The 144,179-nt window shown below is 38.3% G+C and overlaps 3 protein-coding genes across 6 annotated transcripts; 2 read left to right on the forward strand and 1 right to left on the reverse strand.

Moving 5' to 3' along the window:
• The first annotated feature begins 35,524 nt into the window (after positions 1-35,524).
• Positions 35,525-66,486, forward strand: rrbp1b (ribosome binding protein 1b). 2 transcript variants are annotated; one of them, XM_066657438.1, is made up of 28 exons: positions 35,525-35,611; positions 44,220-45,422; positions 45,680-45,828; positions 45,997-46,119; positions 46,879-47,031; positions 48,456-48,574; positions 49,668-49,821; positions 52,436-52,574; positions 53,050-53,162; positions 54,268-54,305; positions 55,430-55,502; positions 55,714-55,830; positions 56,052-56,086; positions 56,175-56,262; positions 56,337-56,429; positions 56,599-56,691; positions 57,361-57,459; positions 57,549-57,638; positions 57,745-57,837; positions 57,943-58,005; positions 58,107-58,178; positions 59,624-59,716; positions 59,817-59,900; positions 60,124-60,189; positions 60,809-60,892; positions 62,595-62,675; positions 62,763-62,906; positions 65,495-66,485. In XM_066657438.1, exons 2-28 carry the CDS (start codon positions 44,246-44,248, stop codon positions 65,528-65,530), a joined length of 3,669 nt encoding a protein of 1,222 aa, XP_066513535.1. In that variant the 5' UTR covers positions 35,525-35,611; positions 44,220-44,245; the 3' UTR covers positions 65,531-66,485. The 2 variants fall into 2 exon arrangements, with proteins under 2 accessions (XP_066513535.1, XP_066513536.1); XM_066657439.1 differs by lacking the exon at positions 60,124-60,189 and having other exon boundaries at positions 65,495-66,486.
• A 2,630-nt stretch (positions 66,487-69,116) lies between these two features.
• Positions 69,117-98,098, forward strand: LOC136678938 (alanine--tRNA ligase, mitochondrial-like). Of its 3 annotated transcripts, none has more exons than XR_010796506.1 (22): positions 69,117-69,367; positions 69,704-69,892; positions 71,789-71,934; positions 72,373-72,564; positions 73,408-73,552; positions 76,507-76,652; positions 77,337-77,445; positions 79,017-79,055; positions 79,429-79,543; positions 79,930-80,057; positions 82,208-82,352; positions 82,665-82,834; positions 83,447-83,560; positions 84,209-84,349; positions 84,592-84,729; positions 85,225-85,328; positions 85,601-85,709; positions 87,896-88,021; positions 89,285-89,395; positions 90,167-90,250; positions 94,341-95,816; positions 96,797-96,910. XR_010796506.1 is itself a non-coding variant. In XM_066657136.1 (22 exons), exons 1-22 carry the CDS (start codon positions 69,137-69,139, stop codon positions 97,836-97,838), a joined length of 2,979 nt encoding a protein of 992 aa, XP_066513233.1. In that variant the 5' UTR covers positions 69,117-69,136; the 3' UTR covers positions 97,839-98,098. The 3 variants fall into 3 exon arrangements, 2 of the variants coding, with proteins under 2 accessions (XP_066513233.1, XP_066513234.1); XM_066657136.1 differs by lacking the exon at positions 94,341-95,816 and adding an exon at positions 97,656-98,098; XM_066657137.1 differs by lacking the exon at positions 94,341-95,816 and adding an exon at positions 97,656-98,098 and having other exon boundaries at positions 82,689-82,834.
• Positions 98,099-99,013: 915 nt separating this feature from the next.
• LOC136677932 (calpain-2 catalytic subunit-like) lies at positions 99,014-119,679 on the reverse strand. Its single transcript, XM_066655650.1, has 21 exons — positions 119,404-119,679; positions 118,219-118,288; positions 115,882-116,000; positions 112,637-112,770; positions 111,573-111,741; positions 110,927-111,010; positions 109,981-110,066; positions 109,069-109,143; positions 108,527-108,687; positions 107,363-107,532; positions 107,006-107,017; positions 105,923-106,134; positions 105,386-105,422; positions 103,563-103,628; positions 103,418-103,475; positions 102,779-102,843; positions 101,923-101,991; positions 100,124-100,202; positions 99,591-99,707; positions 99,302-99,360; positions 99,014-99,208 (listed from the first exon to the last, which is right to left on the reverse strand). Exons 1-21 carry the CDS (start codon positions 119,638-119,640, stop codon positions 99,185-99,187), a joined length of 2,103 nt encoding a protein of 700 aa, XP_066511747.1. The 5' UTR covers positions 119,641-119,679; the 3' UTR covers positions 99,014-99,184.
• Positions 119,680-144,179: the final 24,500 nt, after the last annotated feature.

Here is a 144,179-nt window from a genome sequence, read left to right on the forward strand (position 1 = left end):
GGTTGACTTCTCTTTTGTTGTGGCTCGAAGTTTGGAGAAGTTCAAGATTGAGGTAAATAACTAGTTCACAAAGCATTTTAAAGTTACGTTTCTAGTTTTAACACTATCTTAAAGCCATGAATATGTGAGGGAAATTGCCGTGGCATTGTTATGTTAGCTAACTTTGCCACCTCCAGTTATGAGCCGTTTGTTTCATTTAATCAAATGCCCAATGTAACAGACTCAAACAGGCTGTGTAACACGCCTGAGCAATTTCTTTTAGGTTCTATTTTGAAAATGTTAAGTTGGCATCTTGTTGGCTGGCTTTTTTCTGTTCCACCTTATATACTGGAGTAGGTAACATTATATTGAGCCTCCACAGTGTTTGCTGAGCTGTTTAAGGTAGAACGAAAAATTCAGGAAGCTGTCTACAACAACGCTCCTTTAGTCTGATATTTATATGAAGGCAGCAGGATGTTATTACAAGATTAAGCCGTAAAAGATACAAAAATAGCCGTATTGTCTGAATCGGTTCAACAGATGCACAGACATGAATCAGTTTGGTAAAAACGTTTCTCATTACTTTTCACATTAGGTATTTCACAATAGTGTTCAAACCTACTGTTTGTTTTTTGTTTTGCTTTTAAAAACTTCGTAGGTGTCTAACAGCACTAGTACTATACCTAACACTGTACCTAGTAATGTCCGTTTATCAAAACATTTAGCTAAATGTAAAAATAATAATAATAATAAAAACATACACACACACACACATATATATATATATATATATATATATATATATATATATATATATATATATGTGTGTGTGTGTGTGTGTGTGTGTGTGTGTCTGTGTGTGTGTGTGTGTGTGTAAATAAATTACAAACACATTAAATAACGGTACATCGTTTGTGGTTCTGTAATTGCATTTACAAACTATACTTGTGTACACTGACAATACTAACACTAATATTGTTTTCATTTTTAAGGGAAAAAGGGATACATTAGATGAAGTGGAAAATCTCTTTCACAAGCCAAGACCCGGATGTTCGGTTAAAGCACCACAGAGTACGCCACGGATTCCATGGTACACGCTGGCCCTGTTTTCACTCCAATTGTGTGTGTTCCTTTAAAACAGCTGGTTCCTTGAGATGTCATCTTTCAAAATGTCATAGTAAAGTATCTACATGTCATCAAAGTTCTACCTTCAAATGTGAGCTTTGTGATTACAAAGATGTTTGCGATATATCCCTGCAGGGCTGAGTGAGGATTCCTTGGATGAATAGAGAAAGGCAATGAGGGCTGAGATGGATAAAAAGGGTCCAAACATGAGTTGGAGCAAACCTTTTTTTTATTATTGTATAGTATTTCTAACTCAATATTTATTTATTTATTTTTTAAATGATTGCCATTTTTTTAAAATTTGTAGGCAAAATTGAATAATTATACAACACTATACAGCCTTCACACTATGACCTGTAGTCTATTCAGCCTCCAATCCCTATGCCCCAATCATGTTGAAATGCAGTAGCAACAAATGTGCTTAAAATAAGCAACAAACCTTTTCATCTAGATTATCAAGAATGGCCTGGACATCTCCTCCAAAGGCTGCCATTCTATTCCTGTACAGTTTAAGGAGTTTTGGCACATGTGTCCAGTGCACCATGCAACTGACTCTTGAGGTTGATGGCAGTTATTCTACGAAACTCACTGCATATCTAGAGAGAGAGAGAGAGAGAGAGAGAGAGAGAGAAAGAGAGAGAGAGAGAGAATACAGATTATCAGTCACGTGTCCCAGTCATTACATCAATATTCTAAAATATTACAATTTATTAACAGAGTTTACCTATAACTGTATGGCATTTAACAAGTTAAAACAATGATTATTTTATTTAACATTTATTACATCGTTTTCCAGACAGTTACCAGTATTTTCTTTTATTTTTAGATGTGGGCCACATACGATTAATACGCAGTATTTAATAAAATGCTCTGATCAGTGTAGTGTGCTAACTGCAATAGCAATCGCCTCGCCAGCCGACAGTGCCAACGTGCAGCCGCAAATGGGCCAGATGCACCGTGCCGCATTCACGCTGAGCCTCAGCTAGCCGACAGTGCCAACGTGCAGCCGGACTTGGGCCAGATACAGGGTGCCGCATTCACGCCGAGACGGCAGCCAGCCGACAGTGCCAACGTGCAGCCAGAATTGGGCCAGAAACGGCGTGCCGCATTCACGCCGAGACGGCAGCCAGCCGACAGTGCCGAGCCTGAGCCAGAATCGGCCCAGATCTAACTTGCTAGCTGGGTTGAAGACGGCAGTCATTACGTTATTTCAACGTTGAATCAACGGCTAAATGTTTACTGGGCACCGGTTTAAATAAATATTTCTTAGCCTATAACTCAAGAAGTAAATGAGCACAAATTTTTTAACGGCACAAACCAGCACAAACGCAGCACTAACGAATAAGACCACTTTGGAGCGATTTGGACGTTGACGAGGGGCTGAGTGAAGTCACTCGTTGAAACTTTATGGCTGAATAACTCAAGAAGGAAAATTGTACTAGCGTTTCTTTTAACGGCACAAACGAGGCACGAACGAATGAGACCACTTTGGCGCGATTTGGCCACTAATGGGGCTGCCTTAACAGGTAATAAGATATAATGTCTAATTCTTCAAAAACGGTACCAGCACAAACGATGATTTTAGCGGCACAAACGCAGCACTAACAAAAGAACACGTTTTTATTCTGTTTCTCAGCATATGAGGGGCCAGCTTCACGGAGGTTGGAAATATTACACATTTTGCTTATTTTCTTGGATGTTATCTCTATAGAGGAAGCAAGTCCAAAAAGGCAACTACACTTAAGGAACAAGCTAAAATAAAGCAACTCACGCTAACTTTACTCTAAAACGTAAATCCAATATAATATGCAGACCAAGCAACGTTTACATGGCGCGAAAATGTGCTATATAAGTCAGCTATGTCTTGACTAGTCTAAATTTGACTAAATAATAAGTTATCTACAATCACATTCAGTCAGAATTATCATTAAATATATCAGAAATACAAAAGGCTATAGGGCAAGCGGTTTAAGCTTTAAATAATTTTTTCTTGATAACAAGAATTCAATTTACACATGTGGAAATTCCTTTGTTACTGGTAAAAAAAAGCTATGTTAGTAAGAAATTATATCTTACTAGTAAGATTTCTATTGTCACTAGTGAAAATGTATTTTCTGATATCAAGAATTGAGTTTTTATTAGTAAAAATGTTTCCTCCATTAAAATGGTGAAATTCTTGAATTATCACTAGTAAGAATTAAAATTTTACTAGTAAGAATTTAATTATCAGAAAAAAATCTCACTAGTAAAAATGTAATTTTTTTGTCAGAAATTACATTATCACTAGTAAAAATTTAATTTCAGAATTTGATATCCAAAATTCCTGATAGCCGAAATTTTACTAGTAAGATTAAAATTGTCACTAGTAAATGTAACAATTAAAATGTGTAAATTGAATCCTTGATATAACCTCGACCCTAAAATGGAGAAGCAGAAAAGAAAATGTATGTATGTATGAATCCTTGATATAAAGAAAAAAAAGTATTAAAAGCTTAAATGGCTTGCCATAATAGGCGAATAAGTATGGCAAGCCATTTTAGCTTTTAATACTTTTTCTCATTATCAAGATTTCAATTTGCACATGTGAAAATTCAGGTGTTACTAGTAAAAAGTTATTTTTACTAGTAAGAATTTAAATCTTACTAGTAAGATTTCAATTGTCACTAGTGAAAATTAAATTTTATAGCAGAAATTACATTTTCACTAGTAAAAATAAAATATCTGATATCAAAAATGTTTTTACTAGTGAAGATTTTATTTCTGATATCAACAGTAAAATTTACTTGTAAAAATGTTATTTTACTAGTGATAATTCAAGAGTTTCTCCATTCATTTTAATGGAGGAAACATTTTTCTAGTTTAAAAATAAATAAATAAATAAAAAAAATCAAGTATTGATATCTAAAATTAAGTTTTCACTAGTAACAATTTAAATCTTTATCAAAAATTTAATATTCACTTGTAAAATTTCAATTTTTGATATCATCAATTGATCTTTTTTACTAGTGAAAATTTCTTTTTTATATCAAAAAATAAATTTCCACCAGTAAGCATTCAACTAGGAAAATTTCAATTCTTGATATTCAAAATAAAATTTTCACTAGTAACAATTTTTACTAGTAAAAATTTAATTTTTAATATCAAGAGTTTATTTTTTTTTACTAGTGAAAGTTTTACTAGTAAGAATTACATTTTTAGAATGAATAATTAAAAAGAATTAATAATTTTTACGAGTGAAAATTTTTTTACTCATAATTTAAATCCTACAGATACCCTTAATATAGGGGGAATTTAAGATCTTTAGTTAAGATCTTTAATTATGACTAGTCAGAACAAAAGGCAAGATATCTCTAATAAACTTTTTGACTAGTCATAATTTAACTGTAGATATCTGAAATGTAAGTTTAGGTAAATTCAGACATCTTGAATTGGAGCTTCCATTGAATTCAGTGGTAAATTTGACATCATTTACACTAGTCAAAATGTAATTAAAGATATCTCAAGTTGTTAATGTGCCTAGTCAAAATATAATTAGAGATATCTTAATTTAGAATTATGTCTTGTCATAAATTAATTGCGGCGCAGCAGGTAGTGTCGCAGTCACACAGCTCCAGGGGCCTGGAGGTTGTGGGTTCGATTCCCGCTCCGGGTGACTGTCTGTGAGGAGTTGGTGTGTTCTCCCCGTGTCCGCGTGGGTTTCCTCCGGGTGCTCCGGTTTCCTCCCACAGTCCAAAAACACACGTTGCAGGTGGATTGGCGACTCGAAAGTGTCCGTAGGTGTGAGTGTGTGAGTGAATGTGTGTGTGTCTGTGTTACCCTGTGAAGGACTGGCGTCCCCTCCAGGGTGTATTCCTGCCTTGCGCCCAATGATTCCAGGTAGGCTCTGGACCCCCCGCGACCCTAAATTGGATAAGCGGTTAATTGCAGGTATCTAATGTAAATCCAGTCTCACAATTTAATGTTAAAACAGCTTATGTCTGCAGCCAGACCCTTCTCAATCATGGAGCCTCTCAATAATTCCCAGAAGTTAGCAGCAGACACCAGCCGCGCTGAAGTGAGTGTGATGCACGTTTAAAGTTTAAGAACATTAAAGAATGATATTTTATATTATCTGCACATCTATATCAAATTAACACACGTTAAAACATGCTATCATATAGGGAACTATAGCAGTAAATTAGGATATAGGATTAATTATTAAATTATAAACATAATGATCAGCCTAGAAAGTACCTTCTCAATGTCATTTTGTGATCCATTTCATTGGGAATTATAGAAAAAAAAATATTTTAGAGTGATGTTTGTTTGGGGAAGTAAACATAACACAAAAAAGTAAGGAAATTTGTGTTTGGTAGATTATTTCTTTGTTGTAACAATGAATCTTGGCAATAAATCCTATACCCTTGAAAAGCCTGCTAATTTCTTTATTAAACATGCATTTGTGGGATGAGTAGTAAAGCTGAGTATGTGGGTTGCACCCATGAAAATATTGCCAAATCCTCAAATTAACTTATATGTATCTAGTAAAGGGAGATACAGCCCAATATTGAGCATCATGCCAAACTCAGCTTACGATAAAACATTTACTGTTGGACTGTATTGATTTGGGACATGAGAGGCAACAGATCCTAACAGCAAAGTCGATAACAGAATTATTCAACAATACGAAAGCATCAGCACTCTGACCCATCACCAAGACTGTGGGATTTATAATAATGAATATATGCATGTATTATTACTTACCCTGTGTCTCTGGTCCTGTTCCTGGGGGGAATGGTAGCAAATTTTTGTCTCTCTTTGTACTAGCTGAAGGGCCCACGGTGAAGTATAGAGAGGGGGAAGAGAACTGAATCCGGGAACCTGTAAAAGAGAAAAAGTAAACAAGTTAAAAATTATGTATATATGTAAATACTCACATATGAAGTAGGAATAAGATGTGCATTTAATATCTGTCAATACTTTTATGGTTGTGCATGAATGTCCTCCTGCAGTTAACTTTGTTACCCCTTAGCCAGAGTTGGGTTACTCCAATTAGAAGAACGGTGGGGCTAAGTTAATAAAAGGGGATAGAAGCCTGCAGTAAGGGAGAGTTAGAGGGAATAGACAAAGTGGTAGATCAACAGCTAAAAGAAGATTGGATGTCTATGAGACTTCACAGTCTCTGACAGTAATTGGCTACTGTTAGTCAGTGAAGTAGATGGGACTGTGATACAGACAAACTAGTCTGTTTAGTCCCAGCCTGATATTTTTAATGACTTTGTTTTCTTTTTCTGGTACCACTCTTATCGTGGTGTGAGTTATATTCGAGTCCTGGCTGTTCCTTGCTGAGTGAACCCTCACCTTTTCATCCATGTTCACCACACTGCAATTTAGACATCACTACAAGTCTCAACATATCTGAAGTAAAACTGTATTAGTAAGTCAGTTACATCTTACTACCTTTCTTGCCATGAATGTGGCCCTATGGGCACGTATGGCATTAAATACAAACTAATTAACCTAAAATGAACACTGCAGTATTTAGGGCAGACTGACTTGATGTTTATGCTCTTTCCAGAGGTTATGACTGTATATTTTACAGATACCTGTATATAATGAGATTTGTTTTTCTACCTGTAGATGATATTCAACATTTGTTTTGTAAGGCAGCAGCTCGTCCAAAGGCTAGTCAGGTGAGAGGATTTTTACAGTTTAAAGAAAACTTTCTAATTAGTTTTAATTGGCTCTGGGTTAAAAAAAAACCTGATAATTTTTTTATAATATATCCTTATATGAAAGTAAATACAAATTTAATTGAGAAATTATTTCTGTTGTCAAATTTCAAATTCAGGCATGTAGGTTATTAAACAGAATTACAACTATAGAAAAAATGAACATTGATTATACTAGCCTATATTTGAGTTTATTTGGGACCTGCTACTGTAAGTAACATTGTGGCTTTGCTTTATCTGTACCTCGTTAAAACATTTGCTAATATGAGGCATTTACACTTAGACCCTCCTGATTAAAGCTTGGTTCTAATCAAAGGAAGCATACTTCAGGTGTCACCCTCCAAGCTTTGTAGTGTGGGAATTTCAGTGGCTATATTTGGGATAAAATCTGGATCATCCTTGTGAAATGTCATGTCCGTGTCCAAAACACTGGAGAGTTTGGCCCACTTAGTGATTTTGCCGCTAGATTTAGTGACTTTTCAGACCTCCTGGCAAGTTAAGTACAAAAAAAAAAAAAAAGAGTTGCCCCAAATCTAGCTACTTTCTGTACAAACCTTATCTACTAGTTAGAACACTGACACTCACCATGAGCAAGAGACATATCTGTCTCCATGGCCCCTCTGCTTCCAGAGATGGAGCTGTAGTATGATATGATGAATATGTATTAATTTCTAATAAGAAATTGTGACTTTCCGAGAGTATTTGATATACGCTTCAGAGACACACCAAGCAAGATTGGAATTTGAAGATAAGCTTTTCAGAAAGAACTGACCCCAAATTGGTGCCTGGCTGTCTGTGTCAGAGAGTCATAAAACTGACTCTATAGGTCCTTTCAAGGAAAGTTTATGACCAAGTCTTGGGGGATCATGGAACTCTTCTCAAAAGCAGGATGCAGAGAGACACTCCTGACGATCAGTTTAACTTTAATTAAAACATAATTCCCATTGGTTTAAAACAATTTGAAGTTACATATGTGCACAACTGTTTGAAATTAATGCCATTTGGACAGTCAAAATGGGTGGGATTAATTTACATGTGTTTAAAGTCATTTTTGTTTATATGAATTTATGTAAAACCAAGGTAGCCACATACTATGTGTTTAGTTGGTTAATAATTATATAGAATATGGTTGTCTTTTTCTTAATGATATTACTTTGTGTTAACATATAATCTTGCAAAGTATGATTCAGAATCCTGGGATATTCACTCACCAGGGATGGCCAAGTCTTTGTCTTGTCAAGTGTCATAAATTCTATGTGATGCCACTATCAAGGTACAGAAAACATCCAATCAGGAGGAAGAAAAGCTCCAATTCTCCCTCATTGAGGATGAATCAGGTATTCAGGGCGGGTTTTCTAAACTCTGGTTAAAAACCTGTGGTGCCAAATGACAGGGGCTTTTAGGCTTCCTCTTTTTCTCTGCTGATCGACTCTTCACTTCAAGGCTCCAGACACTTGGGGCGTTATCTCTTTTAGCCTTTTTCAAGAGTAAAGTGTAAAATGACCTGAGTTTTTGAAATGACTCTGCAGGCGTCAGACTCATGGCTTTCTTAAACAGCCTTGGACCTTTGAAGCGTGGTCCAGATAGAAACTACAGATTAAGAAAAGCTATAGTTTAATCCTAGCGAACGCCACACCCAGAGCATGAAGGCAACCTTAGACCTCTGACCCTCAAAACGATGACAACGCCACGAAGAGGACGGCCGCATGCACCTTTAGAATGATCTTCTGAGATGAGGCCCCAGGCGAGACCTGCATGGACGTGTCTCTCTCTCACAAGGCAGAAGATCAGCGACGACGAACAATCCCCACAGAGACCTTCAGAACGCCACCAGCTCCGATGGCATATATTATTTAATTTTGGCGCCCAACGTAGGGCCTCTGATTAATAGTCGTGATCAGAAGTTATGATACCTGTACAAGAAAATCGCACACTAATGAGTTAAGCGCAGCCTTGTGCTTCAGCGATAAGGGCGGCCTGTTTAAGATACAGGTCTCAGAACTGGTTCCTTGCAACCGTAGCCCTATGAACCCTATGTATATAGCTATTAAAGATTAAAAAAAAACACAATAAAGAATTATTTAAGCTTTTTAGTTTATATTTGTTGATCTAATGCATTATTATTTGATGTGAAACCTACAAAAACCTTGAAAACCTATAAATCAATAATAGGAATATGTTTTTACTGATGACTCATAGTTTTCTGCCCAGAGACAGCGTGAGATGACGTCATTTGAGTCAAAACGAAACTGAAAGTAAACGCCTTATTTCTGATTATAGCGAATATCATTAAAATCTCTCATGACGAACATGACACACAAATTTTGAAGGAGCACCTTGATTTTTAGGTGGTTTTTCACACTGGATTACTCCCAGAGGCTTCACAGCACCTCGATAAGAGCGCTATTTTTAGAAACGGTAGGATCTGCGCTTTCTAACGGTATACGGAGCTCACAGACACATTCAGACATTCAAGACTTACAAAGCTGATTATATAAGGTGTGTTTCTACCCCGCAAAATTGTCCCCTCTAATTCATAACTAGGATCTGTTCCTAAATTAAGCCTGGAATGTGAGCGATGATTGTCATTTCACTGTTGTTTTGGTTTAATGATTAGTGTGAACATGCTTTTCATTCGTGAAATTATTAGGCTGCCACTGTGCGCCTAATTGTGAAGTAATACTGTGGGTTTATCAGCTGTGCTGCGTCACTGTAATCTCCTGCATGAAAAGCGTATGACACACCCGTGAGAGGTTAAATTAATCACTACGCACGAATCTCCGTGTATGTGTGCGTTCTGAATCGCCCAAAAGTCTGAATTCCAGCTTTTGATCGGCAAATTTTTTACCTCCGATAAACCGCTTGTTATAATACGTTCAAAAATGCAGGAATTGTTTGTGAGAAGTGTAGATTCAACCCATAAGTAGTGAGACAATGAGTCCCGTGCTCATAATTGCACGCAGAATTTTGTGCCTTGAATATGTAAAACAACGTGAATAGTGAACTCGCTCTAAAGCGGCACAAACAAAGGTCCCTGTTTTGTTTTAAGACTGGTAATGGTGTGTTTTCCCTTCAGTGTCTGAACTGGAATGGTTTAAATTACGTCAAACCAGTGAACCTACCCCAGGGGGAGGAGTTAAGTAAATAAGGTGTCGCCACTGACCCAGACCTGGAAACACCAGGAGCCCTGTGGCTGACTTGTGCTATTGCAACTGAAGTCAATTTATGGTGCCCCCTTTCGTATGACTTGCGCTACTGCATTTAAAATTTCTCTGATGCACCCTTGTGTATGACTTGTGCTATTGCAACTGAAGTCAATTTATAGTGCCCCCTTTCGCATGACTTGCGTTAGTGCATTTAAAGTTTCTCTGGTGCACTCTTGTGTATGACTTATGTAAGTGCAAGTTAATTAAATGCAGTTGTCTTTCATAGAGTATAGTAAATTCACATAGAAATTGTAAGCTATATTTGTTGTACTGATTCTATCCTTTACTCATTCTTCCATAAGTGGAAGTAACCAATTACAGATTATAAAATTTATATTGGTTGAGGTGAAATAAATTAAAACTGCACATCTAACTAAACATTAATTAGTATTAAATCTGACACGCAACCCAGTCATCAAGCATCAGTGGTAAGACCCCTGACTGAGGTGTATTTGTAATTAGCAAGCTCATCAGGAGCCACAGTGTCAGAATATACAGCCATGATCCACAGCGCTGAGCCCTCTCACATGGCAAATATGATGTCACAATTAATGGCCCTCCATTTAATGGAGAAACCTAAAGGTGAGGACTTAATAAAGGTAGCCAGCCAAATGGCTACAATAGCAATAGAAGAACTTAAACACACTTTCTAGGACATAGAATAGAAGCAGTAAAAACACAAATGATGAGCCCAGAAATGGAGAACATCAGAAATGCTGATCGTTTAATGGCACTGCATGCAAAAACAGCAGAACTTGCTGCAGTCAAAGATGAACTCCAATCGTCTCAGCACCTGCAGTCAGAGACAGAAAGCAAACTAAACATTGCTAAAGCAGAGCTAGAGAAGGTACGCTCACAGCTATTTAGCAACCAACAGAGAACCACTCACATTTATAGGGAGCTGCAGATTCCAAAGTCCAAAGGTATTCCTGAGTCACCTTTCCCAGCACCACCAGCCTCTACACCAGCTCCACCACTGGAGGCTAACAGAATCCTCCCAAACACAGCTGAATATAGGTTCTCTCAGTTTAGCTATGTGCCCTCAATACAGTACCAGACTCCCTCCTACAGGGACCTGGACAGAATCGCGCACCACATAACTTGCTTCGAGCCAAAGCCGGATGGCTCCAATGAAATCTATTCATACCTAATAGACAAAGATTTCTTTTTGCAAAGGTTCCCCGGAGTCATGGTTGATGACAGAATCTACCTGATCAGAATGACATCCAGCAGGGAAGTCAGCAGTTTCATTGAACTGCAACCTAACTATGTCAAGAGACAATATGATGTGCTCTGTGATGCTTTGGAGAAGGAGTTCTACAATTAGCTGTCACAGGCAGGACTGATGACAGCACTGCAAGTTAAACAACAAAGGCAGGAGTCACCCCATCAGTTCTATCACCGCCTTAGACAAGCTTATTTCGGGCCCCGAAATGAACCAGGAATGGAAGAAGAGTTGGATTTCAAAACACAGTTTGTTCTAAATCTCCATCCCAACACTAGTTATTACCTAGGGGTTGCAGCATGTCCACGCACCTTGTCTAGCAAACAGCTGCGTGACTTAGCACTCAACGGCTTTTTAAAAGACCAGCAAACTTTAAATCAACAACCAGAAATGGCATAAAATTTTTGCCGTTACACTCAGCCTTCCCCCATGGAGCTAGACGAAGCCCCTAGCTGAATCGTGGTATCCAAAACCCGTTTCATCTCACAGGCTTACAGAAAATCGGGAATAATAAACCTTTACAATCCAATAGGAGTTCTCCTCACTCCAGTCCTTACTGGTCACTTAAACCCCTGTGTTAATCAGTTAATGTCAGGGCACCCTCAGAATAAATTCACCGCTAGTAGGCATGAGAATCCAGCACCCAAGGAAAATATTTTGGACCACGGATGGTCCCAAAACTCTCTCACACGCGACAAAACCCTGGACAAAAGCCCCTGTCCTAACTCGACTAATGAGAACTGGCACCAGTGAGAAAGCTCAGATGATGTGAATGAGTCTGAAGTATCTGGAATTAACACAGAAATTCCAGTAACCGCGGAACAGGTGTTTTCGCAACCGTGTAAAAAGGAGCGTCAGACAGCTGACCTCTTCTCAGACACCTCAGGTGAATGGCATGTCCCAAGGACCCCTGCAATTCAGACTTGCAAGTCTGACCAATTTAATAAGGGGGGTGAAAATCAGACTCCTCTTAATGTCACGGTTGTTCAAGGTGATCCACCTGCACCACAGTTCCTGGGCCATTTAACAGAAAGGGGGGGGTCGTAGATTAAACCTGACCACAGTCCTGGAAAAGAAGCTTGTACAAGAAGCTCTCTTGGACATTGCATCAGACATCACTCTGATGTCATCCACACTCTTTGATGAAGTGTGAGCTGCAGCAGACCACGCACAACGGAGATTACAGTTACAAAACTGTTCCCTCCAAATTGTGCCTTATTCATACACTGGTATCAAAATAAAGTCTGTGGCAAGAGTGCTCATTACAATAACCCATAAGTCTGGTTCACCCTGTATATTTGTCTCCTATCGAAAACATTCCCTTCCTTATTGGCAAGGACCTGCTCAACAGGCTTGAACCACTGATTGACTTCAAGTGTTTGAAAATCTGGGGCCAGGTTCACAAACCCCTGCCCATCTCACACTCACATCACCTTGAAGCTCAGTCCTGTCACCTAAACACCAGGTACACAGAGACTAGTAACACCTTTCACACTCCAACAATGACAAAGGATGCCATGAGCCAGAGAATCTCAGCTCATGATGAACAAATGACTGTCCACGCAATAACAGTCCCTTTTGCTAACACCCATTTGGATCCCAAATGGCCTCCAGAAAGAGATAAATTAAAAGACCTGACAAACCAGGTTTCATTCAATTCCCAAGTGCAGGATAAAAAGGGATTAAAGTGAAACATCACATAGTCCAGCAAAATACATACAACACACAACAAGATAAGGGCAGCTTGCAAAACCCCTCAGAGCCGCATTTGCAGTCCGCCAGCAGAGACTGGAAAAGAGCAAAAAGGGGATGCAAAAATGGTAATGGCCAAAATGTGTTCCATGAAAGGCTGAAAAGGGGGGACAAGTTGCAAAAGTACAACTCAGTTAAACTGGCCCAAAAGTTCATGAAAAGTGAGAAACAGGCTCATAAGCTCCTGCCACATGAGTCAGACCCACACAAGGTCCTAAATCTAGAAATAAAAATTCTTATTTCTACTTCAAGCATTGTATTCCATTCTAACTTGTGTATCGCTGTCCATCGCCATGCACAGCTAATTCATTAAGCTGTAGTGGAGTATGGATCGAATAAAGAAATGAAAAGTTCTGAATGAAAGACTCTCCACTCTGATAAGGATTTTTTGGAACAGAACCCCACATTCCACAGAATTGTGTGTGTGCGTACAGACTCTGCTCCCCTCCCCACACACACACACGCACACACATAATGTCTACATCAAAGACTGACCAAGACACTTTCCAATGACCCCCTCCGTCGTCTTCAGAATTGGAAAGATAACACACCCAGTTTATGATGCTCTTAGGCAAAAAGAAGATCAAACAAAGTGGTAAAGACCAGAATTAAAAAGGACCCTTTTATGGCCCTTGGCACCTAAATGGCTCACTGGTTATCTCTTGCAAAAATCAACAGATGGCTAACAGGATTGACCTCGCCCTGAACTCCTGTTAACTCATCCGCACAGGACGAATAGCATGGACTAACAGCGACCCCAAGTGGACAGTTGCAAAACCATGTTTCGCCCTGCGGCCGTCTAAATACATATAGACTTAATCGAATTTTAATAAATATGTTTTATGCAAATATGTATTAATGTCACCCTCTGTTATTCTCAGGTGAACGTCTACCAACTAATGAAGTGATGTGTATTACTGTTTCAATCATGAAGGAAAGTTTCTGTCTCTGATTAGGAAAACGAATTAGTATCTAACTTCTAGCATAATATTGTAGTGGGATGTAATCGTAAAATACCCAAGATATATATACGTAGATGTTTGATATTAATAATCCAGGACACTCATTGTGCTATACCACAAATATGTATAAGTAATTTTTGTGTATACGTGAATCTTTTTGCGAAGTTTTTTGTGAAGTCACGTGAGCCTCAGACCCAGGATCCAATCAAAGGAAGGATACCTCCCAATTGGGCGTGACCGCGCCACCTTTGAAAAGAGAGTGCCCGACTTCTTCTCGCGCTTCTCGCTTCCGCCCTTGGCTCTCGCTTCTGCTCCTCCCAGAGCTCTTCTCTTTTCCTGCTCTCCAGCAACCTTCTCACGTTGCGCTCACTCTTCAAGTGTGACGCTCTTCATTCTTCCTTACGCCGACGAAACGACTCAAAGACTCTAAGAAGGACCGCACTCAGCTCCAAGGGACGCCTTGTGCAAGTTAGCAGTGTGATACAGATACTACAACGTAACGTTGAGTAACTCTAAGTAATCTTTGTATAATCGTGTTTATGTTTTATCGCCCAATCTAAGTTTAATCTCACGACTGATCAAAGCAGGTGAAACTTATTTTGGTCAGAATAAGATATCACCCCTGAGATTAGTTGATAGCGGATACATTAGCGTTATAAGCTGACTTCTGAGGGCATCACTTCTGGAGACTCGAGTAACAAGCGAACGACTCTGAGACGCCCCCCTCACTCAGGGGACAATCCAGCCAGGCCAGCAGTTCTCCGTGAAGGGGATCCCCCGGCTGACGTCATATCGTCTAAGGCCAAGAGTGTCTGACTCAACCTGGAAGGAATCCCCTTTCTAGCGAGCCTACCTTCAATGACACGGGGAGGATAAGAAGCAAAAACACGGAGAACGGAGATTGAAACTGTGGGACCCGATGGCTCGGTGAAAAAGGTAAAAAGAGTAAGCAAGCAAACTTTACTCACTTTTCAGAAGCTGATGCGTAATTAAGTCTCTTGATACATTTATACATTAATTAAATCTCATTTAGTAACACATTAGTCAAGTCATATCGCCTAGCCTATCTTTAGATTCGAACTAGTTTGACCTGCGTTGATCCAGTGAGAATTCCTAAGGTCGTGCTACGTCTAGTAAATACTCTCTTTTCTGTTAATAAAATATTACCATTGTTTGAAATAACAGTGTGTGGAGTCTGTTCACTAAAAGTCTGAAAATCCTGAAGAACTCACGTAGCGATGACAGAATTCACTCTCTAACTACTTGTTAATGTTTTTCTCATTTAAGTCAATCATAACAATTATTATCATTAGTCAAAACGTCAGCAATCAGAAGAGTTTGAATAAGGTCAAACGCTACAAACAATATATAAATATATATATTATATATATATATATATATATATATATATTACAGTGTATACACAACATACACCACAAAGCCATGATGAACGATTCAAAAGGGGGGTTTTAAAAATATTTTTTTTTCACTCTGGAATACATATTTTTCTGTGTTTCTTCAGCAATCATGTGATAATGCTCACATTCAATGCCTAACAGGCCTATACCCACTAGTCATGTTAAATCAGAGTTTTTAGTAGTTAGCTTAACTATAGAGGAACACCCTGCTTATCAAGTAATTATCACTAAGGCAAAGATTTGTTTTTAAGTATTTGCATGAATTACTACCCTTGAAAATTTCCTTTGATAACAATACTTCCTAGTTAACAGATACTTTTAAAGTAAGGGGAACACTCATACCAGCATATTGGATCTATATTGGTGCCCCTTTCTTGTATGGAATTATAACTTCTAGTTCAGATTCCACTTCAGAGTCAAGAACCCACGGCGGGTAATTCATTAATAATAGTTAATTCTAGCTAATTCTGCTGTATAATATGTGAAGATGACCTACTTGTCTAAGCTAACATTAAGACAGCTAAGGACACTACATATTAGTTAATGGCTCCCATACATGGAGTTTAGCAAAATGAATTAAATAATTAATTATTAATAAAATAATCATTGATTATCATTGACTCCGCTATGTAGTGCTAATGCCACCGCAAAGTGTGCATACTATTTCCACTACAGAGCAACAAGAGACAGTCCCCCCCCCCCCACCCCCACCTCTCTGCAGTTCCTCGGCTCTCAGAGACAACACTGTGGGTGACACCACACTCTCCATGGTTCCTCGGCTCTCAGAGACAAAGCTGTGGGAAACATCGTTGTCTCTGTGGGTCCACTGGTCCCAGAGACGGAGCTGCAGCAGCTCTTTCTCCCTGCTCACCTTCTGCTTCCAGAGGCGGAGCAGCACAGTCAGTACAAACAGATCAGAATGAGCTACAAAAGTACAAACAGTGCTGCCAAAGACACATTTGCTTCTTTTTACATTTAATTTATTGTTTTCAATGAACCCCTGAGCCAAGATAACAGAATTGATTGAGATATTCAGTTTTATTCAAACACATACCTTATGAATGTATGACATGGGACCAAAGGCGCGGTTGGTCCTGGAAATGGCAAAACGTCACACATAGCATCACACTTAACAAGTGGATAACATTAACAATTATTAAAGTGTAAGACAAATGAAACCTAAATAAGCAATTCATTATATGACATTTTGACTAGACATCTGATAATGTATTGAGAAAGTTTCTTTCACTTTGGATCTTATTGTAAGAAATGAACATTTTAAAATAATAGTTTTTAAACTGGAAATACAGTATTTGCAAAATACACGGGCAGATCCTGTTTTGCTATTGTTAAAAAATTAACCAAATAATTATTTAATTAACCAAATTGAAAACCACTGATACACTATGTGAAATAGAATTATACCAAAGGAAACCTGGTTACTGATTAAAGTAAGCCTGCTGAAAAAGTCAGTTAAAATGTTCATGCAATAAACACTGCAGTATTTAGGGCTGACTTAACTGATGTTTATGTTCTTTCCTGATGTAATGACTGAATATTTTACAGATATCTGTATATAATGAGTTAATAGTTGTTCACAACTTAGTTTTGTGTTTCTACCTGTAAATGTATATTTGAATATTTTTGTAAAGGCAGCAGCTTCTTGTCATCTGCAATCACATGCAATTAAATGCAATTAAAAAAGAGTCTGAGATTTGTTAATTCTCTTGAAAATATATTCAGAGGACAAAAGAAACAAAAAAAATATTTCCAATGTTTTTATAGAACACTTGTAAAAGACTGTATATTTTAAATATACACAGAATATGAATTTGAACTTGAATTTGAAGACTGCAACAAACTCCAGAAAAGCTGGGACTAGAGGTGTAATACGTGTCATTGTTTTATATTAGTATTCAGGGACTGTGGGTGGAAACTAGAGCACCCAGTGGAAACCCACATGGAAACAGGGAGATAAAACCGAGCTCCTCACTAACAGTCACCCAGATTGGGGCTCTAACCCATAACCCCAAAACCCTGAAGCTGTGTGACAGCGACACTACCTATTGTCATGCAGCACATACTATATTCAAATGTCCTCTACTATATCTCAGTATATAAAGTCACCTAGATATTTAGGTGATTCACCATCCAAATCATACCTGCTCTGTGGTGGTCCTGTATGGATCCTGACAAATGAAGAGCAGGGTGAAATGAGGATAAGAAAGTATGCAAAGAAACTTAAGAACTACAGTCTGTAATTGTAAAACTGCAGAGTGCTCCTGTATGGTCAGTGGAGGACAGTGAGTATAGATGCAGGCAGATGTTCATAATCCAGTGTAAATTCCATAATTCAGTGTGAATTGATCAATTAATTTCATAAGAGATCCTATAAAGAATGGCCAACTACGTAACAGCGCATTGCATTGTGGATAGTTTTCGCCATTTCAGAGGACCAGCTCCATAGCAACCGAATAAAACGATGAAAAAAAGCACCGCGTTTCGTTCACCTACTGATAAAAGTGCTGGTGGCCGCTGGGAGCACCTGCTTCAAGCGCTGTGCTGTTTTCACCTATAATCTATTAAAGCACACATTAAATTTATCTCTCTTCATGTCGTTTCTTTCAAAATGCTTATTTCCCCAAAATTGTATATGTTCTCATAAATATAATCGTCTTTAAAACATTCTGTCTAGGCCTAATTGTTTGTTGCTTTCTATAATGTTTAGTAATTTTAGAATAATTTTGTTTAATGCATGTAAATTACTATTATTCAAGCAAGACAGGATCAATAGGATTCATGGGTGGTACTTGGGGGCTTTGATTTAATAATAAATGGTACTTGGTCTAAAAAGTTTGAGAACCACTGCCTTATAGGAATAAGCTGAAGAAGATCACAAAGGATCGTCATATAGAAAAAATAAAAGTTAGTAACGGATCCATATCCGTATGAACATAAAATTGACAGTTGATTTAAACGAGCTACCACAAGTTATGTTCCCCAACTTGTTCCACAGTTTTATTTTCCAATCTGGAAAATCGAAAAAGCAGCACTCCATTTGTAATTGGTTTTCCACTCGAGTCGTGAGAATCATTATGGCAGTTATTAATACAACAACCTTTTCACCATTTCACAGAGTTTCACTGTGTTTTATGCTGGATAACATTCACAACACTGCAATGTTTATGTATCCACTCTCTTCTGCTTGTCCTCTTTTCCCAAAAAGCCTTGCGTTGCTCACAGCGGTTGACGTCATCGATAACACTTGGAGTGTGAGTATAGAACATGAATAAAGTTGTGTATATTTAATGTTATAAACAGTCTCGTTTTTTCATTATACAGCATAGATAACTAGACAGTGTGTGATAGCTTAACTTAGTCTACAAAACATTAAAAGTTGTTATCTGTTCGTTTATGACATCATGCTTCAAAACGAACTGTTATCCTAACATTAGCTTGCTTATTTAGCATAAAAACCATAGTAAAATTTTGTCATATCAAACTAGATATCATATTATTAGTACGACTTAATACTTCTGACAATCTTAACTAGCACATTAATAATAATTCTAAAGATGATAAAAGAATAGGGCGGCACGGTGGCGCAGCAGGTAGTGTCGCAGTCACACAGCTCCAGGGACCTGGAGGTTGTGGGTTTGATTCCCGCTCCGGGTGACTGTCTGTGAGGAGTTGGTGTGTTCTCCCCGTGTCCGCGTGGGTTTTCTCCGGGTGCTCCGGTTTCCTCCCACAGTCCAAAAAAAACACACATTGCAGGTGGATTGGCGACTCAAAAGTGTCCGTAGGTGTGAATGTGTTTGTGTGTCTGTGTTGCCCTGTGAAGGACTGGCGCCCCCTCCAGGGTGTATTCCCGCCTTGCGCCCAATGATTCCAGGTAGGCTCTGGACCCACCGCAACCCTGAATTGGATAAGCGGTTACAGATAATGAATGAATGAATAAAAGAATATATAATATGTCTGAAGGACTGGCGCCCCCTCCAGGGTGTAATCCCGCCTTGCGCCCAATGATTCCAGGTAGGCTCTGGACCCTGAATTGACAGTGACCCTGAATTGGATAAGCGGTTACAGATAATGGATGGATGGATAATATGTCTTTATAGTGCATAATATCTGCGTAGCCTGTCTTCAGTGTATATGTTTACTTTGTATTCAGTGTATATGTTTACAGTGTATATGTTTTTCCATTTTAAGTCTACAGGTGTACAGTTCCATTCAGTTGATACAGTTCTCCATGGCTATCTCCACTTTGAGACACTTACAGAACATGATTATCAGTACTCTTGTGTGACCTGTGGTGATCATCCACCAGTTGTTATGATTTAAATGTTAATTACAGTCCAGATTACTCTAATATTTTTCTATTATTTTTTTTTCAGCAAGTGACATTACACAAACCCCAGACAGCTTCAGTGGAGAGTCACTTGCAATGGAAAGGATTTGTCGAGGATTTGCAAACAAGTAATGCAAGGAAATATTAATAAGCAATTATAAAATATGTTACAAATTTTTCAGTGACTGCAGAATTTAAAAATGAACTAACACTTGAAGACTTGGTATGGCTCTGTTTACATGTCTCAATATGTGACTTTATTTCAAATCTGAGATATATTTACATATTTCTTGTGTTCTAATATTCCCAAGGGGAATTCCATTTGCAGTTCCAACAGCTTTTCACTTTTGGGCTCCATGGATAGGCAAAAAACTTGCAGCTCAAACTTTGTCCTTAACACAGAATTTGAAAAACTCCATCCAACAAAATCAGCTGAAGTGCTGATTGATGAAATGAAAGACCAACTCAGAGAAGAACTCTACAAGCAGAAGGTGAAAACAATATTTATAATATTTTTATTTTTGAAGTGTTTTACTGGCCATTATTTTCCTTGAAAAAATACAGCTATTTACACATCTTTGGGATTTTATTTGAAATGTTCAGGTGGTTAGGACATTATGTAGTGTGTGTGGAAATTAAGTCGAGGCAAACATATGACAAGATTTTCCAAAGATTTGGGCTGTTTTAGGTAAGTTACATTTCACATAGTGTTTGTGGGTGCTGCTGATATTGGTCATTTTAAAACAAACTTTCTTTGTTAGGCAATTTTATTATAAGCATTGTTACTCATTGTATTGTATTGTTGAGATATTAATTTATGGTTTAGGAAATCCTGTATCCTCACAGACTTCCACGGCTGGTCCAATGGATACTTGTGTGACAAGTATTCAGTAATGCCTGTGGAAGGGGTGGGGGGAACACATGGTGCTCTTGTCATCTTATTCATTTTAGTTTGAAGCATATCGTAATTGGCAACAATATTCACTGGATGTTTTAATTTGCACCCGACAGCAATGTTGACAGTCGGCTATTCAGAGAGAGTTAAGCTTTGGGGAAAAAGATTGAGATCCTATCCAGAAGCAACTGGTAAGGTGATTAGTACAAATATTAATTCTTTGTTTGGGCACACAGTAATATCTGACTAATAGTTGTTGTTTGTAGCTAAGCTACATGCTTAACACAGGAAAAGCCAGAGCAGAAATAATAGTACTGCTGGTTTAATATTTCTCTGTAACAGTTGAACCTGTATTGTTTGTGTGTTGATTGTTTCTATACCAATGTGTAAGTGTCTTTGGGTTTTAGAAAATCGCTCTATAAGAATAAAGTATTATTATTATTAAATATTATTATTAATTTTGAAAGAAGGGCCCCTGTGCCTCACAAGTAAATATGTCTGGAGCTTGGGGTTACAGAGATACATGTATTGTCATGCAAGTACTGGGAAGAAAGAAGGGAGAAGTCATGTCATATTTGTTTTCATATTTCTTCCATGATGAACTTTGTATGTTTCAAGTAGATTGGGAATGCCTGCATGAAAATGATTTGTGAATCAGTTCAGCAACATGTAAGTAATTAAACTGATTACAGCTGTTACTGTATCATTATTCATTTTTATGTTATTGTTTTTTTCTGTAGGGCAAAGACATTTACATAGAAGACATGTATGTTGTTCCTACATGGAATCATGGACAAAGCAACATATTTGCCAACTTTCCAGTGAGTGTTTATAAAATAGCCAAATTTGTATGTGGTCCAAATGTAGACCTGTATGATACATTTTTTCTTTTTCATTCATATTAGGAGGATGTTGATATGAAATGGCGGCACGGTGGCTTGGTGGTTAGCACGTTCGCCTCCCAGCGCTGGGATCTTGGGTTCAAGTCCCATCTGGGTGGAGTTTCCATGTTCTCCCCGTGTCTGCGTGGGTTTCCTCCGGGGGCTCCGGTTTCCTCCCACAGTCCAAAAACATGGAGGGTAGGTGAATTGGCTTCTCTAATAACTGTCCTGGTGTGTGAATGAATGTCTGTATGTGTGAGCCCAGATATGGATTGGCGCTCTGTCCTGGGTTAAACCCTAGTGCCCGATGCAGTCCTCCAGGTGGACGGTCGTTTCTGGTTGAGAGTACGCTGTGCGCGTTTGGCTGCCGCTTCTCGCCAGTGTGTGTGAATTAAGCGTTCTGAGCAGTGTAGATTGTAAAGCGTCCTTGGGTGTCTAGAAAGGCGCTATATAAGTGTAACGATAATAATAATGAAAGACCTCTTAGTCTTTACAGCATGGACCCATGCAAACAGGCCAGACCACTTTGTTCTCCATGTAAGATAATGTTAACTTTAACCATCCTGGAAGCTGGACTGAGAAGATTGGACATGATATTATAAACGTGCATTTACTGGTCATTCTGCAAAATACAATGAAATGTGAACACACACCTGGAACAGTGGGCAGCCATCCCTGGCACCTGGGGAGCAGCTGGGTGTTAGGTGCCTTGCTCAAGGTGCCCCTCAGCCATGAATGTTGAAGGAGGAACCAGTTCCGATCCCAAGCCTGCTTCTATAACCATTAGGACACAGCTGCCCCTGAATAGTTATTTATAATCAGCTTCTCTAAATATTACTATTACTTTTACTCTGCACTCCATATAGAAGTAATCATGTGATACAGGAGACGGCAGCTTTTATCTGTGAGTCATGTATTGTGTTTTTGTTTTTTCTTTATTTAAAAGGGCTTACCACACCAAATCTGTGGAAATGACTGTGGCATTTTTATGTTTATGGTAAAATCCTAATGTTTAAATATACAGCCAACATTGTCCACTCTATCAACATATTATCAGTAGACTGTGAATAATAAAATATTTAAGACCATACATGCCTCTGGCACTCTTACCAGTGTGTCAGTTTTTTCCTATGAAACAAAATAATCATTTTGTTATTGTTTGGGCCTTGGATAAGAATATCAACAAACTTCCAACAATCAAATATTTTACTTTGTAGCTCATTTATTGGAACTTTATCTCTAACATATGTATTTAATGTAATGGAAACAATCAATTCCCACATATAATTTGTTTCTGTAACTTCACTTTCCCATAGGGTGTAATCAATAGAAAGCCTCTAAAGTGGTTTCCTCATAAACCCTCTTCCCAGGTGCCTGTCTATACCTTGACAGTGAAGAATAGCAGGACACACTTTTTTCCTATCTGAAGTCTCTAGTGCATAGAACAACACGCCTGAGCTTCAAGGATGAAGTGCTGTTCATCTGCAATGTTCTGTTTCCAGAAGTAGGCCTAATAATGTAATGCATTTGTACTTAATCCTGCTAATGCACTTTCAAAATCTAGTCATAACCGTATAATCCGCTGTGGTGCTACATTATTACTGACCTGTGTGTAATGGTTTGCTGTTCTATATTCTTTTTTGCTATAATGGTATATTTCAATACATATAGTTAAAATGACCCCTCTTCCTTTGGTAGGCCATCACATATGCCCTGGCTGTAATAAAGCATGTCTCCTTGGAGCAGGCTGAGCATGTCTTCCTCTGTGGTCCTGTTTATCACAGGTAAGAGTAGGGAACATTCAACATTAATTCAAAGGGTCTGTAACCCTTATCCCATTTAGAGTGGTGGTGGGTCCTGAGCCTACTTGGAATCACTGGGTGCAAGGCAGGAACACACCCTGGAGGGGTGTGACACACACACACACACCTACGAACGATTTTGAGTCGCCAATCCACCCACCTACATGTTTTTGGACCGTGGGAGGAAACCCACACCAAACTCCTCACAGACAGTCACCCGGAGCAGGACTTGAACCCACAACCAACACTTTTTTGGGGGTGAGGGATTTCAGGGAATTACATGTTGTTGAATCTTGGTGATTGTTATTGTTGACAAATAAAATATACATTATGGACCCAAACGTTTTGTGTCAGATATTTGCTTAAGATCTAGCTGGATGAAGTGACTTGTAGCGTAATAACAGTATTTGAATTAGTTATGTTTAATGGTGATTATCACTTATAATATTTATTATTATTATTACTGAATTTAGATAATTTATCAGAGATTGAAATACTGTCAACGCTAGGGGTGAGTTTTCAGGATTTTCAGACTCTTAGGAATAGACTCCACACACCATATTATTTCAAATAATAGAAATACTTTATTAAGTGGAATGAAAATAAGTTGATAAACGTAGCAAAATCATCAAAATCTCAACGGAATCAACGCAGGTAAAACCATCCCGATTTTAATAATTGGCTAGGCTATATGACTTGTGACTAATATGTGTTGCTAAATGAGATTTAATTAATGTGTAAATTTATCAAGAGACTTAATTAGGCATCAGCTTCTGAAAATGAGGAATTTATGCTTGCTTACTCTTGTCGCTGTTATAACCAAGCCGATGGGTCCAGCAGATTTAATCTTCGTTCTCCGGTTCTTGGCATCCTGTCCTCCCCGTGTCAAGGCTGAAGGTAGGCTTGCTAGGGAGGAGATTCCCTCCAGGATAAGTCAGCCACTTTTGGTGTCCTTAGACGGTATGACATCAGTCGCGGGATTCCCTTCACAGAGAACTGCTGGCCTGGCTGGATCGTTCAGGAGTGAGGGGGGACATCGAAAGGAAGCTCGCTGATCATAAGTCAGATTATAATGCTAACATATCAGCTATCAACTAATCTCAGAGGTGGTATTTTATTCTGGCCAAAATAAGTTTCACCTGCTTTGATCAGTCATAAAATTAAACTTTGTTTGGGCTACAAAAACGACGAACACAAAATAAAAGTTGAAAGTTACTGACAGAGGTAATCGACTTTTTCACTGTTTTAACTTCTGTATTGCACTGCTAACTGACACAAGGCATCCCGTTAGTTTGCATGAAGATAGATATTTTAAGAGTCTTCTTGAGAACCGGCTCCGTCAGTTTCAGAAACGGAAGAGCGTAACAAGAAGTGTGAAAGAAAAGTGAAGAAGCAGAGGTGAGAGTGAACTTTCCGAGCGAACTCCTTTTTCATAGGCGGTGCGGTGACGCCCACTTGGGAGGTCGCCGTTCTGATTGGTTCCTGGATTTGGGGAGTACACGTGACCGTCTCAAGTTCCAGAGAAATAAAAATCACTTATTGTTTGGCGAAAATGGAACATCCTAGAATCAATCGTATATACTTGAATATAACATATGGAGTATACTGGAGTATATTACCAACTATATATATGGAGTATATTACCAACTATCCTAGTTATTAGAGATTAATTAACATTCTTCTAAATTGAGGCAGGAATCTTTCTTCGTGATTAAAACATTAATTCACGTCACTCGATTAGTTAGTAGACAGTCACCTGAGAATAACATATGATATTAATAACACATTGCATAATACATGCTTAGATTCAGAAGAAACATATGTGTTCGAAATAACCCAGTAAACAAGGAACGTCCCTGGATGTTCAAAATAGGTCTAAAAGTAGTTTGTCCGTCAAGGACATATTTTAAACGTCAATGGACGTCCAAAATCCATCTTAATAAGTTAGTTAAGTGGTGACCAATCAATAACGTCAGTGAACGTGCAAAACGCATTTTATTCAAGTAATTTATTTCGGGACCAATTAATAACGTCAATGGACGTCCAAAATACGTCTAATAGTCATCTTTTCAATGTTGAGTGTTTGGACGTCTTTTCAACTTTAATTTTCAACCTTAAGAGAACGTTGATTAGACGGCAGTCATTACGTTATTTCAACGTTGAATCAACAGCTAATTGTTTACTGGGAATTCTCTTTTGAGAGGGAGAGAGAAAAATGATTAGGGTGGCATATGATTTCGCAAATGTCCACTTGGGGGCACTGTTGGTCCATGCTGTTTGTCTGGTTTGAACTCGGGTTGAGAGGTCACCATTAGCACAGTCCTGGGGCCATCTGCTGATTTTGCGATAAGATAAGCAATAAGGGTAATAAAACACTGGGGGTTCCTGGGTTCTCGGGTGAGTTCTATAATCCAGTCTTGAAGGCTCTGATTGATCTTTTAGGCTTAATGGAGTCATAAAATTGGGGGTACCACTTAGTGTGGTCTGGATCCTTCTCCGAGCATCTCAGGGTCACTGAAGAAGGGGGTTTTATAGTCATTAAACATTCCACGCTAGGTGTGTGCATGGCTGCTAGCACACACACATTCTGTGGAATGTGAGGTCTTCATGAAAGAAAGTCAAAGTTTGAATCCTAGCGTTTTTTCATTTCTTGATCCATACTCCACTACAGACTGCAAAGGCAATGCTTATGACAGACTTAATCTTTATTTTACACAATTATACAACATGCTGCCACTCTTAGCAGAACAAGCCTTGGAAGGAAATAGTTTTGTCCATTAAACCTAACAGTTCATTTGGGATTTGAGGGTCATGAACTTGAGAAACCTTATCCTTCACCTTACCTAAACGTATCTTAGAGTAGAATAAGGTGTAGAACAGTATGTTTACTTGTGAACTGAACAGAGGTGTGTAAAAACAGATGGTACTGCAACAGCAGAACAACTTGGGATGTAGTTGTGTCCCTCGAAACTGACCATGTGTCCCTCGAAACTGACCATGCCAAACATACATGACTCAGGTTTATTAGGGGATGGGGGTGCAGGACATGATAACTCTTCACATGCCTTAATGTACTAAATCAACAACCTAGGAAGGTAACTTTCCAGCTTTCTTTAGAACTAGGATATTTGTGGTGGTTATATTCTGTATACTACATAAAAAATATTGATTGATAAGGCTTAATTGGCTGTAGGGGTATTTATTATTTGGGCCATTCCACCAAATGGGTGCCATTTGCATTTTTCAACACTGAATCTTAAGACATATTTAGACACAGGTTCATTAATGTATTTATAATGTAATTTATTTAACATCTGGATAAATGATGTTTGTGTGTGTGTGTGGTGGGGGAGGGGGTGTAATGGTTATTTTTTTTAGAAAGAAATGTTTTAGTGGCAGGAATGTGTGGGGATATGCTCACCTGTGTTTTTGTGGTGATTTATAAGATTTCTGTGTTCAAACGGTGTGTTATATGCTTATACTTCCTCACAGCAATGGAGGTGTCAGTGTGTGTGTGAATGTGTATGTCTGTGTCTACCCTGTGTCCCGTGTGTTAATTACACACAAGAATAATAGAGCATTAGGTTACAGTAGCAATGGTATTATTTATTTAGGATCATTACATTGGGTTTGCGAACTGCAATGCTGTAACTGCTGAACTGAACTAGCTGAACTTGGACCTCCATCCTGTGTGGTTCCTCGCTTCCCTTTAAGGTACTTTAAGTAACACCTAGCCCTTTCACTGATCTCCTTATCTACAAAATTAGACATTAAGCAGGCATTTATTTACAGAAAAAAAGTTATATTTAACAATTAGATTAGCAGCTCTTAACAACTCCTAAATTGGTAGAATGTTGTTAGCACACAACTAAAAACTAAAAACTAAAACTAAAAAGATCTGGAATCATTTACCTTCATAATCAAAAATAAACTACTCAAAAAATTATTTATGGCCTTTTCGAGTTTTGCTTGTTTTTCCCCGACAGCTCATCAATGGTTCTGACCATATCGTCCTGTCTAAAGCGTGGTAGTTCGGCTAGAGCCAACGAATAATAAAACCTTTTAATCTTAATAGCGGAGACGCTATTAACCGGAAATAACTTTACACAGCACCTCACCCGGAACTTGGCCCGTCCTCCTTGCGTGAAAAAGGTCCATTGGTCAGAATCGGACGGACATTGTTTACGCAGAACCGAAAAAGTACAGAAACACTAACTCAACACCTTACGACACACAGAGGCGCAGACAGCAGCACGTTATATATATATATATATATATATATATATATATATATATATATATATATATATATATCTCAGTAAATAGCGAGATATATCATCAGACATGGTGTGGGCTTCAGGGATAAATAGAAATGTTGAACAAAAGAAAAATACGGAGGTCTCCAGGGGAAAAACGAGAAGCGATATACCACGCAGGAAAAACGTGCCGGTGCTCTGATAAGTTGTGCTACCTTGTCGAAATGTGCGCAGACCCAAATATGTTTATGTTTTCTGGCATTATACAATCTTAGGTTACTGTTATTATTTGCTTGAGTGTTCCAAGCAACAGTAATCACTCGCAACTTTTTTCAAGGGGGCTTATGGCCGCTATTTCCAAGTACATATCTCTTCAGGCTGGAGGCCCGCAAGTGGGCGGAAACCAGCAAGTGGGAGGGGCGTACACAGCAAGTGGGGATCTAGATCTTTTGTGCGAATGTAGGAAAATCAGCCTTTGTGATTTGAAAAAAGGGCATAGTTTATCTTCAACAGAACTAGGTAACCTCTACTAGTTTTAGTTTAAAATATTACGTTTCAGTGAAAACGAAATACATAGCACTCCTGATATTTTAATTATATATTTTTGGTAATCTGATTATGGGGTGAACTGCAAACTTATGAAATCCATTAGGTCTCTCATGTCTACAATCATTATTTTAATTTGATTACAGAATTATAGGACTGTATTATTTGTTTTGTACTCAGCACAGTATTGGATTATAATCAGTTTAAATATGTAAACCCTTAAGTAACACTTATGGCCCACTATTCAAATATTTAAAGCAGCTCCTTTCCATTAATGGACATGGGAGAAATTGTGCTAATAATTTGCAAATAATCATAATATTCAGCAAACCTACCATGAGTACTCAGTCATAGTGGGTGTATATGACAATAGAGTCAGTGCCTGTAGCTACAAATTAGGTGAACTTAACTTAGTTATTGTTTAATCAATTCCAAGATAGCGGTGCAACCTTTCAGGAAATTTGACTCAATTAAGAATATAAACAGACATTCAGAGAAGTTCACTGTACTTCATTTAGTTCCTTTGCATGGTTTTAAATATTTTTTTTATAGAAGTATGTCCTTGTTGTAGAGTATTATGTATTACTCTTTGTGTTCAGATGATCACATATGCTTTGATTTGGCATCAGAACCCGGTCCTGGAACATCCTACTCACAAAATTAGTTGAATCAAGTTTGTTTGAACAGGTAGAATAGGTTCAGAATTGGATAACACTGGCTTAAACTGTCAGAAAGCCTCCCTTTATTATTGCCTGGATTGTGCATGTGAATTTGTAGAAGGACTATCATTCATTCATTCATTGTCTGAAACTGCTTATCTAATTCAACTCCTCACAGACCGTCACATGGAGTGTGGCTCAAACCCACAACCTGGAGCTGTGTGACTGCAACACTACCTGGCGCACTACCGTGCCGGCCGAAGGCCTATCAATTTATTTTAATATAGTTCATTTATTCAGTTTAATTTATTTCAGAAATACACCATATGTACAAATATTTGAGGACAAATTTGTAATCAATATATTCTACATTAAGTTGCAACCGTTACTAACACAGATGTGCACACACTGCCTCTCTAATCCCTGTAGAGAAATACTGACAATAGAATTGGATTCTCTGGAGTAGAGAAACATGAACCTAATGCCAGGCGAAAAATATATAGCACCCCAGCACTGAGCTGTGCTGATGAACCCATATTTACTGTCATGTCTTTTGTTAGGTAGTGAGTAGTAGCCTATATGTAAGCAAACATGATCATTCTCAGTACATGTGGTCTCAGTTAAATGGTTATTCTCTTTATTTATTGCAAGAATTTCACATATTAAGCCAACCACAAACAAGTCTGTAAATCACATAATGCTGAAAATGTACTCCATATAATGTACTCAATGTTTACAAGGTACAATATTAACACTGAAAACAAAACAGTTATTACATGATCACCAGGCACAGAGCTGTACTACAAAATACACAATAATCTAACACAATATCCCAAAGAACTCACTGACATTCTCTTAAACTTCCAAACAATGCTCAAACAGAGCAATTTGAGCTGCGTTAGTTATGGAAATTTGTTAGAAGAAAGAAAATATCTAGGATACCTATTTTATGCAGGGCATTTTACGCAAAGCAGGACATCACAGTTAACCAGACAGCCTAGGTTTCTAAAAGTATCAAACTATAAACATTGTCTGAACTATAATGTACCAGGTGCCCTGCAGTCTAGTATCTGTGCCTTAAGAATTGAGGTGAGGGCCCTACAGTCCAGTTTACATGCCTTAAAATTTCTGGGGTGAGGGGCATGGCGTAACCACAAACATCGCATTGACCCTGAGACCCTGCTCATCAACACAATCTTTTAGAAACAGCTCCATATCAGCCATGTTGTTAAAAACAAATAAAAAGGGTTCTTTAGCCTCTGGGTCGTCTCCAGAGCCTTTACGACAACTACATATTTCGAAGCCAGCGACGTGCTTGAGTCGTGCTTAAAATGTTCTTCCGCGCACACTTGGAGCTGTATCACCCACTTGGAGTTGTACCACCCACTTGGAGCTGCCTCCGGCCTGCAGAGATACCCTTCTCGCTATATCGCGGATATTGAGGGAAAATCTAGAAAAACCGTGAAAGATGAATAGCCAATAGTATTTTTTTATTATTATTTACATGTATTAGACTAGGCCTGTAGGTGACAAAATATATAATTTCTTACGTACAGTACATGTATTTTTCATGTCCACATCCGAGTGAAATTTACTTACGCTAAATCACAGCTTAGGAATTACTCTATTAAAGAAACAGGTAGGATATCACATGTAGTTCCAGATGAGAAAACATAGAATGACTATTTAATGCAACAGTACAGGGAGGGTTTTAAAAGTCCAAATACTCGTTAAATAAATAAAAAATATCTTTCCTCTACTTCGCGGAAATTTGTTTTTCGCGAGTGGTCTTGGAACGCATCCCCCGCGAAACGAGGGATCACTGTACACGCCGAATAAAAAAAAAACGAATGAAAAGTTTACTGAGATAAAAAGTTTAAAACCTGCACATATGCTCAGCAAATTTTCTTGTTTTCTTGGAAGTTGTGGCTTGAGAAAAACTCAATCTGCTGCATGCTTAGCTCTCACAAACTAGTCCATGTTTTGCTAGCAGTGTTCAAACCTGCGTAGCTCATTTGCACCACCAACCCCCCTGCAATAGCTCCCCCCAACTTTGGGAACCACTGGTGCAGCAGATGATGAGTTTTCTCAAGCCACAGCTTCCAAAGGAAAAACAAGAATATATGATGAGGCATATCTCAAAGCAAGCTCATACCAGTCACTGAAGGGATGAGGGGATTAAATGTTTAGGCTTTTTCTCTCAGGAAGCTGTTTTGTAATAAATTTGTTGTGCTGGGAAGCATTTAGGAACAAATATGTTTAACAAAGGCTTACTTTATTTTTGTTGTTTGCTATAATGTAAAAATAATACATTATAATAGCTTGGAAGTAAAAGGTGTGTGGGTTTTTTTGTTTGTTTGTTTTTGGTGGTGGTGGGGGGTGAAAGTGGGGGCGTGAAAATATTCTCCTCTACAAAAGGGGGCCATGGCAGAAAACGTTTGGGTTTGGGAACCAGGTGTAGAGGAAGATGTTTGAGATTCAGCCCTAATGGTGTGGCGGTATAATTGAGGAGCGTCGCAGACACCAACGCAGAAACTATATGCTCGCAATGGCATAGGGCTCTTGCGTAGTCTCTGCGTCACATGGTCTGACTGCACTCTCAAGCTCTTTACAAAACAAATATACACAGTAATCTGTTCATCATTGCATGGAATTTTGAATTTCTTCATCCACTATTAGGTTATTTACTCTTTCCCACTGTCTGACATTCAGAGGAGCCTGTTAAGGTTAGGCAAGGTGTTAGAATAGTCACTTTCAGACATGACCCCCATGACTTTCACAACAAGGAACAAATAATGCCAGTACAGATTTGTTCATAAAGCCTGAAACCTGGAAAAAAGTATTTTAAAGGGCATGCCTCACTCCAGTACATTTTTGTTCAGTTTTTTTGATGGACATGCATTCATTGCGTTTCAGTCATTTACTGATCCAATTACTCACTTTCAGGCCAGGTTCTAGACTGATGTGTGCGTCTGATTGGATGTGTGCGTGGCTGACGTCACCCACACAGCTAACAGCTTTCTAAACAGAAATAATCCAAAAGCAGAGACACAACACAAGCTCCTGAGACAGTGAGAGGGAGACAGGGCTAAACTTTAATGTTACATGCGCTTTAGAGACAGGCTCAGAAATAGGGTGCTTAATTGAACTGGGGTTACATTGGACAGAATTATAGGGCCACAGTATTGAAATAATGTATATAAATAAGATTCAGAGAATAAAGTAAGAATTCTGAGACTAAAATTAGAAATATTCGCTGCACGTATAATGGGGCACACAAACACGGTTGTAACTGAGGAATGCAGTGTATGGCTGAAGTTATACTATGGTACAGATCATTCCTTCATTCATTATTTGTAACCCTTATCGACTCCCCCCCCCAACGGTGTTCGGAAACTCAAATAGGCGTCTTGCATTTGATGTAGATGGTGGACAAGAACTCTAGAAATTGCACTTAATTTAATGCAAAATGACGAAAAAGTGTGTTGTTTTTGGCTGCAATAATTCAATGTACAGTGGCACATCTGTGCACAAATGGCCAAAAGATCCCAAAATATCCAGAAAATGGACTAAATTTGTCAACTTTAAACGGGGACTTTGGAAAGGACCATCCACTCACTCGGTTATCTGTAGTGCTCATTTCACTGGCACTTTTCCAACAATATGGGCATGTAAGGAAACCAACGAAAGGTGTTCAAGAGCCTCTGTATACATGGAGGTAAACAGGGTAAGTACACATACTTCGCCTGTTTTAGTTGGTGTTAGTTAACGTTAGCTTGACTTGGTGGCTCAGATTATACTAGGCTACGTATCACTAGTTGCATTACAGAGGTTTATAGTGTCGGATGAATTAGAGTTCGACTTCGATCACATTTACAAGAATAACGGTACCTCTAAATTTGAGTTTAGCTTATTGATAGGCTATTGTCATGAATAATGTTGCTTATTTAGCTAGCTAGATACTGTCATAACAGTCAGTAATAACGGTGTTTTAACACGGTGTTGTTCAGCTGTTGTCCACCAGTGACGTCACACAGTTGCGTTCAAGAATTTCCTTAGCGAGCTCGGGTTTTTCTGTCAATTTAATAAAATTGTCAGTTTTAAAGAAAATTAAGCATGCTATTTTCATTTTAATTCATACTTATATGTCAGTAACTAAAATAATGTGAAATATTCATGGAGGTCCATTAAGTGGTGCTTAGCCTTTAACGATCACGAAAATGATCGATCCAGAGGGAGTGCCCACAAGGCTCCATTGCGTTATGACTTATGGACTCATACAATAAACTAAAGGCTGCACTGATGGACTTATTCATAATGTTGTGTGGATGCGTTTAACAAATAATTCTGTTTACTTTACTGAATGCTTCTTTCACAACTCGCTCTATGTCACACAGAGTCTGTCTGTATACATATTATAATAAATAATAACCCAAACAGTATTTCTCAAAATATTCCGACTTTATTCTCTGAATTATGCTGACTTTTGTTCTCAGAATAACTCCAACCTTATTCTCAGAATTATACTGACATTACTTTTACTAGCTTAATTTCACTCATTCATTTATTTTCACTCATTCATTCAGTCTTAGTCACATATTCTGAGTTAATCAATCAGTTAGTTATTTAGATTCAGTTTGACTCACCTTGATTCGTTTTCACTCTTCCATTCTGTCTTAGTCATTTTCAAACTCTCTCACTCCTTCACTCTTTCTTTTCCTCTCGTCAAAGTGAGAGTAGCTGAAAATCATTAACCTTCCAGAGTTCCCATATTTACAGTCACCTCTTGCCAAACAATGTGTGTAACGTTTAGGAAGCAAACAAACCTGTGTGAAGAATATGGTGTGTGGTGTAGAGTGTTCTATTTGTAGTATGTAATTGTAGTCTCCAGTGGTTTATTCTGTATAATACACTATAATTTTACTATGCAATATATTACTGTCATACACCTATATAGTTTGTTAACAATTTTAAGGCTGCAATATGCAAATGACCACTTTACAGACTTTCATATCAGGCTGTTTGTTTCCATCCAAATTTTAGTTATATGTGAGTTTTATCTGGATCCATTAAATGTAAACTATTTGGTCAGTGTATCTAGTGGCCCTTAAAAACTACTTGGACACTTAACTGTTAAAGTATTTTTAAAATTGAGGGTTTTTGACCTGATGGAAATAGTACTTACATAATGGCTACAAATTATTCCTGATATCCCTCTGAGCACACAACTTATTTAATCTCCATAGCATGAAATAGGATGCTCTGGAAGGCCACTATGCTCAATGCAAAGTTAACTAGAGAGATATAATTCCCACAGACACTGAGCTGTGAAAGAGTAGACCTGTGATTTCAGAGGTGATGCAGCATTATGTACAATGGAACTAATCATCACACATTATTACCAGACCTCACCAATGTTCCTTTAGCTGAATGCAGCCCAGTCCTTACAGCAATGTTCCAACATCTAGTGTAAATCATTCCTAGAGAAATACAAGACAATACTCCAACAAATGGATGGAAAAATCCCAATTGATGTTCCAATTTCAGATGAAATTTTGGTTGAGTTGATGTCCATAAACTTCTGGCTATAATGTTTGGATTCAGTTTAGTACTACACTGAACAATCAATGGATTTGGAACCCCTACCTTGTGTCTACATTCACTGTTTATTTTATCAGCTACACTGACCAGGAGCATTTTGTAGTTCTACAATTACAGACTGTAGTCCACCTGTTCCTCTGCATTCTTTCCTATCCACCCTGTTCTTCAATAGCATGGACCCTGTTGGTCCACCTTGTAGATGTCAGAGATAGTATCTGTTGCTGCAAAGTTTGTGTTGATCATCCTCAAGTCCTTAACCAGTGGACACAGGACTCTTTTGGCTGGATATTTTTGGTTGGTGGATATTCTCAGTACAGCAGTAGACCCACTTGTATCCACTCGTATCAACACAACACACACTAACACATCACCACAATGTCATTGTCATTGCAGTGATAAGAATGATTCACCACCCAAATCATACCTGCCCTGTGGTGGTCCTGTCCATTGAGGAGCAGGGTGAAAAGGGGATATGAAAATATGCAGAGACACAGAGTGCTCCTGCATGGTCAGTGGAGCTGATAAATATGGCCAATGCGTGTAGATAAGGTAGGTGTTTCTAATTCAGTGAGTGTTCAGTATGTGTGTATTGGGGGAGAAAATGAGAATTTAGAAATGCGGGGGAGGAGGAGGAGAAGGAGGGCGCATCGACCCTGACCCCTAAAAGTGATGACGAGTCTTTAGAGTGTTGTCTCTTTCAGTGAAGTTTGTCCCGCGAAAAGAGTGAAGAAACTTTAAACTTCGTTAATTTAATCGCACAATGAGCTTCTTTATCTTTTCTAAGTTTTGGCGCACTTGAAAGACGTTTATGTACTTTTGTTGTCTTAATCGAAACCTAATCAAGTACATAAGCAAATCTTACGAAACCGAAACGTAGAATGAGACAGACGCTGTCAGTCAAAAAAAAACCAGAAACATGTCAATAACAAACTTACAGGTTTATGTTTTCATTCTGCGTTTTTCGATGAGAGTTTAGCTCTGTTTTTTATGTTTACACTTGGCGCACATTCCAGCGTTATGCGAATTTGGACTACAAACCCCATTCATTAGCCACGACACCTCCTTTTCTTTCTCCGAGAGGACTTTCTCTAACGCGATTGGTCTGTGTGTCTTTGATCGAAGGCTGTTCGTCAAATTAGAACTCTTTCTACTCGGCTTGGGGGCGGACCCTCTGCCAGCTCACAGAAAGTGCCACGACTCCACAGTCTGCGAGTCCAAATCAGTGACTGAAAACTTGGACGGCTGGTAAGTCTCCCCTTTTTTCCGGTATGTCCGGATTTTAGCCAAATATTTAAAGTTAATTTAAGATTATGACATCAGGCAATTGTTAAACAGCGGATGTCTTTCCTCAAAACCACCGAAAAGGCGTTCAAAACTTGTTTGATTTCAGGATGTGTTAAAGGTTTTTGTGTAACGTAATCTTGGTCTGAATCCCAAATGCCGCCTTTCTCCCTATTAACTGCACGGCATAAAGACATGCCTGTTGGTTTTTGAGTTTAGAAAAACTTCAGTTTGGGTCCATGTGTAGGCTAAAATATATAAATGTAATCTTTAATGTAGTGTGTGATTTGTAAATGCTATACTTTTGGGACCTACTTGTGTAGTACGTAGTGAGTAGGGAGCGATTTGGTATTGAGCCTTACTCTGCCGAGAAGAAAAGCAGTACAAATTTTTCATTCTCCCTGAAGAAAACACGTCTCTTCGTCTCGTTTGAATGGGCTAATTCTTAAATATTCCCCGTGTAATTTGTGTATTGTTTGTTTGTTTTTTAAGTTTAAGTTTACTCTCACTGTTTTGAACAAAGTCGTTAAAAATGAAGCTAAAAATGAAGCTGGCCCAAAGTTAAGAATGTTTCAGTCCTTAGACTTTCCCCTCACAAAAAAGTAAAATATTTAGTTTTGATTAAACTTATATTACGTTACTTTAATGCCAGCCTACTGACTTGAGAGCAACGAAAACGTTCTCACGGGCTTATGTACACGTTTCACTCTCTGGAAGAGAGGAGAGTGTGGACCCTTTATTCACTAAAGGATGTTGATATTCCACAGACTTAGACGTAGATAAACTTTATTATCATTCAAATTTACACCGCACAGTGCGCATTAGCACGAAATTACATCGCATTGACTCAGGGTAGATCGCACATAAACAGTAGCAGTAATATTATATATATATATATATATATATATAATGTAGAGCAAAGTGTAGCGAAAATGAGTCTGATTATATTTATTTACCAGTTCTGTCTGTAGCCACTCATCAAAAGATGCGTGATGCGTTCATTCTGAAATTCTGCATGTAAAGTGAACTCCAGCTGGCAGTTTGCAAAGGTTTCAAACACTCAGTTTTTTGCATCTTAGTTTCATATTCCATATATGAAGTGGCAGGCACCTTTTGAAACTTTAACAGTATTTAGGCAATATGAGATATTAGACTACTTTAAGAAATGTGAGGGACAGGTGGTTTTCCATGATATGGGTAATTTTAAGGTGATATGTCTCATTAAATTGTGTGCTTTCTGAGTCAGAGAGTTCATCAGAGTTTATAGACGGGAGACAGCAGTTTTTTAAAAAAAATTATCAAATATGAAGCATCTGCTTTTTTCCTGTACATGAAATAACATTTTTAGACTCTGAAGATGCCAAAATGACCCAGAACCAGCTTGAATAAAGCATTCTGTCAATTGGCAACGTGGAGCTATTGATGTTATGCAATAGCAGAGATTCTGCCTAAGGGGTTAATGTCTGAAACTGCTTCGTTGCTCATCTGCCCTGAGTCAAGCATATTGCAGCTTGGGCATATATTTATCTGCAAGTAACTATTCATCTCTGGATAGTATGGGGATATTTCACTATGATATATTACAATATTCTCTCCAGATATGCTTTTTTTTTCTCTTTAAATTGCATTAATCTGTAAATCAGTGCACATGTTTTGTTAGAAAAAGAGCATAATTAAACCAATTTAACTGACACAATATATACAACTCTGAATAACAAAACATTTAATTATTTGAAATATGTAAATTATTATTATTTATTACTTTTTTCATAGTTAAATATGGCAGTAGTGCTGACATGGACTCATTATATGACTAGGACCAGTACACACCCATACTCCGAGAAGTACAGGTGATAGGTATTTGGACAGGTTTTTTTTTTTTCCTCCTTTCAGTTTATTGTGTTTGAGATTACATTAAAGTCTTTGGTTTACTCAAAGGGTATATACATACTTAATCATTGAACTATTTAGAATTACAGTAATATTTAACTTAACACCAATTTAAGGTGACCATATGTAACCAGAAAGCTTGTTTACCAGTCAGGTGTTGGTCTTTGTGTCATTGCATTATATTGATTCATCTAAGGATATGTAGGTATAGACATGTCAATAACTATAAAAATACACCAGCATAACCTCAGAAAACTAATAGCTAGGAAAAAATAAAAACAATTGTACTAGTGTCTATTCTGTACACCGTAATGAACTTGTGCCATAGAGATGGGAAGATCAATGAGGCCCATGTGTCCGCTGCTGTTTATCTGTGAAACATGGTTAAGGTAGTCTTGCATGGCAGCCAACAAAAAGCTGTTCCACTACTTTGATCCATCCACGAATAAACCAGAGTAACAAATTTTCCGGAAATTTTTTCTGGAAACTGCCAAGATGCTTGTAGCTCTCAATAAATAGTATCACTGCAAAGGCCAATACATCCCTATCTAATATCAAATAAGAAATTTTCTTTGTTCTTTAAATCTATAAACAAAATTTAAATCAAAATTGAGTCTTTGTCATGGTAAGCTTAACATATTTATTTGTATATTTACTAATATGTCAATGAAATTAAGAACATATAGTCTGCTTTTCTCTGTATTTGTAACACCACAAGGTAGCTTTTAAATTCAGAATATTATTTCTATAAAAATATTGATTAAATAAAATTGAACACATGATGTGCCATGCGACGAGTGGGCTAGAGGTGTGTAGGGCCACCCAGCGCTTAAGTGTGAAGCTGTGTTTTCTCTGGAGTAACATTGAATAGCTTTCGGATTTGTTGGATTGGCTTTAATGATCCAGAACTAATCACCAACATTAGTGCTTAATCTCACTAATAATCATGTTGCTGAATGCTCTTGAACCCTCATTTTCTAAAGTCTAGTGTAAAGCTACTGAGAGATTAAAATTAGCTACTACTGAAAAGGGGGAGATAAATTTTACTATAGCAATGTTGGATTAACATGTGTTAAGAAAAGATCAATCACATATATATATTCCTATTTTTAACTGATCAGAGTTATATATATTTTTTTTACATATAGTGCTATTGTCTTGCTTGGATCTTTCACAGTTTTGCACCACATAATAGTTTTGGTTACCTTTAGGGAGAGTCTGTGCAGAAGTTAAGGCCAGTCAGCATTTCTCTTCAACTATGGGCGTCTCTGCATGTGGTGTGTTTTGTATGTGTGTCACATCCTGGTGGGATCTTGAGAGCCCTTTTAAAGAAACACTTTAAAAGTGTTTCTAGAAAGTACTATTTGGATCTTTTTTGCTACTGTGGCTCCCACTAGTGGAAATTTACAGCCCTGTACTGAAATCAGTGGGGAAGGGATGGTCTTTTGCCTTCTGCCTAAAGTTACATAGTGAAATTAATGCAGTTCTGAGCCTAGAGACAGAAGCTCTATTCTCCCTATTACTGGTCAGTGAAGCTATAATTATAATTATATTGCTATAATTGGTCAGTGAAGCTATAATCTTATGTTAATATATTACATAGTGTTCTTGTACAACACTCTGGTCAGAAGATTTCCAGCTAATGCAATTATACGTTGATCACTGGGATGTGTGTGTGGAGGGGGATGTATTTTGCTATCACTACTACAGACTAATCACAGGAAATGAGGAGTGCCATGTGCAGGAGTGGAATGAAGTGGGCTAGAGTGGGATGGCATGATCTTTGGACAGTATTGCATAACTTGCTGTCCTGTGGTTGAGAGTTGGGGAACTGCCATTTTTCTATGAAAAGGGCTTTGAGAAAGGGGGAGGAATTAAGGGTGATCACATGTCTGGTTTTCAGCACCATCTTTTTACTTTTACCTGCGAAGGCTGCTTTTAGTAGTGGATCTAGGTATAAGGGTTAAATGCAACCTTCATGATTGTTATACAAAACACATTTATAAAATTCAGAATGTTTCATCACAATTTGCTAGTTCACCAGTCTGTTTGCATGCTGGAAACAGGACTAATGTAAGTGGCATGCTAGGCATAGAAAAGACAAAGGGGCTAAATTATATTAGAAATTCATTGCAAATTTAGTAATATCATTTGACCTTGACTCGGCACGGCTTGCTTTTTGTACAAGGACAGCTCCCCCTGTGAAATGGAACTGGTGACGTCACAAAACCCCATCTCTAACGGGAATCGCAGGCTTTGAGAAGCACACCAACGGCTGCTGTAAAGTCAGGCACTGTTTACTCATTGTGTATTCGTGTGTTGTGTTTCAACTGAACATGGCTCTGCACCCAGTTCTCACAGATCCATTTTCCTTGTTGCTTTTGCTGGAAATTTTCTGCAGCCATCAGTCCAAGGAGCATTTAAGACTCTTCAAAACACCTCAAGGTAATGGTACAAGCTGCCGCTGTGAGTCAAGTGGCGAGTTTGTGCTGGATTTGAATGAGCTCTGCATTTCGGGGTGATTTACACCACCATTGGCTCTCTGGCCAATCAGTGCTCTGTAGGGTTTACACGTCATGATTTAGTACCTACTTGGCACAGTTGGAACTCGGCGCGAGCAGGGACTAAAAATGTATTTGGTTCTAGGGACCAGGTACCAGATTTGGCTAGTGGAAAACCAAAAGAGCCGAGCCATGTCGAGTAGCATCGTTTAGGTTCCATGCAGTGGTAAGCACCATAATCAGGGGTCTAGGCTAACTTTTTGCACTGGTGCACTTAAACATTTTCTTAGTTGAACCCAAATTTTCACCTGCATCACATTTAACACAGCAGTTTTACAAGTTATTTTACAAGGAGCCCACCTACCTGAACGTTGAGCCAAAATGTGACATTTTTTGACAGTTGCACCTAGGTTTGCAAAATTATGGGAAGTTGGGAAATTAACCATGGGAATTATGGGAATAAAATGGGAATATTCAAAGCTGAAGGTGAGAAACTTGTATATAGTTGGTAAAAAAATATATACTGAAGCATAATCTTGGCTAAAATAATTAGATATGATACAAAACCAGTTGAAGCAAAGCTGCTTCTCAATCCCAGGCACGTTACAGACTGAAGGGTTACTGAGACTACACTCCCTGCACTGTTCATTCCTCCATCAGCATGTCCAGATAACGTCTAGAAACTTGACACTCACCTAATGAAAGCGCACATTTGGACCAAAGCACTACCTCAAGTCAGGTAAGTTTTGATGAGGTTCATATTTTTATTGACAATAATAACATTGAAACATTTAAGCAACTATTAAATCAAGGTGTAATTTTGCAGTTGCTTGCTATCTGATAAATCAGAAAAGCTCAGTAGGCTAGCAAGAGGTTATCTTACCAAGGCTTATCAATTTCGGCCTACATCATAAAATGTGTCGGTTTATTTATACATAAATTGTACCCTCTGTTCCTTTTCAAGAAAATGATCTGTGACGCTGTCGTACCAACAAGGCGTTTTTTTCCAGGGACTTGACTAGTGTTCTCTCAATGGCCAGCAGAGCTAGGCTGCTTAAATGGCTTGGCTCTTGTGAAATGTGTCCGCCTGTGAGTGCTTTGTGACGGTGGAGGGGCTCAGCAGCACCCGCTGGTCAGAAACTGCGATAGAAATCAGAAAGAGTGATAGAAGTCAGTCTCCAAACACATGCAGCTACAAAAAACCCCACCAGAAATAGAAGCTCGATTTGTTGCTAGTCATTTTTAACATAGAAAATGCCGCTAAGAGATTTAAGAAAATCTCCGGTTCAACTCAGAACAGAATGAACATGTAATGTTCCCACGGATCTTTACACCAAAGTATCGTTGATTCGCTCATTTAGCTGTCAATCAAAAAGGGATTCAGCCTCAGAATCATGCAGAAGCTGAGCGTCCGGGCCAGCCCACTGCCCCAAAGACCCCCAGAGACGCTGAGCGTCCGATGGGTGGGACAAAGCCCAGCATTTATCAAATGACTCGTCTCGGGGAATGATTGAGAAGCCGCATTTTTACCAGTGATAAGAAGCTGATTCTGAACAAAAGTTGAGCGCGTTGTAGAGCATATTTTTTCAATGACATGTACACACAATAGTATATATTTGATCACTTATTTTTTTGACATTTTAGGGGAAGCTGAGCTTCCCTTGCAGTCTTAGAGCAATCGCCTCTGCTAGCTACCTATATTATTGTTGCCTCAACGAGTTTCTGTAAGCAAGAGTTACTACTTATTTATTTAACGTTTTGAAGAAAATTAGCTTTAGTGTTTTTACACTTAGTCATTTTGTTTAACAGAAGAATGCCACGTGCATCAACTGTGACATCGCAGGTGTCAGTTATTATTTCTATTATGCCTTCATGCCTGCTGTTGACAAAGAAAATGGTATGTTGATATACAGGTGCTGGTCAAAAAATTAGAATATCATGGAAAAAGTTTATTTCAGTAATTCCGTTCAAAAAGTGAAAATTGTATGTTATACTCATTGATTACACACAGACTGATATATTTCAAGTGTTTATTTCTTTTAATTTGATGATTATTACTGACAACTAATGAAAACCCCAAATTCAGTATCTCAGAAAATTGGATTATTACTTAAGACCAATACAAAAAGGATTTCTAGAAATGCTGGCCAATTTAAAAGTATGAGCATGTACAGCACTCAATACTTAGTTGGGGATCCTTTTGCCTGAATTACTGTAGCAATGCGGTGCTGCATGGAGTCGATCAGTCTGTGGCACTGCTCAGGAGCCCAGGTTGCTCTGATAGTGGCCTTCAGCTCTTCTGCATTGTTTGGTCTGGCATATTGTATCTTCCTCTTCACAATACCCCATAGATTTTCTATGGGGTTAAGGTCAGATGAGTTAGCTGGCCAATTAAGAACAGGGAGACCACGGTCCTTAAACCAGGTACTGGTAGCTTTGGTACTCTGTGTAGGTGCCAAGTCCTGTTGGAAAATGTAATCTGCATCTCCATAAAGTTGGTCAGTAGCAGGAAATATGAAGTGCTGTAAAACGTCCTGGTAGACAGCTGCGTTGACCTTGGACCTCACAAAACACTGTGGAAACTTTACACTGGACCTCAAGCAACGTGGATTCTGTGCCTCTCCTCACTTCCTCCAGAGTCTGGGACCTTGATTTCCAAAGGAAATGCAAAATTTACTTCCATAGTTATAGTAGAGTGGTCCAGAGAACATAACTTTGGACCACTCAGCAGCAGTTCTTTCCTTTTTGGAAGCGAGACACTTCTCATGCTGTCTCTTGTTGAAGAGTTGCTTGACACAAGGAATGCGACGCTGAAACCCATGTCTTACATACGTCTGCGTGGTGGTAGTTCTTGAAGCACTGACTCCAGCTGCAGCCAGTCTTTGTGAATCTCCTCCACATTTTGAATGTGTTTTGTTTCACAATCCTCTCCAGGGTGTGGTTATCCCTATCGCTTGTACACTTTTTTTCTACCACATCTTTTCCTTCCCTTCACTTCTCTATTAATGAGCTTGGACACAGAGCTCTGAACAGCCAGCCTCTTTACAATGACCTTTTGTGTCTTGCCCTGCTTGTGTAAGGTGTTGACAGTTGTACAAAAAAACAACCATTAAGTCAGCAGTCTTCTCCATGATTGAGTAGCCTAAAGAAATAGACTGAGATGCCATTTAAAGGCATTTGCAGGTGTTTTGGGTTAATTAGCTGATTGGAGTGTGGCACCAGGTGTCTTCAATATTGAACCTTTTCACAGTATTCTAGTTTTGAGATACTGAATTTGGGTTTTTCATTTCATTTTCCCAAAATTTCCATGGAAAGTTTTAATTTTAGAATATTTCCAAAGTTCCCTTGGAAAGTTACTGGAAATTTATCAGACATTTTCCACCCTTTTCTTGGCTTAAGAATAAACGGCCAACTATGTACAACAAAATGAGATGTAGACCAACAACATTGATTAAAAAACAATATATAAATAAACAGTTTTAATGTAATTAAATTTGTGGTCAGCCCTCCAGCATCCAAGTCAGCATATGTCTGATTCAGTAACAGCTCCAGTACTTAAGGTGGAATAGAAGAAAAATAAGTAAACCTAGCTGCTTTTACTCCAGCTTGCAGTTTTGTCCAGGCACCTATAACTGTTTCACTGTTTAAGGTGTTTAACGAAAACGTCAAATATGCTGGTGTTAGTGTGTGATTGTGTGAATATCGCAACAGCATTTAATGTGGAACAGAAATGTCAAAGAATTTAACGTAGCACTTAAAAATACCTGTCATTTCTTAAGAGTAAGCAACTTTTAGATTGTACCGGTGTGTTTTGGAAAGTTTAAACGTGTGCTAGACAGTATAAAAACATAGGTATATGTTAATATTCACTTTTCTGTTTCAAAGTTTGGGTCTGTGTTGGTGCTGTAATTAGTGTTGCGAGGCTTTTAAGGTCGTGGAGAGTAGCTGTGCAGTGCACGCCACATCTAAATATATTCCTGTGGTTGTGTTCATAGTCTATTTTATTATTAACCATCCAACCTCAAGAAGAAGAATCACAGGTTTACCTCACTGCTGTTAAATACTGCTGTATCTGTAACTTTTATTTTATCATAAATTAAAAGAAATTGTTTATATATCATATCACTCTGAACTCAGTTTATAATCTCCAGTAGATATAACAGATATTTATTTATTTGCAGAAACGGAAGGACAGGACTGAGCAAAGATGGATGTATACGATCCTCAGACTCTAGGAATTATGGTGTTTGGTGGCTTCATGGTGGTATCAGCTATTGGCATCGCCCTAGTTTCTACTCTTTCCATGAAAGAAACATCATATGAGGAAGCCCTGGCCAAGCAAAGACACGAACTAGCCAAGACCCATCCTCCGCGAGTTGACAAGAAGAAGAAAGCATCAGAGAAGAAAACCAAAGCCAAGAAAAAGGAGGAGAAACCCAATGGAAAGCTTCCAGAACAGGACTCTGGTGCTGAACCTGCTTCGGAAACTAGCGAACTAGAATCTGACCCAGAAGCCACATGTGCACCTCAGCCTGTTCCTATAATCAAGGCCTCATCTTTTCCTAAACCTGTGCTTCCTGAAACTAGAGCCGAAGTTGAGGTTGTTCAAGCTAAGGCTGCTGTAGTTGCTGCTACTCCTGATCCTTCCCCAAAGGACAAGAAGAAGAAGAAAGTGGCAAAGGCAGATCCAGCCACCAACAAGCCAGTAGAGGTTTCTGCAGAGACCCTTAAAAAGGAGCCGTCCCCCAAGGCTGCCAAGGAGCCGTCCCCCAAGGCTGCCAAGGAGCCGTCCCCCAAGGCTGCCAAGGAGCCGTCCCCCAAGGAACCAGCTCCTAAGGTTTCCAAGGAACAAGCCCCCAAGGTTGCCAAGGAGTCGACCCCTAAGGAACCAGCTCCTAAGGTTTCCAAGGAACAAGCCCCCAAGGTTACCAAGGAGCCCATTACTAAGGAACCAGCCATTAAAATTGCCAAAGAACCAGATGCAAAGATTGTTAAGGAACAGGCTACAAAAGTTGCAAAAGAACCTGTTGCTAAAGAACCTGCTACCAAGGCTGCTAAGGAATCTGCTGCTAAGGCTGCCAAGGAATCTACAGCAAAGTCTACCAAAGAACCAGCCGCAAAGGTTGCCAAGGAACCTGTTGCTAAGGAATCTGTGGGTAAAGTTTTCAAGGAGCCTGCCCCTAAGGAAGCATCTGCAAAGATTTCCAAGGAACCAGCTGCTAAAGTTTCTAAAGAACCAAAAGTCACAAAGGAACAAGCACCAAAGATCACCAAGGAGACAGTGGTCAGTGAGGCTGTCAAAATGTCTGCTGCTCCACCAAAATCTGAGGAACCCAAGCCTGAAAATCCTACTAAGAAGAAGTCAAAAAAGAAGGCAGAGACAGGTTGGTGTTTTAGGGTTACAGCACAAATGAAATTGTGGTTAAGAACCGAGGTTGAAACTATGGGAACCAGTAAGACATTTGTTTCCATCATGCCATCTTGACCTTGCTTGCTTTCAGTGACCTTACAGATAACTGGTAAAACATTGGTTAGGTACCATGCAACAAATGGAAATAGAAGGAATTTGGTCATTCTTGCATTTAAAAATTAAATAATAAATCTCTAATGACATTCTACCTCAAACTTCTTTTTCTATTAGCCATGTCTGCGGATGCAGCCGATGTACCTCTTCTGTTACCATTTAAGACACTTGTGGCCACTCTGAGCAGCTCTATGTTCAGTGAATCCGAGATCCAGAAACTTCTGGAGATCATAAGTGACAAGGCAGGAGCTGATACCTGGCAAATGGTAAAAACACAGCCTCATTTTCTTTCGCTTCTGTCTCTGTTTATCTGTCTGTGCTGGTCAAATGTTACAATTCCTACGATAATATTCACAACTGACAATTTATCTATTTGATCCTTTGTGCCTCACTGACAGTCTCTTGCTTTACATTTGCTGTCTTTCTCTCTTCAGGCATCTCAGAAGGGCGACCCCTTGGCTGCTTTGAAGAAGCAGCTGGAGGAGAAAGAAAAGCTCCTGTCTGCTGAACAGGAGAACGCAACTGCAGCCAAGACACGTCTCCGTGAGCTCACTAAGGTAGTGCCTATGCTACCTACATATCAGTGGCGGGTGCTGGTCTTTCAAGGAGGGGAAGCTCAATTTCGGCCTACATCATAAAATGTGTCATAAAATGATCTTTGACCCTGTTGTACCAACAAGGCGTCTTTTCCAGGGACTTGGCTAGTGTCCTTTCAATGGCCAGCAGAGCTAGGCTGCTTAAACGGCCTTGCCCCATGTAAAGTGTGTCCGCCTGTGTTCCCACGGATCTCTACACCAAAGGATCACTGATTCGCTCATTTCGCTGTCAATCAAAAAGGGATTTGGCCTCAGACAGATCATCCAATCATCATGCAGAAGCTGAGCGTCCGGGCCAGCTGAGGCCAGCCCACTGCCCCATAGACCCCCAGAGACGCTGAGCGTCCGATGGGCGGGACAAAACCCAGCATTTATCCAATGTCTCGTTTCGCTGCTTCGCTATTGAACTCTGTGGGCACTCAGCGTCCACACCGTTTAAAGCACTGAAGCTCCGGGAATGATTGAGAGGAAAGCCGTGTCTTTACCAGTGATAAGAAGCTGATTATGAATAAAAGTTGAGCGTGTTGTAGTGCATATTTATTCAATGACATGTACACACAACAGTATATATTTGATCACTTATTTTTTTACATTTTAGGGGAAGCTGAGCTTCCCTTGCAGTCTTAGAGCAATCGCCGCTGCTACATATTTTCCCCAATATGTGCAATACCGCGGCCACATTTGTTCTAAATTTACAGCTTTTTTATTTTTGCGTAACAGGAGTTGACCACTGAGAAGAGCAAGCTGGTTTCTGTGGAGACGAGAATGAGCTCTGTGCTGAGCGCTCGTGAGCAGGAGATCACTGCTCTGCACGCCCGCATGAAGGCTTCCTATGATGACCATGCCCTCCAAACTCAGCAGCTCAACAGCAAGGTCAGAGTGCAAAGTCTTTGGATAATATCTATGCACATTTTGTGTTTACAAAATAAGCAAATGTTTACACATTTATTTGTTGTTTTTTCTGAATTTTTCAAATAGTTAAATAAGAAATTACATATATTATTAATTTAATATAATTAATACTAATATAACATTTATTTTCTTATAGTGTGTTCTTGAAATAAGTTATTTTCAGTGTTTTTTCTTGTTGCCAAGAATATAATTATCGCCAGAATACCCTGAAATATTGTTATATTATTTTAGGGCCATATTGCCCACCCCTACTACCAACATAAAAAGTGTGGAACAAGACAACCCAGCTGGTTATATGTGATTTCCCTAAGTCAGCAAACAAAGAATAAGAAGAGAAATGTGCAAAACCAGCAACAATTTGTGTAAAATGAAACAACCAAGTTAAAACTGAGATTCTGAGTGCCTTAAGGCAACTGCTCTGGGCTGTGCCTGAGCTCTGGGGAACTGTGTGTAGCTAAATATGATTTAAAGGAACATGCCCAATAACCAGCCTTTCTTAAAGAAAGGAATGAAGGGATGTTTATTAATATGAAAATGGTGTAGTGATGTTTGATTGTTATGATATTTTGACTGAAGCATGACTGTTTAGTTAATCTGTGGAAAGGGGTATTAAATGTCCCTTTCAAGGTGCCCTACGAGATCTAAGGCATGATTTATGGTAACAAGTGCCCCCACAAGTGTTCCCAGCAGGAACCAATAAACAGTAGGTTCTTCAGCTTGAAAAGTGGCTGAATAATTGGAAATAAGACAAGAACACACTCAGTTTGTGTGTTTCTGGGGCTGTATTATATTATTATTATTATTATTATTATTAACAAAACTTTGTGCTCCTTTTTTTCATTTCTGCATATATTAATCCTGCCCTCCTTATTTTCTGTACAACACAATCACATAATAAAAGGCACATGTAAACAAAGACATTGATATGAAGCACCAAAACTTCTCCAGACCATCCAATGAAAAGTGTAATGTATTTTGAGCTTTCTGTTTTTGAAATGCCAGAAACAGGTTTGTGACATTGGCGATATGGCTAATGGCGTTCCAGCAAATCTAGGCTTGCCTATTTTCTCTTGGTTCTTGTTTCTTTATTCCATCCAGCAGTCTTTGTAGTGTGATCAAAGAGGAGTCCATATTTCCAGACTTTCTTGGTTAATATTTCCTCAAAACCGGGGACTAATCACAGTTGTTGCAGTCTGTGTTGCCACAACGCATAGTTGGAAGGTGCAGGTTACACTATGTGTTCAGGTAGGGCACAGGGGAAAAGGTTAAGCAGTACAGCTGGATCAACCATTTATTTTCTTATTTTTTTCTTGTCTCTTATCCTTTGACCTTTATTTCATCTTAAGCATAGGAATGTTTTGAGATGATCATATATAATGTTACAGATTCAGAGCCTGCAGGAACAGCTGGAAAATGGTCCCAGTGCCCAGCTGGCCCGTCTTCATCAGGAGAACACCATCCTCAGAGATGCCCTGAATCAGGCCACCAGTCAGGCTGAGAGCAGGTACACACCCCCCCCACACAGGCATTCTTGAATCCTATTAGAACGTAATGTCTAAGGTGGAATCACACTGGATAAGAAATCTTGGTGAAGATGGAACTAACTACTCGATTCATACATTGACATGGCCCACAGGTTGAAAAACACTTTTCTAGTTCTTCAAAAATGACAGCAAGGAGATGGCAAAAAAAGTTCCTAATTTTTCACACAGTTATTATGACTGAAAATATAAATCGTTTAATGGTAACTTAATGAGTAGTCCATAACATGTATGTAGGCTGCTATTGTGCACAAAACCCACCAACAGTTACCAAAATTTCTCTCCTCCGAGTGATCCTTTAGGTTGTTTGTGGATTTGAGCGTTGTGTTGTTTAGCAGCAGAGCTTATCCTTGTATATGAACAGTATATTTAATGACTAAACAATTCCTCCAGCTCCCGTGGAAAAACTCCTTTCCCCAGGATATGATACATATTCCCCACATGTTCATTCACACAGGACTAATATAATCTGGGGTTATTTTTTACTGCCCACTGCGGAAAAGGCTCAGGAATCTTTCCTGAAACGGGAGTGTACATGTTGGGAAAATGAGTGACATGGTCTATTGTGAGGGGATTAAAACTACTGAAATACTTAGTTAATAATTAATTAATTCACTCTGAATGGGGCAATATACTATCCAACCTCAAGACTTATTGAGAGCAAGTACATCCAAATTTATACTAAGAAACCAGGTTCTTGCAAAAGTAAGTATACATGGCCATACACTATAAAATATAAAAGGAAAAAAACTGTCTTCTAGGCAACACATCTTCCCCTCAGGGCTTGTATTTTGCTGAGAACACAAAGAGGAATGTCTGATTGTGTCTTTAGTGTTGTTCCTCCTGTAGTTTGCTGTCTCTGTCAGTATATGTGCCCTCAGGCTGAAGACAAGTGCTTTATAGCCTTGACATTAACAAGTGAAGGCTGTTTAAGCAGTCATCACCCACTCTTTTTTTTTTTTTTTTTTTTTTTTTTTTTTTTTGTTTCCCCTCTGCTGTTATTATTATTCTGTCTGGCTGCTCTGTATATTACAAGTTTATGCATTCCACTCTCAGGCAGAATGCAGAGCTGGTGAAGCTGAGGCAGGAGTGTGTGCATCTGAAGCGTGAGTTAAGCGACCGAACTGAGGCCCAGAATGCAGAGGAAGAGCACAGAAAAACTCTGGAATCTAAAGTAGCCGCTGTCGAAGAACAGTTGAATCAGGCTAAGGTGAGCACACCTATTTTGAGATCATGTCTCAGCAGAACAATAGATGTGTTGTAACTGTATACCAAAATTTAGTGTGTTAAATATGTAGGCTATATGTTATATTTATAGAAGATATTGTATTTTTCCACAGTTTGAAGAAAGTATATAATGTGTGTTTTTTCATTTTTATTTCAATATAATAAAAAGGAGAAATCAGATCTTATATTCAGTGCAAATACCATAATGTATGACCTAGTTACAGATTGGTACAAAATTAGTAGGAAAATGCCTAGTTACATTTTAGTCACTGTCCAATTAAAAACTCCAAAATCTCCCAAATAGCAACTTTACGAGGAAGGGAAAAAAGCCTTCTTGAATTTCAGTGGAAGTAAGTGTAAAAAGAAAAGCATTTTTATTGTTCCATTCATTATGACATTTTCACACAACGTGAAGGACTGCTGCAGAGTTAAAATGATGTATTAAACTAAAATGGACAATTTTGAAGAAGGTTTTGTTCTGACTAAAGTAAGTCATAAAATAAAAATAAAATGAATTTTCAGCCTCATTTGGGCAATGTCCATGTTTGTCTCTCTGTTTGGCCATACACACATTCGCATAGACAACCATCTGCATCATGAATGTAATTATTCACATACTTGCCTATGTGCTACAATTGTATCTGGAGGCTGGAGGGCAGACTAGAGAAAGATGTGGGAAAGTGCTGACTTGGTCATGCAAGCTTCCTTCAGAATTTTGATACTGCTAATCTCCTACACTGCTCCTACTGATTTCTGAGGATGTACATAACCAAACGCACGCAGGACATATGTGGCAGCCATCATACTTGCGTAGTTAGCATCAGGTATATCTGTAGCCTAATATAATTTTTAGTTAATTTGTCAGTGCCACCATAGCCCACGAACAGCATTTCTTAAAACAAGTCATGAGACTCATGGTTTTGGTTTACTACCATTGCATGACAATGTTTTGTATTAAATAGAAATTATTAATTGTTATATTGACAATATACATCAATTTGTGCCTTCCAGGTTACTGTGGATCTACCACAGAATTTAAAATATTAATTAATAAATAAAATTTGAATTGTGAAAGGTTTTCTTAAAGTAAGGGTAGGTGATTTTGTAGAAGCCAGTCAGTGTGGGTGTGGTTGGAAAAAGACCTCTTTCCAAAGTCACTCCCCTAATTTGAACACTTGAATGTATACACAGAGATTAGTACGCAGAGAGAATAATCTTTATTGTACGTCTAAACATGGACATCGTTAGACCTGTTTTGAACCAATATGGGGAGCACTTTGTTACGTATTTTTGAGGTCACACTTTTATTTAAGACAGAAACACGCAGCTCTCTCTCAGCTGGAGTGCAAATGAGAAACACAGCCAGATAAATATTATACATAACTAATTAGCTGACATTGTTACAAAGAAACAGCTATTCTGACTACATCTAACTACGTGTTAATCAGATTTGTTGTTTATATAAAAAAAATTGCATTTAAACGATAAAAATCCCTCGATGTAGCTCACACACACATTGAGCTAGACACACACACACACACACACACACACATATACACACACACACTCAGCTCCCCACAAACACACACATCAGCCATAACATTTTGACCACCACTCTCTACACTCACTGTCCATTCTCTCAGCTCCACTGACCAGACAGGAGAACTTTGTAGTTCTTCATTTCGTAACTGTTGTCCACCTGTTGCTCTCTATACTTTGTTAGTCTTGTTCTTCAATGGTCAGGAGCCCCACACAGCAGGTATGACTGGATGGATAATTCTCAGTACTGCAGTGACACTGATGTGGTGGTGGTGTTTTAGTTTGTGTTGTGCTGGTAAGAGTTTTTAAAACCCTCAATGTCACTGCTGGACTTAGAATTGTCCACAACCAAAAACGTTCTGCAGTCAGTGCCGTGTCCACTGATGAAGGACTAGAGGACGATCAACACAAACTGTGCAGCGACAGTTGAGCTACTGTCTCTGACTTTACATATACAAGGTGGACCAATGAGGTAGGAGTAACAGCGTGGACAGTGAGTGGACACAGGGTTTAAAAACTCCAGCAGTGCTGCTGTGTCTGATCCACCAGTGGGTGTTCATAATGTTATGGTTGATTGAGTGTTGTCTGTTTCCATTTTCAGTGTTGCCAGTCAACTTATTTATGTAGGTAGTTTCGTATGCACAAACGAATACACGTGCAGGGGTGTATTTTGGGCCGGTAAGTGGATTGTCAGTTAAGCTATTCAGTCCATTTCTTCTGTCCAAAAGAAATGATTGGATGAAATATTTACAGTTTTGCTAATTTTTTGGCTTATGTACACAACAAATCTCTTTCTCCATGTCATCAGATCTTTAAACTTACTTGCTGATATCAGGATGTTAAGAGTATTAACAAAAATATAACAAAAAAAGACAAATCACCTACCCTAGCTTTAACGTACAAATTTACAAATATATACAAATTTATGACTTATGACCATTTTTCTGAAAGTTCAAAACAAAAGTTATTTAATATAATGCAAGGTTCTTGTTGTGACCAGTTTCTCTTGTTGTCAATTTCTCTAGAAGAAGCAATGGTTTGTGTCTGCATGTTTGTAGGCTGGTCATCTGGAGGCAGAGCAGGCACTTCAGCAGAGACTTGAGCAGGTCAATGCAGAGCTAAAGCAGGTTCAGGACAAAAGTGATGACCTGCAGACTCAACTGGACAAAGCTCAAAAGGAAGCCAGCATGGTCAAAGGTGAATTAACAATGATGTGCTCTCACAAGCCAGACCTCTGTATATCAGCAGAAAATCTGACTGCTTTTTTTTTTTTTTTTTGTAGCCAAGAACAAATTACCTTTGGCAGAAGCCAATCACTACAATCTGCTCTTTATTGCTTATCAAAGGCAGTCAGGCGCAAGTTTGAATGCACTGTGGTTATTTTTATTCAAGTGTAAATAAGAAATTAGGCACAGACATTTGCAGATAAATATCAGATTAAAAGTGAAAAATGCATTTTTTTGTGTAATAATTGTAGTTATTTGCTGGGTTAAATATATCGAAGTGTTGAAACTCCTAAAATGACACTTTAAATGTTATAGCACAAGCATACTCTTTTCCATATCTGTTAAATCACAAATTTTGCATGTGCTTATAATGTACTATACACCTGAAATTTTTTTTCTGATACTGAACTGTGGTAAAACACTTTTGTTTTGTTATGTTTGTTAAGATCTGCAGGAGCGCGTTTGTGGTACAGAAACAGAGCTTAAGGCCAAGTGTGCAGAGATGGAGTCTTTTAAATCTCAGCTAACTGAAAAAGCTCCAGATCAGGCGGAGGCACAGGTATTTTTCCAACGGTGGCACAGCAGGTAGTGTCGCTGTCATACAGTTTCAGGGATCTGGGGTTAGGGATTTGAGTGCTTTGTGTGTTCTCCCAGTGTCTGTGTGGGTTTCCTCCGGGTGCTCCAGTTTCCTCCCACAGTCCAAAAACGGTAGGTGGATTTGTGACTCGGAAGATTGTCCATAGATGTGAGTGTGTGAGTGAATGCGTGGGTGTGTGTCATCCTGTGAAGGCCTGGGACCCCCTCCTGGGTGTGTTCCCGCCTTGCACCCAGTGATTCTGGGTAGGCTCCGGACCCACCATGACCCTGAACTAGACAAGCCGTTTTAGACAATGAATGAATGATAAAACTACATTCAGAATTAAATGTGAAAAACTTAATTGAATTTGTAGCTCACACACTCATTTATTTATATTTAAACTCCACCACATGGGGAGCTGATTGCAGAACTGCAGTTTTACACCAATAGTTTCACTCTAGCTCTTTCAGGCCAGTGGGCCAAACACATGCAGTAATTGTACAATGTAGACAATAACAATGATTGCTGGTTATATATGTTGCCATGACTATTTCCAGTCAGGAAGGGATATTGTTGCCAATATACAAGTGATGTCACATATGCTAAAGTACATGTAGGTATAAAAGTACTTACACAGTACCTATACCTACACATATTAAGTCTATGTATAAAACATATAAATATAATTTTTGACTTTGTGGTGAAATTTAGTAGTAACTGAGCAGTGTTTTGTGCTGATAATTGTTTTAGCTAATGAAGATATTCTTTGGCATACACTGATTTGATTTTTAGAGTTTCTATTGACCCTGGCAACAAAAGCTAAACTTTTGTAATGTTTACTCTTTTAGTGTACACATTAATTCAAACAAGAGTTTGCTTTAGTCTTAAGGTTAAAAAGTAACATTTAGCCTAATGCAAAATGTCACAAACATATTGGAAACCCACTTGCACTGCCCTGAAATTTCACACAGATGTTAGTGCAACAAAGGGCTGTCATTCAGTGCTTTGCTTCAAAGAAAATGTCCTTGTTAAATTAAGAATTAATCAAAATATCAATATACACAAAATTAATCCTTTTTTTTCACAGGTGGATAACTCTGCAGAACACGAGCAGCTAAAAAACAGGTACGTCAGAGCAAATAAATGTAGAAAATATAACAGAATTCTGTTAAAGGCATAGTTTATGGAGAATTCTAGCTTGCATAAATACCACCACAGATCTGAAGCATAGATGCAAAGTGTCAACCTATGGGATCCATGCTGCTTTGAAATATTGAAACTGATTTCTCTGGAGTGAATAGCTTTGGGAAGACTGGGGGTGAAGTTTGTGATCCAGAACTGATAAGCAAACACCAGTACCTGACCCCTTATGCATTCTTGGCTGAATGCCATCAAACCTTCACAGCAGTGTTTCGGCATCTTGTCCAAAGCCTTCTCAGAAGAATAGAAGCTGTTTTGCAGTGAAGCGAGCACAGATTCAGACTTGGACAAAAAAGTGCCTGAAAACTTTTGCCCTTGTTGTTGTTGTTTTTCCATAATGTGAGAGACCACAAGCATGCTTGTTTGGGATTATTTTTAACTCAACATGGTTTAAGACCTATGAGTTAAGTTCACAGACATGCAGTATTTGCAGTGCGTATTTGTGGAGTATTTTCAACATCAGCCTTAACTCTACTCTAAAAGTTAGGGTTTTGTTTAAGTTTGCTTGTTAGTTTTTCTCCTCATTCCATATATATTTGTCTTTCTCTTTGTACCACTTTTTAATGATGAAAATTCTGATGCTTATTTTGGGGATGGAACTGGCCCCCATAAAACATCAAACTAATAGGGCAAGTTATATTTGCCTGATAAGATAGCCAGTGAGTGGGCACAATGTTTTTAACATCTGATCCACTCAACATAAGCACAACATAAACTAACAAATAACCACCGCCCTAGTGTCACTGCAGCATTAGAATAATCCACCACACAAATCACGCCAGCTTTATGGTGGTTTTGTGGGGGTCATGACTGTTAAATTGCTGGGTGAAAGGGAGCTAGTGAAGTATTCAAAGAAACAGATGAACTGCAATGTGCAGCTGTAAGATAAGTGGAGCTGATAAATTGACAATGAGTGTAGAAACAGGGAGGTGATTTTTAGTTTTAACTTTTAATTTACTTATTTATTTATTTATTTATTATTATTTTTAATGGCTGATCTGTGTTTCGTTTCCATTGTAAATTTAACGTCTTCTCTCCCGCTCTGATAGCCTGAAAGAGAAAGAGGGAGCTGTACTGTCTTTACAAGAACAACTAGAGACTATGAAAGCCAGTGTGAATGAGGTAATATTTACCTTATGTTTTCAGTTAAATTTTTTCTGATGCAGAAAAATAGAATTTGATGATTTGCAGTGGTTTATAATCTTAGGGACCCACTGCTTACCACATCATGTTTTATAGGAGTCTCTGAAACATGGAATCCATTAACTTCTTTTACACTGGGGTTTAGAACTTTAGCAGTGGTGTGTGTAACAGACATACACTGTTTTTTCAGGCTCAGAGCTCAGTGCAGCAGCTGCAGCACAGTCTTGCTGTGAAAGACAGTCATGTGGCAGCACTGGAGGAAGAGTTGAAGCAGCTAAGAGAAGCAAACAAACAGCAAGAAACTTCAGTAAGGGCTAATCCTCACTGATACATCCTTGTTTACTCCCCTTATTCCCTTCCCCTTGACATCCTGCCTGAATAACTACTGTCTGATTCAATGTTGGAAATTGAACTATAAACTTTAAGCATATAACAAATGAATTGTGTAATATTTGAATTACAGTTTATAAAATATATAATTTTCAATAAATTTCCAAATTAAGTGACCTATCTCTTCTGTTTCTGCAGGCAGAATCTTTAGAGGCAGAGCAGCCCTTCGAGAAGTAAGAAGTTATATATTGCATTTTGCAGTTATGTTTAATTTGTGAAATGTCAACAACAATATATTTTTAATATTCCTCCTTTTTCCAGCTTGGAGAAAGACGCACGTTTGATTTCTCTGGAGGAGGAGCTTCAGCATCTGAGAGAGGAAATGGAGCAAACAAAGAGCAAGAGCACTGTGAGTTTTATAATAAAAAATATGACAAAAAACTTTTCACTTACCTGTGCATATTCATGAATGGGTGTGTTTAGGAGCTGCGAGAGAAGAACTTTACTGCTGTTGAGGCTCTAGCTACGGCTGAGAGACTGAATGAAGAGAGACTGAAGCAGGCCAGGAACGCTCAGGTACGCACACAAAAACCCATTTATTTAAACCTTAATAAAGTTGTTCCTTCGAAAGCCTGTTAAATAGTAGATTGCATAGATTCAATATCTGCATTAAGCATTTAGCAAAAACGCCAAATTGTCTAGACATGAATGTTTAAAATAATTATTTGTGTCTTTATGTGTATAGAATGAGGCTGAGCAAAAGCTGAACTCTTTACAGAAGGAGACCAGAAATGCCCTCCAGACTATCTTTCCTCACATCATGTTGGAAACTGAACATGTAAGAGTCTTGCAAGCTAGACTTCTGCTCATTCTGAAAGATTTTGTGATGACGTACTGGCATGCAAAATAACCACACAGATTTAGGATACAGACCATTTTTAATACAAGATTACAACAAAAACAGTTCAACTGGGAGCAAAGTCATATGCGTTAGAAAACACACAAGCATATGTTATCTTGATTCCTAGCTGTTAAATGCCTCTTAAACTTTGATATTTTATTGTGACTTTAAGTTATTCATTTTTTACTTCTTACTGCCCCTTTGTTTTAGATGGTCATAATAAAAACTGTAAAACGTAAAGAAACATGGGGAAGGGTTAGGTTAGATGGCATCAATCATTTCTATTAATACTATAATTATTAATCATTAATAATTTTATGTATATTTGGACTATATCCCACTGTCGTTCAAAAAATTGCAACAATTGGAGTAGGATTTTTTATTTTTATTTTACTATAATACAAAGCAAAAACTGTATTTCCGAACAAGGTTATTTGATACTTTTTTTTTTTTTCCAATTTTGAAAGAACAGGGTTTGACACTGAATAATTTTCATTTCAGTGTTTTGTCTTTTTCCCCCTGAATGAAACATTTTTTTTTTCTATTCATCTTTATCAATAATGTGTTCTTGTTCATTTAAGTGTGTTTGTGTGTGTGTGTGTGTAGAGTAACTGGCTGGAGGCATTGACACTGAAAGCAAAGGAAACACTCTCACTCACTCAGAGGGAAATTATCGAGGGGCAGAACACTAACACACAGCTAACAGTAAGAACACACACATCACATACACATCCAGTACAGAACTGCAGCTGGTGGTCCTGAGAGAACATAAGTTATCTTTGTGTGTATTTCAGGACATGCAGCAGAAGCTGACGGAGGCTGAGAACAGTCAGAGCACACTGCAGGCCCAGTGTGACCAATACAGGACCACTCTCAGAGAAACTGTGAGAGACAGAACCCACCCACCCCTCACCCATTAAAGAGAAACACTATTTTTCATTTAATGAGTATAAGAAATAAAAATCTGTTGTTGATAATCTGTCTCTGCAGGAGAGCATACTGAAAGATCTCCAGGACAGTGTGGAGGAGGGAGAGCGAGTGTGGAAAGCAAAGCTCTTTGAGGCTGAGGAACAATGTCTAATGGTAAGCACAGTTTTATTTAGATGTATATTTAGAAAATAATTATATGGATGGTAAAACTCCCTGTATTTCGTGTGTTATGTTTTCTGATCTTGTTATGTCTCCCAGACTCAGTCTCAGGTAAAGGATCTGCAGGAGACGATAGAAATTCTGAGGACAGAGAGCCAGGGGGTAAGCACAGTTATATATCATAAAATATATATAATATACTGAGGGTAAAACTCCCTGTACTGAGTATGTGAAGTTTACTAATCTTGTTTTATGTCTCCTAGGCTCTGTCTCAGGTGAAAGATCTGGAGGAGACAATAGAAACTCTCAGAACAGCGAACCAGAGCACAGAACAGGTGGTGACAAATAACAAAAACATTTTAAATATTGTCTTCAATATCCACATTATTAAATGTTATTCATTACGACAATGGCCATTTCTACTCAGGTACACAACTCTTGATATTCACTAGTCAGTATTGGTCTAAATATTATAAATAACTCTTTGGCTATTGGCCAAATACTTTTTATTTTTAAAGGAAGCTGCCAAAGCAAAAGTATATTTTTGAGTTTTATAATAGACAACTTACTGTGGAATATTTGGTATAAGGCAGTGGCGCCTCCTTTGCTACAATAGCAGCCTGTAATTTTTGGAGGAAAAATTTACATTAAATATAGTAACTTCGCAGTGAGGATTTTTTTTGGCATTCAGCAATGAGCATAGAAGTGAGGTCAGTTGCTGATGTTGGATTTGTTTTAGCTCACAAACACAACTCCAAATCACTCCAGAGAACGCAGTTTCACTCCTCTTTAGCCTAATGTTAGCTGAGGCTTGGCTTTGAGCACAGTAACCCTGATTAATAAGACATAGCATAGTTTACGTGCAAATGCTATGCCTTTTTTTTTTTTTTTTTTTTTTTTTTTTTTTAAAGGCCCTAGGTATTTGCATGGGTGTCCTAAACAGATCCCCTGTGGATATAAAGAGCAGACTGTACAATGTGTGTTTTAGAGCTGCTTGTATTCTGCTCTCTCTAGTTCAGTACATGTTTGAGTTTCATTGCACTTAAGTTTTGTGGTTAGTTCGTTACTGCTCTGTAAGTTTGTTACTGCTGTTGCTCCACTTGGTTACTTCCCTTATTTCAGTTCATTCATCAAATGCAGATTAGTGGAACAAATCAGCTGCTGTTTGGAATGTAGTTTAGTGTATATTTGCTTCTGTGGTTTGCACTGGCGTTAACAAGACTAAAAATTGCATGTGTTTCAATGCAAGCGCGTGATGATTAGTTTGACCTGCTTCAATTACTTGTATACTACATTAGCTCAGTAGCTCCAGTGCAAAACTAAAGAGCATAATTTAGCCCATAAGCACATCTCTGATAGACTACATTTACACAGGGGAAAATAGCAGTGTTTCCGCTACGTGTATTTTGCATAGTGGAAACACTGCCGCTGCTTAATTATTGCCACTGCTCCATCAGAATTTAAATACTTACATGAAACTACAATTACAAAAGCAGAGGGCTTTAATTTTGGAGTGAGGAATTCAGGAAGTGGAAAAATGGCAGCACTGCTTCTATCTCTACACACTGTAGAGAGGAAATGTAGGAGAAGAAAGAAAAAAAGGTAGATAAACTAGCCAAAGTTAAGTTAGATAGGTTATACAGTTGAAAACATTTAGAATGTTACTTTCACTCTTTACTCTGTATGCTTTGGCTCAATGCTTTCCCCAGGTGCTTTAATTCTACATGTATGTATTCTGTGTTTGTGTACAACACTACCACAACTCCTCTTTCCCCTCCAGCTGAAAGGACAGGTGATGCTACTTGAGGCACAGCTGGAGAAACAGCTAGAGTCCATCAGCTTTAGCCAGACATGTATTCAGGAAGTGGAAGAGGTAAAGCCTGCAAGCCCTACCATGTTTTAACTTAAAATAAGCTAATTCACTACTACTTTTAAATGAACACATTTAATTCACATTTCTGTGTCTCTTACAGCTGAAGAAATTGTTGTCAGCCACTCAGTGTCTGTTAGAGTCTGCCCAATCAGAAGCTCAAAAACAAAGTTCTGAGCTATTATTGGTAAGTGCACCATCACTTACTGTGATGTGGTAGTGATTTATGTTCGAATGCCAGATTCTGTAATTCCCCATCACGGTGTTAAACTGTAATTAACCACCACTGTTTTATCTGTAATCAAATCAAAGTTCCTTCAAATCAAAGCTGTACTTTGAAAAGCAGACGAGAGACTTTCATGTGTGGGTGTGGCGATTGCTTAAGGTGGAGTGATTGCTGTGCATTGCAGGTCAGGCAGCAGCTGAAGGACGTGACTGGGCGCATGCAAAGCAAAGAGGAGAAACAGACCAGCCAGGTCAGGCTGGGAAACAGCCCTTGTTTGTGTGTGTGGATGTGCATATATGTGCTTACAGAGAGATGGTGGCTTTCCTAACTGTTTCTTTTTGCAGTAGTTTTAAATTTATAACAATTGCATGATAATGTAAACTTTGCTGAATGCTATGTGCAGTGTGCATGCATTTCTAAAGGCCTTTATAATTTGGTGCCCCCTCTGGCAGAAGTGAAATCTGTCCCAGATGTAACAAATATGTGACTAATACAGTTATGATTTTCTGCAGAAAACCCTGTTTTGAATGTAGCACAGTTTATTAATGTTCAATAATATATTCGTCTGATTTATTGTTTTTTCAGATTTTTTTTTCCAGATCTAGAGGGTTTTTATTGCTACAACATGCTGAAGCACTTAGTGGAGTTTTAAATAAAGACGATTTTAGTGTTGGATATTTTAAATAGTATTTACTTGCCTGATATCTATGGTCTCATACTAACTTCTCTCAGAATTGTGTGCTTTTGTTTTCTTGTACTCTTGGCTGTTTTACACATGCATGAGCCTCTGGCATGTCTTTTCCTGCCTCCTTCACTCATATGTCTGCTATAATGGTACCTTGAATTTGACCTCTGGGCTCCATTGACAGGTGCTGGCACAGTTGGAGCAGACAGAATATAGGCTGCAGACTGAGGAAGGTGTTCATCTGCAGCTGGAACACAACTATGAACAGGTAACATTTGTACCGTAAACATGTATCATAATTTGGTATGATTTAAAAAAAAAGAGTAAACAAAACATTTCAGTTACTGTAGCAATGGAGTATGTGGAAAAATGTGGGTGTACGCCAAATAGGACCCCTGTAAGAGCAGAGGTACACATATGTAGGGATGGGTGGTGTCCATGTTTTTCATACTGACATGCAGTCTCAATTTTATCACGGTATACAGTATTACCGTGGGGATGGGGGGTGGTGCAATTTTGAGCTGCAATGAGCCTTATATCTATGAGCACAAAGTCAAATGAAGGGTTTTCTGAGAGTTTGTGCTTTAGCTCAGCACAGCCTGGCAGTGCACACCAACACGTGTTGACAATAATATCCTGTTTCTTAGCAGGTAACAACCAACAAACAAATGAACAACAATAAAAACAATAAATACATTTTCCGAGCTTAAATCCTTTTCACTGTTTGCCCTTTCCCCCATTTTTTTTAAATCTTTGTATAAAGAAAGCCCAGTTTCAGTTGCTTTCTGGACATAAGCAAAGGCTACAGACAGACGTGAGCTATTTGGATATTATAATAAAAAGGGCAAAGCAAAAATGAGAAAAACAGCCAAGAAATACTCTGGAGACCAGAATGACCAGAGGCATAAATAGAGGAAAAATGAAGCGAAAATGCCCCCTCCAGGGTGTATTCCCTGCCTTGCGCCCAGTGATTCCAGGTAGGTTCTAGATCCACCGTGACCCTGAATTGGATAAATGTTTACAGAGAATGAATGAATGAAAGAAGCGAAAATTCTGTACACATGAAGAAAAAATAGAAGAAAACTCTCAGCTGAAGGAAAACGTGGCCATTCTTCACATCATTACAGCCTTAAAACAAGGTTTAACACAGCACCGCCCGCCTTTACCTACTGCTACAAGCGCAGAGAGCCGCTGTGATCATCTGCCCCAAGCCCCTGCCGCATTGTTTTCACCTGTAGCCTATTAAAGCACATAACTGATATTACATTGACCTCTTCTCGAAACGCTTATTGCCCATAAACTTTATATGTTCTCTTGAATGTATAATTGTGTTTAAAACATTGTTTAGGCCTAGTTATTTGTATTCTCTACATCACTTTTTTTCATTTTAGATAATTTTGTGTTAAACATGCAAATTTCAAGTAAATAATAAGCAACTAAAACATGCAAAAATTCAAGCAAGATTTTGTCTTATGCCCCCGGAACAAAGGAAGAACCAGGGGCACTCATGTTTCTGTGGTAAAATCTTAGGTTGTTCTCTAAGACTGGTAAATATAGGTGGTGATAATTTGATTTAACTTTAATAATTTAAAAAGTTAAAAAAAATTTCAGGATTTTTTTTTATTTCTGTAAAATCCTAAAGTAAAACACAAAGTTATATCCTTTGTACATTTTATACCTAATGGGTCTCAAGAAATGACCATGGCAAATAATACTCATAGGGTAAAGCATACTAATAAATGCAAAAATGGTGTTTATCAATACATTATGTTAAAGTTTATTATCTAACATGTTAACATACCCACTATTTGTCTTGTGTAACAAGTACTAAATGTATGACAAACTTTACTGTTACTAGCCACCTCCTCATCAGGCCCTCCACTAGGTGACCTCCCTAAGACCTTTGCCACAATTCAAATACTGGTCTAATTGTAGAACTAAATGAAAATTGGGTGCTGGTTTTCTTTCAGGCGCAGAAGTGTTTGAGGGATCTGGAGGCTCAGTTGGAGGAGCTAAAGGCAGCAGGAGAGGGATCCTCCACTGAGCTGAAGGTTTGTACTGCAGCACTAAATCTATCACACCGTCCACACTACACTGAAGAGTGGTAGTTTCACTGTGTGTTTGATTGTGTTATACAGGAGAGGCTGGAGAAGGAGGTAAAATTGATGCAAGAGCTCAGTGAAGCAGCTGTTAAGCTCCAGCAGTTGCTGAGGAGCACTCAGGAGGAACTGACCAAAGAGAAAGAGATGGTCAAGAACCTGCAGGAGCAGTTACAGGACAAGGTAAAGCATGACCACTTACTTCACTTTACTCTGCTTCTAATGATTTCCTGCATGGCTAGTGCAGCTGTAGAATATCTCTTAAAATATAGCATCACCTCAACCCCTATATGTAATTTAAGCACAGACAGTGCTATTTAAACATTTTGAATTACCAGTATTGGATTTAAATATATATATATATATATATATATATATATATATATATATATATATATATATATAATCTCTTTCATTCTAGGCTTAGGGTAATAAAACAATTATGTATTAAAACAAGTCAAGCAAGACAAATCGATATTTTAGTTAATTGTATTTTATAAAAATTATGAAATGTTTGAATCCTGTAATCACTCATAATGGGGAATCACCCACATTTTCTGCAGTGTGTACATCTCTCAACCCAAAGCCCAAACAAATATTTTTGATGGCAAAAAGTCTCAGACAGTGGCCCTGTCAAACACTCAGTCAGGGGCAGACTAGCACATTTGGTAGCATTTGCTTGAGGAGCAAGTTTCTTTTTTTCTTGTAAATTACGTTCATATTTTTCTTATGTTCATCATCATTGGGCGCAAGGCGGGAATGGGGGCGCCAGTCCTTCACAGCGCAACACACACACACTCACACCTATAGACAATTTTGAGTCGCCAGTCCACCTACCAACGTGTGTTTTTGGACTGTGGGAGGAAACCGGAACACCCTGAGGAAACCCACTCGGACACAGGGAGAACACACCACACTCCTCACAGACAGTCACCTGGAGGAAACCCACACAGACACTGGGAGAACACACCACACTCCTCACAGACAGTCAGCCGGAGCAGGAATCGAACCTACAACCTCCAGGTCCCTGGAGCTGTGTGACTGCAACACTACCTGCTGCGCCACAGTGCCGCCTGTATTACGATATGATTAGGCCAAAAAAAAAAAAGGGGGGTCTGGACTGTCTGCCCAAATAGCATGTCTGCCCACTGGGAAAATGCCAGATGGCCAGTCCATCCCTGCTCACATTTTAAAATCTCAGCTCGTTGCATATTCCAAAGTCAGTGTGGTGAAAAGTCCCTTTGCCTAGCAGCCTAGATAATCTCCATCTTATTGCAGTCTCATGGCCATTCCTCAGTTAACAGTGGAAAAAAGTCCCTAGTCAGTGCAGCAAAGTTCATAAACAATACAAACAGTAATGAAAATGCAGTGATTTTCACCCTGGATACGAGGCTGTACAAAAGGTCTGGACTTAACACGATTGTGAGTAGGGACCATATGGATTTCTGCTGATGTGGGATTTTTCCACAAGACCTTTCTGCAGCTCCAGTCTCTGGATTTGGTAACAGAAACACTACTGAGTGAACACTGTGAGTGTGGCTGCTTGATACCACAAACCACTAACTGAGACACCCTTTATTACAGCTCTTGCACACATTCTCCTTTCTTAAACTGCATGCATAGTGAAAAAGATATTGGAAGCATAGATCTTTGGTACTGAAATAACTATCTTTATAAATACAAAAATTAAATTAAGTAGTTTGAAAATAGCAAGGGAGAATTTGTCACTGCATTTGTTGAGATCTATCCATCTATAAAAACACATACAGCACTTGTCACTTTATTAGTCACCCATTCCTTTTTTGTTTGTGCACCGCTCCTGAGCATTACATTTCATTTTATTCTTTTCTATGGATATTTTACCAGCTGTGGGAACACAAATGAATAGGTTTCACTTACAGCAGTAGAAGTCACACATTTTATAAATGTTGTATACAAATTATATAACTCTAACCAATAACCTGGATAACAAGAATATGCAAATGAAACTTGCACAAAACAAAAATATATAACAAATAAAAATAAAAAAACAGGCCTTGTAAACCACAACACTGACAGCTATTATGTTGAGCTGTATTCACTCATTGTGTGTTCTCATGCTGTTTTTGAGACTGAACACTTGCATGAGTTCAGACAAATGAGTGTAGTATTTTCGTTCCTTGTTACACCGTCCAGCCCTTGCTGGAGTTTTTCATATGCCATCAATCTAAGAAATGTTTGTTTTCAAAAGACAATGATGTAATTTTACCAGCTGCCATTGTGAGTCAGATGCAAACAAATGTGATCTCTACTGTAGCTCAGAGAATTTAAAAATGGCTCGTTTGTCGCAAGTCTCATTGGCCAGTCAGCGCTCTACAAATTTACATGTTCCGTTTAGTCCTTACCCAGCTTGAACCACAAGCGAGCAGGTACTAAAAAAGTTGCAGGTACCATATTTGCCTAATGGAAAAGCAGAAAACTGTAGAGTAGGTACTTTGCAGTGGAAATTTGGCAATAATGTTTTGGACTTAATAGTACCCCCTGGTGGAGCAGTTCCTAAACATGACTGAATATGGTTACAAGCCAGTACCACAACAAACTTCACCTTTAAATAGAATCCAGTTCAGTTTGATGGCTGAGAATAAATGTATATCAACAGTCTACTATTCTACTACAACTACTATTCTCCAGCATAGTGAAGTACCCATCTAGTGCTTTCCAGTGAAGTTGCCAGGGAGTGTAGTATAGTTTACAGTGTGAAACAGAATTGTCTTTTCTTCCCTCCTGTACAGGAAGGAGAGGAGCTGAAAGAAGGAACTTCTGTGTGACATCACATCCCAACAGGAGGGAGGAAAACCCTGAACTTCAAAAAATGCCTTATTTCTCCTTTTACATTCTTGTCTTTATACTCTCCTGTATTGTAGTGGAAACTGCATAATCAATGAGGAATTTAAAGGGAGGGGAGTGTCATAAATGGGGTCCAAAGGGAAGGATGTGGCAGTGATGGATAATGTTTTAGCTTGATGTTCTTTTTCTTTTTTTTTTACAAGCCTCTTCACATTCCTAAGACTTTCAGTACTCAGTGTTAATAAAAAAAAGGGCAAAGAGCTCGTGCATTAGGACACGTGCTGGTGTGCAATCACTAATTTTTTTGCAATGACTATCCTTAACATGGAAGCAAAAAGAGAAGGACCATTTTCACATTACGGTGAATCATTGCTGGCCTTACACTTATTTTTAGCTGGCTGCTGACCAAATGAGACGTAAAATTAAATAAAAAAACATTTAAGGGATTATAATGATTTGTCTTGTTGTTTGTTTATTTTTTTCTTTGGGTTTTGTAGTTGACTTTCTTTGTACAATGCACATATACAGCAGTGGATCTTTTATTGCTATTGCTGTATATTGTCCTTAAATGTTAGGGTTTTTGTTAGCTTCGGTCAGGGAAAGATTTACAGCTTGAGTGCTTGATCCCTTTACATCAAAATGGAAATTTGACATTTTTTTAAATTGTTGTTTTATGTCTTAAGTGTAAAAACATATTTGGTAATTTACATCCTACATTCAGCATAGAAGTGTCAAGCACAAAATAATTGATGTGTGTTCTTGAGGGGAAAATTTGTGGAAAATAATTGCTTTGATCATACGTTTGACTTCATTCTTGATTTGTCTAATTCTGAATATTATAAACTTTGTTTTATTTAAATTCAGTGATAAATTGTTAATATCATATCATTTCTATAATGCTTCCAATTCCCTTTCCACTGCATTCAGAAGCTTTTCCAAACTTTTTCCAGAGCAATATAAATTTGTGTCATCAGCAAATAAACCAACCTTTAACAAATTATACACTTACAGATACAGATATCATTTATATATAACAGAACTAATTTAGGTCCTATCACTGAACTTATGGGATCCCACAAGTGACCTTCAGAAGTTTTGATTTTATGTTATTTATTTGTACATATTGATATCTGTCACAAAGATAACTCTTGAGCTATGAATATGCTACTCCTCTAATACCATATTTCTCCAGTTTTTTTATTAATAGGTCATGATCAATTGTATCAAATGCTTTTTTAAGTCTATAAACAGCACCAAAGTATATTCCTTATTGTCTATTGCAGTAGATACCTCTTCTACAAGTTTACTCACAGCCATCTAAGTGGACCTATTTTCTTTGAATCTATACTGTTGGTCACTCAATAATGTATGCTTTTCTATGAATTATCTAGCCTTTGAACAAAGAATTTTTCTAAGATTTTTGAAAATTGTGATAGCAAAGAAACATTTCTATAATTGGAGTAATCTATAATTCTATAAAGTCTATAACTGGATAATTATTCATTCATTATCTGTAAGCCTTATCCAGTTCAGGGTCGCGGTGGGTCCAGAGCCTACCTGGAATCATTGGGCGCAAGGCGGGAATACACCCTGGAGGGGGCGCCAGTCCTTCACAGAGCAACACACACACACACACTTTTGTGTCGCCAATCCACCTACCAACGTGGGAGGAAACCGGAGCACCCGGAGGAAACCCACGCGGGCACAGGGAGAACACACCAACTCCTCACAGACAGTCACCTGGAGGAAACCCACACAGACACTGGGAGAACACACCACACTCCTCACAGACAGTCAGCCGGAGCAGGAATCGAACCCACAACCTCCAGGTCCCTGGAGCTGTGTGACTGCGACACTACCTGCTGTGCCACAGTGCCGCCCATAACTGGATAATTAACTTCCACATAATTAAATGAGTCTAGCATTTCATTTATTTTCAAAAATTCATAATTTATTCATTATGTTGAAACGTAAATAAAGGTTTAAATGTGCTGACTCTGTCACCAAACTTTGATACACTGAAAAAAAGGGTGAGCAACAACACTGTTCCCAGTAAAACTGAATAAGGTAAGTAGGCAATCTTTATTTCTTAGGTTTCACATGTAATTTATGTATATTAGTCCACTCCCCATAACCCCCACCTCTCGGCCCACCTGTCAATTTTTAAATCCCAGTGTGGCCCTTGAGCTGAAAAGTTTGTCCATCCCTACTTTAAATACAGAAATATTTCAACAAGTTATCAGAACAAAGGTTAACCTACAGTGCTTGCCAAAATTTTGATAAACAAGCAAGCAGCATTTACAAACAATCATTTCAGACTCTGCACCTTCCTCCCTCAGAATACTGCCTTAATACACGTCTAGCTTCAGACATAACAATTATTTAAAAACACCAGCAGCATTACTGGGTCTGATCCACTTGTATAAGTGCAGTGCACATGAATGCCTCAACAACATCAGTGTCACAGCAGTGTTGAAAATGATCCACCACCCACATAATAGCTGCCCTTTTTTTGTTATGTGGGGTATGACAAAGTTTAAGGCCATGTGATTGAAAATAAATGAAGAATTCTGATAAATAATATCTCAATTATTCTGATAATAATGTCGGAATTATTCTGAGAATATTTTCTGGATAATTTTGAGAAGAATTCTGAGAATAAAGTCAGAGTATTTAAAGAAACACTGTTTGGGTTATTATTTATTATAATTTGTGACAGTCACAGTCTGTTCGCCATAGAGCGAGTTGTGAAAGAAGCAGTCAGTGAAGTGAACAGATTTATTTATTAAACACATCCACACAATATGACGATTAACCCCGTCAGGGCAGCCCCTGACTGCAATGCAAACGAGTCCATAAGCCATAACGCGATGGAGCCTCGTGGGCATTCCCTCTGGATGGATCATTTTCGTGATCAATTATTGTATCATGTAAAACTAGATGCCCTCATCTGAACGGGTTCGTGCACAACCGATTCAGGGTTTAAATACTAAACAAATTCTGGTCCTGATGTGTCAGAGGACTAAGTATTTATTCCTGAAATCTATACCATAGTACGCCTTCAGCAATACATTGCATTCCTCAATTACACTGTGTTTGTGTCTGTCCCATTATACGTGCAGCGAATTACTTTAGTCTCAGAATTCTGACTTTATTCTCGGAATCTTATTATTCTATTATGCTGTGGCCCTAAACTGACAATTGAATATAATAATAAAAAAGAACATTTTTATATCAGAGACTCTACGTCACGTCGTGATTTTTGGTTGAATCTCAAAAGGCTTCACGCTCCCTCCATGTAGGTCACAAAATAATCTACATTTTAACACAAAAGAATGTAGCAGAGTGTTTTGAAGACTCTGCAACTCCCTATTTACTTTATAGTGCAATGTTTTGGCGTAAAAGTATAGTTTCTTAACTGAAGTGGTGGACTATGTAGGGAGCACGGAGGCATTTGGGATTCAGCCGTCTACTCCACCGTCCACGGCGCTGATTGGTACGGCTCTTTCGCCCTTGGCGCTGATTGGTTCAGTCCATCTTCGGTGCTCATTGGTCGTTTCTTTCAGTCGTTAGAGTCATAGGTAAACATGGCCGCGTGCATTTGTGCTGTTCGTTGCTGTGCGCGTCTCTCCGTGTCCGTGAGCGCGCGGCGGTGCTCTGGTCTGTCTCGCGCTCACGGGCACTTCACGTCTCAGCGGGCGCGACGGACGTTTATTGAGTTTTTCACGGAGCAGCACGCTCACCGGGCCGTAGCTTCGGCGCCTGTGCGGCCGCGCGGAGACCCGAGCCTGCTGTTCGTGAACGCGGGAATGAATCAGGTACAAACTCGTCACCAGCGATTCGGTACCGACTCTAAAACAGAATCAGCTGTAAAACATTTTTTTCTCCGTCAAATTGGGTGAAATTGCTTTATATCCGCGCAGTGTTTGAAATCAAATCTGTTCGAGTAGATCGAGTAAGGAAGTTTTTTTTAACGCATTATAAAGACATAATAATGACAGTAAGCTATGACTGAGACGAGACCTCTTTAGGAAATTAAATAGAAAGTTCTATTTTGAGAAACTAAAATGTCAGTTGTTTTTCAAGCGGCATACTAGTATTCTGTAGTAAAGCATAATGAGTTTGTTAACATATATGATTCCCCCCTCTTGTAGTTTAAGCCCCTCTTGCTGGGTTGTGCAGACCCAAGAAGTGAGATGACCTCGTACCGGCGGGTCGTCAACAGTCAGAAGTGTGTCCGAGCTGGAGGGAAACACAACGATCTGGAGGACGTGGGCAGAGACGTGTATCACCACACCTTCTTCGAAATGCTTGGGAACTGGTCTTTTGGGGATTACTTTAAGGTACTCATTTGATTATTATTTTTAAAGAGCCCATAATATACACTTAGAATTTATTAATGATCTTATACAAACCATCCTGAAAATCCATACACAGTATAATGGACAGCCATTGTGTTTAATTTCATTCCTTCATTCATCTTCTACAGTGTCATCCCTATAAACGCCATGGTGGGTGCAGACCCACCACCAGAAAATATACCAACAACATAAAAACAAAACAGGGGAGCAGATTAGAGTCACATAAAATCAAGGTAGCAGGCTAAAGACTGTATGCTGTCATAAACAGATGGGTTTTGAGCAATGATTTGAATATGTCCAGGTAATCGATATTGTGGATGCCCAGTGGGAGGGCGTTCCAGAGACTGGGGGCTTAGCGGCAAAAAGCTCTAGACCCCATGTTGGTCAAAAGGACTGGGGGTGACAGTGATGCTGATGGATAAGGAAGATCTGAGAGTCCGGCTGGGTCTGTTTACGTGAAGAAGTTTGGCGAGGTATGCAGGGGCGAGGTGGTAGATGGCCCTAAATGTGAGCAGTATATTCAAAATACAAAAATTTAACAAGGAGCCAGTGGAGCTGTTTAAAATCGGACTGATGTGATGGATTGATGGGGTTCAAGTGATGATCTGGGCAGCAGCATTCTGAATCAGTTTTAACTGGATGGACTTGAGGTAGAGACAAGACAGAAGAGAATTGCAATAGTCCAGGCAGGATGTGACCCATTTCAAACCCATTCCATGAAGCTCTCAAAACACTGTTGTCGAACTAATCTGAAGGCCACATTAAGTTTGGAAGTCTGTACTGATTAACACTGCAGAAAGTTGGTGACCGATAGGTACTATGCACCTCAGCATCCACTGACCCCGCTCTGTCATTTTTCATGGCCTACCACTTTGTGGCTGAGTTGCTGCTGTTCCCAAAGATTTCCACTTTCTTATAATACCACTGACAGTTGACTGTGGAATATTTAGTAGCACAGGAACTTCACGACTAGACTTGTTGCACAGGTTTCATCCTAACAAAGTACCAAGCTGGAATTCACTGAGCTCTTGATATCGACTCATTCATTCAAAAGTGTTTGTAGAAGTTGTCTGCATGCCTAGGCACTTAGTTTTATCCACCTGTGGCAATGGAAGTGGTCAAAACACCTGAATTTAATGATTTGGATGGGTGAATGAGTACTTTTGTCAATATAATGTATTTTTTATGTTGAGTCATATGGATTAATGTGGTAATATTTCTGGACATATAACATTTATAACAATGTGTTAAAGAGGACATATTATACCGCTTTTTCCCCACTATGGTGTTATACTGCTTTTTCCCCACTATTATTATGGGGTCATTAATGAAACATCTGTGACATATTTGGATCAAAATACCACAAAGATAAAAAAAAAAACACAGCACTTGCTTATCATATATAAACAGCCTTGGAACGGGCAGTTTCAGCCACTTGAAGACAAAACATGAGGTGTGTTGAACAGAAAAGCTGGCTATTTAGTCATTTTGGCTTAGTTTCCTTTTTTTCTCCTTTCTTTTTTCAGTATATTTAATAAGTACTGTAATTTCTCCATGCTCATTGTGTTTCTTTTGCTTTGTTTAATCTCGTCTTTGCACTCTCACATAGAAGTCAGTCCAGCACTGTGATGGGAGAAACAAAGAATACGAGGTGGGGCAAATCAGAAGTGCCTCTACTATAATGCAGCACACAATCAGAACTACTTACAGATGTTTTCACACTTAGGCAGATCACAAAAAACTGACTGCGTTGTTTTATTTCACAGTTCCTGGCTCCAGATCACCAAATCAGTGTGCGAATGTACTCAAAGTGATTTTATTTTTCCATATTATTCCCCCTTTAAAGTAGAGTTGTTTTTTGTCATTACTGTTTTTAAGGTGGAAGCTTGTGCGATGGCCTGGCATCTGCTAACAGAGGTGTATGGGATTCCTGCAGAGCGTTTGTATGTCTCCTATTTCATTGGAGATGATGCAAGTGGCCTCCCGCCCGATGAAGAGACACAAAATATCTGGCTCAGTCTGGGGTACGGTCAATAATACACAGTGTCACTCACAGCAAACTCAATAACTCACCATCACCAAGTCTGTAAATCACGCATTCAACCCATAGCGGTACTGACCCCAAGTTTGGGATCCCCTGCTTTAAATGTTTACTTACAAAGGATGATTTACATAATTGGAAAAATGAATGACTATGAAAATATTGTGGTTGCTTTTTCTGCTGGTGGTTCTACCACTTTGTGCTGTTGTGAGTAAACGACTAGACCTCTGTATCATGTCTAGTGAATATAAGGCAGATGGTACCCTCGAATGGACTGAAGTAGCAGTTGTTTAATGTTCAAGCCTTTGCAGCTAACCATAGAGTAGCATGCATATTTATAAAAACATGGCAGGCTGCTGAAAAAATTATAGTTTCATCGTCCAGACAAAAATGAATTAATTTTACCTCCTCTGATCATCAGAGTTTGTCCAGACCATGTGCTCCCGTTTGGAATGAGGGATAATTTCTGGGAAATGGGTGATACTGGGCCATGTGGACCCTGCACTGAAATACACTTTGACCATGTGGGGAACCGCAATGCTGCCACACTTGTCAATGCAGACTGTCCAGATGTTGTGGAGATCTGGAATCTGGTGTTCATGCAGTACAACAGGTGGGTATCACAACACAAAAATCCTTTTCAAACATGAACGCCAGAGAATGCTCTAGAGAAACTCTGGAGTGTTCCTTTCCTACGTGTAGTGCACAGCAGGAGATTTTGTCAGTTGTGTTACAGTGGAAGATGCTCAGTGTGCTTTAGGCATGCTGCAGCATGTGTAAATTCTCCTGGACATTAGTGGGGAGCTAAAGTTTGTGGGAGCTAAACATGTAGCAGATGATGAGTTTTCTCAAGCCACAGCTTCCAAAACAAGAAAATATGATGAGGCATATTTCAAAGCAAGCTCATACTAGTCACTGGAGAGACGTGGGGATTAAACATGTCATTTTTGCAGAGCATATGTGCAGGTTTTAGGCTTCTTCTCTCAGGAAGCTGTTTTATATTCATTTTTTGTGCAGGGAAGCAAAAAACTTTTTTATTTTTTTCAATAAGTAGTTGCAGTTTTGTGTGAAAGTATAAATATACTCCAGTGGAGACTGCAAGTAAAAGGTGTGTTTTTTTTTTTTTTTTGTTTTTTTTTGTGTAAGTGGGGGTGCGAAAATATTCTCATCTACAAAAGGGGGGCACGGCAGAAAAAGTTTAGGAACCATTGGGTTACACATTCACATACCAAGGTTAAAATATTTATTTGTTGTATAATGACTTGACCTTAATTTACCTCAATAATGTTCGTGTGGCTGAATGCTAACAGATTCTAACAGCAATGTTGCCGCATGAGGTGTAAAACCTTCTCAGTTGAATAGAAGCTTTTACTACTTTATTTCAGAAGACATTTTGGCAAAGCATTTGTTCAAAAACTAGTTGTGTGTTTGTGTGTGGATACGTGGGTGTGTTTAGGGAGGCTGATGGAGGGTTACATGCTCTTCCGCAGTGCAGTGTTGATACGGGGATGGGACTAGAGAGACTGGTCACTGTGCTCCAGGGAAAGCGATCAAACTATGACACTGACCTCTTCACACCAATACTTTCTGCCATCCACAAGGTAACACACTCTTGCTCTCATATTTCTGTATAATATCTCTCTATTTCATCTCATTTCTTCTGTAGTAGCTAGCTAGAATGCTAATGTCATAAACTTCATAAATAAGTATATTAGTGATTTCTTAATTTTATAAGGTTTCAGGCAAACATGCAACTGAGCCATGGAGTTATCATGCAATTTTCAGATTTATTAGCTTCTAATTACGAGTTACTAATATTATGTCTTAAAGGAGCAAGCTGTAATACTGACACCAAGCATTTAAAATCAGAATAATACAGTTTCAAAACAGTGGAGAGAGCTTTTTGCCTCCTCCCCATCCTCCCCAGACATGAAGCTCGACCAGGGGTGCGTTTCCCAAATGCATTGTTGCTATTAGCAGCTTACAAAGTTTGAGCGATGCAGTTGTGATGCAAGTTTTTCCTAAAACCATCGTGGTAACTAGCATGGTGTGATCCATCATTAAATTAAACAGGTGTTTCTCAAATGTTGTTACCTGATGTTTTTGAACTATGAATGACCATTATGAAATACATTGTGTGAGCTTAGAGAAGTTTTAAGAAAAGGAACAGGAGAGCAATATTTTAGGATTAGGATTAGCAGCTTTCGTTCCCCACACTGTGTTATGATATTGTTTTCCAGCAAAACTCTTTCTCATCTTGTCCCACTTGAAGTAGGAAATGGGTAGAAGGGAAATAGATCCAGACAGCATCAATCAGGATCTAATACAGTAAAAAGTTACTCATTATACTACATTGTTGCTGTAGAATTTTTTTTTGGCAGCAGTGGCAGGCATCCTCAATCCCACAGCCTCCACCACCACAGACACACACGCATGCCCCCAGCCGGTGCTGTGCAAAATGAGTTAAAACGTGAAGAAGCATACATGCACTACACAATATATCATAAGCTATTTTCATAACTTCAGCTGCATAGACTGCAGCCTGGCTTAGCATACTTAATTTTCCATGATTTCTGTTTAAAAAAAGAGCTCCATGACTATTATAGGGAAACTATGCCAGAGTATATTGCAAAAATATTCTGTGATAAATTACAAGTTAAGATACTAGTAATTCTTTGTATGGGGAGGAATAAAACAAATACATGTGTAAGTTAGAGTAGTATACATGACAAACTGGATTGAGGAATATTTTTTTTATTATAATTGTCTCAGTGTAGCTTTGATGAATTTATGTATTATTATGAATTTAAAATCTCTTAATTTTGTAAATACATGTTGGGGTCAAACTTGGTCGTATGATTAATCCCTGTTAAAAATGAACGCATTAGCATTAGGCAGTATGTGCCAAACCGAAAGTAACATTCTAAATGTTTTCTATTAATTTAATGCTAGCTAATTTAATCTAGAGCCATATAGAGGGAGAGTTGCACCAACGAAAGTCTAGAATGCTTGGTGGTCAGGTGAGTCATGCAGGCAACCCACTGTTACAGCCTTTATTCCAACTGAATCCTAATTTTCCATTCTACCTAAAATGACGCAACACTGGGGTGTGCTACAGTGCTGTGTCTGAACCATTTAAGGTGGAACGTAACCGCAACTATGTGCTATTCTACTAATCTCCAGCTCCTGCTGCAGCGTGTATACCGCACTGAATATGTTTTCTCATCCACAACCCAAAATTTATACATTTTCTTCAGTGGTCAAAATATGATCAAAACATTTTAGGCACTTTTTCAAATTTAGTTCGGAATCTTATTTGAAATCTTCCTTTAGAATCTTCAAAGACCCCAACGTCTCCATAAGGAAAATGGTTAATTTTACTGCAGGGGAAAAAAAAGTCTTATCTAAGCTTAATGGTAACATTTTACATTTTACCTTTTTTGAAAAACTAATCTCATGCACCTCTCCAAATGGCTTTTTACCCTCACCAAACATGGTTGCTTCCCTGCTTCCTTGGTTGAGCATCGCCCCTGATTGGTCTACAGACTTGATGGGCATGTCATTAAAGCTACACAGCCATAGCAGAGATCCACCAGGAACATATTTAAATAATTTTTAAAATATGTTTTACTTTATTTTGCATTTTTATTTATTTATTTATTTTTCTTTTTGTTAGTAATCTTTACACATAAACGAGGATTACTAACGAGTGGATTGATGGAAACACTCAAATTTGGTCTTGTTTTGAAGGGGACAACCTATAAGCACTGGTGTGTTGGTGTGTGGGTTAATTTCTTGTGAGCTTTTCAGGCTTCGTGGTGCCACAGGTGTGTTTTTTTATTTTTTTGTGAGGAAGAGATCTCATATATGGAATAAATAATTCAATTGGTTTTAATTCAGCAGTTCGACATAGCGTACGGACTTACATTATTGGTGTCCCGGGAGTTTGCCCATTCAACTGATACATGAATTATCAGTCCCTAATCTAGTGCCATGCATGCGCATCAGTATCTGCTTCATGAGGTGTGTCCCGAAAAGTGCCTTGTGTACTACATGTAGGGAATAGTGAGTAGTGGGCCATTTCCAACACGCATATGGTATCTGTGCTCTCGGTATCTGATACCAATACAGTGTTTAAGTGCAAGTATCGGTGCCGATACCAATTCAGCATCGGTGCAACACTAGTAAAATATAATATTAACTCTGTTCACTTGGTCATTTCATGGCTGCAGGACATTATGTTTGCAGACCTGGCAGCAGTGGGTTTGGACTGTAAAATGATTGGACAGAGGGCGGATCACTCCGGACTGGGCTCTTCTCAAAGACAATATACATTTTTAGCAATGTTATCAGTGTTTTAGCTTTCACTGTTTCCTTAATCTATGATGACACTCTGGATATTTTATGACTAAGTACAGTAAATACCTTACAGATTGCTTCTTTAACTCTAGTTCAAAATTTACTTCAGGCATCAAACATGACTATGTTCAGATTTCAAGAATAACTGTGTAAATTTGGTATAATTTTGATAAATAGTGTCTGTGTGTGTTTATAGTGCAGCAAAGCCCCTGCATACAGAAGCCAGACGGGTCAGTATGATGGAGGCAAAGTGGACACGGCATACCGTGTTGTAGCTGATCACATCCGCACACTGTGTGTGTGTATTGCTGATGGAGTGTATCCTGGTATGACTGGAGCAGAGTGAGTTCCTGACAGCACACACCTATTTCACTGTGTACATTTCCCCAGTATACCATCATATATATAGAATTTATATGGAGCACAACATAATTGTTGGTCTATGAGCCTAATAGTTATTTCTTGTCTGCAAATTAAAATCAAGGTTGATGGACCAGAATGACTAATTTGGTTTGTTTTATGGCTAAGCTATTGTTAGTCCTTAAAGATTCTAATAAAATGTTTTTAAGTCATGTAAAAATGACCAGGCTCTTCATTAAGGACACTTTTTTTCCTGCCAGTATTTTGTGTATGGTGACTGCCCAGTTATATTATTTATTTATCTGTCCACATATTTTTACGTCATATGTTAAATTATTGATATCTGTGTCCTGTTTATCATGTACTGAGAAAATGTAAATGTAGGTATTATAGTGGGTAACACCCCAGCCTTTTACACAGTAGACTAGGGTTTGTTTCTGAGCTAAGACATGAACACCTTACTGTACAAGTCATGGGGCAAGTCTCTCTACCTCTGTAACTTCAGCACTGGTAAGTTTCTTTGGGTAAGAATGGCCACTCACTGAATGCTTAAATATAAGTTGTGATGAAAATTTTTGCCATACTGCCCATAGTTATAATAATAATATTAACCATAACATATAAGGTTATTTGTGCTATGATGGTGTTACTGTTCGTGTGTTTTAGGTTAGTTTTGAGGCGTATACTACGCCGTGCTCTACGCTTCTCCACTGAAGTGTTGCAGGCTCCTGAGGGTTCGCTGGCGAGCCTTGTGCCCATGGTGGCACACATTCTGGTGAGAAATGTTTCACACACAATTCACACACATTACTGTTCTGTGATGCCTCACAAATCTCGTAAATTATGCTGTGATTTAAAAGGATTAAGCCATCGTTCCATCTTTGGTTTAAAACTAATTACAACTTATGTATTTAATAATTCATTCAATGATTGTCAAAGTTCAGCCAAGTATCCATTATGCAGTCTCCAAGAATAATGCAGAACCAGGATAATGTCACTTCAGATACCAGGAAAATGCTGTACTGAAACAAAAAAATGAAGTACTCTAACAAACCATCTAGTACTCTAACAAACCATACCTGAAATATAAATTCATATCAGATTTATAGGTACCTCAGATTTTTTTTTCTCTGCAAATAGTTGTTTTGCTAAACAAGTTATAATTAGGTGATTTTATGTTTAGTTGTTAACATCAGTTTCCTAAAAACATTTCTAAGGACAAAAAAGTCTGAGAATGGATTCGCATCATGATTTGTTACCTTAATCAGGGTTTGTAGTTTTATGTTGCTCGAGGAAGGACAAACTGCCTCAGATTGTGACTGACAGGGTTCGTACGGGTGCTTGAAATCCTTGAAAATACTTGAAAATTCATGTTGTATTTTCCAGGTTTGAAAAGTGCTGGAATTTTGGATAAAGTTTTTAAAAATGCGTGAAAATGTAACTGTATTTCTTTCACAACAAATAGCTGAATAGTTTACTTATTAGATGGAGAAATAAAATAAGTTGCAGAGCCTGAAACGAAATCTGCTCCACATGTACTTGTTAGCGCCTATGCGTGTGATAGTCATTGGAATTCTGACTCTCTTTGGTGAACCAAAATCATTTGACTCTGCTCACCCAGAAATGCAGGCTCTTTGAGTTCTTAAACGGTTCTTCGTTATACTATGACGGAGAAAATCACCCTAACATTCTGCCCTGGTTACAGAAAAGACAGAAAGGAAACAATGAATTAATGGCTCTTGGCATCGTTCGCCTAAAAGCCCAGGCTGAAATGGCTTGTTTGCGACCAATGCACTGCTTTTCTAATATGTGATTGTAATCTGCCAGTGTGTTTGTATGCCATGTATGACCCACCTCCCCAAAGACACAGTAAGTCAGAGTGAACTCAGGAAGCTGCCGTTTTAATTAGCACTGGCTAGAAAACAACAAATACAAACAATGGATAAGACAATTACAGAACCCAAAAATAGCCTGCTGCAAAGTCTACAAAAAGCACCTGCAGATTTTCACAATAGGAGAGTCTGCACTCTTGAGGTTCAAATGTACAGAGCCCTGGAAGTTTAAAAAAAAAAAAAGAAATTGCAATTTCTGCGCATGTTTTAGTTAATTCCAGTGAATTTGGTGGTGTTGTCATTTAAACACACGCCTATTATAAAAATATATAAAAAGTGAAGTAATAATTTTGAGTATGTATTTAAATTAATAAATATAAGTAATAGTAAACTTAGCATTTAAGTAATAGCTATGTTGTCTGTCTTATTGTATCAGTTTTAGTACTGGAAAAAAATGTTATGCCATGTCTACTATAGCAGTATTAATAATCCTTTTCTCTTTATGTTCCCTCAGGGTGATGCTTATCCTGAACTTCACACAGAATCTGACCGTGTGAGTATCTGAGAAAGAACTCACTGGTCACTTTATTAGAAACTTTTATTTGGTTACGAGATACACCCACATTTTTAATTCCAATTGCTAGCGAATTAATGAACTTTTATAAGTACCATTTCTAGTCAAGTGGCAAAGTTAGTATTGGCCCGGTAGACCAGTTCATCCAATATACCTACTGCAGTATTATATAAGATTTTTGCTGTATACCTTCAGTATAGGTAGTACCTACCTATACTATTCATATTCCCATTACGTGTATCCCACAAACGTTAAAAAAAAAAAAAGTCTGTTAACCCATATAGCAAATTCAGCAATATATTAGTCTCTGATTCATTCTCTCTCTCTCTCTCTCTCTCACTCCCTCCTTTAGATTATGGAGATCATTAACATTAATGAGGCTCAGTTCCTGTCATCTCTGAAGCAAGGCAGGAGAGTGATTGACCGGACACTCAGTAAGATGGACAAAGACACTATCCAGTTTCCAGGTAAAAAAAATAAAATAAAATTTTGTTACAGCAAATCTATGTACTGGTTCAAAGAAGAAATAAGCCAGATTTACCACAATGAAATATTCAACAATAATTATAAACATGATTATTTATTACTTTACATATGTTTTTAATATTAAGTTTCCCATTAATTAATGAGCTTTTAATTCTTAAAATGGGCATATCCTAATGCTCAAATCCTTATATTCCCAGAATCATTTGCTAAAATCCCATATAAATATCCCATTATTTTAATCTTCAGGTTCTTTATTTTCTTTCAAAGTCTTTCTAAAATCTGTATATCTTAATCTAGCCCTTCAATCCCTGTTATGACACAATTTTGTAGTAGTTGTCGAGGTTCAGTTTTGGTTGTTGATCTGCAGCCTCTGTAGCCTGGTCACTACACCGTAACCTGGGTTTCCCTCTGGATCTCATTGAACTAATGCTGGAGGAGCACTGCATGACCCTGGACAAATATGGGTTGGAGCAACTCATAGCTGAACACGAGAAGGTGGCACATTTTAATATCTGTATTATTTGTATCTTTTTTTAATTAATTAATTAATTAATTTTTATTGTTATTTTTTAAACAACTTTTTCATGATTTACTCACTAATAGTTCCAAGTTTTAGCTAGGACTTGCCCTTTTAATTCATCACACAATAGGTTCCAACAGAGAGAATGAGAAGCACATGCTTCCTCTTAGACATGTGAAGCCAAATACTACTACTTGTCAGAACTGCTTCTAACACAATTTCATTGGCATACAAAATGCTAGGAGGAAAACAGTGAGGCTACGTTCACATTAGTCTACATTTAGATTTGTTTCTCAGATTGGATATAGCTGTCTTCATGGTTTATATACATGAAGTATGTACACTTATGTACATATACATGAAGTATGTACATGCAAATGATCTGTAGCTGGCTGTAATGTGAGTGAATCTGTCCCTGACATGGCATGCATGCACACATTGATACATCTCCATCCCATGTGTCCCTAAGCCGTGTGGTGTGCATGATACAGGTCCTTACCGGCCTCCGAAATATGTCTAAATAGTTCATATTGGTTTATATTCAGCGATCACCTCCATGTCTCCTTTTCTGATGCATCATTTTGGTGGATAAGCAATGGTGTAGGAAGCAAAGGACATTTTGAAACACAGCCTGCCTGCCTCTGTAGATGATGACAAGAGCCCTAACCACATAAAGATATATGAGGCATAAAGATATATGAAATTAATTTGGCATGTCATATGCATTTGATTTGTGGGCATGCGACATAAAAAGTGATTCAAAACTGATGTGAATAGATGGGATTTAGCATGTCCACACAGCACTTAAAAATTAACATCTGTTTCATATTAAATTTAATTTTTGTTTAAGAGACGCCGTTTATACATTTTTAAGGATGTTTATGAAGCCCCAGTGTCTGTAAATGGGTAAAAATCCAAAGGGTCTCGGTTTGAAATGACATGCCGAACCGAGATGAGGATATTGCTCTATGTCTGCTCCATAGGTGGGCTACATTGACTTATTTTTGCTGTTGCTAGAACTTCATGAAAGTAAACATAGACTGCAAGTGCTAGAAAGTTAAACAACTCGTGTAACAACTGGGTTTCTGTGGTAAATCAAACGATGAATAAAAAATTGCAGGCAAGTTAGACTTCAGCCACATACTAACAACAGTTGTTTATTTTCCCCCAAACATACCATTACATCTGAAAAAACACTGAGCTCCTGAATATGAAACCACTGGGATAACTGCATTTCCCCACAATTGTAGATGCTTCCTTAAAGCCAATACATCAGACTTGAGTCACTTCAGCCTGGTTATGTGAATGTAGCCTAACTGCCCACATCTCTAATATCAGCTAACAGACACCAGCACTGATTACCAGTATGCTTGTTATGAGAAGAGAGGAAGGGCCATCCTACCCATCCAGAGAGAGTGAGGCCAGCTGTGATGTGTTGGGCTCCTGGCTTTGGATGGCATAAGCATCACTGCAGAGTGAACTGGCAGTCTCCCAATGATAAGGCCAGCACATTGGCTGTTACACCACTTGGGAGCCCCTAGTTTTGTTTTTAAATAGTGACACCAGTGAAGCTGAAAAGGAAAACGTAACGAAATTTTATATACATACATTAAATCTGACATGAGAAATGTCTCTGCTCAAAGTAATCTCTGTTAGGAAAGTAGACTTTGGTTGCAGTCACTTGCCACAATGACTGCAAGTCCTTGGGGCTCTGTCTTTTTCAAAGGTGAACCATTAGTTCAATTAAATTAAGTATCCGCTTTTGACCAATCCATGCCAGTGAACATATACTAGTGAGCACTGAGCACACATACATACCTGGAGCGCTGGGAAGCCAGCCACAGTGTCTGGGGAGCACAACAACCCCAGGAAGTTACAAACAATTTTGCCTAAATATTTTAATTGTCTGTGTATATCTTTCATACCAGGAGGGCCAAAAAGCCACAGTTCTTGCTTTTTATGATTAGAAACACTGCATGACCAGTACTCAAATAAGATGCTTTTGTGGTGTCAAAATTAGGCCAGTATGTGCATGTTGTAATGTAGTGAAATGCAAATATGTGATTTCATATGTGTTTATAGTTAATCTCTGAATCTAATGTTTTATATTACATCACATGGACAGTTGCTCAGTCCGTCTGAAGGGGGCGCTGAAGAGCGAGGACTCCACCTTGACCTACAGAGTCTCTCAGAGCTCCAGAGCAGAGGAGTTCTTCACACTGATGACTCTCCCAAATACAGCTACAGCCTTCAGCAAGACGGAACATACTGTACTCAGATCTTCTATGTTCTTATAGATTTTAATAGGAGAGTCCAGGTTCTACTTAAGAATTAGTATTTCCCAGAGATTACCTCTTTATTTCCAAGTAAAATATATATATATATATATATTAGTTATTATGGAATAATTTGTAATAAATAATTGAACTAGAGAAGTTTTTCCATTAAAAGTAATTTTTCTTCTTTTTCCCTCCTCACATTATCTCAATGGTTAAATCTCTTTTTTCCTGTGTTTTCCCCATTCTTTTGTCTTTCTTGCTCTCTCATATCTGTCTATCTCAATTTTCTTTTCTCTCTCTCAGTGTTCTCTTCATGTAAATCCACAGTGCTGGCTCTGTACAATGGTCAGTCTCTGGTGTCTGAGGTGTCTGAGGGTCAGCGATGTGGAATAATTCTTGACAAGACCTGTTTCTATGCTGAGCAGGGTGGACAGACACATGACCAGGGCTACTTTTGCAAGGACGGACTACAGGTAACACAGAATCATCATGATAGACAATCAATCATGTTTTAAAGCTATGTTTTAGTTTTGTGCCTTGATTAGGATCTAAAGAAGATACAGTCATTTCTAACACAAGAAAGTAGCACATGCGGGCAATCATGTTACGAATAGTGTTAGTACAGAATTTATTATACATCCAGGCCACTACGCTTATCATTGGAGGATATCTGATCGCTCCTTGAAAGTATCAAGCAGAATTCCATGACCCAGGTATTGGTGTGTATTTTGGTTTTTCAAGATGTTCTCTTGACTGGTGCCCCCTCCAGAGTGTATTCCCAATGATACCAGGTAGGCTCTGGACCCACCGTGACCCTGAATTGGATAATTGCAGATTACAGATAATGAATGAAAAATTAATGAATGAAGATGTTCTCTTGACTGGCGTCCCTCCAGGGTGTATCCCAATATCCATAAGCCTAGTTATTTGAAATAAAAAAAAAAATTTGAATCCATAGACAAAGAAAATTTTACTTGTAAAGAGCACTGCCATTTAAATCAAGAGTTTTAAAGACAGGGTCTTACATACAATACTTACATATTTTTACTTTACTGTTGACTTGCTGTCACCTTGTGTGTTTCCAGGACGTTCTGTTTCCTGTGGAGCATGTGCATCTGGCTGGTGGTTACGTGGTACATAATATCACAGCAACTGAAACTCTCAGAACAGGAGACCAGATAGAGCTTCATGTGGATGAGGTACACTGACACACATCCATCCATCCATCCATTATCTGTAACCGCTTATCCAATTTAGGGTCGCGGGGGGTCCAGAGCCTACCTGGAATCATCGGCGCAAGGCGGGAATACACCCTGGAGGGGACGCCAGTCCTTCCTGACACACATGCATATGATTAAAATGCTCTCATGTTTTCTCCTATTATATCAGAGCTATTATTACAAAAACATAGGAACACTGCATTCTCTATACCTATGCTTTTGTAATAAACTCTCTGATGTAATATGAGACAATTTGAAATATAAGTACCTCTCACGTCCCAGTGTTCAATACTGTTCTTTTCATCATAGTTTCATCATAGGTTATGTCACAGCCATGAATACATGTACATATGACCCTCTTTTCAGCCTACTGCCCTTTAGCTGCCCAAACCTTTGAAATAATGTGTTTTTCTGCTTATATTGCTTAATACTGAGGAAAATTTGAAGAAAACACCATTCCTAGTGCTATTCTAACTGAAAATAAGTTGGCAAGTAATTTAGGACCACCATTATAAGCTTGTTTTGGAAGATTAGGTTAAATATTAAAAACAGTGCACACATTCATAATAGTAAGTTTTGGTAATTGTTTTATTGTGTGTGTGTGTGTGTGTATTTTTGTTTTGTTAGACTCAACGCCTGGCCTGCATGGTGAAGCACACAGCCACTCACATTCTAAACTTTGCCCTGAGGGAACTGCTGGGGTCAGGGGTGGTTCAGAGAGGATCCCACATCACTGCTGACCGTCTACGCTTTGACTTCAGCTCCAAGGTAAAAACATACACCTGAAACAAATGCAAGTACCTGGCCTATGTGTCTGGTGAAGTGTATTGGGCAGCACTGCAGCTTTGTACAAAGAGGACTGGGCTTTGATTCCCAGCCTGGGTAACTACACCAATATGATGAGAGCTTAGGCAAGATCCATAACACTACATTCACTTCTGTAACATGATTAAAAAATTGCTTATCACAGAATGCATGTCTGTCAAAAACAAATGTAATTGTGTTTTCAGGCTTCCCTGAGTGTCTCCCAGCTCCAGGAATTGGAGAGGATTATACAAGACATCATTCAGGAGAACAATGTGGTGCACATGCAGGAAGTTCCTTTAGCCAGAGCCATTCAGATTGCAGGATTAAGGACTGTAGATGAGGTATGTTTACACCATTCAGTGTGCTTTTCCTAGTGTGCGAGACCTTTAAAACATGACTCATTTAAAACATGCATACATGGGTTTGTGTAAGGTACAACATCTTACTGGCTATGGCAGTTTAGGCTTAAATACAGCTACTCCAGAGTATTGGCCTATTAGGGGTGACTACAAACTTATCAGCAAAGTATAATTACATAATGTAGTCAGAGTTAACTCAACAAATTAAAAGGTTGGCATATCTTCCAAGAAAGAGAAAAAACTTAGTAGAAGAAAATTCGTCATGGCACCATCTATTGCAGTTACCTAATGCACTCATTTGCAGATGCTGTTACTAAAACACAGTGAGAAAAAGATCTATATTTATATAATGAAACATATATTCTAATAAACACAATTTTTGTTTCTGCTACAGGACTTTTTATAATATATCATCCATAATCACATAGCGTCATTCTGTGTGCTGTAAACAGGCTCTGAATATTTTGTGTATTTCAGGTATATCCAGATCCAGTGAGAGTCGTGTCAGTGGGTGTGCCTGTTTCAGACCTGCTTAGCAATCACACACACAAGCATACCTCAGCCGAGCTCTGCTGTGGCACGTAAGAATACATTTAAACATGTTTCCACTCTAAGTGTCGACTATGATCAGGAGATCATGATTTGCATCCCTGGTGATGTCTCAGTCATCCATGGCTCTTACATAATATAACAGAGCCGGACATTTAGTTTCCTCCTTCAAGCGTGTTAAGCTGTTGTGTTAGTGACAGTTTCAGGAAGCATATGTTTTCCCTAAAAAAGAAAAAAAATCATAAAGGGAAAAACGTTATATTGTAAAGGAAGCACAAAATACTATATTGTGTTTTTGGTTTAGGCATTTGCTGCGGACTGGAGGAATCAGGGACCTTGTTATCGTGTCAGAGCGTCAGACGGTGAAAGGCATCAGTCGTATTATTGCTGTTACTGGGGATGATGCCAGACAGGTGAGATGATTATTTTAGATTTTAATATTAAACACTTATGGCATTATTCCACTTTCCCTGACTATGCACTGATGTTATTAAACACTTTTTCTAGCTCCATTTAGACCAGATAAAGACTATAGTCATTCCTCACTAAATAAATGAGGGATAGTTACATTTATATAGTGTTTTTATTTATATAGAGATTTTGCTTTAAAGGAACACAATGTAAGAATTGGCTTTTTTGTCTCCTGAGCACCTCCTACCTGCTGTTGAGTGTAATTCACATTTACAGTACTATCATGAAATCAAGTCTCACACACCTCTCTCTCTCTCTCTCTCTCTTTCTCCCTTGCTCACTCACTACTCACGACTGGCTCTCGCACACACACTCCCTGTCTCTTTCTCACAGACAAACACACACCTCTCTCGCTCTCTCTCCCTCTTACTCTCTCACTCATTGAGTGATGTTTACAAAAGTAAGCAGTGAGCAGGGGGAATGTGTGTAATCGAAAAAAAAATTAATGTTGACTACATGTTAACACCCATATATTGCTCATATTACACACTGGACCATGTTATTACAAACATAAAGTGTAGCTTTGGTGGTACACTAGCAGTTATAACCGCAGCAACCAACAGTAAAGCACTAATTACCAGAATCAATGTGCAATGCTAAAAACTGAGCTAATCCGGCTAAAGTTAACAGGTGCTACCACCCGCCCTCGTTCAACAGTAACCCTCAAAAACAGATAATAACATTATCCTCAACAAATCTTGGGTTCCATCTACAAAAAGTGTAACTTCAGTCACTTAATACACGTAGCAACTGGCGAAAAAGCACTTATCACAAAAATCAATGTTTAAGGCAAAAGATGAGATACTCCGGCTAAAATTAGCAGCTGCAAACCCTGGCTCACTGCACAGTAACTGTCAAAAACTTATTACAAAACTTTCATCAACAAAACTATCACTAACTAGCACCGCAACACATGAAAAAAGGCAACAAATACTGCTCCAACTTGTCCTCATGTCTGTTTCAGCTCACTCTACTGTGAAAATTCAGTCCAGTATTACCTCTTGTATGGCCGCTCATTTTCTCTCTCTCTCTCCTCCTTGATCTCTCTGCCATATAATGTCCATATCGGGAACACAGCTAGATTCTTCTTATAGCTAGGCAACATCCACCTGTAAACTATGTGCCGTTAAGCGTTAGCCATTTCTCGTGAGAGTCCTTCACCCCGTGATTCAGAAGTTGCTTAGTGCAGTAAACCAGTACATAGCCGCAACAGAGGCTTCTCCCTATAACAGATCAGTGGAACATTACAATCATTTAGAAGCTCCAAGTTTAAGGTAGAAATGATATATAGTGTTTATTTAAAAGAATATTACGCGTAATATTTTTACCTTAAAATGCAGCTTTAAAATTATTTTGGTTGTTTACTGTCCTGTAGAGATATAGGGATTCTCTGTTGTTGCTAATCTGGGCTCAGCACTGCAGGGGAAGAGTAGGAAACCACCCCACCTCCCCATTGATTTTAGTACGGTGCTTTAAAAATGAATCACACTTTGGGGAGCCCCACATGCAGTAGAAAAAAATGTTTTAACAGACACCAATGTGCAGCACCCACATGGACGGTGTGACGGCAGCCAGTCTGCACTAGCACATTGTCCACACTTTAACTATTAGGTAACGAGGATGCGAGAAGCATTGATTAGGTCAGCTGATTAGAAGTCCAGAAGTGACCACAGTGGCAGATATATCCAGGACACAGAGGTGATGCCCCTATACTTTTTCAGGGAAAATGCCCAGGGATAGTTTATGACAGAGAGTCAGGAAATAGATTTTGTGCACTCTCGTTTTGCATTCACTGTACTCTGGCAGTGTACTGTACTTTTTTGAAGGTCCCACATCCAAGTACCTGCCAGGCCAAAACCTGCTCAGCTTAATTGGATTTGAATGTTCTGGTGGCAGCTGGCATTTTCTGACCACTCTTAACATTGTGATACTGACATTTAAATCAGCATACAAAGTGTGTCTAGTAAATGGTGCTCATAAAATGGCCAACATTTATTGGTAAAAATTGGGTGTACCTATTACATAAAAAAAAAAAAGAAAAAAAGGATGGTGTCTACAAGTACGAGGTTGGTGTTTCTAATGAAGTGGCCAGATTCAGTAGCCAATGTTACATTTCTCTGTGTCTCAGGCTTGGGAAGCAGGGCTAGCCCTGCAGGAGGAGGTGGAGTCTCTGGCAGTGAGGATCAATACTGACAGCGCCCCTTCATTACCCACCACTCAGAGGCTCTCTAAAGAAGTTGGCCAGTTGACAGATGTATGTATCTCTCCATCCTCTCTGTTCCTTTATGTTCTCTCTAAACCAGTGATTACCAACCTTTTTACGTATAAGATCACCTTTTGAAATCTGAACAAATGAAAAATGTAATATTATTAATGCCAGGTTTAAGCTAATTAAAATAACAAATATGTACATGTCCCCATCGCCTCCAATAACATAAAAAGAAACTGTTTACTTACTTCATTAATGTACAGCTGAGTGTTGGCTATGGTGGTACTCAGTGAGATGCCTGAGGCTGCAAACTGCAAGTACTTTGTAAACAGGTCTTCTGTGCTACCTATTGATAATTACCCTGCCTAGGAACACTGCGCATGCAATTTTGAATGATTTCAGACCCACAATTTTGAATGTTTTCCTCTTGTGCGCTATACAATATTAAGCTTACTGTTATTTCCAACTTTTCAAAACTGTACATGCTGAATCAAAAGTGGAAGAAAAAGTATCACTGTAATTACCATATCTTTCCTCTCATACTGGGATTTAGGTTTTTCATATCACCTGCTTATACGTCTGTTGGGAGCATTTTAGATATACTTCCTTTAGCCTATAGAATTATTCTACCTACTGTCAGATTTAGGCAGCTGTACTTATAAAATTACACTATGGTAGGACATTTCGATAGCACAACTCTACAGAATACTTGGGATACTTGGGTATAGTGTGACTCTCACTTATGCATTCAATAATTATGATATCCATTTTGAAACTGCAACCACCAGCACTGCTGTCATGTTGGCAGCTCTATTGGTAAGGGACATGAATTTGAGTATCAAAATTTGCTGACATGCCCTGAGAAGGACTGGCGCCCCCTCCAGAGTGTATTCCCACCTTGCGCCCAATGATTCCAGGTAGGCTCTGGACACACCGTGACCCTGAATTGGATAAGCGGTTACAGATAATGGATGGATGGAAATTTGCTGACATACATCCAGTGTGACAGCAGCTTTTATATATCCCTGCTTATCTAGCAAACCACTTTGGTTACAGATAGCTATAACTTAAATGTGAAATACGTGAAACTAAAGGAGCTCTATGGTTTATCGTGATCGACTTGTATGGTCTTGGAGATCACCAAGACCATACCATTGACCATACCAACCAGACCGTTGATTGCAATTGACTGGTTGGCAACCACTGCTGTAAACCCATCCCCATTTTCTCTACTCAAGCAGTTAGTCAAAGTGTTGCTTCGGATATAGAGAGTGTTTTTAAATTCCAAATTGTTTGTGTGTGTGTTAGGCTGTGGAGAGTACTCCTATCCCACAGTGGCAGAGGAGAGAGCTCCAGACTCAACTGAAGGCTTTACAAAGAAGTGCCAACACTACCATTAGGAAACTGGAAATTAAAGAGGTACACACACACACACACACACACACACACAGAGAGTAGCAAACATTAATCTAATTTTGCGCAAGTCCTTAGATTAAAATTTGTCCACAATATGGCCATGTTGTTAACATCATAAAACACATTGAGTGGCACAATAGTGTCGCTGTCACACAGTTCCAGAATCGAGGAGCTTTTGGCTCTGGAACCAGGTACTTTTTCAGTCCCTGCACATGCCGGGTTCGAACCATAGGTGCTAAATCGTGATGTGTAAACACTGCAGAATCTGATGGCCAGAGAGACATGTCAATTGCCACAAAATCCAGAGCCCATTCAAATCCAGCACAAACCCTCCGCTTGTAATATTTCTTATGTTACAGTAGCTTTCACGTTCATTATCACACTCACTACAGCAGCTCGTAAAGAGGTTTATATGCTCCTTGGACAGATGTCTGACAAATTTCCAGTGAAAGCCGAACATGCAACAAGGAAAACTGATCTGTGAGAACTGGGGCGCAGAGCTGTTTTCTGTGAAAAAAACAACACAATATGAATAAACAGACCAAAAGGTTTCTGGTGCTGGTGTTAAAAGCTACCTCAGTTTACACAGAACCATATTGTGTGAAAAAATAGAATCGAAAGAGGTGCAGATACATACTACAAGTAGTAAATGATTGCATTCTATAATATAAAATGAAATTCAAAAAGATGGACCTACACTAAAACTGATGTTCACATGATGTATGTATTTGTCCTGTAGTGTTGTTAATTACTGTGTTTTGTATTGCTCTGTAGGCTGCAGCTAAAGCTAAGGAGCTTCTGAGCAGACACTCTAAAAAAGCAGTGCTAGTGGACACTCTGGAGACTGACTCTATATCGGTAATGCTTAGTCTTCCTGCTTACCTTTCATGTTTATGCTTGTTTTTTCTTTAAACATTTCCTTATGAACATATTTAGGGTGTATCCCATTTAATCCTAGCCCTCTATTTTGCCTAGGAGTAGGGGTGTGTCAGTTGTCATTTACAATAAGAGGTGGGTTTGAGAGGATGGGCTATATACAACTTGAAACATTCTTCGTTTAATGTAGTTTCAATGCATTATGCTCTTACTTCATAACAAACATAAAACATCACTAATATATTGCTGATGTCTAGGAGTACCACCTTAAAATGGGAAGCACCTGTGGCTACTGCAGAATTTAAGGTAGAACTGGAATTGTTGAACGAAAGATGCTGAATAAGCAGCATAATTTAACATTTGTATCACGGAGAGTGTGTGATAATAAATGATTGTGGAATGCTTTTGAAGCCATGATGCTTTAAATTTAAGTCCAAAAGCTTTGATATCGCTGCAGTTCTATTTCATGCCTCCTGACCACCAGAGGGCAGTGTAACCTTGTGGATATTCCCATGGGCACGTCTACTGGACCGAGTAAAAATACCAACAAAGTCACATGTGACCCAGCCCCTATAAAGGGCAACTGGACATGTATGAATGTCCTCTTTTTCCTCTCGCACTCTGGACCGTTCACAGCTCACGGAGCTGCAGTTTTTTTCTGCCCTCATGAGCTGTTCTCTACTACATCTACTTCATCTTTAACTGTGCCACCCAGCGCTTGTGCCCGGGCTGGGGAAAACTTGTTACACGCTTGGAGTGTGTGAAGGCTTTAATTGCGCAGCTCCAAGTTCAGCAGCCGCCGACTGCGGACCAGCCCCTCACTGACGCTTCTTCTTTTGGGAGCGGCTCTCCTCTACTTCCCAGTGCGGGGTTTTTGGATGATGACATGCTCTCCACGGCCGCTACGGATACTTTATTCGCATCCGAAAGTGGTGTCGGTTCCCTGTCTGCTTTGCGTCTGACACGCCTCATACTCATGTGGGCGTTTGGGAGGCTGGCGTCTCTGCGGGCAATTGATCTGCCCGGGTCTCTCAACCCGGTGGCGGACTCTTTGTCAAGACAGAGGCTCGACCCGGGAGAATGGTACAGAAATCGCTGGAAGCTTTTCTCTGCATGGTGCAGTACTTTGGAGGTGTCTCCTGCCTCTTGTGGCCTTTCTGTGGTGCTTAATTTCCTTCAGCATCTGTTGGATGCGGGGAGATCTCCATCTACACTGAAAGTCTATGTTGCTGCTATCTCTGCCCACCACATGAGGATAAATGGGTAAATCTGGGTGCCCATAGACTGATCTGCAGTTTTCTTAAAGGTTCTCATCACATCAGACCTTTCAGGACTCCTCACAGTCCACAGTGGGATTTGCACTGTGTGCTGGATTATCTACGCGGGCCCGCATTTTGAGCCGCTTTCTCTTGCTGATGCTAAATGGGTTTCTCTTAAAACTGCCTTTTTGTTGGCAATTGTTTCAATGAAATGCATCAGCGAGTTACATGCACTTTCAATTAGTGCCACCTGTTTGCATTGGTGGCCCGACTTTTCCGGTGTTATTCTGTGGCCGAATCCTGTGTTCCTGCCTAAAGTGCTGACGCCCTCTTTTGTTAACCAGTCTTTAGAGTTGTCCACACTTATGGATGAAGACTCTAATCTGCCTTCTGTTTTGTGCCCTGTTCGTGCACTGCGACAGTACATTTTAGTTAAGGAGCCCATTTGCCGTACTGATCAGCTCTTTGTCTGTTTTGAAGGCCGTACTGTTGGTGGGCCACTTTCTAGGCAAGGTCTTTCACACTGGGTGGTCCAGGTGATTACTTCAGCCTATACAGCGTCTGGTATGATGCTTCCTGGCACAGCTAAATGTCACTACTAGATGTGTCTCCACAACCTGGGCTGTGCTTTGGGGGGTCCCTCTCGCTGATGTCTTTTCAGCGGCGACATGGTCATCCCCAACTACCTTTGCAAGGTTTTATCGGCTTAATGTGGCTGCTCCTTCGGGCTTGAGCTCCTCTGTGTTGACAGCCATGGGCCTACCTTAGGATGTGCTGCCCTCGTGACCAAGTTGGTATGCGTCATCCACAAGGTTACACTGCCCTCTGGTGGTCAGAAAGCATGAAATAGAACGCTAGTTACGAATGTATCTGTGGTTCTATGAATGCTGGATGACCGCCAGAGTCATTTGTCCCTTGGTCAGATCGTGGTTTGGTGAGATGTTGTCAGAGGACGTTCATACATGTCCAGTGGCCCTTTATAGGGGCTGGGTCACATGTGACTTTGTGCCAGTAGACGTGCCCATGGGAATATCCACAAGTTACACCGCCCTGTGGCGCTCATCCAGCATTCATAGAACCACAGTTACATTCGTAACTAGCGTTCTGCAGCAGGCTGCGTGGTGTTGCTTTTTGTGTTCTCATGATGTATCAGGCTCTTGAAGTCTTGTCCCGTTTCAAAGAGGATGACTTTAAACACTACACATTTTAACTCAGTTTCAAGTGGCAAGATAACACTTGAAAACAAAGGGTGTGTGTAAAATTAAAAAAATTAACACCAGTGTTATGAGCGGGTGATAATATATGATAGGTTAACACGTCTGAAGTCATATGATGCCTTAAATATATCTAAAGTAAATTAGGGCTCCTCATCGCCACATATTAGCATACATCTACTTTAAGAACACTGAGATATATCTATATATTTCACAAAAAACAAAGCAAAGCCAAACAATCAATCAAACGAACCCTCAACCCACAAACGAAGAACCCCCCCAAAACAGTCCTTTTTGTCGCTTTTTTCTTTTTTCCCCGTCTATGAGAGCGTGGGTTGGGGTTTGTGGAGATCCTTGATGTAATCGGAGATAATTAGTCCCACCAGTTTTATCACAGTCCAGAAAGGGTGTGTAGCATGTGAGAGACGTAAATCTGAAGGAACGTTGGTATGGCTAAACCTCCAAACAGTCCTCAGTCCAAGCCACCTGCACATTGGCTAAGTACCTCCTTCTGCATAAGGGGGTGAAAATGAGTCCCCAATCACCATGCTCTTAGCACCTTAGCATTAGCATGTTAGTATTTTAATATTAGCCTTAGCATGGTATTAGCATTGTGGCATAAGTAGAGCTTGAAACTTAAGGTTTCTCAACAAGAGGTTCTCCAAAGCAGAGCATTCATGTTCCTGTAGGATAACTCTCTCTCCCTTCTACCTGGCTTCCCCTATTTATACCCTCAGGCATGTTAACCTCCCTACAGCCCCCTAGAGGATAGAAGGATGTAACCAGGTTGGTTACAAGGCTCTTGAAGGGTTGTCCCTTTATTATAGAGCATTTTAACCATTGCACCTTGTGATATTGTTCAAAGGATGGCACGCAGAAATAAGAGTTAGGGGTAAAAATAAGGAATGGGGTACACCACTAAAGTTAGACATGTTCATTTTGAGTTAATGTGCCTGTTAACTGAATTGTATTTAATGATAATTTTTCTCTGCAACCCAGGGTTCAAAATACTCCAACATGGATTCAAGGGTGGAATAGTCAAATTAAAGTTAGGGAGATAATTTATATTTTAATTAAGAGTACATTTATATTGCATCATTATTAGCACAGGTGAAGCCTATTAAATGAACAAGTGTTGGCTTAAGAAGCAGAATTTTAGCAGCCAAAAAAAAAACGTAAATCCCAGACAAAGCTGTTTAAATGCCACATCTATTAAATGTATTACAATGTTGAATTTGTTAAGATCATAGCTTAGATTTGATCTATTTGGAAACAAATTTCATGACTTTTTTTTGTCATGATTGCTGATCCCGTATAAGCTTCTGTATTCTGCTTGCTAGCTATGTTGCATGCATGCCTAATACTAGCAGAGTCAAAAAGAATTCAAAATTTCTAAATGTCATTGGGTGGCATGGTGGCGCAGCAAGTAGTGTCGCTGTCACACAGCAGCAGGGTCCTGGGGTTGTGGGTTAGAGCCCCACTCTGTGTGACTGTGAGGAGTTTGGTGTTGTAGTGGAGTATGGACCGGACAATGAAAAATCAAAATGAAGAAATAAAGAAATGAAAAGTTTTGAATTAAATCTTTCTCACTGTGACCAGGACCTTCATCTGGTCCCGAAGTCAGCATTCCACGAACCGCACCCTTCCTCCCCTCAGGAACACAGAACAAAGAAGAGAGTTTTTACGGCCCTCTTTTACGACAGGGGCGCCTAAGAGTCGCGCTTGTTATCGCTTACAGGATCAGCAAATGGTTAACCAAAAGTGACCTCGGTTGAACCCCCGTTGACTCATCTACACGACAACCAACGGCATGGACCAACAGCGACCCCAAATGGACACTGGCGAAACTACGCCTCGCTCGGGGTCGCTTAAACAAATGACGGAAATGAAATCAAATTCTGATTAAATGTGTATAAACAAATGTATTAATGTCACTTTCTGTGCTCTCAGATGAATGCCCACCTTCTAACGAAATGATGTATATTGCTGTTGTCAACCATGAAAAGAAGTTCTGTTTCTGATTAGAAAAGTGAATTAAACACCAGAATTAATACTTCTATCGTATTATTGTAACTGGGACGTAAACACAACGCACCCAAGATGAAATCTTATGTAAATGTTTGATATTAATAATCCAGTACGCTCATTGTTATATGTTACTAAAATGTATAAGGAATTTCAATACGCGAAATTTATATTCCGTCTGTGAACCGCTGATTCAAACTCCCCCTCCTCCCTCTCTCTCTCGTGAGAGTCACGTGAGCCCGAGCTTGCATCCAATCGGAAAAGGACGCCTCCCATGAGGGCGTGACCGCGCTGGCTTTGAAAAACAGTTCAGCTCGGCACACAGTTCAAGAAAAAGGAGAAGCAGTAAAACGGAGAAGAGAGAACAACAACAGTTCAAGGAAATCCGAGGAACTTTGAAACAACAAAGAGATCAGCAGAGAACCTCGCCTCAAGTCCAAACCTCTCCAAAGCGAGACGCTTCCTTCTTCAAGCTCAACCTCTCCAAGCGAGACGCCTATCTCTTTTCCACGCCGACGAACGAACAAAGAAAAACCTTAAAGACTTCATCAAAGCTCACAAGAGACGTCTTGAATTAGCTAAGAGTATGAAGCCTTAATAATACGTCGAGTGATTTGAATATCTTCTTTTCTTTTAATCGTGTTTATATTTTATCGCCCAATCTAAGTTTAATCTCATGACTGATCAAAGCAGGTGAACTTATTCGTGGCCAGAGTGAGAAACACCGCCGAGATAAAGGAAGTCGTAGAATAAGTAAGTTTATTGAATCGATTTTCAGTTCTGGATCTGCAGTAACTAGCGAAACTCCTCGTCCAAAACGTCCATATGGGTGGACACTCCTGCTCAAGACCGTAAGCCAAAGAGAGGATCCGGCCACCTGCGTCATCACGCTCCGAGTACGCAGAGGCGACTCAACCTACGAAGAAAAACCTCCACACTGACTCAGCCTGGAAACTTCCGCGAGAGAACCGCGAAACTAAGTGAGACGCCTTCACTCCCAGGACCTCAGAGAGCCTCGGTATTCAACGAGTGGTGAGAATCGACGAAAAAGTAAGCTAAACTTACGCACCTCCAGAGCTGAAAATTGAATCAAGTTTCTTGATAAATTTTGTATTAATTAAACCTCAATTAGCAACACTTTAGTCACAAGCCAGAAGTGCCTAGCTCACCTTTAAGGTCAAATCGGTTTCCCCTGCGGTGATGCCGTGAGATTACAAGGCTATGCTATGTTAATTAAATATCTTTCTTCTTGTTAATAAAACTTTCATTATTTGAAATCACAGTGTATGCAGTTTGCTCATTAGAATTTCTGAAAATCCTGAAGAACTCACTTAGCTTGATTATTACCCATTCTCAAACTAATTATTAACGTTTTAATTGCTTAAGCTAATTATAAACTTTAATTAATATCATTAAGTCAATATCAGAGATCATAAGAGTTTGGATAAGGTCAACGCTATAAAAACAAATATAAATATATATTCACAGAGGTATCACGGTGTATGACCAACATACGCTACAGTGTGTTCTCCCTGAGTCTGCATGGTTTTCCTCCCACATTCCAAAACACACATAGGTAGGTGAATTGGCTACTCAAAAGTGTCCATAGGTGTGAATGTTTAATTGTGTCACCCTGTGAAGAACTGGCACCCCCTCCAGCATGTGTCCCCATCTTGCACCTAGTGATCCTGGGTGAGCTCCAGACCCACTGCAACCCTGAACTGTATATGCAGTTACAGACAACGAATGAATGAATCTCTGATGTTTGTCTAGGAACTTTAATTAAGCTGACTTAAGCCCAGGGCACACACAGGTCTGACACACTTCTGAATGAACAGTCAAAGTGGATTAGTATGTGTTGGTGTACTGGTAATGCAGACTGAGTTTCTGTGTAGTGTTTTTACTACTTTAGTAGTACTTTACTACTCATAACGAATTCAGAACTAAAGAAACTTGCAGAGGTTGAGGAGCAGTTGCTAATGATGATGTTCATAAGAATGTTGCTGATGTTGTTGATGATGACATTGTAGGTGGTGATGAAGACTGTGAATCAGCTCAGTGAGCATGCTCCAGACTCCCTGATCATGCTCCTTTCTCACCTTCAGCCATCAGGAAGAGTGCTGTGTGCTTGCCAAGTGCCCAAGGTAAGACACACAAACATACACTATATGTTCAAAGGCATGTAGGCAAATCTTATAATTACAACCATCTCTCAGTATCTGCAGTAGATTGTTCAAGTTTAACAGTAAGTGCTGAAGAGAGACTGAAGATCAGTGAAAAGGTTAGAGAATACAGCAGGGTGCGCCTACACATCACTTCATTTGTGTGGATTTAGTTTATTGCTCAGGGTGTGGCAAATTCAAGTTTGGCTTTTTGAGACTTTCTGGAATGTTTTTCTGATTTTATTCGATTTTGGTTAAACCTACAGAAAATGCAGGGCCTGTTGTAATTAATTTAGCTACTTTAAGATGTGCTTCAACAGTGCACACGCAGCTTGTTGTGATTTTTTTAAATTATTATTAGAAATGCCTAAAATGAAATTAAATGGTCTGGATCAAGTTCCTAAAGTCCCCCAGCTTTAGGCTGTGGAGCTGTGTTTTCAGTAATTATATAATTAGTACCATTGGACTATCTTATTTCTGAGTTAGAGTGCCAGAAATAAGCTTACAGCATCATACTTGAATTATGAATAAATCCTCAAAGCAATTTTCCAACATCTAGTATAACACCCTTTCAGTTGATGAGAGAATGTTACTGCAGCAAAAATGAATACACTTGAAATTATCACTCTTGCTGGAAGTCCGTGTCCACAACCTTTTGCCTTTTTGCAATAGTGTGTAAGTGGCAATGTAATATTTAAAATATAAAAAATATATTCTCTCTCTGTAGGGTCATGTAGCTGTAACTGCAAGTGAGTGGGCTCTGGCAGTTTGTGGGCGTTTGCGGGGGAATGCAGGGGGCTCTGCAACAGTTGCTAAAGGGGTCGGAACAGCAATGGACATCACTGACCTCCAAGAGACAATACGATTTGCTGAAGAGTTTGCCCACATCAAATGCCAGCACACACAATGACATTCTTGCAAACACACACATACGCGCGCACACACACACCCTGACACCTACATTAATCTGCCTTCATGCGCACATACACACAGAGTGGACACATGCGAAATACCCACACCCAGGAACAGAATTACCTAAGATGTCTTTGAACAGATCACAAACTGGCAATTTTTTCTCTTTTGTATGTATGTATGTATGTATTCCTTTGTTTTAAAAGGAAGCCTGTTGTTTTTTTTCCCCTCTCCCCTCAGTAAATATTTGTAATGTGAAATTCCATTCTTTTTAATTAGTCTGTTATTCCCTTTCTCTCTCTCTCTCTCTCACTCACACCTTGGCTTACTCACTGTCATGTCTTTAGAGTTCAACTTTATTTCTTCTCCCAGGATGATATAAGGAAGTAAGTATCAACGCCAACATGTTATTTGTAAAAAGATGACTTGGAGCAGAAGCTGTTTATATAGCAAAGATGCTTCTGAATACCCTTTATGTCAGAAGAAAATGTTGGATGAACTGGTGTACAAAAAATGTGTGTTCATATAAATAAGGTGTAAGGTTAATAGCAGACATTAATGTAATGTACACCAGTTTTGAGTGTAGCATAAGTCAATTGTCCAGAATATTTTTTGTTTACTCTCTGCTGTAGATGGTTAGATGAAACTTTAGTAATTCCTTCTAAAGAGAGGTATACAAAGACAAAATTCACGTCAAGATTCACAAAGACAGTATCCATGTGACAATAGAGGCCACAGAGCAACAATAGTGCTGAAGCAGCTGTGTGTACAAGCTGTGTGTGTTTGCACTTTCCTTACGTGCTTTTGAAATGCAGAGGATGTTTTTATTACACTTAACTTTGCTTGAAGAAATATAAGCTACAAGGATCCGATTCCAAAAACCTGGAATAGTGTCCCAGAATTTTAGGAACACAAGTAATACAGCTGTAAAATATAGCTATTAAAGAAGCTGCATATGTCTTCCTACATATATAATATGTAACAGTGCTATTATTTAGTTAATTTAATGTACATTCTACAACATCTTGTTGTTGAGTAAACTCCTCAGGATTAGTTTTATACTTCTGCTGATATTTTTCAACCATACAAGACATAGCATCCACCTTAAACTACAAAAACCCAATCATGATGTTTTTGTAAATAATGAACAAATTTTTATTTCTACAAAACATTTTCTTCAGTAAAATCAAATGGATTTCTTTTACTGGGTATTATGTCAGTAGACATCATTAACAGTTTAAAAAATAATAATAATAATTTGCAGGACATACAACTTTAATAAATTCCGATCTTTAGTCAAGCTGGAGGAAATGCCATTCATCTGCAGTAAATGTTGCTGTAAGATTAGCCCAAGGCCAAGCAAAGCCACTGAAACAAAGACATTAACAATGTTAAATTTCCATATTATCATGCATCATAAGGAAATTTTATGACCCCATGACCATATTTATTATTACCTACCTGCATAATATCCAGCTCAATCTTCCCTGTGTTTTTCTTATCAAACTTCTGGAATGTTTCTGAATAAAACAGAAAAAAAATAAGTATAAACATATATGTCTTAAACATGTTACTGACATCTAGTTTAACCAAAGATTATTTCCTAAATTACGTTAAGGGTTATTGAAGCTATTTGAATTTTAAAAATAATAAATGCTTTTGGCTGGTAAATTTAAACAGTACATGTGAATAACTTTTCTGCAGTTTACTCTAATGCAGAGGGCAGCATTGTCTGAAAAGTTTCACTCACGGAAAAGCAATTCCAGCCGGATCACACAGCTCACAAAGGCATCAAATTCAATGGCACTTTCCAGATCAGAGTAACGTGAGACAATTACTTGTAACACTGAACTGTTCAGCGTGAAGCCTGAAAAAAAAACAATTTGAGATAATGAAATAATTACTTACACCAAATGCTTTAAAAATCTTTGTTAAAATTTTACTGTTGTTAAAATTAAGTTGTTACTTTATGATGCCACCGCAACACACTTTGAGGAATATGCTAACTGTTGGCTAAGAGATACCTAGGTGGCTTGAAATCAGATCTCTAAACATGTAATTCACTTTCATACTTTCATCTGTCAGATAAACCAGAGCTTCTGGTTTTCTGGCCCTTGGCACACTCATGCTTTGATCATAACTAGAGTATGATAATCAACATGATTATAACAAGCAAATACATCTACAGCTTGATCATGAGAAGTGGAGTTTATCACTTGTAATCTAGTGATGTGAACACTTGGTCAGAACCAAACTTATTCAACTTAAAGAGAAAATGTGTACCTGCTTCAATCAGAGCTTCTCTGATCTCGTGGGAGCTTATGGTACCAGATTTGTCTGTGTCACGGTGCTTAAAGACTTCCTGCAGACATAACAATAGAGTTGTTTACAGTTCCAATCAAAATTATTTACAATTTTCATTTTACAAATTTCAGCTGAGTTTTTCCTCCAAATTCAACACAAAATGCCAGTTTTAATGTACTTTAGTACTTGGTAGAGCAACCATTTGCTGTTATGACCTTCTGCAAACGTTAAGACAGACACCAGCTTCCGGCAGTGTTCCTGAATCTTAACTCATTCCTAATAGGCCAGGGATGGGCAATCTTATATGAAAAAGGCCATTACGGCTGCTGGATTTTAGTTCATTCACTTCTGTGGCTTATTTAAATGGTTTTGAACATATTGGAGCCAAGAATTCTTGTGCTTTTACGTTTGTATGTGTGTACATCTTGCAGATCAGGTATTGAGATCATGTGCCTTACTGTTCAAACTGAAACCTCAGTGCTTTCTTCCACTATATATATTGTTGCAGTACTTTTGCAATCACTCAAGGGTTTTTGACCACCTCAGGAATCTGTTGGCAGCCAACGATTGCTGTATAAACCAGCTGCATGGTGAACTACTTCAGATTCTTAGAGAATGTGGTGTGTATGGTTCTATATAGCACTTGTTCTGTTGTAACAAGCCAAAATTTGTAACAATAAGAGAACACTTATATACAGAAAGTTCTACATTGAAGCTTAACACCTTTTTCATCAAACTGAAGAACCATTTCACCAAGAATTTGTTGTGTAGTGTATGTATTTTTCATACAGGCTGCAGGCGGAGGTGTGTGGGGGGTTGAGGGTGCCTGACACCACCATGAACCAGAACCACTGCCTTAAAGAACACTTGAAGAATCCTTTTGTTCAGAGTTGGCAGATTTCTCCTCTGCAGTGTTAGCCACTGCCTAGTTTTTCAGTGAAGCAGGCTGGGTTGGTGAGCTCGCAGTGCATGATGGGATGCAGTGTACCATGAAGATAGCTCTGCTGTAGACTGCAAATCAGAGTGGATCTGGGTACCTTTTAGTGTACTGCAAATTTTCAGTTTGGTCATATACTACATACAACTTTTAGCTAAATTCAGTATGAATACAGCCTGAAGGGTAGGCTTAAAACAGTATCTGTTGGAACATTCAGTGGCTGCCTTGCACAAACAAGATAATTAATACTAAAAAATAGCAGTGATTAACTAAAATTCTCTAATATCATTCACAGTCAACACGCCCTTAGCAAATCCACAATTTGATGTGTTTTATCTCACGCACACCTGATGCAACAATATGAAGCCCTTGAATAATTGCATCAGCTCTGCTTTAGACAACACCTAATTTACAAATGTTTATGAGGGAATCTGTTCAGGGGTGGAATCATTCTTAGACTGCAGTAGTCATTAAAAGTGTCCTTTGGTGTTGAAAATTTAGAAACTACTTGATTCATATTAGTTATGTTAAGCCATTCAATGGTTCTTGTTTAGTTTAGTACAAATGGCTTATTATTCATTGATTTTGCTAATAAGCCTAATTGGGGGTTGAATCATGTTGATTGCTACTGTAATTAATAAAACCTCTATACTGTTATACTACTTGTTATATACAAAATATAAATAAATACAAAATGTATTTCCTGACAGCTAAATAATCAGCAAATAAATAAATGAATAGTACCAAGTATATAAACTGCTCTAAGGTGTATAAGTGAGATGTGCAACATCAAAAAGAAAAATAAGCAAACAAACTGTAATACAGTATGTCTGTAATTTACCATATATTTTTGCAACTTCATCCAGAAAGTGTGAAATTCCAGAAGCCCAAGTGTTCCATTACCGTCTTTCTGAGAGAAGTCAAGGACAAAACGGGCAAATGATTCAAACTGTATCCCAGATTATGTTTCATGTGTTCAAGATGAACTGATTCATTGTTAAGTGACAAAAAAAAACAAAAACAATTGTTTGACCAATGCTTTAACTAAAAAAAATATATATTTTAAATACCCATATATTTAGCCTGTTCCTATATTAAACATGCATGTTTTAATTCACGTATAAAACATTTTCAAACATGCCTTTTTAAAATATGTATTTAAAAAATGCATAATCCAATATATAATCCAAATAATATTGGTGTACATGTGGTTGCGGAATAAGCTTGGTGGAATGTGGTTGCAGAATAAGAGGTTATTACAAATATGGTCAGTGTTGTAGAAATACTGACAAATTTTAGTTTAGTGGGTAACTAGTTTCCTCACAGTGAATGAGGATCCATTTATATTAAGCTCAGGTTGGAACAGCAATAAGCAACACATACAAATAAGTGTCCTTGGGCAAGACTAATAACACTGCTTTTACCTACAGTATTGTGCAATAATCTTAGGCACCAAAGATTTTTTTTTATTATTTACCATGGTTAATCTTGTCAATAAGTGTGGTTCTTGTATAAAGTTATGTATGTATAATTGAATTACAAAATTCTTCTAATTATAATGTATGTACATTGACACAATAGTGCATTTTAAATAATAAAAAGATTATTGCACAAAACTGGATATTTGCAATATACATTTGCTCTGTAAGAATCTTATCAGATACCCTAAAAAGCAAATATCAATATATAAAGGATACATCAAGCAGACTGATGATGTGGCGGCATGTCTCAATACTGAAGCCATTAGTTTTCAGGTCAGTTCCTGTGTGACACAAAACAGAACAGAGAACCAGACTCAAGTCAGTAAGTCATAACAAATGCCTATGAAGTGAAACAAATATACCATTCCATCTGACACTTGGCACTGAGCCTGGTTATTATGGCGCTTTTCCACTCCAAGCAAGCAGAATATGGCCGTAATGTGACATGTAAACTTTGCTGCGCGCTGATTGGCCAGCACCATAAAATGCAGATCTCTAGCACAAACTAACCATCTGTTAGAGATGGTGTTGTGTGACGTCACCAGCTATGATTTAAGGGGGAGCTGGGCAAATGGAAAAACAATTTGAGTTTGGTACCATGCAACTGAAAAGCATCATTAGACTCCAGAGTTCTATTCTAATGACAGTACTATTCTATGCAGTTTATACACGTTGTGGATTTGTATTATACAATTGTTTGCTAACTTCTGGATGTACAGTGTATCAACCAACAAAATTAAGTTGATATTTCAGTTTTCTTCTTAATTCTAGTAGTATTTTTAATTTTTTTAATAGTATCCTCTCTGAATACAACAGATAAGAGAAAATGTGTGAACGTAACAAAAAATGTCTTACGCTGAGACACAATTCGGTCCAGAATCTTCTGCAGCTCAACAGCTGAAATTTCAGCGTCCTGTTGAACACAGATGCAGGGTCTTGGTTGAAAAAGCCATGGAAAAATGCCAATCAATGTAGATAATGTTCATAAACATTGACGTACAGTTCCAGCAATCTGCTTGAAGAGGTGCTTGAAATGTGGGTCCACATCTTTCTCCGAGATTTTATCCTTTCAAGGAAAAGCATTATTATCAAATCACATTATATGGATATATGCATTTATCTTTGTTCTTCTGTATTTCCTTAAGCAGGTACAAACCCCATTTCCAGAAAGGGGTATTTTCTATAATGTAATATAAACAAGAATCTGTTATTTGTTAATTCTCTTGAAGCTTTATCTATGTGACAACACCACAAAAAAGGATTGCAAATAGTTTCTCCATAGAGCTCGAATGTATTTTTTAAATATAAACACATTTGAAATTTGATGCTTGAAATACACTCAAAGGTGGGTCAGTGGCATATTTTCTACTGTGTTACTGTGGGGGGTCATTAAACACATGCACTCTGGGTTGCCGTGCCATGCTGTTGTAGCACATACAAAATAAAGCCTGCCTTTGTCTTGCTGAAATAACCATAGACTTCTTTTACAGTGTCCAGCGTATGTCAGTCTAAAAATTGAATGTTTGCCTCCACATCAATGGAAACTCCTCACATATTTAAGTCACCCATGCTGTGGTCACTGATGCAACCCTCTACCACAAGAGATACTTTTGCATAAAGGAGTGTTCTATAAGGATATTCCCTTAGCACAGAATACACAATGTTTAATTTTTTCATGCAAACAAATTGAAACATGGACTCCTCTGACCACAGCCCTAGAGTCTTTTCTTTTGGACCATCTGAGATGAGTTTGGGTCCTTTAGGGGTTCCACATAGAACTTATGTATGGTTTCTCCTTGTGTAATAGTTTCAGATTGTGGTTCTTGATGCAGTGGTGGACTCTGATAAGTGAGTTTTTTTAATTACTCCCAAGACCAGGTAGTCATATTTATCACTTTAGCATGATAGTTTTTATGCAGTGCCATCTGACAGTTGAAGGTCATGCACATTCAACACTGATGCATGCGAGATATATTTCCAGATTTCTTGAATCACTTTACAGAAATAAAAAAAAGTATGATAGATGATATAAAATTTAAGTTCATTGCATACTTAAAATATTTTCTGTTTAATCTCCCATGAATTTTGTCATAAAGTGTTGAGCCAAGAACTAATTTTGCTGGCAAACTTTTCATGAATGAATACCTTTTATGTTGACCTGCTAAGTGTAATGCTTCAAAAAAGTCTGACATAAATTTTTCTTATTATTTTCCCCCTGGCCCTCCTTTTTGATGGTGTGTTGCAAGCGTCAAATAAAAAATTTGTTCATATTTACAAAACACAATTGTATTTTACACAGTGTCCTAACTTTTTCAGTAAATATGTTTGAACTTGAACTGGTATGTTTTAATAGAACAGACTGAAAAAAGAACACAATAACTTAAGGTTAAAGAATAACTTAAGGTCAAAGACAAAAAAAAAACACAATGTGCCATTGATGTGACATACCACACTTGTGTGTAAATGTTACTGGAGTGCTAATAGTGCCCTCTTGTGGGAAATCCTCGGTCTGCTAAACATAACTAAATGAGTGAGTTACAATTATTTAAAACTGATAAATTTGAAAATGGACATTTATTACAATCACTTGCAAAACACACAGGTAAATATCTAAATCAACCAAACAATAAATGTATGGATCACCTTCATACTAGCTGAGTGCCATAAAGTAATTTCTTAACTATTTTTATTTTTGATTCATTGCATATTCTTGTTCTCACATTTAGTTCATTTATCCCATATTTAAAAATTAAGATATCTTATTAGCCAAAAGGTATAAACCCCTATATATACCACTAATAGTCTATATTTCAACTTGCTTACCTGTTTAATATTTGCGCAGATGTCTGACTCCATCGGTCTGAAAAACACAAGGAAATGTTTTTTGGAATTGTAAATGTCTAGATTGAACTGATCAAATCATGCAGCTAAAGCAAATGTTTTTAATGGAAATATAACCCTGCTTTATTTCTGATTCAGGTTGTGTGTTTTCATATTGCTCTATAAATTTAGAGAGGTTCTAGAATAAATCAAATGCTGAATCTAGAATCTAACTTAAATCTGCCTTTAAATACAAAAACAATTATATTATTTACTATTTATATAATAATATTTATAGTGTTTCATTATTAAAATGCATTAAATGTCATGTAATTTCTAAATTTGCAAAGCTACTATTTTAAAACGTTTTAAAGATGGATTTTAAATATGGTTTTAAAGAGAATATGTTATACGAAAGCACTCTAGAATGGAAAATGCGTGCAGTAACCACCAGGCACCACACAAAACCCAGTTGTTAACTTGATTATTTGACATTATTTGTGCTCTGCTTCCTGGGATAAAAAATGTAAAGCACTGTACCCAGCAGTAGCCTGCTTCTCAGTGAAAACTCGCAGGATGAAGGTGCCTTTGCGATGAGGCTCGAAGGTGGAGGGAATGATGACATATTCTCCGGGTGGTAACTTGAAGTGGGTGCACACCTCACGCATGTTTATGAAAGTGTCACTCATGGCAATAGCTTTCTGACGCAGTAACACATCAGGACCTAGGTGGATGTTATTGAGACCTTTGTACTGCATTACACAGGAAAATATCAAAATACAAAAAAAAAAAAAATTGGTTATAAGTCAAACATATATAATCTAAATTATATTGGTTTCCATGTGGTTGTGGAATAAGATTTGGGTCTAAGAGGTTATTACAAATGTGGTAACTGTTGTAGAAATACTGACAAATTCTAGCATAGTGGGTAACAGCACTGCTTTCCTCACAGAAAAATGAGGTTCCATTTATATGGAGTTCCTTCCAAGGTTTCTTCTTCGTGTGCTGAGGGAGTTTTTCCTTGCCACTGTTGCCCCTGGTTTGGTCATAGGAGGCTTGGACGCGGATCTTTGTAAAGCTGCTTTGTGACGACTTTTTGTTGTGAAAAGCGCTATATAAATAAAATTTGATTGATTGATATGGAGCTCATGGTGGAACAGCAATAAGGAATTCGTACAAATAAGAGTCCTTGGGCAAGACTAATAACACTGCTTTATTGGTTAAAATTAATCCAGATCATAATGAGTAAGCTAAAGAACAAGAGTGTTTACAGACATGCAAATGTTTGGGTGTAAAATTTGGGATGGTTAAAACTATTTTCTGATTAATTTTTGAGTGAAAATTCACATTCTGTACACTCCTGCACATAACTATTGCTGATTGTAGGAATCTGCACAACAGTGAAACATAATATTAGCTTGTGAAAAAGATATGGCACATTTATTAATATAATTTTCTCTAAGATATTCATATGTTAGCATATAAGCAGAAAAGTATGGGCATTGAAACTTGCTATATAAAAATAACAGCTTGACCAGAAGCATGTGAACTTTTGCATACAAATGTAAAGCGGGATCTTGTGGATGCTGTTTAAGGGAAAATTGCTGCAACAGCCATACATACCTCGTCTGGAACCTGTAATAAAAATGAGAATAAAGTTATTCTTTTGCAACTTACATACAGCACTAAACTTGTAATTATTGGATTAAGCAACTTTAAATAAGATTTCAATTTCTTTAAATAAGATTACGATTATTATCATTATTACTGCAATATTGTAAATATACCAAGCACAATGATTCTATTAAACAAGAATTATCTAAACTTACTAGCATGTATTATTCTATTTCACAGTAATCAGTGACTTTCAGTTGACTGGGAATCTCTTGATGATTCTCCAATTTTGGTGGGAAACTCTTGTTAACACTGATGTAACCTTGGTAATTACACTGGAAATTTACATCAAATTTTTCATGTTACCTTGTAGATAGCAAATCCAATAGTGTTAAGGTCTCGTCCAAACTGTCGTTCTTTGCGTCCATCTTTCTGCATTAGACCAACCAGAAATGAGCAGCCATCCACTCCATCAAGGGGATCATCATCCACATCCTCCAGCTTTATTACATACTGGGGGTTTGAGCAGAACGTTGCTGGACAAACACAAGATATAATTTTATGCCAATGACTAAACTGATCCCAAGGTATGTTACTTTGAATTACCTCCTAACCACTGATTTACAGTGATCAGATAATCAGAAACAGATAGTCTGTTTATAGAGGACTGTCTATTACATCACACCCAATATTATAAATAACAAATTTGATTTAAATCAGATGCATTTTTTTACACCCTTTTTACATGGAAGTGGCACTGCGCAATAAGTAGTATTGCTGTCCCACCACTTCAGGATCTTGGGGTTGTGGGTTCAAGCCCTGCCTCGGGTGAGTATTTGTAAGGAGTTTGGTGTGTTCTCCCTGGGTCTGCGTGGGTTTCCTCCCACAGACCAAAAACACATTTGTGGATTGATTATTGAGCATAGTGTGTGTGTTTGTGTGTGTCTATTTATGGTTGTTTTAGTGTTTAGAAGTCTAGGGCATGTACACAGGTTGTGTGTGCATGGCCTACAGGTTGTAGAACTGGGAAATAGGAAAGCTAAGCAGATAGTGAAGTACTGTTCAGTCTCTGCAGTTATAGGGAGCTAGTTTATCTGGAGAAGACTCTGTTACCTGTACCCATGAGAAGTGCATATTGTGAACTTTTTATATTATATTTTATTTCATAGGTTAAAACCAAATAAAGTATTGAATTGTGTGTGTGTGTGGAAAACATTTATTTTCTCTATTACATTTCTGATATAATCTGAATATATCACCTCTCCTTTACATTATGTGAAAATTGAATGCTGAACAAATTATTTGTTTCATAAATATAATCTATATTTACTTTTGCTTCCTTTAAAAGTTGAAGACCGCTAGTAAGAGTTGTAAAAGAATGATTTCAGTAAAATAATGATTTCCACGTATGTAAAAATGACTATTTTAGAGATGTGAATATAAATATCTGAATTATGACGATAGTTACCTGGATAACACACATCCCTGTATATTTGTAACTTAGAATCCCAAAAAATAAAATAAAAGCACCTGGGTTGTTCCTACAGCCTCCAGCAGTACTGCCCACTCTCCAGGTTCCTTCAAACTGGTGATGGCCCCAGCGGTGCACGTCATCACTACTCAAAGTGTCTGGTGTAAGGTTACAGATTTCCAGCTTAGAGTACTGCTGAATCAAGTCTGCATAGGCCATCCTGGAAGACAGTTGGAAGGGTTTTTATAGTAATTTTAAATAAACTGAATGTGTGATGACTGCCTGTGAGGAGTTTGGTGTGTTCTCCCCATGTCTGTTAGTTTCCCCTGGGTGCTCCGGTTTCCTCCATAGTCCAAAAACACATGTTGGTAGATGGACTGGCTAGTCAAAAGTGTCTATAGGTTTGAGTGTATGTGTTGCCCTCTGAAGGAATGGTACCCCCTCCAGGGTGTGTTCCTGTCTTATGCCCAGTGATTCCGGGTGGGCTCCGGACCGATCGCGACCCTGAACTGGATAAGCGGTTACAGACAATGAATGAATAAATGAATGTGTGGTTTGCTGCTCTGGATCAGTAATACACTAATGAAAATTTCATCCTCACCAGAACTCTCCGTCATCTGCTGAGTAATCCAATTTGGCTTTCTCCTCCGACAGCACCTTGTCCCACTCTTTGGAGCTGAGAAAGAGAAAACTGTCATTTTTTGCTTAACAAGCCAACATGTATCACATTTAAATAGGCTTTACTGGAGGAGGACACAATGGCACATACTAGTCCATAATTCTCAAAAAATAAAAATAAAAATAGATAAATTAAAATGTGTACAACAAAATTCAGGTCAAGCAAACTTTTCATAAAAACTCTGTGTAGTTCCACCCATTTTGGATGAAGGCAACAATTCACATTTTTTCAGAAAGCAAGTAATTTTTAAAAAAGTTAGATTAATTGACTTTAAATCACAGTTGCACTATAAATGTTCACTTTTATGTCTTGTCATTTTCAAAATTATTTACAGGCTACAAATTTTATGTGATGAAATTAAATCTGATAACAAACAACTTATAAACAGTGTAGATGTTTTGACCAATCACTCATTCTGGGATATCACAACAAACTGGCCAACTGTCACAATACAAGTTTCTAGTCACAAAAATTGGATATGGTGACCTTCTGGTCAATACAAAACAGCTTTGATATCTAGATCAGTATTAGCTCACAATAAATTATTATATATTATATATTCTATTCTATTCTGTTCTATTGTTCTTTCTATGTTGCTCCAATCATTCAAATCTAGTAGAAAACAAATATAAATTGTTAAAACAAATGTGGCAAAAGGGTTGAAGGAACCACTTTGGTATCTTAAAATATTTAATTAAAGCATAGTTGAATTTTAAATACATTTAAATTAAATTTAAATTTATTTTCACTTTGTCAATGATATTATTTCAAAGAACATTTAATGCCGAATAGTGCATTGTTAAATTATTTGACAATTTGGTGCAATAAACCCACTCATCACTCCAGGCACCGGTCCACTCCACCTGACCCCATGGGTTCCTGATCCGAACCAGCTGAACTGGAGTTCCATTCACATGGACCTACAGCAAACATAGGAATTATTGTGGACTCAGCAGTTCTTGCTACAAGTTTCATTGTTCAGGTTCCAACAAATTACTAGTTAAAAATAGAGGTCATTTGAATATAAGTTTTAAAATTTTACATTTGCTTGCCCAAACATAAAATTGTCCACATACAGATAACGATCTATTATTAGTGTTCATTAGATTTGCATTTTTCTAAAAGTGAAAGAATGAACAAACTCACCATCAGGTGACTGATGCAAATATCTGTTTAAGCCATTAAGGCTTGCGTTAAAGCAAACATATGATCTTATTAAACATTATTTGCACACTGAAAGTAAATATTATTACGGAGTTTCCACTTTTGTGGAACCATCCGTACCACTACAAGCAGTGCAAAAAAACCAAAACCCAATTGAATTAAACATGTCTTCGATTTAAGCTCAAATGAAGATATTAATTTATTTATTCATTCTTTCATTTGTTCATTCATTTTCTGTACATCTCTCCCCCTTTGCTCAGCACAATGGTTTACTAACATTAACAGAACTAAGTAGTTAGTGTTATCCTCCAAATACATTTCGAGTCTTCAAAGATGCCATTCTGATTTAACATTTAAGGAGGCGTTTGCTGACATTGTTCTTCCAGTTCCGTGGCACTGCTTGATGTGGAAGTTCTTGCTATTAGGTGGAATACAAAATAATAAAACTGGGGAGAAAACTGGATGACAATACCAGTATATGAAAAATGGCATCTATGACAAATAAATTACCTCATCCATATGTAGGTGATTGTGGGTGTGTATGCAATTTGCACTGATGTTTGATTTAATGTGTGCATATGTGTATTAGAGAAGAAGAGAGAGAGTCAAGTCTGACCACTTCTGCTCCGGTGACAGAGTAGGCATGTCCCTTCACCAGCTTCTGTCTGGTCATCGCTTCGCTTTCGTAGGAATTGGTGATCTGTTAGGAAATAAAGCACCTTTTTTCAAAGCAAGGTCAAATAACGCATTTTCATAACTATCATATCAATTAGTATAATAATAATAACTAAGAAAAACAAATATAACTTATCTATGTCTTTTAGCTAGTTGCAGTTTTTAACTACAAGGGTAACGTTAATTGAACTAACTCTGCTTTGACAAACAATGTGGTTAAGGGATGTTGCATGGCTGTTGCTATGTCCTAGGTGTTTCTTAAGACATTGTCAGGCTTTTTCTTTTTGTTAACTTGTTGTTGATAATGTCTATGCGAACTGGGGTGACAGAAATCCCTTGTGACCTTATTTATGGTAGTTACATTTGAAATCCTAGAACATTCCTCTGTTCATTTCCAATGGGAAAGAAAATAAATAGTGTATTTGGAAAAGCAGATTAAGAATCACAGATCTAACTGGTTCTGTAAGCATAAGCCTCCAATTCCCAGGCTCTACACTCCTGCAGAATTTTGCATCCCTAGCTTTGTCAAGACAACTTAATTACTACAGTTATTCTGTATGAAAATCAGTGTTGGATTTTGTGCTTACATCTATGGAGCAACCCAACAGAGACCCCCGGTTCAGTGCTTTTTTGATGATGTTGAAAAGGGTGGGTGGAGCTTTCCTCAGCTCGTAGCTCTCAGAGATACCACCAGTGAAGTCCTCGAAGCCCTCAGTGGTGGAGCCTCCAGACAGGGCCTCATAAGAGGTGTTCACCCTGTTGAAAAGCAGGACTGCAGTCAGAGATGCCAGAACCTTATTTACTGTTTATTTATACATGTAGTTCCTTCCATCTACCTGAAGCCTCCCTAACCCACGTCACTTAGCATAATGCTAGCTAATGTTAACTAATTAAGGCAGCTCTCCTGTTTCAAGTTCTGCTGTGATGTTGGAAGTTCATAAGCAGTGAGTATTTCATCTTGTCTTTCAGGTAGCATAATTTTTTGTTGGCCCTGCAGCTCCTGGTTTTTGTCACCACATGGTACACAAATCCAATTTTCTGTGCCACTTTAATAAATCACTCAGGATTAATGTTTTTATTTGAGAATGGTTGATATATTCAATAATCTATATACTGGAGAAATTTCCTTTAAAGACATTAACTTTGTAAAAAATCTTATTTATCTCACCACATTTATCATGATGAATTAAAGCCTGAATTTGAGGATTGTCCAAATAATGGTTAATAAATAAAGGATAATCTCTTTCCAGCCACTGAACAAACAAATGTATGTATGTATGTATTTCAAATTGAAAAGAACAAGCTAGTTGGGTGAGCTGGTATAAAATCTATATACTCTAGTTCAGTTGTGGTCTGTTTGCATAGGTTTGAGCTCCAAAATACTGGCTGTATCTAAATGAGGGGTGTGTACTGAAGAGAAAGAATTTAGTCATACACTATACATCATTAATTCATACTCTAGGTATGATTTTAGAGTTTGTGTGCTTTGTGGGACGTGTCTTCAGCTAGCAATGTTTGCTAAACTTGCCTATAATCACCTCCTACTAGCTGCCTCAGACAGGTACTCCTAGTGTAATGCATGCACACACACACACTCACTTGGGGGAAAAGCATCAGCTTTGTTTACACATGGGAAAATACACATACTCACTTAGCATAGGCCTTCTCCAATAGGGCACTCCAGAATTCGTTTCCCTCTTCAGAGTGGACAAACAGTAGCTCACCATTTTTGGTGGGCAAACGGTCATCAATGACAACATCCACCCACTCACCATACTGCCATAACTGTGGATGAAAATGTGTAGGTAAATGTAAATGGTGAGGTATTTAGACAGATGCTTTTTAAATATTCCCAATAGAGGGTCCCTGAATCCTATGAAACAGATCAAATCAAATCAAATAAAACATTTTTGTATAGGGCTTTTTACAACTGATGTTGTCACAATGCAGCTTCCCAGAATTCCAGTAAGACAAAGTTTTGACATGAAATGTAAATATGTGAAGAATGTAAGAATGTAAAAAAAAAAAAAATCCCCAGGTGAGCAAGCCAAGGGTGACAGAGGCAAGGAAAAACTTCCTCAGCTGAGGAAGAAACCTTGGGAGGAACCAAGGCTCACAAGGGGTGACCTATCCTCCTCTGATCAATCGACTGATATCTCTTAAAGATGGCTATAAACACATTTAAAAACAAAACAAAGAATAAACAACTGTAAGTTCATTCTAATGAGCAAACATCTTATATTCTGCCAATTGATATTATATCTTTAATTTACACTTGGGATCCAAAGCTTTTTAAGTGTTCATCCAATGCGGTAGGCCACCCCCTTCTAGGAAAAAATCCACTGTAGTCATGGCTAATACTAGCATGCTAAGAAGCCTGTCTTTATATATTATCTTAAGCAATGCTAATTTATTTCAGTTACTTTTTGTTTGATTTAGCTTTATTTAACTGACTTAAAACCATCACCTGACCTTCTAAGACTGTATTATTATAGAGGAGAGATGTGAAAGTTACATCTAAGACAAACAAGGTTATGTTTGTTAACATTCTGATTTGGCTGCAGGACTTTTTTTTTTATCTCAACCCTGTCAGCCAAACTCTGCATTTCTGTGGCTATGTTGTCGAGTTTGCCGTTTATTTCTTGGCCAAGAGTAATGTCCTGCCCAAGGTGAAAAATATCACTTTTGAAATCAGGTTTGGGGTATTATATGGCCTCTCCAGCATGTTACCATACCGGGGCATTTGCCAGAGTTGGTTTTATCTTGAATGTTGTCATTTTTCCTTCCTTTTCTGGCATTGAGTTAGTCTTTTCCCATTCAGCCATATGGTGAAGTTGTAAAATGGGAAAATTATTTGCAGTTCAGGAAGACCTGAATTGGTTCTAACTTCTCCATCAGCAAACCAGAAATACATTTTTGCTCATTATTTTAATTATTATTATTATTATTTTTTACATTTTTAAAAAAATTTAATAAACTTCTGTTTATTAGCAACAATTTCTTAAAGATAGAAACTAACTCATGAGACTCAAAATTTTAAGTCTTATTGTCACAGTCACATCAAGAAAACCATGTATCTTAAGCACTGAAACTTTGAGGCAATAAAATATTTTTGAAAGCTGTGTTTTTAACACCTTTTAAAACATTTATATAAGACATATACTGTAAGTCATAGTAGAGAGGAACACAAAACTTGTCCCCAAAGTAACACTTAAGAATATATCCTTTTAAGGGACAAGCAATTTAGTATATGGCAAACCAAATATTTGGTATATTTTTATATGTGAAAACAAAGCTACAAATAAGACACTGTTTAAAATAAATTTATTTTTTTATTACTCAGTAGTTGGTAGTAGTCTGGTCTCTGTGAATCCCACTCCCTCATTTAGTGAATAAGATTTTTTGGCATATACATTTCAAACGTGTGTGCATTTTACATATCAAATTAAACTACAGAACTGTATGTTTAAACCTTTTGACTTAGGACAAAAAAATTACTGAGTAATCTAAAGTAACATTTTATGTCAACTTGGGCATGTCCTGAATGTTTGCAGTATTTTATTTTATTTTATTTTTTAAATTGTTAATTTTGAGAGACAATCACCTCTTCACTTGTAACCATCTTCAGGATCCATTTTGCCTCTTAATTAATTTATTATTATTATTATTATTATTATTATTATTTATTGTATTCACTCTACAATTTGTCTAGATCAGAGAATATAATGTAAAAGTGATTTAGTGTACATTTAGTGACAATAATTCTTCATTGTTTCAGAGTTACATTTTAAGGCAGCTAAATAACAGACATGGTTTAGCAGCAAAATAGAAACTCCTGCTGTCCACCATGCAAAACTGGATGGTTGATCATTCTCAGAACTGCAGTAACACTATTTAGGGGAGGTGTGTTTGTGTTCCACTGATATAAATAGATCTGACTGAATTGCTGCTGGAGTTTTTAAAAACTGGGATTTACTATGTTGAATTTCCACCTTATGGTTGCAAAGTCAAAGACAGTCAGCATTACTGCTGTATTATTAATGATCCACCTCTGCCTTCTGGTGGTCCTGTGGGGGGTCCTGAACACTTAAGAACAGGGTGAAATGAGGCGAACAACATATTCAGTGCAAAATATGGAACTACAGTCTTACAGCATGTAGGACTACAACGTGCAGCCATTTAGTAAGTCAATAATATTAAGAAATAATGTGTCAGAAGGAAAAAAAATTAGTAGACAAAATAAAGTCTATTAGAATGTGTGTATAGTATCTCAGGATGATTTTTGAAATTTACACATTCCTAATTTTGATTACTTCTATTTATTTATTCATTGCCAATATAACACAATAAAATACTAACTGATAAATGCTACAGCTGCTTACTTTTATAAGCAGTTAAACTAACAAGAAATTAGAGATACTTTGAGTAACTGACTATGTTACTGTCTGTGAGATTGAGATTTGTTTAGCATTAATATACATTTATCATCCAAATCTGAAATAAAATTAAATGAGCTGAAAATTCATATTTTGGATGCTGTCAGCTGCCAGTTAGTCTAGTTAAACAGTCCAGTGTGCGGGTGTAAATTCTGAGAATTTTTGTTTGTTTGTTTTTACCCAACGGTAAAAGGTATCAGTCAATATTACATATTATTACAATGTATTTACAGAGTGTTTTGTGTTTTAAGAAAACGCTATATATGGCCTCATTTAAACACATTGAGGTTGGTAATACATGGACATGGGACAGAAAAACCTGTTGAATATAAATGACAGTGCAGAAAAAGAAAAATGCCAAACTGATGTAAAGTATCTCTGGGTTTTCCTAGACTTTTCCTAGCCTTTCAACTGGAAAATCACTTGCTTCTTATTTATTATAATCTGATAAGAATCCCACCTGAAAATGGAAGATGCCCGCATAGTCCTCTGTAAAACTCTGATCAGAAGGAACCACACGAGCCAAAATCTCCTTGTCCAGAGTCAGGGAGGCAATGGCTGCCAGTAACCAGCAATCACCTGTATGTGTCAAAAGTCAAGTAAATCGTTAACAGACAATCATGATACATGTTGCTGAACTAAAAAGCTAAACACAGCTAAAGTAGATGACTGAGGGCTTGTGGATTTGTAGATTTTTTGTGGATCTGTATACATGTCCAAATGTTAACAGACAACACTTTTAATATGTAAATTCATCTAGTATAACATACACCCATTAAGGAAAGATGTTTAATTGTTTACACAGGGCCTCATATATGAAACCTTCATAAGAACATGAGCAAACTGCATATTTTTTAAATAAAATGGACTTTCCTTATTTGTAACTTTTGAGCAAATTCATGGAGGCTGCTTAAACACTTACTTTTTAGTAAAACGTGTATGTTAGTAATACCAAATGATCGCAAATTTTACATTTCTTTACAATTAACATATTCTTATGATAATCCACGCCCATTTATTTCATATAAGGAAGCACTTGGACTGAGGAATCACAGCAAAAACCTCAAAATTCTACAGATTGCACTCTCTCGCCAGTTACAGTGTATCAAATGGAACATAGCTTAAAATTTCTGGGGTGACGCTGGTTAATTTCAGTGTCTTTTGGATGTTGTGCACAGTTATACGCATTTTCAAGAGCAGGTGTAAATTTTGTTCATACCTAGGAATGTTTTGATGAATCCAGAAATAACTGTGTAATAAACATTAAAGCAATGTATTAATCTTTATAATTGTAGTCTTATTTTTAAGTGGTACCCTGGAATGCTTTGAAGCAGCTGTATATGAGTGTAAAATCACCATGCCTAATACGTAGTGTCAGATCTAGGGAAATAAATCCACAGCAGTGAAACTGTGTTTTTGTAGTGATAAAGCCCCATCTAGTATCTTTAGATGAGACAGAATTCCAGAACATCTAACATCAGTAACATAACGACTAACCCTTTTCCAACACATATCCTAAAGTTTTCCAGAAGATCAGAAAGTGTAACTACAGAAAATGATCTATTAATAAATACCTTTCAGTTCATGAGATGTCCAAAACCCTTTGGTTATACAGTTAAATTACAGTACCATAAATTTTTTAGTGTCCCAGAAACCACATTATTACAAGAGGGATTTTGACATTTAGGCAGTTTGCACAATTATAATTGATAGGTCTTATGCTTGCATCCTCTGGAAGCCTACTTATCCTAGACCTACAAAACCTAAAAATAATCTTGACTTAAGATATGTTAGCCTTAATATGGTGTATGCATAAAATATTAATAATAGAGAAAAACAAATTAAATATTTCTGTAATGATAAACTGATAAAATCCCACTTATACTCAGCTGCCATTTTTGCTGTGCCATCAAATTGTTTCCACTCTTTCCTGCTAAGCAAATAATATTTAATATATGTCAAATTTAATTCTTTAAATTAAAATTATTTAGATCTTTATGGTGATTTGATCATTCAGTGATTCAGTTACCGTTCTACCACATTAACATTAATGATGGGGAGTACTGATTGATCTCTATCAGTCATGAAAATGCAGTTCGACTGCTTCATAGACTACTGCTGGGGGATTTATCTGTCTGGCAGAGTCTTGTTATTGAGCACATTGACTTAAAGCTCATGTTACAAAAGACCTTAGGCTCAGGTTAGTAATGCTATGCCTGAAAAGTAAGATTAAATCCAGCTGATGAATGAAATTTAGGTTAGGATCACAGCTGAAACTGTATGTATGTGTAGGCAAACTACATGATTACATGTGTTTGCAGTGACTCAGCTCAGATAAAAGAGAACTAATGTAAAACTTGTGGCTGGTTGTTATTGTGAGACTGATCCTCAGCAGTAACGCCCTGATATAGGCCCTGTGTGTGTGTGTGTGTGTGTGTGTTTTCTGACTTACTGGGATCAACTGCTTTGTGTAAGTTTGGGGTGGAGATTGTGTGGGAGTGAGCTGCAAATGTCCACCTTACACAATATCAACAGGTTATGTATAGGCTTCTATACTGTGAAACCAGTCTGTACAAATAGTCATGGTACAAATATTGCTTTTCACACTGAAGATCAGCATGGCGAGACAGTATTGAAACCTTTGTAATGAGTCATTCTCTATATGGCATAGATGCATAAATAATATATTTCCATGAGTTATTAACACAACAGGGTCTCTAAAACATTTAGAGGCATGATTGCTCAAAAAGAATACCTTTACAAGGTAGCCCATTTTCAATATGCAAGCTTATCTCACCTAAAGCTCCCTGACGGATGTCCGTCCTGGTAGCTCCATTGGAAATGAATTGAGGGTTTGCACACAGCTCCTTAAAATCAGTATTAACAGACAAATCATTAAGAAAAATGCATTAAGCATCATAATCATCAAAACTTTCAACAAAATCATAATTAGCAGCCATAACATTTAGCTCATGTATTTAGAAATAGAAACAGAAAACAAATTTAAAGTAGAAACTGCAAAAACATCTTTAGCAAAACAACTAGAACAACCAGGAATTTCATTTAGCAAAATAAATAAATCAGAGTAACAGTTCGGCAGCTAAAATTGTATATTGGCAGTAAATTCGGTAAGATTTTACATCCAGCTTAGCTTCATAATTTAGCTTTACTTTTGGAAAATTTTACTAAGCTTATTAAACATTTTAACCCATCCAGCACTTCTCTCAGCTGAAGCAGGTTTACTACAAAGCATAGCCCCTCTTACTGCTCAGTTCTTTGAAATAATTACATTCCAGTAAAAACTAAACTACTAGGATAGGTGCTTTAGAAAATAAGGAAATCAGAAAATGTAAATATGTTTCATGTCTATCCAAATAAATAACCCATATCTACTGGAACATTGTATGAAACTGCAGAAATATTACATTTTAATGTAAGTTTAACTTAAGTTTTTTGTATTTTCTTAATGTTTTTGATATAGTCTTCTTTAAAGCAGATTTTGCAACTAAAGTATGTGGAAAAGTCACGCTCAAATTGTGTGTTTGTTCATTATGTGAAAGTAAGTGAGCACATCCTATAGGCTACAGAAAACACATATTTGCATAGCATCGTTGTCCAATTACTATACAAAAACTACATTTGAACACAGCAGCTGTCCTTCACACTGTAAATACTTCATGATGAATAGACCAATAGAAATGCTCCAAAACTCCAAGACGTTGAGAAAGCTTTTTCCTTTTATAAAGCTGGTATTTTGGACATACATTGTTTTTCATTGGACAGCAAAGATATTTTTATTTAATAGGTATTTAATTTACAATTACTGTTTACTATGTGAATTCAATAAATATTTCATGAAGCGCTACAAATATTGTATATTTTCTATAAATATTATTCTGGACAAATATGAAACACTTTAATTTGCAGAAACAAAAGTTCATCACTAATGCCCTTACCCATATGTAACGCCCTGAACACCTACCTTTGGCCGTTTCCATTCGACCCCAGCAGTTTTGGAGGAGTAGCGGCCAAACTGGTTGTAGCCGAGAGAGCTGCTTTCAGCGGGAAATGTGGGATCGCAGAAGAGGGTCCGGCGCTGCAGGCAATCTCTCTGCAGACTCTTAAAGTCCTGGTTGTTGAAGGAAATGGCATTCTCATTGCTTCCCAGTCCATCCTCTTTGTCCTGCTTCCTGGACAACTCGGTAGCGATGCTGGACATCCTGATGTTGACTTGATTGTGTGTCTGTGATGCTGTTGGAGTGTGTGATGCCGAGGTTATGAAGGGAAGAGCGGGAAGCGGGTGGGGCCTTTGTGGATTCTACCTGTTTAACTATCCACAGGGTGAGGGGTGGAGCATACCTTGTTACCTGGCTGCAGGGGGAGGGTATGGAGCTTGCCTGTTTTCCAATATGCTGTTAGTGTGACCTCTGCTGGAGACAAAAAAGCTCTGCATATTAAGGGAACTTTTACACCCCTTGCATTTTTTGGTAGGTATTAAATAATAAAGAGATCTACTAAGAAATAGTATGTTGTTTCATACAATATTATATTTATTAAAGATTTTATAGCTTATTAATATGACACAATACAATGTACAATAGATTTAAATCTGTCTTCTGTATTTAACACATCCGTGGCACTGATTACACACACAAACACACACACATACACACAAAATGGTGAACACATACAGCGGACAGCCACACCCAGTGCTTAGGCAGCAGTTGGGAGTTGGGTGCCTTGCTCAAGGGCATTACACACACACACAAGGGGCAGTGAACACATACCTTGGGCAGCGGGCAGCCACACCCAGTGCCTAGGTAGCAGTTGAGAGTTGGGTGCCTTGCTCAAGGGCATTTCAGCCATGGATTAAGGGAGGCAGTCCAGGCTGTTCCTTCACACCCACTGCCCCCAGTTTTCCTGCCGGTCAGTGGAATCAAACCAGCAGTCTTCCAGCCCTAAACCTGCTCCTCTAACTTTAGGTATATAATATTTGAAAATACCCAAAACACCATGTTCTTTCAGAAAACATTGTATATTTAAATAATTATAATAAACATATTTTCCAGTATGTGGGAGATGCCATATTATCAAGTAAATGGTTTTAATTATACCAAGGATTATATTGTGTGTGTGTGTGTATATATGTAAACCTTATTTTCAAAGGTCATTTATAGAATACGTTATTTGAAGGGGTGGGGGTCCTAACCCTAAGAGCATTTAACTGAGCTATGTAACTTTCATTGTTTAGATTATACCTAAACAATGAAACAAATTTATCCATCTATCCATCCACTTAATAAAAAAATGATATTGATATTTGAGCTTGATATTATATTTGGGGATTTGAAGGAACTCGCAATATTTAACAGTGTATAAACCCCGAGAATTAATATACAGTGTAATCATACACCACCTGTTGGTAAAAGGGAGAAAATTACAAAACAAAGCTGTTATTTTAATTCCAAGAAGCAGTCAGTTTACAATGTAAATAGACTACAATTCATAGTAAGCTTCAATTCACAAAGGAGAAGAATCCATATCCTGCTTCAGACCAGGATACTAATTTGCTTTAAAGTTATAGCATGGAGATATAACGAATAAAGTTAATACATTACTAAATAGTAAATGTTTATCATTTAAAATGTCTCTGAGATGGCAATATTCAAAACAGGGACTATCCTCATGTATAATTGTTTGGACAAATAACACCAAAGTTTCAAACTATGGAATAATTCTGGTATTAATAAGTATTTACTCAGTAATAACAAAACACAGTTTAGTGAAATGCTATGCTCATACATTTCATACAGAAATTAAGAAGACATTTATTGATAAACAACACATTGTGGTAATCTATTTAAAAGTTATTTGCTTACCTTTTGGCCATTCTGATGTTTGTTGTAGTGTAAATGTCAGAAATACTTATTTATACTTATTAATATTTTTTGAAAATTTGGATGTTATCTCTTGGGAGATTTTTATTGGACACTCAAAACCTGGGCCAATCTCTGACAATGGGTGCGCCAAGAGGGTGATTATGTCCACTTTTCCATATTCTGATTCAGTATGGCAAATATCTGCTGATACAATGTTGAACATTGAGTCTACTGAAGAGTGAAGTTTCATTGAATTCAACCTAAAAGGAACATGAGGAACTATGGAATATGTTTTGGTCCCATCCAAGAAGGAGAAAGGAGATGAACATACAGAGGCAAATAAAACCAAGTTGTAGCCAGTGACTGAACCATTTTAAATTGAAACCACGCCCTAAAAGAGTGCTTAGTAACTCTGCTTTGGTGAATGGTCATTGCTATGTTAGACCTATAAATGTAAAAACTGAACATTGCCAACTTTTTCTCTCACAAATCTCAGCTGTTTCATAATTAATTAGATGAAATTTATTGCTGCCAAAAATGGACCTTCTATTGTAACAAATGTGACATTGTTACAATAGAACAATGGTTTGTAATTATAGAAGCATTTATAGCACATTTTCTACCAATCAGAAGAACCCCTTCATGATGCAAAGAACCCTTTAATTATGCATTTAATACCAAGTTCTACAGGGGTTCTCCAAAGGTTTTAGCAGTTGTGGCAAGCACCCTCAAGCACAGTAACCCCCCGCCCCCCAACACACACCTCTGCCCCCAATCGGTGCAGCACAAAATAAATAAAAAACAGAGGTTTTTTTTTCATAACTTCTGTTGCATAGACTGCAGCCTGGCTTAGAGCATTACTTTTCTATGACTTCTTTTTTAAAAAGAGCTCCATGGCTCTATCATAGGGGAACTCTGTCTCTCAGTCAGGAACTCTGAGTATATTGCAAATATATTCTGTGATAAATTACAAGTTAAAATACTAGTAATTCTTTGTATGGTGAGGATTAAAACAAATAAATGATTAAGTTAGAGTAGTATACATGACAAACTGGATTGATGAATATTTAGGGTTCAAGCACTCAGTGCGTAGAACCCTATTGTTTTTGTACCGGTTTTTTAGGGGTCCAAGCACTGCAAGTGCTGGAGCCCTATTGTTTTTGTTCCGATTTTTTAGGGGTCCAAGCACTGCAAGTGCTGGAGCCCTATTGTTTTTGTTCTGTTTTTTCTGCTTTTTTATGGTCCTAACACGTAGTGTAGGACCATATTGTAATTGTTAGGATTTTTAGGGGTTCGAGCACGAAGTGCTTGAAACCCTATTGTGTTTGTTCTGATTTTAATTTGTTATTATTATTATTATTCTTTTTCTTTTTCTGCCATAAAACGAATCGCACAGCCCAAACCGTAAGGCCTAGACACTTGAGACTTGGTCAATAGGTAGTAGTCGGTCTCGCTACTCAGGCGCAAAATATCAGCCCAATTGGCCTCAAGGGGGCGCTACAGCGAAGGAAAACGCTTTCATTAAAAGATTTTCCACCCCGTGTGGCGTAGAGACGAAATCTTTTTTTTCCCTGATTCCTTGGGTCCTGCCGAATCAAAAAGGTACATACAACCACTAAGCTCCGCCTACTTAGATTTTTTGCTATTTTGCATAATTTGCAAAACCTACTTTTGTGTACTCCTCCGTGGATTTTTGTCCAATTTTCTTGAGCTTGGTGTCAAAATGTTTGCAGGAGCCTGTAGTTTAATAATTATCAAAAAAACGTTGAAATTTCGATTCAAGATGGCCGCCATATGCAAATGAACCTCTTCGGCTTATTTTATGTTTTACTTAAAAATCTATAACAAACTCATGGTTTACTCAAATGTGTTTACATTTCATATTCTACTTTCAGACATGATTCTGAGGTAGCTTGTCAAAGGAGAAGCCAATATTCATATAGGGGGCGCTGTAAATGCTTCAAGTTTATATCTCAGCATCCGTAAGGCGGATCGGACCGCCGCTTGGCATGCTGCTTCTATGGGCAAGGCTGTAGAGGGAAAATTAAGGACAACTCGATTCGAGCAAAATTGTGATTGTCATCGACCAATCAGCTGTCATCAGCTGTTTGACAACCTTAACAAGGTCCAATCATCATGGGATTTGACTGGTATGTCCCTGGTAGGCCTCCCTAAGAGCAGAAAAATTGTCATAACGATAGCCACTAGGGGGCGCTATGTCAAGAAAATATTATATATCTCTGTGAAAATTAAGCATATTGACACACAGTTTGCTTCTTTTTATACTCTGCAGAGGGCCTAACAACTTTGTAATTGCAAGTGTTGTCAAAAAATGCTTTGCTTTTTCTCAGCTTCCAAATGTTCAAAATTGAACCTTTTCGAACTAGTCCGTGGAATTTTGCGATATTCCCAAACAGTTGACCTTGTTGGAATCTGCAGAGTCTGTAGGTAAATAATTATCAAAAAAAGTTCAACATTTGGACAAACTTTTGTTGTAATAAAACAATTAATTGAAGCGTGTGGAGCTTTAAACATTCTTTTAGCTATAACTCAAACAAATTAAGTCTAATCAAGACCAACCATGACAGACGTATGTATGGTCCTACCCTGAAGAAGTATGTACAATATGATCAAAATTTACCAAAAGGGGGCGCTACAATTGGACAAAAACTGATTTAATTGGCTTTTTTATGTTATAGCGCCATCTAGGAATGCAGTGGCACGCAACTTAATTATGACATCTGCTCCTCAGTCTGATCAAGCATGTGAAGTTTTAAAATTTTTGGGGAAAGTGTTTTTGAGTTATAGGTGTATATTAGTGTACACATATTGCAAATATTTGACTTGTGGAATACATGCTAGATCTCTCTTATTGTGAGGGGCCTGTAAGCTACATAGTAATAAAAGTGCAACAATTTTTTCATTCATTCATTATCTGTAACCGCTTATCCAGTTCAGGGTCGCGGTGGGTCCAGAGCCTACCTGGAATCATTGGGCGCAAGGCAACAATTTTTTGATCAGTATTAAAGTTCGGATCCTTAGGATTCAGCTAATACCACATATGTCCATGTTAGGTAAATATCCACATAGGAGTACACGCTCAAATGTTTCTATATGTGCATTCATCCATCCATCCATCCATTATCTGTAACCGCTTATCCAACTTAGGGTCGCGGGGGGTCCAGAGCCTACCTGGAATCATCGGGCGCAAGGCGGGAATACACCCTGGAGGGGACGCCAGACCTTCACAGGGCAAATATGTGCATTCATGGCAGAGCTAAATATATGTGAAAGTAGTTATTTCTCACCAGCAGATGGCAGTCTAAAACTATACATTGTGCTGTTGAACTACAGTGGCTCTGAGACATTATGCAAAATGCAATGTGGAGCAAAGACCATAAGGCCCAGAAACACCTCCCTTGGCAGCAACATCCAGCAGGTGTGAAATGACTCAGCCAAGGAAAATGACACTCTTTGGCCAGATGGTGGCGCTATAGCAAAGGGAAAAGCATTGCGGTCTATATCTCCTACACCGTAAGGCCTATAGATGAAATCTTTTTTTTCCCTTATTCCTTGACTTTAGACAAACTAATTTGCTATTGGATCATTTAGCTCAGCCCACTTAGATTTTGAGCTAATTTGCATAATTTGCAAAATATACTTTTGTCAATAAGTCTTTGAATTTTTGACCAATTCCCTTGAGCTTGGTGCCAAAACGTTCACGAGTCTGACCCTAGGTAATTATAGAACGAATGTTGACATTCTGATTCAAGATGGCCGCCATATGCAAATGAACCTCTTCAGCTTATCACAGGTTTTACTTGAACATCTCTAACTCCTTCATACTTTGCTCAAATGGGTTCAAATTTCAGATTCTACTTATAGAAATGCTTTTAAAGGTAGCATGTCAGCGATGTAGGCCTATTGCTTCCAAACAGGCCTGTTAAGCGAGAACCCCGTTAATTGCCGCTTGTTATTATTAGGGGTTCGAGCACGAAGTGCTTGAAACCCTATTGTGTTTGTTCTGATTTTAATTTGTTATTATTAGGGGTTCGAGCACGAAGTGCTTGAAACCCTATTGTGTTTGTTCTGATTTTAATTTGTTATTATTATTATTAGGGGTTCGAGCACGAAGTGCTTGAAACCCTATTGTGTTTGTTCTGATTTTAATTAGGGGTTCGAGCACGAAGTGCTCGAAACCCTATTGTGTTTGTTCTGATTTTAATTTGTTATTATTATTATTATTCTTTTTCTTTTTCTGCCATAAAACGAATCGCACAGCCCAAACCGTAAGGCCTAGACACTTGAGACTTGGTCAATAGGTAGTAGTCGGTCTCGCTACTCAGGCGCAAAATATCAGCCCAATTGGCCTCAAGGGGGCGCTACAGCGAAGGAAAACGCTTTCATTAAAAGATTTTCCACCCCGTGTGGCGTAGAGACGAAATCTTTTTTTTCCCTGATTCCTTGGGTCCTGCCGAATCAAAAAGGTACATACAACCACTAAGCTCCGCCTACTTAGATTTTTTGCTATTTTGCATAATTTGCAAAACCTACTTTTGTGTACTCCTCCGTGGATTTTTGTCCAATTTTCTTGAGCTTGGTGTCAAAATGTTCGCAGGAGTCTGTAGCTTAATAATTATCAATAAAAATTTGAAATTTCGATTCAAGATGGCCGCCATATGCAAATGAACCTCTTCGGCTTATTTTATGTTTTACTTAAAAATCTATAACAAATTCATGCTTTACTCAAATACGTTTACATTTCATATTCCACTTCCAGACATGATTCTGAGGTAGCTTGTCAAAGGAGAAGCCAATATTCATATAGGGGGCGCTGTAAATGCTTCAAGTTTATATCTCAGCATCCGTAAGGCGGATCGGACCGCCACTTGGCATGCTGCTTCTATGGGCAAGGCTGTAGAGGGAAAATTAAGGACAACTTGATTCGAGCAAAATTGTGATTGTCATCGACCAATCAGCTGTCATCAGCTGTTTGACAACCTTAACAAGGTCCAATCATCATGGGATTTGACTGGTATGTCCCTGGTAGGCCTCCCTAAGAGCAGAAAAATTGTCATAACGATAGCCACTAGGGGGCGCTATATCAAGAAAATATTATATATCTCTGTGAAAATTAAGCATATTGACACGCAGTTTGCTTCTTTTTATACTCTGCAGAGGGCCTAACAACTTTGTAATTGCAAGTGTTGTCAAAAAATGCTTTGCTTTTTCTCAGTTTCCAAATGTTCAAAATTGAAGCTTTTCGAACTAGTCCGTGGAATTTTGCGATATTCCCAAACAGTTGACCTTGTTGGAATCTGCAGAGTCTGTAGGTAAATAATTATCAAAAAAAGTTCAACATTTGGACAAACTTTTGTTGTAATAAAACAATTAATTGAAGCGTGTGGAGCTTTAAACATTCTTTTAGCTATAACTCAAACAAATTAAGTCTAATCAAGACCAACCATGACAGACGTATGTATGGTTCTACCCTGAAGAAGTATGTACAATATGATCAAAATTTACCAAAAGGGGGCGCTACAATTGGACAAAAACTGATTTAATTGGCTTTTTTATGTTATAGCGCCATCTAGGAATGCAGTGGCACACCAACTTAATTATGACATCTGCTCCTCAGTCTGATCAAGCATGTGAAGTTTTAAAATTTTTGGGGAAAGTGTTTTTGAGTTATACGTGTATATTAGTGTACACATATAGCAAATATTTGACTTGTGGAATACATGCTAGATCTCTCTTATTGTGAGGGGCCTGTAAGCTACATAGTAATAAAAGTGCAACAATTTTTTCATTCATTCATTATCTGTAACCGCTTATCCAGTTCAGGGTCGCGGTGGGTCCAGAGCCTACCTGGAATCATTGGGCGCAAGGCAACAATTTTTTGATCAGTATTAAAGTTCGGATCCTTAGGATTCAGCTAATACCACATATGTCCATGTTAGGTAAATATCCACATAGGAGTACACGCTCAAATGTTTCTATATGTGCATTCATCCATCCATCCATCCATTATCTGTAACCGCTTATCCAACTTAGGGTCGCGGGGGGTCCAGAGCCTACCTGGAATCATCGGGCGCAAGGCGGGAATACACCCTGGAGGGGACGCCAGACCTTCACAGGGCAAATATGTGCATTCATGGCAGAGCTAAATATATGTGAAAGTAGTTATTTCTCACCAGCAGATGGCAGTCTAAAACTATACATTGTGCTGTTATACTACAGTGGCTCTGAGACATTATGCAAAATGCAATGTGGAGCAATGACCATAAGGCCCAGAAACACCTCCCTTGGCAGCAACATCCAGCAGGTGTGAAATGACTCAGCCAAGGAAAATGACACTCTTTGGCCAGATGGTGGCGCTATAGCAAACGGAAAAGCATTGCGGTCTATATCTCCTACACCGTAGCATTGCGCTCTATATCTCCTACACCGTAAGGCCTATAGATGAAATCTTTTTTTTCCCTTATTCCTTGACTTTAGACAAACTAATTTGCTATTGGATCATTTAGCTCAGCCCACTTAGATTTTGAGCTAATTTGCATAATTTGCAAAATATACTTTTGTCAATAAGTCTTTGAATTTTTGACCAATTCCCTTGAGCTTGGTGCCAAAACGTTCACGAGTCTGACCCTAGGTAATTATAGAACAAATGTTGACATTCTGATTCAAGATGGCCGCCATATGCAAATGAACCTCTTCAGCTTATCACAGGTTTTACTTGAACATCTCTAACTCCTTCATACTTTGCTCAAATGGGTTCAAATTTCAGATTCTACTTATAGAAATGCTTTTAAAGGTAGCATGTCAGCGATGTAGGCCTATTGCTTCCAAACAGGCCTGTTAAGCGAGAACCCCGTTAATTGCCGCTTGCGGCTATATTTAGGGGTTCGAGCACGAAGTGCTTGAAACCCTATTGTGTTTGTTCTGATTTTAATTTGTTATTAGGGGTTCGAGCACGAAGTGCTTGAAACCCTATTGTGTTTGTTCTGATTTTAATTTGTTATTATTATTATTATTATTCTTTTTCTTTTTCTGCCATAAAACGAATCGCACAGCCCAAACCGTAAGGCCTAGACACTTGAGACTTGGTCAATAGGTAGTAGTCGGTCTCGCTACTCAGGCGCAAAATATCAGCCCAATTGGCCTCAAGGGGGCGCTACAGCGAAGGAAAACGCTTTCATTAAAAGATTTTCCACCCCGTGTGGCGTAGAGACGAAATCTTTTTTTTCCCTGATTCCTTGGGTCCTGCCGAATCAAAAAGGTACATACAACCACTAAGCTCCGCCTACTTAGATTTTTTGCTATTTTGCATAATTTGCAAAACCTACTTTTGTGTACTCCTCCGTGGATTTTTGTCCAATTTTCTTGAGCTTGGTGTCAAAATGTTCGCAGGAGCCTGTAGTTTAATAATTATCAAAAAAACGTTGAAATTTCGATTCAAGATGGCCGCCATATGCAAATGAACCTCTTCGGCTTATTTTATGTTTTACTTAAAAATCTATAACAAACTCATGGTTTACTCAAATGTGTTTACATTTCATATTCTACTTTCAGACATGATTCTGAGGTAGCTTGTCAAAGGAGAAGCCAATATTCATATAGGGGGCGCTGTAAATGCTTCAAGTTTATATCTCAGCATCCGTAAGGCGGATCGGACCGCCGCTTGGCATGCTGCTTCTATGGGCAAGGCTGTAGAGGGAAAATTAAGGACAACTTGATTCGAGCAAAATTGTGATTGTCATCGACCAATCAGCTGTCATCAGCTGTTTGACAACCTTAACAAGGTCCAATCATCATGGGATTTGACTGGTATGTCCCTGGTAGGCCTCCCTAAGAGCAGAAAAATTGTCATAACGATAGCCACTAGGGGGCGCTATATCAAGAAAATATTATATATCTCTGTGAAAATTAAGCATATTGACACGCAGTTTGCTTCTTTTTATACTCTGCAGAGGGCCTAACAACTTTGTAATTGCAAGTGTTGTCAAAAAATGCTTTGCTTTTTCTCAGTTTCCAAATGTTCAAAATTGAAGCTTTTCGAACTAGTCCGTGGAATTTTGCGATATTCCCAAACAGTTGACCTTGTTGGAATCTGCAGAGTCTGTAGGTAAATAATTATCAAAAAAAGTTCAACATTTGGACAAACTTTTGTTGTAATAAAACAATTAATTGAAGCGTGTGGAGCTTTAAACATTCTTTTAGCTATAACTCAAACAAATTAAGTCTAATCAAGACCAACCATGACAGACGTATGTATGGTTCTACCCTGAAGAAGTATGTACAATATGATCAAAATTTACCAAAAGGGGGCGCTACAATTGGACAAAAACTGATTTAATTGGCTTTTTTATGTTATAGCGCCATCTAGGAATGCAGTGGCACACCAACTTAATTATGACATCTGCTCCTCAGTCTGATCAAGCATGTGAAGTTTTAAAATTTTTGGGGAAAGTGTTTTTGAGTTATACGTGTATATTAGTGTACACATATAGCAAATATTTGACTTGTGGAATACATGCTAGATCTCTCTTATTGTGAGGGGCCTGTAAGCTACATAGTAATAAAAGTGCAACAATTTTTTCATTCATTCATTATCTGTAACCGCTTATCCAGTTCAGGGTCGCGGTGGGTCCAGAGCCTACCTGGAATCATTGGGCGCAAGGCAACAATTTTTTGATCAGTATTAAAGTTCGGATCCTTAGGATTCAGCTAATACCACATATGTCCATGTTAGGTAAATATCCACATAGGAGTACACGCTCAAATGTTTCTATATGTGCATTCATCCATCCATCCATCCATTATCTGTAACCGCTTATCCAACTTAGGGTCGCGGGGGGTCCAGAGCCTACCTGGAATCATCGGGCGCAAGGCGGGAATACACCCTGGAGGGGACGCCAGACCTTCACAGGGCAAATATGTGCATTCATGGCAGAGCTAAATATATGTGAAAGTAGTTATTTCTCACCAGCAGATGGCAGTCTAAAACTATACATTGTGCTGTTATACTACAGTGGCTCTGAGACATTATGCAAAATGCAATGTGGAGCAATGACCATAAGGCCCAGAAACACCTCCCTTGGCAGCAACATCCAGCAGGTGTGAAATGACTCAGCCAAGGAAAATGACACTCTTTGGCCAGATGGTGGCGCTATAGCAAACGGAAAAGCATTGCGGTCTATATCTCCTACACCGTAGCATTGCGCTCTATATCTCCTACACCGTAAGGCCTATAGATGAAATCTTTTTTTTCCCTTATTCCTTGACTTTAGACAAACTAATTTGCTATTGGATCATTTAGCTCAGCCCACTTAGATTTTGAGCTAATTTGCATAATTTGCAAAATATACTTTTGTCAATAAGTCTTTGAATTTTTGACCAATTCCCTTGAGCTTGGTGCCAAAACGTTCACGAGTCTGACCCTAGGTAATTATAGAACAAATGTTGACATTCTGATTCAAGATGGCCGCCATATGCAAATGAACCTCTTCAGCTTATCACAGGTTTTACTTGAACATCTCTAACTCCTTCATACTTTGCTCAAATGGGTTCAAATTTCAGATTCTACTTATAGAAATGCTTTTAAAGGTAGCATGTCAGCGATGTAGGCCTATTGCTTCCAAACAGGCCTGTTAAGCGAGAACCCCGTTAATTGCCGCTTGCGGCTATATTTAGGGGTTCGAGCACGAAGTGCTTGAAACCCTATTGTGTTTGTTCTGATTTTAATTTGTTATTAGGGGTTCGAGCACGAAGTGCTTGAAACCCTATTGTGTTTGTTCTGATTTTAATTTGTTATTATTATTATTATTATTCTTTTTCTTTTTCTGCCATAAAACGAATCGCACAGCCCAAACCGTAAGGCCTAGACACTTGAGACTTGGTCAATAGGTAGTAGTCGGTCTCGCTACTCAGGCGCAAAATATCAGCCCAATTGGCCTCAAGGGGGCACTACAGCGAAGGAAAACGCTTTCATTAAAAGATTTTCCACCCCGTGTGGCGTAGAGACGAAATCTTTTTTTTCCCTGATTCCTTGGGTCCTGCCGAATCAAAAAGGTACATACAACCACTAAGCTCCGCCTACTTAGATTTTTTGCTATTTTGCATAATTTGCAAAACCTACTTTTGTGTACTCCTCCGTGGATTTTTGTCCAATTTTCTTGAGCTTGGTGTCAAAATGTTCGCAGGAGCCTGTAGTTTAATAATTATCAAAAAAACGTTGAAATTTCGATTCAAGATGGCCGCCATATGCAAATGAACCTCTTCGGCTTATTTTATGTTTTACTTAAAAATCTATAACAAACTCATGGTTTACTCAAATGTGTTTACATTTCATATTCTACTTTCAGACATGATTCTGAGGTAGCTTGTCAAAGGAGAAGCCAATATTCATATAGGGGGCGCTGTAAATGCTTCAAGTTTATATCTCAGCATCCGTAAGGCGGATCGGACCGCCGCTTGGCATGCTGCTTCTATGGGCAAGGCTGTAGAGGGAAAATTAAGGACAACTTGATTCGAGCAAAATTGTGATTGTCATCGACCAATCAGCTGTCATCAGCTGTTTGACAACCTTAACAAGGTCCAATCATCATGGGATTTGACTGGTATGTCCCTGGGAGGCCTCCCTAAGAGCACAAAAATTGTCATAACGATAGCCACTAGGGGGCGCTATATCAAGAAAATATTATATATCTCTGTGAAAATTAAGCATATTGACACGCAGTTTGCTTCTTTTTATACTCTGCAGAGGGCCTAACAACTTTGTAATTGCAAGTGTTGTCAAAAAATGCTTTGCTTTTTCTCAGTTTCCAAATGTTCAAAATTGAAGCTTTTCGAACTAGTCCGTGGAATTTTGCGATATTCCCAAACAGTTGACCTTGTTGGAATCTGCAGAGTCTGTAGGTAAATAATTATCAAAAAAAGTTCAACATTTGGACAAACTTTTGTTGTAATAAAACAATTAATTGAAGCGTGTGGAGCTTTAAACATTCTTTTAGCTATAACTCAAACAAATTAAGTCTAATCAAGACCAACCATGACAGACGTATGTATGGTTCTACCCTGAAGAAGTATGTACAATATGATCAAAATTTACCAAAAGGGGGCGCTACAATTGGACAAAAACTGATTTAATTGGCTTTTTTATGTTATAGCGCCATCTAGGAATGCAGTGGCACACCAACTTAATTATGACATCTGCTCCTCAGTCTGATCAAGCATGTGAAGTTTTAAAATTTTTGGGGAAAGTGTTTTTGAGTTATACGTGTATATTAGTGTACACATATAGCAAATATTTGACTTGTGGAATACATGCTAGATCTCTCTTATTGTGAGGGGCCTGTAAGCTACATAGTAATAAAAGTGCAACAATTTTTTCATTCATTCATTATCTGTAACCGCTTATCCAGTTCAGGGTCGCGGTGGGTCCAGAGCCTACCTGGAATCATTGGGCGCAAGGCAACAATTTTTTGATCAGTATTAAAGTTCGGATCCTTAGGATTCAGCTAATACCACATATGTCCATGTTAGGTAAATATCCACATAGGAGTACACGCTCAAATGTTTCTATATGTGCATTCATCCATCCATCCATCCATTATCTGTAACCGCTTATCCAACTTAGGGTCGCGGGGGGTCCAGAGCCTACCTGGAATCATCGGGCGCAAGGCGGGAATACACCCTGGAGGGGACGCCAGACCTTCACAGGGCAAATATGTGCATTCATGGCAGAGCTAAATATATGTGAAAGTAGTTATTTCTCACCAGCAGATGGCAGTCTAAAACTATACATTGTGCTGTTATACTACAGTGGCTCTGAGACATTATGCAAAATGCAATGTGGAGCAATGACCATAAGGCCCAGAAACACCTCCCTTGGCAGCAACATCCAGCAGGTGTGAAATGACTCAGCCAAGGAAAATGACACTCTTTGGCCAGATGGTGGCGCTATAGCAAACGGAAAAGCATTGCGGTCTATATCTCCTACACCGTAGCATTGCGCTCTATATCTCCTACACCGTAAGGCCTATAGATGAAATCTTTTTTTTCCCTTATTCCTTGACTTTAGACAAACTAATTTGCTATTGGATCATTTAGCTCAGCCCACTTAGATTTTGAGCTAATTTGCATAATTTGCAAAATATACTTTTGTCAATAAGTCTTTGAATTTTTGACCAATTCCCTTGAGCTTGGTGCCAAAACGTTCACGAGTCTGACCCTAGGTAATTATAGAACAAATGTTGACATTCTGATTCAAGATGGCCGCCATATGCAAATGAACCTCTTCAGCTTATCACAGGTTTTACTTGAACATCTCTAACTCCTTCATACTTTGCTCAAATGGGTTCAAATTTCAGATTCTACTTATAGAAATGCTTTTAAAGGTAGCATGTCAGCGATGTAGGCCTATTGCTTCCAAACAGGCCTGTTAAGCGAGAACCCCGTTAATTGCCGCTTGCGGCTATATTTAGGGGTTCGAGCACGAAGTGCTTGAAACCCTATTGTGTTTGTTCTGATTTTAATTTGTTATTAGGGGTTCGAGCACGAAGTGCTTGAAACCCTATTGTGTTTGTTCTGATTTTAATTTGTTATTATTATTATTATTATTCTTTTTCTTTTTCTGCCATAAAACGAATCGCACAGCCCAAACCGTAAGGCCTAGACACTTGAGACTTGGTCAATAGGTAGTAGTCGGTCTCGCTACTCAGGCGCAAAATATCAGCCCAATTGGCCTCAAGGGGGCGCTACAGCGAAGGAAAACGCTTTCATTAAAAGATTTTCCACCCCGTGTGGCGTAGAGACGAAATCTTTTTTTTCCCTGATTCCTTGGGTCCTGCCGAATCAAAAAGGTACATACAACCACTAAGCTCCGCCTACTTAGATTTTTTGCTATTTTGCATAATTTGCAAAACCTACTTTTGTGTACTCCTCCGTGGATTTTTGTCCAATTTTCTTGAGCTTGATGTCAAAATGTTCGCAGGAGCCTGTAGTTTAATAATTATCAAAAAAACGTTGAAATTTCGATTCAAGATGGCCGCCATATGCAAATGAACCTCTTCGGCTTATTTTATGTTTTACTTAAAAATCTATAACAAACTCATGGTTTACTCAAATGTGTTTACATTTCATATTCTACTTTCAGACATGATTCTGAGGTAGCTTGTCAAAGGAGAAGCCAATATTCATATAGGGGGCGCTGTAAATGCTTCAAGTTTATATCTCAGCATCCGTGAGGCGGATCGGACCGCCGCTTGGCATGCTGCTTCTATGGGCAAGGCTGTAGAGGGAAAATTAAGGACAACTCGATTCGAGCAAAATTGTGATTGTCATCGACCAATCAGCTGTCATCAGCTGTTTGACAACCTTAACAAGGTCCAATCATCATGGGATTTGACTGGTATGTCCCTGGTAGGCCTCCCTAAGAGCAGAAAAATTGTCATAACGATAGCCACTAGGGGGCGCTATATCAAGAAAATATTATATATCTCTGTGAAAATTAAGCATATTGACACGCAGTTTGCTTCTTTTTATACTCTGCAGAGGGCCTAACAACTTTGTAATTGCAAGTGTTGTCAAAAAATGCTTTGCTTTTTCTCAGTTTCCAAATGTTCAAAATTGAAGCTTTTCGAACTAGTCCGTGGAATTTTGCGATATTCACAAACAGTTGACCTTGTTGGAATCTGCAGAGTCTGTAGGTAAATAATTATCAAAAAAAGTTCAACATTTGGACAAACTTTTGTTGTAATAAAACAATTAATTGAAGTGTGGGGAGCTTTAAACATTCTTTTAGCTATAACTCAAACAAATTAAGTCCAATCAAGACCAAACGTGACAGAAGTATGTATAGTCTTGTCCTGAAGAAGTATGTACAATATGATCAAAATTTACCAAAAGGGGGCGCTACAATTGGACAAAAACTGATTAAATGGGCTTTTTTATGTTATAGCGCCATCTAGGAACGCAGTGGCACCCCAACTTAATTATGACATCTGGTCCTCAGTCTGATCAAGTATGTGACGTTTTAAAATTTTTGGGGAAAGCATTTTTGAGTTATAGGTGTATATTAGTGTACACATATAGCTTATATTAGACTTGAGGAATACATGCTAGATCTGTGTTATTGGGAGTGGCCTGTAAGCTACATAGTAATAAAAGTGCAACAATTTTTTGTTAAAGTTCAGATCCTTAGGATTCAGCTGATACCGTACATGCCCATGTTAGGTAAATATCCACATAGGAGTACATGCTTAAATCTTTCTGTATGTGCTTTCATGGCTGATCTAAAAATATGGGAAAGTAGTCATTTCTCACCAGCAGGTGGCAGTCTAAGACTATACATTGTGCCGTTGAACTACAGTGGCTCTGAGACATTATGCAAAATGCAATGTGGAGCAAAGACCATAAGGCCCAGAAACACCTCCCTTGGCAGCAAGGTCCAGCAGGTGTAAAATGACTCAGCCAAGGAAAATGACATTCTTTGGCCAGATGGTGGCGCTATAGCAAATGGAAAAGCATTGAGGTCTATATCTCCTACGCCGTAAGGCCTAGAGATGAAATCTTTTTGTCCCTTATTCCTTGGCTTAAGACAAACTAATTTGCTGTTGGATCATAAAGCTCAGCCCACTTAGATTTTGAGCTAATTTGCATAATTTGCAAAACATACTTTTGTCAATAAGTCTGTGAATTTTTGATCAACTACCTTGAGCTTGGTGCCAAAACGTTCACATGAGTCTGACCCTAGGTAATTATAGAATGAATTGACATTTTGATTCATGATGGCCGCCATATGCAAATGAACCTCTTCAGCTTATCACAGGTTTTACTTGAACATCTCTAACTCCTTCATACTTTGCTCAAATGGGTTCAAATTTCAGATTCTACTTATAGAAATGCTTTTAAAGGTAGCATGTCAGCGATGTAGGCCTATTGCTTCCAAACAGGCCTGTTAAGCGAGAACCCCGTTAATTGCCGCTTGCGGCTATATTTAGGGGTTCGAGCACGAAGTGCTTGAAACCCTATTGTGTTTGTTCTGATTTTAATTTGTTATTAGGGGTTCGAGCACGAAGTGCTTGAAACCCTATTGTGTTTGTTCTGATTTTAATTTGTTATTATTATTATTATTATTCTTTTTCTTTTTCTGCCATAAAACGAATCGCACAGCCCAAACCGTAAGGCCTAGACACTTGAGACTTGGTCAATAGGTAGTAGTCGGTCTCGCTACTCAGGCGCAAAATATCAGCCCAATTGGCCTCAAGGGGGCGCTACAGCGAAGGAAAACGCTTTCATTAAAAGATTTTCCACCCCGTGTGGCGTAGAGACGAAATCTTTTTTTTCCCTGATTCCTTGGGTCCTGCCGAATCAAAAAGGTACATACAACCACTAAGCTCCGCCTACTTAGATTCTTTGCTATTTTGCATAATTTGCAAAACCTACTTTTGTGTACTTCTCCGTGGATTTTTGTCCAATTTTCTTGAGCTTGGTGTCAAAATGTTCGCAGGAGCCTGTAGTTTAATAATTATCAAAAAAACGTTGAAATTTCGATTCAAGATGGCCGCCATATGCAAATGAACCTCTTCGGCTTATTTTATGTTTTACTTAAAAATCTATAACAAACTCATGGTTTACTCAAATGTGTTTACATTTCATATTCTACTTTCAGACATGATTCTGAGGTAGCTTGTCAAAGGAGAAGCCAATATTCATATAGGGGGCGCTGTAAATGCTTCAAGTTTATATCTCAGCATCCGTAAGGCGGATCGGACCGCCGCTTGGCATGCTGCTTCTATGGGCAAGGCTGTAGAGGGAAAATTAAGGACAACTCGATTCGAGCAAAATTGTGATTGTCATCGACCAATCAGCTGTCATCAGCTGTTTGACAACCTTAACAAGGTCCAATCATCATGGGATTTGACTGGTATGTCCCTGGTAGGCCTCCCTAAGAGCAGAAAAATTGTCATAACGATAGCCACTAGGGGGCGCTATATCAAGAAAATATTATATATCTCTGTGAAAATTAAGCATATTGACACGCAGTTTGCTTCTTTTTATACTCTGCAGAGGGCCTAACAACTTTGTAATTGCAAGTGTTGTCAAAAAATGCTTTGCTTTTTCTCAGTTTCCAAATGTTCAAAATTGAAGCTTTTCGAACTAGTCCGTGGAATTTTGCGATATTCACAAACAGTTGACCTTGTTGGAATCTGCAGAGTCTGTAGGTAAATAATTATCAAAAAAAGTTCAACATTTGGACAAACTTTTGTTGTAATAAAACAATTAATTGAAGTGTGGGGAGCTTTAAACATTCTTTTAGCTATAACTCAAACAAATTAAGTCCAATCAAGACCAAACGTGACAGAAGTATGTATAGTCTTGTCCTGAAGAAGTATGTACAATATGATCAAAATTTACCAAAAGGGGGCGCTACAATTGGACAAAAACTGATTAAATGGGCTTTTTTATGTTATAGCGCCATCTAGGAACGCAGTGGCACCCCAACTTAATTATGACATCTGGTCCTCAGTCTGATCAAGTATGTGACGTTTTAAAATTTTTGGGGAAAGCATTTTTGAGTTATAGGTGTATATTAGTGTACACATATAGCTTATATTAGACTTGAGGAATACATGCTAGATCTGTGTTATTGGGAGTGGCCTGTAAGCTACATAGTAATAAAAGTGCAACAATTTTTTGTTAAAGTTCAGATCCTTAGGATTCAGCTGATACCGTACATGCCCATGTTAGGTAAATATCCACATAGGAGTACATGCTTAAATCTTTCTGTATGTGCTTTCATGGCTGATCTAAAAATATGGGAAAGTAGTCATTTCTCACCAGCAGGTGGCAGTCTAAGACTATACATTGTGCTGTTGAACTACAGTGGCTCTGAGACATTATGCAAAATGCAATGTGGAGCAAAGACCATAAGGCCCAGAAACACCTCCCTTGGCAGCAAGGTCCAGCAGGTGTAAAATGACTCAGCCAAGGAAAATGACATTCTTTGGCCAGATGGTGGCGCTATAGCAAATGGAAAAGCATTGAGGTCTATATCTCCTACGCCGTAAGGCCTAGAGATGAAATCTTTTTGTCCCTTATTCCTTGGCTTAAGACAAACTAATTTGCTGTTGGATCATAAAGCTCAGCCCACTTAGATTTTGAGCTAATTTGCATAATTTGCAAAACATACTTTTGTCAATAAGTCTGTGAATTTTTGATCAACTACCTTGAGCTTGGTGCCAAAACGTTCACATGAGTCTGACCCTAGGTAATTATAGAATGAATTGACATTTTGATTCATGATGGCCGCCATATGCAAATGAACCTCTTCAGCTTATCACAGGTTTTACTTGAACATCTCTAACTCCTTCATACTTTGCTCAAATGGGTTCAAATTTCAGATTCTACTTATAGAAATGCTTTTAAAGGTAGCATGTCAGCGATGTAGGCCTATTGCTTCCAAACAGGCCTGTTAAGCGAGAACCCCATTAATTGCCGCTTGCGGCTATATTTATTATTATTATTATTCTTTTTCTTTTTCTGCCATAAAACGAATCGCACAGCCCAAACCGTAAGGCCTAGAGACTTGAGACTTGGTCAATAGGTAGTAGTCGGTCTCGCTACTCAGGCGCAAAATATCAGCCCAATTGGCCTCAAGGGGGCGCTACAGCGAAGGAAAACGCTTTCATTAAAAGATTTTCCACCCCGTGTGGCGTAGAGACGAAATCTTTTTTTTCCCTGATTCCTTGGGTCCTGCCGAATCAAAAAGGTACATACAACCACTAAGCTCCGCCTACTTAGATTTTTTGCTATTTTGCATAATTTGCAAAACCTACTTTTGTGTACTCCTCCGTGGATTTTTGTCCAATTTTCTTGAGCTTGGTGTCAAAATGTTCGCAGGAGCCTGTAGTTTAATAATTATCAAAAAAACGTTGAAATTTCGATTCAAGATGGCCGCCATATGCAAATGAACCTCTTCGGCTTATTTTATGTTTTACTTAAAAATCTATAACAAACTCATGGTTTACTCAAATGTGTTTACATTTCATATTCTACTTTCAGACATGATTCTGAGGTAGCTTGTCAAAGGAGAAGCCAATATTCATATAAGGGGCGCTGTAAATGCTTCAAGTTTATATCTCAGCATCCGTAAGGCGGATCGGACCGCCGCTTGGCATGCTGCTTCTATGGGCAAGGCTGTAGAGGGAAAATTAAGGACAACTGGATTCGAGCAAAATTGTGATTGTCATCGACCAATCAGCTGTCATCAGCTGTTTGACCACCTTAACAAGGTCCAATCATCATGGGATTTGACTGGTATGTCCCTGGGAGGCCTCCCTAAGAGCAGAAAAATTGTCATAACGATAGCCACTAGGGGGCGCTATGTCAAGAAAATATTATATATCTCTGTGAAAATTAAGCATATTGACACACAGTTTGCTTCTTTTTATACTCTGCAGAGGGCCTAACAACTTTGTAATTGCAAGTGTTGTCAAAAAATGCTTTGCTTTTTCTCAGTTTCCAAATGTTCAAAATTGAACCTTTTCGAACTAGTCCGTGGAATTTTGCGATATTCCCAAACAGTTGACTTTGTTGGAATCTGCAGAGTCTGTAGGTAAATAATTATCAAAAAAAGTTCAACATTTGGACAAACTTTTGTTGTAATAAAACAATTAATTGAAGCGTGGGGAGCTTTAAACATTCTTTTAGCTATAACTCAAACAAATTAAGTCTAATCAAGACCAACCATGACAGACGTATGTATGGTCCTACCCTGAAGAAGTATGTACAATATGATCAAAATTTACCAAAAGGGGGCGCTACAATTTGACAAAAACTGATTTAATTGGCCTTTTTATGTTATAGCGCCATCTAGGAATGCAGTGGCACGCCAACTTAATTATGACATCTGCTCCTCAGTCTGATCAAGCATGTGAAGTTTTAAAATTTTTGGGGAAAGTGTTTTTGAGTTATAGGTGTATATTAGTGTACACATATTGCAAATATTTGACTTGTGGAATACATGCTAGATCTCTCTTATTGTGAGGGGCCTGTAAGCTACATAGTAATAAAAGTGCAACAATTTTTTCATTCATTCATTATCTGTAACCGCTTATCCAGTTCAGGGTCGCGGTGGGTCCAGAGCCTACCTGGAATCATTGGGCGCAAGGCAACAATTTTTTGATCAGTATTAAAGTTCGGATCCTTAGGATTCAGCTAATACCACATATGTCCATGTTAGGTAAATATCCACATAGGAGTACACGCTCAAATGTTTCTATATGTGCATTCATCCATCCATCCATCCATTATCTGTAACCGCTTATCCAACTTAGGGTCGCGGGGGGTCCAGAGCCTACCTGGAATCATCGGGCGCAAGGCGGGAATACACCCTGGAGGGGACGCCAGACCTTCACAGGGCAAATATGTGCATTCATGGCAGAGCTAAATATATGTGAAAGTAGTTATTTCTCACCAGCAGATGGCAGTCTAAAACTATACATTGTGCTGTTGAACTACAGTGGCTCTGAGACATTATGCAAAATGCAATGTGGAGCAAAGACCATAAGGCCCAGAAACACCTCCCTTGGCAGCAACATCCAGCAGGTGTGAAATGACTCAGCCAAGGAATTGACACTCTTTGGCCAGATGGTGGCGCTATAGCAAAGGGAAAAGCATTGCGGTCTATATCTCCTACACCGTAAGGCCTATAGATGAAATCTTTTTTTTCCCTTATTCCTTGACTTTAGACAAACTAATTTGCTATTGGATCATTTAGCTCAGCCCACTTAGATTTTGAGCTAATTTGCATAATTTGCAAAATATACTTTTGTCAATAAGTCTTTGAATTTTTGACCAATTCCCTTGAGCTTGGTGCCAAAACGTTCACGAGTCTGACCCTAGGTAATTATAGAACGAATGTTGACATTCTGATTCAAGATGGCCGCCATATGCAAATGAACCTCTTCAGCTTATCACAGGTTATACTTGAACATCTCTAACTCCTTCATACTTTGCTCAAATGGGTTCAAATTTCAGATTCTACTTATAGAAATGCTTTTAAAGGTAGCATGTCAGCGATGTAGGCCTATTGCTTCCAAACAGGCCTGTTAAGCGAGAACCCCGTTAATTGCCGCTTGCGGCTATATTTAGGGGTTCGAGCACGAAGTGCTTGAAACCCTATTGTGTTTGTTCTGATTTTAATTTGTTATTAGGGGTTCGAGCACGAAGTGCTTGAAACCCTATTGTGTTTGTTCTGATTTTAATTTGTTATTATTATTATTATTATTCTTTTTCTTTTTCTGCCATAAAACGAATCGCACAGCCCAAACCGTAAGGCCTAGACACTTGAGACTTGGTCAATAGGTAGTAGTCGGTCTCGCTACTCAGGCGCAAAATATCAGCCCAATTGGCCTCAAGGGGGCGCTACAGCGAAGGAAAACGCTTTCATTAAAAGATTTTCCACCCCGTGTGGCGTAGAGACGAAATCTTTTTTTTCCCTGATTCCTTGGGTCCTGCCGAATCAAAAAGGTACATACAACCACTAAGCTCCGCCTACTTAGATTTTTTGCTATTTTGCATAATTTGCAAAACCTACTTTTGTGTACTCCTCCGTGGATTTTTGTCCAATTTTCTTGAGCTTGGTGTCAAAATGTTCGCAGGAGCCTGTAGTTTAATAATTATCAAAAAAACGTTGAAATTTCGATTCAAGATGGCCGCCATATGCAAATGAACCTCTTCGGCTTATTTTATGTTTTACTTAAAAATCTATAACAAACTCATGGTTTACTCAAATGTGTTTACATTTCATATTCTACTTTCAGACATGATTCTGAGGTAGCTTGTCAAAGGAGAAGCCAATATTCATATAGGGGGCGCTGTAAATGCTTCAAGTTTATATCTCAGCATCCGTAAGGCGGATCGGACCGCCGCTTGGCATGCTGCTTCTATGGGCAAGGCTGTAGAGGGAAAATTAAGGACAACTCGATTCGAGCAAAATTGTGATTGTCATCGACCAATCAGCTGTCATCAGCTGTTTGACAACCTTAACAAGGTCCAATCATCATGGGATTTGACTGGTATGTCCCTGGTAGGCCTCCCTAAGAGCAGAAAAATTGTCATAACGATAGCCACTAGGGGGCGCTATATCAAGAAAATATTATATATCTCTGTGAAAATTAAGCATATTGACACGCAGTTTGCTTCTTTTTATACTCTGCAGAGGGCCTAACAACTTTGTAATTGCAAGTGTTGTCAAAAAATGCTTTGCTTTTTCTCAGTTTCCAAATGTTCAAAATTGAAGCTTTTCGAACTAGTCCGTGGAATTTTGCGATATTCCCAAACAGTTGACCTTGTTGGAATCTGCAGAGTCTGTAGGTAAATAATTATCAAAAAAAGTTCAACATTTGGACAAACTTTTGTTGTAATAAAACAATTAATTGAAGCGTGTGGAGCTTTAAACATTCTTTTAGCTATAACTCAAACAAATTAAGTCTAATCAAGACCAACCATGACAGACGTATGTATGGTTCTACCCTGAAGAAGTATGTACAATATGATCAAAATTTACCAAAAGGGGGCGCTACAATTGGACAAAAACTGATTTAATTGGCTTTTTTATGTTATAGCGCCATCTAGGAATGCAGTGGCACACCAACTTAATTATGACATCTGCTCCTCAGTCTGATCAAGCATGTGAAGTTTTAAAATTTTTGGGGAAAGTGTTTTTGAGTTATACGTGTATATTAGTGTACACATATAGCAAATATTTGACTTGTGGAATACATGCTAGATCTCTCTTATTGTGAGGGGCCTGTAAGCTACATAGTAATAAAAGTGCAACAATTTTTTCATTCATTCATTATCTGTAACCGCTTATCCAGTTCAGGGTCGCGGTGGGTCCAGAGCCTACCTGGAATCATTGGGCGCAAGGCAACAATTTTTTGATCAGTATTAAAGTTCGGATCCTTAGGATTCAGCTAATACCACATATGTCCATGTTAGGTAAATATCCACATAGGAGTACACGCTCAAATGTTTCTATATGTGCATTCATCCATCCATCCATCCATTATCTGTAACCGCTTATCCAACTTAGGGTCGCGGGGGGTCCAGAGCCTACCTGGAATCATCGGGTGCAAGGCGGGAATACACCCTGGAGGGGACGCCAGACCTTCACAGGGCAAATATGTGCATTCATGGCAGAGCTAAATATATGTGAAAGTAGTTATTTCTCACCAGCAGATGGCAGTCTAAAACTATACATTGTGCTGTTATACTACAGTGGCTCTGAGACATTATGCAAAATGCAATGTGGAGCAATGACCATAAGGCCCAGAAACACCTCCCTTGGCAGCAACATCCAGCAGGTGTGAAATGACTCAGCCAAGGAAAATGACACTCTTTGGCCAGATGGTGGCGCTATAGCAAACGGAAAAGCATTGCGGTCTATATCTCCTACACCGTAGCATTGCGCTCTATATCTCCTACACCGTAAGGCCTATAGATGAAATCTTTTTTTTCCCTTATTCCTTGACTTTAGACAAACTAATTTGCTATTGGATCATTTAGCTCAGCCCACTTAGATTTTGAGCTAATTTGCATAATTTGCAAAATATACTTTTGTCAATAAGTCTTTGAATTTTTGACCAATTCCCTTGAGCTTGGTGCCAAAACGTTCACGAGTCTGACCCTAGGTAATTATAGAACAAATGTTGACATTCTGATTCAAGATGGCCGCCATATGCAAATGAACCTCTTCAGCTTATCACAGGTTTTACTTGAACATCTCTAACTCCTTCATACTTTGCTCAAATGGGTTCAAATTTCAGATTCTACTTATAGAAATGCTTTTAAAGGTAGCATGTCAGCGATG

The sequence above is a fragment of the Hoplias malabaricus genome, chromosome Y (assembly GCF_029633855.1).
Source record: "Hoplias malabaricus isolate fHopMal1 chromosome Y, fHopMal1.hap1, whole genome shotgun sequence".
NCBI lineage: Eukaryota > Metazoa > Chordata > Actinopteri > Characiformes > Erythrinidae > Hoplias > Hoplias malabaricus.

Coding starts and splice junctions, on each gene's coding strand:
- rrbp1b (XM_066657438.1), top strand. CDS start 44,246: ATGGATGTATACGATCCTCAGACTCTAGGAATTATGGTGTTTGGTGGC. Junction 46,120..46,878: donor GTCTCCGTGAGCTCACTAAG/GTAGTGCCTATG, acceptor TTTGCGTAACAG/GAGTTGACCACTGAGAAGAG. Junction 59,901..60,123: donor AAAGTTCTGAGCTATTATTG/GTAAGTGCACCA, acceptor TGTGCATTGCAG/GTCAGGCAGCAGCTGAAGGA.
- LOC136678938 (XM_066657136.1), top strand. CDS start 69,137: ATGGCCGCGTGCATTTGTGCTGTTCGTTGCTGTGCGCGTCTCTCCGTG. Junction 76,653..77,336: donor CCTGGTATGACTGGAGCAGA/GTGAGTTCCTGA, acceptor CGTGTGTTTTAG/GTTAGTTTTGAGGCGTATAC. Junction 88,022..89,284: donor AAGTTGGCCAGTTGACAGAT/GTATGTATCTCT, acceptor TGTGTGTGTTAG/GCTGTGGAGAGTACTCCTAT.
- LOC136677932 (XM_066655650.1), bottom strand. CDS start 119,640: ATGTCCAGCATCGCTACCGAGTTGTCCAGGAAGCAGGACAAAGAGGAT. Junction 118,289..119,403: donor TCGAATGGAAACGGCCAAAG/GTAGGTGTTCAG, acceptor ACTGATTTTAAG/GAGCTGTGTGCAAACCCTCA. Junction 101,992..102,778: donor ACATCATCAGTCTGCTTGAT/GTATCCTTTATA, acceptor GACTTCTCTCAG/AAAGACGGTAATGGAACACT.